Below are 135,341 nucleotides of genomic sequence, written 5' to 3' on the forward strand. Positions count from 1 at the left end.
GGGTTAAGTGACTTGCCCAGGGTCACACAGCTAGTAAGTGTTAAGTGTCTGAGGCCAGATTTGAACTCAGGTACTCCTGACTCCAGGGCCAGTGCTCTATCCACTACGCCACCTAGCTGCCCCCTCCCTTATGTTCAGTGCCCTTAGGTTCTATAATTCTAGAAGTAAAACTTATATAACCACTGGCACATCTGTTTGTTGCTTAGGGGACTGGATGGAGCAGAGTAATGGGCAACAAATTCCATGAACTCTTAGCCTTCCCAGAGCAGCAGTTATAGTGTCACTAATTGGAAAAAAAACACTGCTTGGAAAGGGACTTGGGGATGTCTCAGGAGAAGGAGCAAACTTTTATCCCATGGGCTAATCATTTCCATGAATGATTCCTGGTCGTTAATTAGGCCAAGCCGAGGTGCAGCTGGAGATCATTATCTTTCTCTCAACAAATACTGGCTAAAAGTACAACTTCCTAGTGCTCTCTGGGAGTCAGGGGGAGGGTCGGCTCCAGAGAAGCAGGTTGGGCTGGGGCAGGAGAAGCGGCTCTGGGACCCATTAGGATCCTCCTGGGGCTCCTAGCTCATTCTCACCTGCTGCTATACACACCCCATAACTCCACTGCACAAACAGTTGTGAAAAGCCTGCTTTGGCCCAAGCACAGGGTTTCCAAAGATAAAAATGATACATTCAAAATGACATATGATACTTATACATCATAATCTGTAATAAGCGTAGTACAATTCAGATAAAAGAGCGGAGTTCTGAAATTTGTTGTTGTTGTTCAGTCAATTCCAGTCATGTCTGACTCCTTGTGACCCCATTTGGGGTTTCTTGGCAAAGATAATAGAAGGGTTTGCCATTTCCTTCTCCAGCTCATCTTAGAGACGAGGAAACCAAGGCAAACAGGGTTCAGTGACTTGTCCAGGGTCTCATAGCCAGTAAGTATGTGATGCCAGATTTGAATTCAGGAAGATGAGTCTTCCTGACTCCAGGCCTGGCACTCTATCCACTGAGCCCCCCAGCTGCCAATATTTACTACAAATCTACAATAGACCTACATAGAGCGAGAACACAAGAGTATTTGAAATCCACATGGAAGACTGTTTTTCTCTTTAAAACACATCACCGGGGCGGCTAGGTGGCGCAGTGGATAGAGCACCGGCCCTGGAGTCAGGAGGACCTGAGTTCAAATCTGGTCTCAGACACTTAACACCTACTAGCTGTGTGACCCTGGGCAAGTCACTTAACCCCAATTGCCTCACTAAAAAACAAAACAAACAAAAAACCACATCACCCACACAATTGATACAAAGTGTGACCTTTTCTGTGGAGATAGTTTAAGCCCCTGATGGTTCTGCCTGGCCTTGAATTCATTATCATCTTTCCTAAATAGAATAGATTTGGCTTTCATGTTAAAGAGCCAGCCAGACCAAAACGTCGTAACAGCCACGTGTATGTGGACGGCCTCCAGTTAGGTGGCCCCATTGTGAAACCCACTAAATGGTGTCTGCTTCTCGTGGTAGTTTTCTCCAGTACTTTCGAGATATTAATTCAGACGATTCACCAGAAGGCCAAATTCTGAAGCTGTATCTTAAATGCTTTGGCCACATAATGAGACGACCGGACTTGTTGGAAAAGGCCCTGATGTTGGGAAAGACTGAAGGCCAAAGGAGAAGGGTGTGGCAGAGCATGAGGTGGTGTCATGGAAGCACCAAGCGTCAGCTTGGACAGACTTGGAGAGGCAGTGGGTGACAGAAGGGCTGTGGTCCATGGGGTCACAAAGGTTTGGACATACCTGAAGGACCAAACAACAACAACGGCATGTCATTTGGACTTGGTGGGGCTAACATTCTTTTTGTTTGTTTGTTTGTTTATTTTCAATATTTAGAATTTTATTTTCCTAAATTACATGTAAAATACAAATTTTGACATCAATGTTTAAAAAACTTTGTGTTCTAAATTCTCTTCCTCCCTCCCTCCCCCTCACCGAGAACTCAAGCAATTCAATATAAGCTCTACATGAACAGCCATGCAAAACATTTCCACATTAGCCAGGTTGTAAAAGAAAACAGACAAAAACAAAACTTCAGATAAAGGAACTAACCAAAAAAATGATGCTTCAATCTGTATTCATTCACCATCCGTTCTCTCTCTGTAGATGGATTGCATTTTTCATAAGACCTTCAGAGTTGTCTTGGATCATCGCATTGCTGAAAATAACCAAGTCTTTCACAGCAGATCATCTTACAATATTGCTGTTATTTTGTATACAGCACATTTCACTTTGCATCAACTCATGTAGGTCTTTCCAGGTTTTTCTAATAGTATCCCACCCATCATTTCTAGGGTTAGCATTCCTAATGTATACCAAGGAAAGAAAGAAGCTGAAGGCTTTGAGCTTGAATCTGGAGATCCCTTGGAACCACTGGGCAAGGCAATGCATACAGGCAGGTATTTTGGGTCTCCTCCAGATAGGAGGCTATCCCAGAGAAGGTTGGGATCCATTTGGCTATCCGTGTATGTCCCTTGGAAACAAAGTTCAATGGAAAAAACACATTTAAAGGAATTAATGCCTATGCAATGCCAATCTTTTTTTTTTTTTTCTGGTGAGGCAATTGGGGTTAAGTGACTTGCCCAGGGTCACACAGCTAGTGTGTTAAGGCCGGATTTGAACTCAGGTCCTCCTGACTCCAGGGCCAGTGCTCTATCCACTGTGCCACCTAGTTGCCCCTATGCAATGCCAATCTTAACTGGTTACTCTCTGGTACCTTTGGCAAAGTTTAATAGACAACAAGAGATTTGGAAAATATCTTCATAAAAACCTGTTTGATATTAACAGAAAGCAGGGCCCGTTGCTTTAAGACAACTCTAGGAAGATGGATACTCCCTGGCTAGCTAGGAGGGAGAGGATTGGGGGATGTTCTGAGGGCACATGACTAACCCTACAGGACCCTTTTGGATGGTCGCACAAGTCCTGGCATTGGTCAGATGTCCCCCAAAGTGGGTTACTCATCTACACGGCCACGAAATAGCTGACATCTAAAAGTTCCTCCATGGGCACAGTTCCCATGACTCTGCCCCAGCTGACAACATGGAGATAAAGGGGGGATGAATGCATGTCTATGTCATGTGGATTTGTGAATGGAGACAAGAGTTTGCTGTGGCAATTCAGGACCTGGTTATGCTACCAGAAATCACAGAAGGGTTACCCCGAAGGAGCCAGGACTTAATGCAGGTTATGCAAGGAAATAATAGGCATCGTGCAATAGAGAACTGCAGGCTACAAACAGTGTTCAGTTGTTCTGACTCTCTGTGACCCATTTGGGGTTTTCTTGGCAAAGACCTCGAGTGGTTGCCATCTCCTTCTCCAGCTCATTTTACAGATGAGGAAACTGAGGCAAACAGGGTGAAGTCACTTTCCCAGGATCACACAGCCAGGAAGTATCTGAGGCCAGATTTGAACTCAAATCTTCCTGACTCCAGGCCTGGTGCTTTATCTACCAAGCCACTGTAATGGAAAAGTTCATTAGGTGCTGCACCAGATAGGATCTCCATTTGGATTCAAGAAGCACAATAGGGGGCAGCTAGGTGGCCCAGTGGATAGAGCACTGGCCCTAGAGTCAGGAGTAACTGAGTTCAAATTCAGCCTCAGACACTTAACACTTACTAGCTGTGTGACCCTGGGCAAGTCACTTAACCCCAATTGCCTCACTAAAAAAAAAAAAAGAAAAGAAAAGAAAAAGAAAAAGAAGCACAATAATAACACATTCACTTTAGCAATTTAAGATATAATTTATTATAAAAGAGGAAAGAAGCAATTCTATTTAGAGCATATAAACCATAGACCGATAGCACTAACAAACCAACAATTAAAGAAACAGAAAATAAAGACGGCTTCACCAAACTGGTAGAGCAACAGCCCCTGATTGCAAAGCTACAGCTTATCAGGGGCCGTTTGTGTCCTGCCCATGGGTGAGATTCCCAAGAAACAGAAAATAAAGTCATCACCAAGTCAGGAGAGCACCAACATCTGGATTTCTAGCTGGGGAATCCCAGTTCACAGCTTCCAGAGTTCTAGCTGGGACAGGCCCCGGGCAGAGCATCCTCTCCACGGGTGAGATTCCAAAAAATCTACCTTCTTGAAGGGGAAGTTATAGATCTCAGAACAAAGAAGGTAAATTGCCAAGTTGTACGCAAGGTCAGCAGCCGTGGCAAGGAACCAAAGCATCTGATCAGGGCCTTCTCTCCTTGTCCTTATTTGGATGTAACTTCCAGGGGCTCAGCCGAGAGGCACGAGTTTCTAGTATCTTGTCAACACTTGATGAGATCCCGGTCTGGCCAGCACCCGTATCTCTTTGCGGTTGATTCCCTTCTCCTTCACCTTTCAATTCTCACACACTGAGTAAGCCTGTATAGACTTTTTTTTTTTTTCAGGGCAATGTGTTTTAAGTGACTTGCCCAAGGCCATACAGCTAGTAAGTGTCGAGTGTCTGAGGCCGGATTTGAATTCAGGACCTCCTGAATCCAGGACTAGTGCTTTATCCACTGTGCCACCTAGCTGCCCTTGCATAGACTCTTTTTTTGTTTTGTTTTGTTTTTTAGTGAGGCAATTGGGGTTAAGTGAGTTGCCCAGGGTCACACAGTTAGTAAGTGTTAAGTGTCTGAGGCCGGATTTGAACCCAGGTACTCCTGACTCCAGGGCTGGTGCTCTTTCCACTGCGCCACCTAGCTGCCCTGCACATAGACTCTTAATATTCATGGGCCTTTTAGGAGATTTTAGGTAGAAATTATGGAGGAACTATTCACAAAACTTTATTTATTCAGCCACCTAGCTGCCCTGCAGACATTTAGCACCTACAACATACACTGTAGCTTGAATTAGTTAGTCAGTGTTAATTAAGAACCTACTATGTGGGGGCAGCTAGGTGGCGCAGTGGATAAAGCACTGGCCCTGGATTCAGGAGGACCTGAGTTCAAATCCAGCCTCAGATACTTGACACTTACTAGTTGTGTTACCCTGGGCAAGTCACTTTACCCTCATTGCCCTGCCAAAAAAGCCACAAACCAAAACCAAAACCAAAAAACAAAGAACCTACTATGTGACAGACACTGTGAGGTTTTGAGGATGCAAGTATAAAGAATGAAAAATGCCTCATGAGGAATTTACTTTCTAATGGGGAGACAAGTGTGTGTATGTAAAATATTTATATAAGAAGTAAATTCCACAAATACATCCATACCCATGAACAACATCAATATAAAGTGACAAAATGCAATACCTGCAAAGTTAAATACAAGGGGGTGGGAGAAGCTGACTCACTTTCTTAAGCAGACAAATGACAAGTCCCTTTCTTACAAATACAGGCCTCAAAGTGTCCCAGAGAATATACAAACAGACTGAAGAAAGCAGAACATCCCCTCTATTGCGGGTATGGATCCCTGTCCCTTCATCTCTCCATCCCCTCTTCTTCTTCCTCTTCCCCTTCCCCTCTCCCATTCTTTGTCTCCTTCCCTCCATCCCTTCTGCATAATCGTCTTCCTCTGTCTCTCCTGTTCTCTTGTCATTTCCCTCTGTCCCCTCATCTCCCTCCATCTTCCTCACCAGTGATCCTGGGGGATCCCCTGCTTACAAACCTTCAGGGCATGGCACAAGGCAGGCACTTAATAAATCTTGATTGTGCCTCATGGGCAAAATGCAAACTCCTCTGTTTGCTATTTAAAGCCTTTAACAATCTGGCTCTGCCGATTTAGGCTGAGTTTGGGTTGTTTTCAGTTGTGTCCAACTCTTCACAACCTCTTTTGGGGTTTTCTCAGGGGAGATACTGAAGGGGTTTGCCATTTCCTTTTCCAGCTCACTTTACAGATGAGGAAACTGAGGCAAAGAGGGTGAAATGATTTGCCCAGGGTCACACAGCTCGTATCTGAGACGAGATTTGAACTCAGGTTCCCCTGACTCCTGGGCTGGTGCTCTATCCACTGGGCCACCAGCTGCCCTCCTGATTTCTCACTCCTCAGTATCTTCATCCGCTCTCCATTCAGCTGCAGGCCTTTGCATAAACTGTCCCCCATGCCCGGCATGGATTCCCTTCTCACCATTGCTCTGCTTAAATGCCCCCAGTTGTTAGTGGATAACTAGGTGGTTCAGTGGATAGAACTAGCCTGGAGTCAGGGAAACTCAACTTCCTGAATTCAAATCTGGCCTCAGACACTTACTGGCTGTGTGACCCTGGGCAAGTCACTTGACCTCTGTTTGCCTTAATCCACGGGAGAAGGAAATGGCAAACCCCTCCGGTATCTTTGCCAACAAATGGGGTCAATGAAGCATCAGACACAACTGAACAATAACCAGTTGTTAGTGTTCCCACCTTGCAAAGTTGTTTTGCATATTTAAAAAATATATTTCTGTGTTCATTGTACTTTTCCCCAGCAGAAGGAGGTCAGGGAACATTTTGTTCCTGTCCCTGTACTCCCTGTATCTCCTAGAACAGCCTGTACCATGGTGAACACTTCATCAAAACTTCTTGGATTAAATTGAATTAAAAGTTTCCTTGATCCAAGTTTCTTCTGCCTCTCGCCATCCCTGCAGACCAGGGCCCAGAGCATCCCAGGGCTTCATGTTCATTTCCCCAGCTGAGGTCTGCTTTGCCAGCTGGGCCCTGGGGCCCCGGCACGTGGGGATCAGCCTCCTCTGGTCTGGGAGAGGCTTCCCACAAGACCAATTAAAGGGGCTTTCTCTAATGAGCACAACTGGGGCAAGCTCAGCTGGGGCTCCGTCAGTGAAGAAAGCTTCTTTGAACTCAGCCCATCCTTTCCATTCTTCGGGCTGCTCTCTACCACCCTCCAGCCCCCAGCCCCATGTCCCCATGGCACTCCACAGCACACAACTGAGGAGGATACATGTACAAGGAAGGGGGTGACTTTGAAGGTCCCTTTTAGCTCCAGAGCCAAGACACTAAATAGATCACAGCAATACAAAGTCCCAAACAATACAAGCTTCATCCTTGAGGAGCCAACAATACACATATATTTGTGTACAAAGTATATGTAGAATTTCCCTAAAACTTAGATGTGATTATGTCACTCTCCTTCTCAATAAACTCCTGGGGCTCCCTATTGTCCCAGGATCAAATGTAAACTTCCCTGTTTGGCATCGAAAGCCTTTCACCCTGGTCCCTTCCTATGTGTCTGTACCTTATTACATGTTACTCCCCTTCATGTATCACTTTCAGGGGTGTGTTGGTAAATGATGAACAACCACTTCTCTGGAAAAACGTTATGTACCAGGATACATTTTAGTGTGCATGTGCATACCCTTTGACCCAGTCACACCACTACTAGGTCTGTATCCCAAAGAGAGCATAGAAAAGGGAAAGGAACCACATGTACAAAAACATTTATAGCTGCTCTCTTTGTGGTGGCAAAGAATTGGAAATTGAGGGGATGCCCATCCATCGGGGAATGGCTGAACAAGTTGTGGTATATGAATGGAATACTATTGTGCTGTAAGAAATGATGAGCAGGCAGATTTCAGAAAAACCTGGAAAGACTTAAGTGAACTGATGCTGAGTGAACTGAGCAGAACCAGGAAAACTTTGCACACAGTAAAAGCAACATTGTGTGATGATCAACTGTGATAGACTTGGCTCTTCTTAGCACTGCAACGATCCAAGACAATTCCAAAGAACTCATGATGGAAAATGTGATCCATGTCCAGAAAAAAGAATTGTGGATTCTGAATGCAGATTGAATCATACCATTTCCACTTTTTTTTTCTTGGTTGTGTTCTGATTCTTCTTTCACATTATGACTAATGCAGAAATATGTTTAATGTGATTGTACATATATAACCTATATCAGATTCCACCAGACCCCTCCATCAGGCTTCTCAAAAGCCCGAGAGTTGCTAGTGTGGTTCCCTTCTCAAATGACCTATCTTGTTTGTTTCTCTATTTAATATACACACATATGTACATGTTATTGCCCACATAGACTATAAGCTCCTTGTGGATAGGGATGGTTTCATTTTTGTCTTTGTACCACCAGTCTACACAATGCTTGATCCATATTAGCTGCAGCATCACCACCACCCCCATCACCACCATCATGATCATCATGTTGAACTAAACAAAATGGGGATCCTCTCTCTTGGAGCACCACCTTCACAGGATTACTGAGAGAATTCAGTGTATTTGTTTGGGGACTAGGGAGTTAGCTATCCAGTCTTGTGGGAGTGTAGGTCATGTGGAGGGAAGTTATGTCATCAGACCATGGGTAGAAAGGAAGGGTGGTGCCATATTATGGAAGGACTTGGACTACATCTTTTTATGAAGAAGGTGAGTCTGGCAATAGTGTGGAGAAGGTATGGGGGGAGGGGATGAGAATGGTGTGAAAAGGACCTTTGAATAGGCTAATAGTTTGGAGAAGTGGCCATGAGGACCAAGAAATGGCGGATGCAGTACCCTAAGGCCCCATCCTAAGCAGATTGGGCTAGTTTTTCCTATCATATTTAATTTTTCTAAAATTCTATTCACCTTCTTTCTTATTAATTTTGTGGTTAGATTTATCTTTTTCTGAGAAGGGGAGGTTGAGATCCCCCACTAATTTAGTTTTGCCATCTATTTCTTCCTGTAACTCACTTAACTTCATTAAGAATTTGGATGCTCTACCACTTGGTGCATACATGCATACATGTTTAGTATTGATATTACTTCATTATCTATGGTGCTTTTTAGCAAGATATAGTTTCCTTCCTTATCTCTTTTTTAAAAAAAATTTTTAGTGAGGCAACTGGGGTTAAGTGACTTGCCCAGGGTCATACAGCTGGTAAGTGTTAAGTGTCTGAGGCCGGATTTGAACTCAGGTACTCCTGACTCCAGGGCCGGTGCTCTATACACTGTGTCACCTAGCTGCCCCCCCTTATCTCTTTTACTTAGCTGAATTTCTGATTTTGTTTTGTCTGAGATAAGGATTACTACCCCTGCTTTTTTTTTTTTTTAACTTCAGCTAAAGCATAATATATTCTGCTCTGAGTGTGTATTGTATTACCTCTTTGAGCCAAATCAGATGAGAGTAAGGTCAAAACAATGCTCACCCCTCCCTTCTTTCCCTCTTCATGTGATGTGCCTCTTCATGTGATGTGATTTACCCCATTCTGCCTTCCCTTTCCTTTTCTCCCAGTATAATCCTTTTTGTTGCCCCTTAATGTTTTTTTTTAATATTATCACATCAGAATCCACTTATACCCACACCTTCTGTCTCTTTGTAGTCCTCCTATATGCCTTAATCAAGATAAAATTCTCAAGAGTTACAAGTATCTTCTTCCTGTATAGAGATGTAAACATTTTAACCTTATTGAATAATATGTTTTGGTTCCCCCCCCCTTTTATGGGTCTCTTGAGTCTTGTAGTTGCAGATTGACCTTTTTGTTCAGTTCTGGACTTTTCATTAGGAAAGTTTTAAAGTCTCCTATATCCATCTTTTCCCCTGAAAGATTATGATTAATTCTGAAGGGTAGTACATTCTTGGTTTTAATCTGTTCCCTTGTCCTCTGGAATATCATATTTCCAAGCCCTGTAATGTTGATAATGTTGAAGTTGTCAGGTCCTGTGTAATTCTGATTGTTGTTCCTTGATATTTAAATTGTTTCTTTCTGGATTCTTGCAGCATTTTCTCCTTTACTTGGTAATTTTGGAATTTAGCTACAATATTCCTTGGAGTTTTCCTTTTGGGGTCTCTTTCAGGAGGTGATCAGTGAATTATTTCAATGACTAATTTTTCCTCTGGTTCTGAGAAATTGGGGCAGTTCTCCTTTACAATGTGATGAAATATGCTGTCTAGGCTCTTTTTTTGGTCATGGTCCTCAGGTAGTCCAATTATTCTTAGGTTGTCTCTCCTGGATCTATTTTCCAGGTCTGCTGTTTTTCTGAAGAGGGATTTTATATTTTCTTCTACTTTTATATTCTTTTGGTTCTGCTTTACTTCTCCCTATTGTCTCACTAAGTCATTAGCTTCCATCTACCCAATTCTGATTCTTAAGGAGTTGTTTTCCCCAGTCAGCTTTTGTACCTCCTTTTCCATTTGTCCAATTGTTTTTTTGTTTTGTTTTGTTTTTAGTGAGGCAATTGGGGTTAAGTGACTTGCCCAGGGTCACACAGCTAGTAAGTGTTAAGTGTCTGAGGCCGGATTTGAACTCAGGTACTCCTGACTCCAGGGCCAGTGCTCTATCCACTGCGCCACCTAGCTGCCCCTGTCCAATTGTATTTTTAAGGCATTATTTTTTTCCAAGCTATTGACTTTCTCTTGCATAAGGCTGCCATCCTTCAGTCTCTTCAGATGCTGACTTCCTAAAAGATCTTCCTGATGTCTGTGTGTCTCTCTGGTCCATTCAGCTCAGAGCACTCCACTGATCTCAGCCACAGCCAGTCTGAACCTTCCTCTTCTGATCCTCAGGAGTCTTCAGCCATTCTCCACCACCCACCAAGGAAAGCCCCAATAGTTTCCTCAACCTCCAAAGATTTTGCAGTCTAGCAGATACTCAACCTTCCAGTATTGTTTCTCATTTTTGCTCTACCTATACTTTTTTTCCCTCCCCATGAGAAAGGACCACTCTGTCAAATCAACACGTCCTGTGCCTGCCTCTGTGACCTCAGTCCTTGAATGTCCACTTCTTTTTTTTTTTTTTTAAGAATAAAGTGGTGGTTTATTTAGGAGCAAGGGAAGGGAAGGGTGGGGGGAGGGAAACCATGAAAGAAATCCTTGGACTTTTCATGGGGAGATTTGGCATAAAGCACATGGCTCAGAGGCACCAAATCTCCTGAATGTCCACTTCTTGAAATCCTAGCCTGCTTTCAGGCCACAGCTCAACAGCACCTCCTCCAAGAAGCCTTCCCTGATCACCAGTTACTGCTTCCACACCAGCAGAAATGATTCCTCCTTCCCCAGACTAGACCTAGCACAGATTTGCTCCTGTTTTGTGCACTTCTATAAGATGACTTATGGTAGATATCTATTGCTGTCAGAGCCCCCAGTAGGTATATTAGGACTCACTTAGTTTCTTTGCTAGTCATAGTTACATTAGCGGTCGGCTTCTTTTATTTTCTTTGGAGTAGAAAACTCTAAGTGCCTGCATTCAGGAGCTGCAGGGCTGGCAGAGAGGCTGAGATTCTGAGGGGGGATCCCTAACTGGTGCTGTGAAATGTCCCAGATCAGAACCATGGACAGAGACCCACGGGCCCCCTGGCCTTGATGTATCCTAGGGAGGATTAAGTTCAGTGTGATCTGAGCTGCATCCCCTTCTTAAATCCAGAAATGCTCCATTAACCATGACCTGCCCCATAGGTTGGAAGTCAGGGAAACATTTTATAAACCACCAAGTGACAGATAAATGCGAGTGTCATTGGACCCAGCCAAGTGTAGGGAGGGGAAAGTACTGGCCTTGGGGTCATGGCCTTGGGGTGAGGGTTGGCTCTGCCATTTCCTAGCTGGTGACTCCGGATGAGTCACTTCTTTAGGCCTCCCTTTTCTCACTTACAAAATGTGACTCAGTCTCTAAGATTCTGTGGCAGCTCCAGGAGTTTCCTCTTCTCTTCCTTTGCTCTTGGTTTTGATCTAAAACAGGGGGTTGGGTCCTTCACCTTTCTCATGTCATGGCTCTCTTTGGCAGATGGTCTGGTGAAACCTAGGGACCCTTTCTCTAAATTTGCTTTTAAAGGCACAAAGGAAAACACGTAGGATTGTAAAGGAAAGCAATTATGTTCAAATAAAGATATAATTCCTGCACAAGTTCACAGACCCCCAAGAATCTATCTATAGACCTTATAGGCATTAAGAACCCCTGATCTAAAATCTAAAATCTAAATTTCTTAGAAAAAAATGGATTTTGACTATACATATGTATAACTTATATTGAATTGCTTGAGTTCTTAAGGAGGGTGGGGAGGGAGGAAGTGAATTTGGAACACAAAGTTTTAAAAATTGATGTTTAAAATTGGTTTTTACATGTAATTTGGGAAAATAAAATTCTAAATAAGAATATTAAAAAAAAGAAGAAAAAATAGATTCACCAGTCAGGGGTTGCTTTTTTGGGGGGCGGGGAACAAATGTCTATTTCTCAGTCATATTAAAAAACATCCTCATGGGCTATCATGGCCAAAGTAGGCACCACCAGTGGGCACTCTGTCCTTAGCAAGGCTGGTCCTTAGAGGAGATGACTGGAGGTATTTCTAGCAGGACTGGCCAAAGCCAGTGTCACTCCTAGGCCACTGGAGAAGGTCTATCCCCAAAACAGCCATAAGTACTGACCCCCGTGCCCACTTTTTCTTCTTTATGAGGATGTGAGCACAGGGTATTGTTGAGGGAAATACCAGTGTCTTCCTCCAGAGGGCCATGTCTTCAGTCATCAAATGGAGTAGAAGGCAGACATGAGTCTCCTCTGTGTACTGCTTGTGGATAATGCAATGGTACTGGCTTCCAGAGCACTCATGAGTTTGGGAAGGCCCTCTTCTGCTGCCTATTTCAAGATCACACGAGGCTCTTTTATAAATGCTGCCACCATAGGGGGGCTTCACTCAATGAGGCATCAAACAAGGAGAGGCCCTGGGGTGTGGGGAATTCCAGGGCTTGGGGGGCTGACTGGATTCTGCTGGGGAGTATAATTAACTGGGGAGATGCTTCAGGTGCCATTCTTGGGTGACCCTGGGCTCATTAAATGAAACCCCAGAATATCCTGGGGCCTCCTTGGAGAGATGTGGGCCTAACAGCGGCCATGAAGAACACCAAATGGGTAAAAATGCCTATTGTTCAGACTGTGCTGGGAAGTTCAGTGGGCAGCCCACTGGGCTGGTCCATCAGTACATATAATCACTGTGATATCCAATGAGCTGAATCCAGAACTAAACAGAAGGAAGAGGGTGGGCCGATTGCATCTGGGAAATTGTGGGATGCTATCAATGAGCTTGAGTGTGACCCCGACTTGGAGACCCCTCTCTCAGACACCCTTATTTTTGGAGTGGTGCTTGTCGATGCCTGTGAGTCTTTGAAGAATCCAAGTCTCAGGTGATCTAAAGGATGGAAGGACACGTGGCAGGGGGTGCGGAGTATTTCCCAGGACGACTGATGTCCAAGAAGCGGCAGAGCTCATAGGAAGGTGCCCAGGGCAGTGGGGATGGCTGCCTTGGGAGTCAGAGGCCCTGGGCTGGAATCCAGGATCTGCTACTTCCTGCTGGAGTGACCACAGGCTAGTCTGTGTCGGGGTTGTGCTTAAGACCTCCCCCCATTGGCAGGAAGGAGCTGCTGGTGCAGACTTTGAGGAGTCTCAGAGGCCCTGATCAGGGGCTTCTAGCACAGATAAGCAGGACGGCAGGCTTGGAGGGGATCTCAGGCTCATCTCATCCAAGGAGAGGGTAACATTTCGGGGGGCCACATGCTAGCAGTCAGGGCTGTATGGGCTGCAGAGGCTGGCCCTCTGCCCCCAGGCCTACCTTTGCTGAGCCGGTGAGGCGGGCTCGGGCAGCAAGCCATCCCTCGATGGCAGGATTGGACGGACTGCCCGGCCAGCTTCGAGGTCAGACCACAAGTCCTTGTCTTCCAAAGGGCGGGGCTGGCACTCATTCCTGGAGCCCATCAGAATGTAAGCTCCCAGAGGGTAAGGACAATTTCACTTTGGCACCCAGGGCAGTGCTTGGCATACAGCAGGCACTTAATCCATGCTTAAGCTTCCTTGGATTAAGCTTCACAAAATCCTTCCAGCATAGCTACCTTGTGACAGAGGCAGGTCTTCTGGTCAAGTGTATCACTTGGCAAGATCCCAGTGGACACGATGAGGCGACGGCATGTCCCCAATGCTGACCTGCAGGCAGGAGATGCCCTCATTGGGCATTTGGTGGAGTGGAAGGGGCCTGGATGCATGTGAAGTCAGGGCTCAAAGCTCAGCTCCAATGCTGTGTGACCGACCCTTGGCAAGGTGTCACCCCTGATGAGCCTCAGTTTACTCATCTGTCAAATGGGGAGAATGAGCCAGATTCTGCTGAGCTCATGGGGCTAAATGCATTAATAACAGAATCATCTTCTGGATCCTCAGTACGCATTAGGCTGTGGCTCCACATTCAGAAAGTCCCATCTCCATTGGCAAAAATGTGGATTTCTTTTCTTGAAGAACATGCAAGCCGCACCTCTTTCCTGAAGGGAAAGAAGAGAAGAGAAGGAAGGAAGGAAGGAAGAAGGAAGGAAGAAAGGAAGGAGGGAAGGAAGGGAGGAAGGAAGGAGGGAAGGAAGGAAGGATGGAAGGAAGGAAGGATGGAAGGATGGAAGGAAGGAAGGAAGGAAGGATGGAAGGAAGGAAGGAAGGAAGGAAGGAAGGAAGGAAGGAAGGAAGGAAGGAAGGAAGGAAGGAAGGAAGGAAGGAAGGAAGAGGAAAGGAGAAGGCAAGTCAGTGACTCCTTGGGTGATGCCCACTCCCCTCTGGGGGTCCTCTCCCCTCTGCCTCCTAGGCCTCCTCTTATCTCAGAGGTAAAGTAGTCCAGGAGGGGAGGTCCGGCCTCTCTAAACTTGATCTTGGGCATGGGGCTTCCTTCTCTCCCTGCTTTCTCAGAGCCCAGGGCTCACAAGTGTCGGAGGCAGGCTTTGACCAGAGACTTCCTGAGGCCAGGGCCAGGGTCTGTGCCCACCCCTCCCTTGCCTCTCTCACTTGGGCTCAGAGAGCACAGAGGCTAGGTCACCTGGGCAGGCTCTGAGAGGATGAGGGACTGGTCACAAAGACCTAAGAGCCTGTACCGGGGCCCGGCAATCACTATGATGACACCATCATGGACATAAGCTCACGACTCAAATATCGGACAGAGGTTCGTTCACCTGTCAGGAGAGGGGCTTCTGGTCCTCGGTGGAGCGTGGTCATGCAAGGCCAGGAGAGGCTGAATCCCCACCCCCTTCTAGCATCCAGACCTTCCCATACCCTCAGAGGTCACCCAAAGCAGCAGTCTTCTCTATGATGGCCATGACAAGTGGAGCTCCAGACTTTGCTTGAATATCTCTGGGGACAGAGAGCTCACTACTTAGGCAACTGTTTTTACTGCTAGAGTGTTCTAAGTGTCAGCAAGTTCTTTGTTAAACTGGGTCAAAATTGGCCTCCCTGTCACCTTCCAAAGGTTTTGTCCTTTGGGGATGAAGGGAGCAAATCTAAGCTTAACTTCACATGACTTCTCTGTAGGTACAAGAAGGTAGCAATCAGTCATCCTGCTTCAGGTCTTTTTCAGGCTGAAACTTCCCTGCTCCTTCAGTAGAAGGACCTGGAGGCCCTTAGCCCACCTCCTTATCTAGGAGGGCCCCCAGCAGTGAATGAGACACTGCGGCTGAGGACTTCGGGACTATCACCTCCCTGAATGCATAGTCTGCTTCTCAGATTGCATTGGGGAAGTCCGATCACATACTGTCAATTGATATTGAACTGGTGGTCCACTAACACCTCCAGATCTTTGTCATGACTTGCTTTCCTGTTTCTCCTCCCCATACCCCACTCTGACCCTGTATAGTCAATTAAGATGAGCCCATTTGACACTCTTCCTTACTCGATGTCATCTTTTTTGGATTTGGCTCAGTGTTCTAGCCTGTAGAGAGCTTCTTGGCTCTCTGCTCCTGCATTCAACACACTAGCTATCCCTCCTCACTTCATTGAGAAAATAGGAAGTATCTGAAAAAGAATTTGAGCTAGGTTATTGGTAACTGGGTTACTCCCAACCAAACTTCGGGGATTTTTTTTTCTGGGCTTCCACAATTGGATGCTGGCTGGCAGTGTGAGAGCCATAGGCCTTGCTGAAGGATGCTCTCCCCAGCCCCACCCTGAACCAGAGGGCCATTGCTCCCCAGTGCTGAGACACATTTCCCCTTTTCTACACCTGGGTCAATGACACGAGGCAGCATGGACTGCTAGGGAGTGTGGGGGGATCAGGAGGTCCAGCATCTATGATGTGAGTTCATGAGTAATCTTTCCCTTGCTGGGCCTTAGTTTGCCCACCTGTGAAATGAAGGGTCAGCCTAGGTTTTTCTAAGGGCCTTTCTGGTGCCACAGTCTGCTTCTCCTTATAGAGAGCCCCACGTTGGCTCACAAAGCCTAATTGGCAGCATAACAACAGCACAGACCTTTGGGCCACAAACCAGGAAGCTGGTCCTGCCCACTTACCTCATGCTCCCCTGCCCTCTGACCTTCTAGGGGACAACGCACTGGGTTGGCCAGGACTCTTAGCTCGACTTCTAGATTGGCCAATGCCCGGGTGGCTACAGGCTGGACACAGCTTCTCAAGGGCCTAGATTTCCTTATGGTAAAGTGGGAGAGGGATGTTTAGAGACTTAATGGTCTCTACAGAACCTTTACTCTCTGTTTCCTCTGATGGAAGCTTCCACTTGTCAACTTCACTTGGGAGATTTGGCATTGTGGGAAAAGTGCTGGAATTGTAGAAAGAAAGGAGGAAGGAAGGAGGGGAGGGAGGGAGGAAAGGAAGGGAGGGAGGGAGGGAGGAAAGAAAGAAGAAAGGAATGGAGGAAAGAAAGAAGGAAGAAAGGAAGGGAGGGAGGAAGAGAGGAAAGAAAGAAGAAAGGAAGGGAGGAAGGGAGGGAGGGAGGAAAGAAGGAAGAAAGGAAGTAAGGGAGAAATGGAGGAAAGAAAGAAGGAAGGAAGGAAGGGAGGGAGGGAGGGAGGAAAGAAAAACGAAAGGAAGGGAGGAAGGGAGGGAGGGAGGGAGGAAAGAAAGAAGAAAGGAAGGGAGGGAGAGAAGAAGCATTTATTAAATACCTACTGTTTTCCAGGCACTGTGCTAAGTGCTTTAAAAATATTTTCTCATTTGATCCTTACAGTGGTCGTGGGAGGTAGGTGCTGTTCTTATGCCCATTTTACAATTGAGGAAACTGAGGTGGACAGACAACAGTTAAGTGACTTGCCCACAGTCATACAGCAAGCAAGTGTCTGAGGCTGCATTTGAACTTAGGACTTCATGACTTCAGGTCCAACTCTATGCTCTTCAGCACCCAGCTGCCTTTCTGTGGGGGTTGTGGAGTACGAGCAAATTCAGGCGCTGACACTTTCTTGTTTTGTGACTTGGAGCGAGTCCTGACCTTGGAGCAACAATTTCCTCATCTGGAAAATGGGCATGCTGTAAGTGAGTTATTATTCCTGGTACCAATTCTGTGATATTCGACCAGCACAGGGACAGTAATAACTGCTCTTTGTGTCCAGTTTTAAGGTCTACAATGTGCTTTTTGAGCTTTACAAGCACCCTGTGACTCAGGGGTCAGGGGCATTGTCACCCTCATTTTGTGAACAGGAAAGCTGAGGTGGCAGTTCTGGTCACACAGCTCCTTTGTCTTTCTTTGCATTTCCTGATCCTTGTCTCAGAATGGGAGCTCCTTCAGGGCAGGAATTGTTTCATTTTGGTCCTTGTGTCTACAAAGCCTAGCTCAGTGCCTGGCACATAGTAGGTGTTTAACAAATGTTGGCTGAATTGAGTTGAATAGCAAATGTTGGAGGTGGGATTTGAATCCAGGTCTTGGTTGGAACTCCAGTTCTCTATTCACTAAGTCCTAGGATTTCTCATAGTTGAAGCCCCTAGCCCAGTGCACTACAAACCTCTGACAGATGGGAATGAATAACTGGATGACATCGCTGCACTGCAGAGTTATCACGGGATTAATGAGTGGAAAGGGATCTTGGCCACCATTTTGTCTTAATTTGAAGAAAGGAGGACTAACCTGAGAGCCCAAAGGCTAGCTTAGTGTTCCTGTAGCTGAAGACTCTCATTTTGCAGATGAAGGGATTAAGGCACAAGACAGCTGACTGATTTGACTGAGACCCCCAGCAGGGCAGCAGGTTGTGGGCCGGAAGACTCCTTGGCTAGCTATTCTGGCTCTGTGACACTGCTAGGCTTTCTCTCCAGAATGGGTTCTCTGATGCCGAATAAGGGTAGAGAACTGGCTGAAAGCCTTCCCGCACTCATTGCATTGGTAGGGCTTCTCTCCAGTGTGGATGATCTGATGTTGAGTAAGGGTTGAGCGCAGACGGAAGGCTTTCCCACACTCTCTACATTCATAGGGCTTCTCTCCAGTGTGGATTCTCTGGTGCTGAGTGAGATATGTGCTCCGGCTGAAGGCCTTCCCACATTCATTGCATTTATAGGGCTTTTCTCCAGTGTGGATGAACTGGTGCTCGATGAGGGTTGAACTATGACTGAAAGCCTTCCCACACTCAGTGCATTCGTACGGTTTCTCTCTGGTGTGAGTTCTTTGGTGGCGAGTGAGGTGGGCACTCCGGCTGAAGGCTTCTCCGCACACATTACACTCATAGGGCTTCTCCCCGGTGTGGATTATCTGATGCTGAATGAGGGTTGAGCTGTGACTGAAGGCCTTCCCACACTCACTGCACTCATAGGGTTTCTCCCTGGTGTGAGTCCTTTGGTGGCGAGTAAGGTGGGCGCTCCGGCTGAAGGCTTCCCCACAAATGCCGCACTCATACGGCTTCTCTCCTGTGTGAATGATCTGATGCTGGGCAATGGCCGATCGATGGCTGAAGGTTTTCCCACACTGCCCACATTTGTAGGGCTTCTCCCCGATGTGAATTTTCTGATGTTGACTAAGGTACGCACTCCGGCTAAAGGCTTTCCCACACTCAATACACTCATACGGCTTCTCTCCTGTGTGAATGATCTGATGCTGGGTGATGGCCGATCGGTGGCTGAAGGTTTTCCCACACTGCCCACATTCATAGGGCTTCTCCCTGATGTGAACTCTCTGATGTTGGGCGAGGTATGTACTCCGGCCGAAGGCTTTGCCACAAGCACCACACTCATAGGGCTTCTCTCCGATGTGAATTCGTTGGTGCTCTGTCAGATAGGTGCTCCGGCTAAAGGCTTTGCCACAATCTTGACACTTGTAAGGTTTCTCTCCTGTGTGGGTTATCTGGTGCTGGATAAGGGATGAGCTATGACTGAAGAGTTTCCCACATTCACTACACTCATAGGGTCTGTTTCCTGTATGGATTCTCTGGTGCCGAATAAGGTTGGAACGGTGACTGAAGGCCTTCCCACATTCATTGCATTCATAAGGTTTCTCTCCAGCATGGATGACCTGATGCTTAATCAGGTCTGAAATCTGCCCAAAGCTTTTTGCACATGTTCCACATCGATGGGGGCTCTCTCCTGTAGGGTCAGTGTTGACAGGTGCACCGAGGTCTGAGCTCAGATTTAAGCTTCTTCCAAAGTCGTCATATTGTTGACCTTTCTCCTCCTTAAGGGCTTTTGTTCCATTGCCTGTTAATTGTCTGAAACCTCTTCTCTCCCAGGAAGCAGACTCCTCCTGAGTTTGGCCTGATGGGTCTCCCTTCTGACTCCCTAACGTGGTGCGGGTGTCACCACATGTGGGCTTCCAGAGGACACACTTTGCTGACCTTTCCATGATTACTTCCTGGGATTCATCTTCAGCAAAGCTGGACTTTGGAGAAGCTGCATTTGCCTCCATGTGAGTCTTCAGGGCTGAATGAGAAGGAAAAGAGAAATGTCACCCAAATGTCTCTCAGCCAGGAAACTGAAACTGGGAGAATGAGGAAAGCCTGTTGGGTGGGGGGAGAGGGCCTGGGGTCCATCTGCGGAGGACCTCCTGCTCTCGGGCCTCAGCTTGTGCTTCTGTGAAAGAAGCAGGCTGACGGAATGATCTCTGGTGCTCTGCATAGTGACCAGAAAGGCAGTTCTGGAAGGAAGGGGCGAGCTTAGGGAAGTGCCTTCAAAGGGGGCCTCGGGAAGGTATGGGAGAGAATGAGAGGCCCATGGGAGGGACTCAGCAGAGGCAGTGACTGGGAGGGTCCCCAAGGAGACAGCCCCTTTCCCCTTGTCTTTGGATTCCTGATTCGAGCACAGGGCCTTCCTGGCTGGCCCAGTGAATGCCCGGTAGTGGTGGTGACTTAGACTCAGTGGCCAGCCATTCTCTAGTCTTCACTTTCAAGGTGGCTCCTGGCCCTTGGGGACATGTCTATCCTCATGCTTTTATGGTTTCCTGCACACTTTACCCAGATGCTTTGTCTCATCTCAAGTGACTCCCCTAAATACAATCTGGGCTCCGGTCAAACTGGATGACTTGTAATCACTGTATATGCCCCGTGTCCTCCCACCTCCACACCTTTACTTTACACACTCCCTCTGCCTGGACTCCCTTCCTTTGATAAAAAAGAAACAGTGTCCTGCTCAGTGGCAGGAGGAACCTGGGTTCAAATCCCGCCTTTGACATTTACTGGCTATGGATGTTGGGCAAGTCACTTCTTTCTAGTTCATAGGCAAGGGGCAGCTAGGTGGTGCAGTGGATAAAGCACCGGCCCTGGATTCAGGAGTACCTGAGTTCAAATTCGGCCTCAGACACTTGACACTTACTAGCTGTGTGACCCTGGGCAAGTCACTTAATCCTCATTGCCCTGCCAAAAAAAAGAAAAAAAAGAAAGAAAAAAAAAGATATAGGTCTAGTTCCTAGGCAAGGGATGTGGTTCAAATCCTGGCTGACACCTGTTAGCTGTATGACCCTGAAGAAGTTGCTTCACTTCTCTGGGAATGAAGGAAGAAAGGCTCTGGAAGCAAGTCCAAGGTTACAGAATCACTGAGGACCTGAGAACCCAGACTAAAGCATGTCAGAGTTGGGAGGGACCCTTGCCAATGGAACGTCTCCCCTCAGAGCTTGTTAAGGGGACCTGAGCACATGGGATATGAGAGGTAGAGGGGACTAGAACACAGAGCTTAAAACAACAGGACAGAGCAGCCCTCAGACACAGGACATGGGTGTCAGGTGGGGAAGGACCTCAGAACAAAGGATGTCAGAGGTTCCTAGAATGGTAGACCTGGAGAAGACCTAGCAACAGAAGCCATGTGGCAGAGCTGGGCACATTCTTGGGGACAGAGAGGGAATGAGCATTTATGGAGAGTCTATCACGTGCCAGGCACTTTACAATTGGGACCCCATCTGAGCCTCACAGCCCTGGGAGGTAGGTGCTATTATTACCCTCATTTTACAGATGAGGAAACCAAGGCAGACAGTGGTGATGTGCCCCGCCCGGCTAACCCAGCTGGGGTCTGAGGTCAGATTTGGTTCCAGGTCTTCCTGACTCCAGGCTGGTGTGCTGTGGTGCTCCTGGCGGCCTGGTCAGGTGCCAGCAGGCTGGGTGCTAGAGCTTCAAGGATACTTCTGCATGTGGGCAGAGGGGCTGCATGCCCAGGAGGGAGTAGGCAGGCCTTCCAGGGGAGCTGCCTGCCTGCCCGCTGCTGGGATAGCGCAGACAGCATCCCTGAGTCATCCTGGGTGGGAGGAGTGGGCCTCAGGATCCTGAGCTCTGAACACTGTCCACTGTCCTGCCTTCAAGAGACAGTGCCAGGGGCTCCGCGGCCTAGTTCTGGGCTCGGGGGCCAAGCAGAAGGATCTGGATGCTTCTGTCACAGGCGTGTCCCTTGGATGCTGTGCTGCGGAAGGCTGCTGGCTTCTCCCCTTCCCATCTTGGCTCCTCAATCACATGATCTGGAAGCCCTCCAACATGAGGGTGGCCTCCGTGTGGTCACTGCCCTGCTTCCCGGCATCCCTCGTAGAATGGGGAGCCTAGATCTGAGCCTATCCTCCTCCCGTAGTCTGGGCGGGGCACAGAACAGCAGGATCCGCCAGCCCAGACAACGCTGACCCCCCCCCCCCAGTTCCTGGCCCAAGTCAAGCTTCCTGGTCCTTCATACCCCAGATGTTGTTTACTTTAAGGGCTGCCACTGGCCAGGTTGCTCCTGTCTCATATTCATGAACCCAGCTATAAGATTTCCACGTATGTCTCTGAAATTTTGGGGGGCAGGTCTGGCTCGCTGACCTGCCCTGCTGAGGCCTTGCTGAATGCGAATTCTGTCATCTCTCACCCCACCCAACTTTGTGTCACTGGCAAATCTGTGAAGCCCATCAGCTAGGCCTCATGGATCCTGAGGACCCTCCTAGGGAGAAAGACCCACGTCTGCTCTTTGGGCCTGGGCACCCAGTGGGGCCTCATCTGGGGACTGTGCTGCCGGCTAGGCCACACATCTCCATCAAGGATGGGATGAGAGGCCTTGGCGGCAGCCTTGCCCTGACCTCCAATAGGCCTGAGGCCCTAGGAAGAAAGCAGAGGGGTCACTCTGGGGGGGCAGCACTCTGAGGAAGCCACGCCTGCTCTTCCTGTTCATGGCTCCTCTCTAATAATGAGCCCTCTAATACCACACGGCCAAAGGTCCCCAGGAGTCCAAGTCAAGCCCAGGGATGGCAGATGACATCTCCCCTTCCCTTTTGGGGGGTGACTCTGGTCTTGTGGGACCTCCCCAGGCCAGAACCTCAGCTCCCATCTAAGAGAGCCAGAACCACCAGGGCCTACCGACCCAAATCACTGGGAGTGGCCATGTGCTGCCCTGGGGGCGATTCAGGCCTGGAACCTCTTTTACAATGGGGGGGTGGGGAGTCAGCCTTGGGGGGAAGAGGGGTGAGGTGCTCCCTGGAGTCCTTGACCTTCCTGGCCAATGATTCTGACCCAATTGAGTAGACTGAACAAGGGTTTCCTAAGCCCTGGGTCCGTGCAGGGCTTCAAGGATGAAGTGGGACACGGCCTGATGCACTCAGGATTACAGGAGGCCTGCTGTCTCCAGAACTGGAGGATTCCTGGGCTGGGCTGGGCCTGGGGCCTGGGGGCGCCCTTCGTCCCACGCTTCACCCAGTGCGGCTGCCCCTGGTCAGGGAGGCCGCTACCTTCTGAGGCAGTGTGCTCCACGGCGGGACAGCTCCAGTTTGGAATTCCTCTAGGCCAGCAGAAGGCTGTCCCCTGGGACGTCCAACCCTGGCTCTCAGTGCTGTGGGGCCGAACACAATAAATGTCTCCCCAGGACAGTGAACCTATCACTCCCTGCATCTTCTCTCCTCCGGCACACTGTGCCCAGGTGGGGGCCAGCCTCCGGTGCGTCAGGCTGGGAGGGTCCCTGCTAAAAGGTGGCCCCTGTTTCCCTTTGTGTTCGAGGCTATGGTGGTGAAATGAGGGGCAGGAAAGGACAGGGTGGGGTGGTGGAGGGGCAGCACTTGGTACCTGACCGGCCGATGCTGCCACTGACTCTGCGATGCTGGGGGTGGCCCCGCCCTCCACAGGTGGGCTTATTCCTTATCAAATAAGAGGCGAGAGGGGTGAGGATGGGATGTATAACCACTGCAGAGATCTCCCCCCCAGGGATCTCCAAGCACCTCCCAGCTCTCTCCCCAGGGATCTCCAAGCACCTCCCAGCTCTCTCCCCAGGGATCTCTTAGCACCTCCCAGATCTCTCCCCCCAGGGATCTCCAAGCACCTCCCAAGCTCTCTCCCCCCAGGGATCTCCAAGCACCTCCCAGATCTCCCCCCAGGGATCTCCAAGCACCTCCCAGCTTTCTCCCTAGGGATCTCTTAGCATCTCCCAGCTCTCTCCCCAGGGATCTCTTAGCACCTCCCAGATCTCTCCCCCAGGGATCTCCAAGCACCTCCCAGCTCTCCCCCCCCATCTCTAAGCACCTCCCAGCTCTCTCCCCCCAGGGATCTCTAAGCACCTCCCAGCTCTCTCCCCCCAGGGATCTCTAAGCACCTCCCAGATCTCTCCCCAGGGATCTCTTAGCACCTCCCAGCTCTCTCCCCCCAGGGATCTCTAAGCACCTCCCAGCTCTCTCCCCCCAGGGATCTCTAAGCACCTCCCAGATCTCTCCCCTAGGGATCTCTAAGCACCTCCCAGCTCTCTCTCCCCCCAGCGATCTCTAAGCACCTCCCGGATCTCTCCCCCCAGGGATCTCTTAGCACCTCCCAGATCTCTCCCCCCAGGGATCTCTAAGCACCTCCCAGATCTCTCTCCCCAGGGATCTCTTAGCACCTCCCAGCTCTCTCTCCCTACGGATCTCTAAGCATCTCCTAGATCTCTGTATCCCATGGATCTTATGGATCAAGTAGGTCTCATCTTCCCTTCCCCCCCAATCTCTACTTGGGGCTCAGGGTGCGGCGCTCGGACATCTCTAAGCCCCGCCCCCCCGCCGTACCCTTGGACGGTGGCTTACCAGCTCTAGGCCCGGGTCCGGAGGGGGTCCGTCAGGCCTCTGGTCTCGAGGGGCGCGTCTCTGATACTCTCAGGGACTCAGTTTCCCCTCCTCTTGACAGGCGCCGGGGGTGGGTGTCAGGGATGTCTAAGATTCCTGCGGGGGGTGAAGTTAATAAGGGGGAGGGGGCTGAGAGGGACTTGAGGAGGGAGGTGGATCCCTGGGTGACATCATCCAACCACGCCCTCGCTCTTTACGAGGGTCATCCCATCTCCTGATTGGTCGATTGCGGCGCGGGAGGAGAAGAGGGCAGTGCGAGGGGCGGGCCTAAAGCAGATCCTCACCGGTGATAGGTCCTTCTTCGTCTCCGGCGGGGCCGCCTCCGAGCGCGCGGAGAGGGGAGGCGCTTGCGCTCCGTGAGCTTCAGGACCGAAGCGCTGGGCGTCTCCTCCCGGACAAGGGTGGAAGGGCCGGGAGAAGTCCGTCTCCATGGCGACTGCGGGAGCCCCGGACTTCCCTCAGCCAGCGCGCATGTCCATAGATTGGTCCGACTTTTATCATGGGTCCTTCCCGAGGTGTCTCCATGGCAACCACTGGGGACGCGAGGGCGGCCGCCAATGAGGAGCTAGGGCAGCCGGCCGAGCCCCGCCTCCCCGGTCCCACGTGGAGGCGCCTCTCCAATGCCCACTCCGTGGTCTGGGCCTTAGTTTCCCCGTCTGTCTAACGGGGGCGAGGACTCGGCGATCCCTCTGGGCTGGGCTGGGCTGGGCGACCTGGGAGGGCGGGGAGGGGAAGACCCCGCGTCGGGTAGTGAGTGAGTCTGGGGTCTGCGGTCTGGAACTTAGTGTGCGCTCCAGGGTCTTATCTGAACTAGGACCAGGGAGTGGCCAGGAGGGTCAGCCTTGACCCGCCCTCCCTCACTTGGGCCTCGGAACAGCCCTGGGGACTCACCCTCCTGCCCCTCTTGCCCGTGGGAACACCAGAGCCCCTCATCCCGGGGTATCTGGTGCTGCACACAGTAGGCGCTCAATCAGTGTCTGGGAGAGTTTGCACCGAGGGAGGAGTGAAAGAGCTGGACAGCAGGACAGTGGGCTGGGCCCAGAATTGAGGGGGAGAGCAGAGTGGCTTTGGGGATGGCATAAGGCTCTCCTCCCAGGAAGCAGAGGGCCCTCTCTGCAGCTGGAGCAGTTCCTTGGGGTTGTTGGGTGGCACTGACCCACCCCTGTCCCCGGAGAAGGAGAGAGGAGGATCAGGCAAGGCAGACAAGGAAGGCTTGTCACGGAAGGTGCTGGCACAGACTCGGAGGGCTCACACGGGGCTGGCCAACGGGGGCCACTTGTGCCCTGGGAATTGTGGGAGGAGGCAGAAGGCCTGGGGAACCTGGGGCCACCTCCTGTAGCAACATTTGGGGAGCACATGGGGAGTTGCACGGGATGGGGTGCAATGCATTGTTGGTTGAGCCTCCCGAATCAATGAGATCACAGAAGTATTTATTGTTTGGACAGGGCAGATGTGCATGATATTGTGACCTCACTGGGTCCTCAAAACAAACCTGGGAGGGAGATGCTATGGTCATCCTCATTCCACAGATGAGGAAACAGATTGAGGGGAGTTGTCCAGGGTCACACAGCTAGAAAGTGCCTGCATCTAGATCTGAACTCAAGGCTCTGGGTTCTCTCCAGGCCACTAGCTTGTGTTTAAGCCCATTCTATAAGAATTGGAGGGGGCAGCTAGGTGGTGCAGTGGATAAAGCACTGGCCCTGGATTCAGGAAGACCTGAGTTCAAATCCAGCCTCAGACACTTGACACTTACTAGCTGTGTGACCCTGGGCAAGTTACTTAACCCTCATTGCCCCGCAAAAAAAAAAAAAAATGCTGTGAGAAGAATTGGAGAACAATTTTAGTACAAGATTGTTCCAAAAGTTTTTTCAGCATTAAGATTTCTGGAACACCTGTATTTTACATAATCACTATTGAGATTCATAACAAAGTGTTGTTGTTTAAGCTTAGTTTTCTTCTTTTTTGGGGGGGGCAGGGCAGTGAGGGTTAAGTGACTTGCCCAGGGTCACACAGCTAGTAAGTGTCAAATGTCTGAGGCTGGATTTGAACTCAGGTCCTCCTGAATCCAGAGCCTGTGCTTTATCCACTGCGCCACCTAGCTGCCCCATTTCCTCATCTTTAAATGGAGCCCAGAAGGGCATAGTAGAGGTAGAAGGATGTCAGACTTGGGAGGGGCCTTTGAACACAGGCTTAAGTGAAGCTTGGGTCCAGCGAGTTTGTCAGGACCGCAGACGATCCAAGGCAAGAGAATGACTTGAGGTCCTGCAGCAGGTCGTGTTCATCCCATCGAAAGCTAGGAGTGTCCTCCCCAATACGGGCATCGGGATGCCTCAGCCTAAGTGACTCCATATTGGAGCTCCGCCATCATGCATACAGCGCGTCACAAATGGTATTTAGCAGGTTACCTTTGTGATGTAGACAGAAACCCGAGATAACCCATCGTCCTGCTTTGTTTCTGTTAATGAGCCTAATGTTAGGCCTTTGATGTCACTACATAAAACTTTTCATTGCCCCAGTTCAGTTCTATGAAAAAAGCTTTAGGGACTGCTTGGGGCTGTATCTAAAGCATTTGGGATTCCAAGTATGGGCCATGTCCCTGTCAAACTGACAGTTCCAATGGCCGTGAAGGCAGCTGAAACAGACACCGTGGAGCACTTAGAGCTTGATCAGACATCAGAGATACCGAGGTCATTCACTGCATCCCGGGCCTTCACCAGTTGTCCTGACTCTTGTCTTGCCACTGGACTGAGAGTGAGGCTGATGACTTTGTGCAGCTCTGCCTCACTTAAATCTAATTCATGAACAAGTCAAGACATCACCCATGATGTCCTTAGTCCTCTTTGAAAACTAAAGATGAACAGGGAGGGGGCAGCTAGGTGGCGCAGTGGATAAAGCACCAGTCCTGGATTCAGGAGGACCTGAGTTCAAATCCGACCTCGGACACTTGACACTAGCTGTGTGACCATGGGCAAGTCACTTAACCGCCATTGCCCTGAAAAAAAAAGATGAACAGGGAGCTAGGTGGCACAGTAGATAAAGCACTGGCCTTGGATTCAGGAGGACCTGAGTTCAAATCTGGCCTCAGACACTTGACACTTACTAGCTGTGTGACACTGGGCAAGTCACTTAACCCTCATTGCCCTGCAAAAACCAAAAACCAAAAAACAATAAACAAAAACAAAAAAAGATGAGGAGACTGAGGCAAACGGGGTTAAGTGACTGCCAAGGGTCGAGGAGTTCCTGACTCCAGGCCTGGCATGACATCACCATCTGCCCAAGGTGTTAGTGAGATGCTAAAGATGATCTTAGCTCTAGATCTGGAAGGGACCTCAGAAGCCCTCTAGTTCTACTATCTCATTTTACAGAGGAGGAAACTGAGGCCCATAGAGGGGAAGTGATGGATCCAAGGTCACACACAGTGCCAGAGCAAGGATTCAAATTCAGATCTCCAACTGAATCCAGCACATTGTATCATGGATGCTGTCTTTCCCAGAAGTGTGTGCTGATTACTCACATACAGCATGAGAGATAAGGACTAAGAATTTCACTACCAGTAATCGTGAAGAATGGGAAATTCTCCAGAAAAACAGATCTGAAGAGACTGAGGAGAAAACAGCTATGGCAGAAGGCTAGACAATGGGAGAATGCCAGGGCGGGGGGGGGGCGCAGTGGGGGTGACGATGATTAACCTTGCAAGCTAAAGAACACATTTGACTTCTTGAAGAGAAGGGAGTGGATGCTCTGAGGAGATCTGTTCTCTTCCAGTCTCCCAAGACTTATTAAAATGGATTACCATCCACTTCTGGTTATTCAAGTGGGAAAGAACGAAGCCACCAGAAATAGCTTAGAAAGCATTGACAGATAAAGGGCAAATCTTGGACAAGGAACTGAATGAAGACTCTAGGGCACAGAGAGTATTTTTATCACTTGTGTCCTCCAAAGACAAGACATAGAGAAAAGTACGTTAGGAGAGGGAATAGCTATGGGGACTTGGGATGAGACTCATACCTGGAGCTCTTTATAGGTAAGCCTTATTCAAATGAGACCAAATAGATAACAGGGGTAAGGGGGCTTGTATATTAAAAAGGACCAAGCGAAATAACATATAAAGCATTAAGTGTGGGCTATTATTCATGAAAGGAAATCCAGGAACTAGAGAGAAGAAAGTGTAGGGGAGTGTTTGGGTGAAAATCAAAAAGGGGACAAACAAGTGGTTTAGTCATCAGAATATACTACTGACTATCTCGACAGAAAAAGGAAATCCCTGAGAACTTTGAGAAACATCACAAACCTGGCAGAGAGGAATAATATAGTAGGGAGAGGGGACTACAGTTATCGAGACATTTGCCAGAATTCTTTCTCTGCCAAATTCAGAGTAGCTCATAACTTGCCTTAATAATTTCACTCTTCAGAAGGTGGAGGAACCTACAAGGGGAAATTCTATTGTGCATCTAAATTCTCATAAAAGGGAACAATAATGGATTGCCTTGGGGTGGAAATGATGGGAACCTTCAGCAGAAGTGACTGTGTTGGGCAGCTAGGTGGTGCAGTGGATAGAGCACGGGTCCTGGATTCAGGAGGACCTGAGTTCAAATTCACCCTCAGACACTTGGGACTTACTAGCTGTGTGACCATGGACAAGTCACTTAATGCTCATTGCCCTGCAAAAAAGAAAAAAAAAAAGAAAAAAAAGAAGTGACTGTGTCTTCCACAACTTTGTGATAGAGGAGAAGGTGGGGCATACCATGACACACACTCCCAAGACTTGTAGAGATTAGATTTAAAGGGTTCAAGGGAGAGACAGATTGGATCAGGTGCACTAAAATTCTATCGGAAGTCAGCCCAGGAGGGATCAGAAACTCAAAAACGAAATGGAGATATAGAGAAACAGTTGTGAATATGAATAAAAGCAGTTTTCTGAAAAGACTGATACAGATGCACAGGGGACTCCCTAGGCCATTTGGATTTTAAATATGTTAGTTTGTGTGTATAGAAGAAAGAGCACATACCAAAGAAAGTGTGGCAAAGTCTTCTAAGAATTGTGTCCAAATGTCTGATGCTAAAGCTCAGGATGGGCTGAGGCTGCAAAGGAAGCTGAGGACAACCAAAAAAAAAAAAAAAAAGGATGCTGAAGACATGAAAAACTAGATAGAACTGCTGCTTGGTGAAGATGAGAAGATGATAACTAGTGATAGAGACAGGGCTGATATATTTTTTGTGTGTTTGCTAAGGGCAATAGTCTGGCCTGGAAGGGACAGAACAAAAATGGCTGATAGAGTTGATACCAGGATAAGAAGGAAATAGTAAGAGGGCTCCTGCCTGCTTTTTATTTTTTTTTTAGTGAGGCAATTGGGGTTAAGTGACTTGCCCAGGGTCACACAGCTAGTAAGTGTTAAGTGTCTGAGGCTGGATTTGAACTCAGGTACTCCTGACTCCAGGGCTGGTGCTCTATCCACTGTGCCACCTAGCTGCCCCTCCCGCCTGCTCTTGATAAATTCAAGTCACCTGATCCACTTGCCTGGAGGATTGGAATCAGAGGACCTGGGTTCTAATCCTGGCTCTGCTGATTACTACCTGGGTGACTTTGAGTAATTCAACTTTTCCAGGCTCAGTTCCTAAAGGAATTGGACTTGATGGCTCCTAAAGTACCTTCCAGATCTAAAACTATGATCCCACATGATTGCCATGCCACTGTAACCGACAGCTGAACAATTATGGAGAATGGAAGAAGTGCAAGCTACATGGGGCAGTGAATGGAGCACCAGACCTGGAATCAGGAAGACCTGAATTCAAATCCAACCTCAGCACTACCTGGGTGACTGAGCACGCCATTTAACCTCTCTGTAAAAATGGGGGCAATAATAGCACCTACTTCCTCGGGTTGTGAGGATAAAATGAGATATTTGTAAAGCACTTTGCAAACTTTGAAGTGCTGTATAAATGCTAGCTATTATCGTTGTTACTACAGGTTTAGAAAAGGGCTAAATATTATCCTGGTTTTTCAAAGAAGGTAAGAGAATCGAATCCACAAACTATTAGTAAAATTTTATATCTTTTTCCATTTAGCCAATCCTGTTTTTTAAGGTGTTCTTCTCTTCAGTGGATTTTTGGGCCTCTTTTAGCATTTGGCCTATTCTATTTTTAAGGTATTATTTTTTAAAGTATTTTTGTAACTCCTTTACAAAAGTGTTGATGCTTTTCCCCATGATTTTCTTGCATTATTCTCATTTCTTTTCCCAATTTTTCTTCTACCTCCTTTATTTGATTTTGGGGGGGGGCAATGAGGGTTAAGTGACTCACCCAGGGTCACACAGCTAGTAAGTGTCAAGTGTCTGAGGCCGGATTTTAACTCAGGTCCTCCTGAATCCAAGGCCGGTGCTTTATCCACTGCGCCACCTAGCTGCCCCCTCTTTCATTTGATTTTTTTTTTTTTAAGTGAGGCAATTGGGGTTAAGTGACTTGCCCAGGGTCACACAGCTAGTAAGTGTTAAGTGTCTGAGGCCGGATTTGAACTCAGGTCCTCCTGATTCCAGCGCCGGTGCTCTATCCACTGTGCCACCTAGCTGTCCCCCTTTCATTTGATTTTAAAAAACTTTTTGCACTCTTCCAGGAATTCTTTTGGGGCCTGAGACTGATTCACATTTTTTTTTTTTTTGAGGCTTTAGATGAAATGGTTTTCACTTTGTTGTCTTCTTCTGAGTTTGTATTTTGATCTTCGCTAGGTTCTTTGTTGTTGTTGATTGCTCTTTTTTCCCAGGTCTATTTCTTGACTTTCAACTTTTTATGTTAAAGTTGGGCTCTGCTCCCAGGGTGGAGGGGGCATGGTCCCAAGCTTCAGGTTTATTGTGTAGCTGTTTTCAGAGGTAGTTTGGGGGGGTGTACACATCTGTAAGTTTTCAGTTCTTTCAAGGTGGTAGTATGTAAGGAGAGGTATGTTTACTACTCTCCTGGCATGTGCTCTGGTCAGTGAGCAACCACAAGCACTCTTTTGCACTCTGGATCTGTGACATGGTCCATGCTCCACTGCAGGCGCAAGCTCTGTAATATCAGTGCTCCTTATTGCCCTAGAACTGTGACCCAGGACTGCAGCTGGGATCTGAGTATGGACAATGCAACAGAGTCTTGCACTCAGTGCCAGCAAAGGCACCACTGTAATCTCCTGCTGATCACTTGTCTGATCTCCTTACTGTGTGTGGGCTGAGAGCTCCAGAAGCTGCCTCTGCTGATTTAGTTGCCCCCCAAGGCCTGCTGCCAGTTTGCTGGGGCCCAGTCTGTTCTGGCATGGGCTGCTCCATTCTCACTTCAGTGCAACAGACCTTTCCTGCCAACCTTCTAAGTTGTCTTGGGCTAGAGAACTGTTTCACCTCATCCTTTTGTGGGTTCTGCTGCTCCAGAAGTCATTATGAGGCGTTATTTAAAGTTGTTTGGAGGTGAATTTGGGAGAACTCGGGTGAATCCCTGCCTTTCCCCCACCATCTTGGCTCCCACTCCTAATTAGTAAAATTTTAGAAAACATTGAAAAGATGGTTGGTGACTAGGAAGCAGTGATGACCTAGATTCAGCATGGCTCTCCAAAGCCTGGTAAGGCCAGACTTAACTTAATACCTTTTTGTACAGAGTTTCTAAACTGGTAGACCACAAGAATGCAGGAGATCTAGTTTATCTAGATTTTTGCTAAGCAGATAACACAATATTGCATTCTAGTCTTGTGGAAAAGATGGAGAGATGTGAGCTACACAGTAGTACTATTAGGTGTACCCAGAAATGATTTAATGAATGGAAGGAGTCAAAGAATAGTCTTCAATAGTTTGGTGATGGTTTGAAAAGTCTCCCCAGTGGAGTGCCCAAGGGGTCTGTGGTCATATATGTGTTCAGATCGGTGATATGTTTAACTATATTGATGTGATCCTTATCAAATACGGAGATGAAAGGAAACTGGGGGGGGCAGACAGGTGGTGATGGGGCAGCTAGGTGGTGCAGTGGATAGAGCACCGGCCCTGGATTCAGGAGGACCTGAGTTCAAATGGCCTCAGACACTTGACACTTACTAGCTGTGTGACCCTGGGCAAGTCACTTAACCCCCATTGCCCCGCAAAAAAAGAAAGAAAGAAAGAAAGAAAGAAAGAAAGAAAGAAAGAAAGAAAGAAAGAAAGAAAGAAAGAAAGAAAGAAAGAAAGAAGGAAAGAAAGAAAGAAGGAAAGAAAGAAAGAAAGAAGGAAAGAAAGAAAGAAAGAAAGAAAGAAAGAAAGAAAGAAAGAAAGAAAGAAAGAAAGAAAGAGAAAAGAAAAGAAAAGAAAAGGAACTGGAAGGGTTAGCTAGACACACTGGATGACAAAGTGACAATCCAGAAAGATCTTCACAGGTTGAACACTGGTCTGAGTCTAGCAAGCTGAAATTTAGAGAACATTTGGGATTCAGAGAGACCTATGAGGGTCCCTAAAACTGACTTCACAAGCACAGAGGGGCCCACTACGGTTAGACAGCCTGTCTGAAAAGCAGCCAGGGGCTTTAATGGACTGCAAGCTTGATAAGGAGTCTGCAGTGTGATGAGGAGACGTGACTTCTCCAAGGTCACACACATAGCAAGCACTGGAAGGGAGACTTGAACCTGGGCCCAGTGACTTGAGTCATGTTCTTTATACTGCGCCCAGTATAGCCCTCACATAGCCAGTGTCAGAAAAGTATTCTGGCCATTACACTCTGCTGCCTCCCAACACAGATGATAACAGAACCCAGAATGTTACTCTGGTAGGCCAGAGCTCAAAGGAGCCTGAGAATGTGGAAGGTTGGCGGTCATCTGGCTTTAACACTCTCACTTGATGAGTGAGGAAGCAGAGCCACGAGCCTGCCCAACATTATGTGGCCAGTTGGTGGCAGAGCCCAGAGAACATTATCCTTGGGTCACCTCATCATCCCAACTTTGAACAAGTTATTTAAAGGTGAGAGATGGGAACACCTGAGATCCATTCGTGATGATCTTGAGTTACTGCTGAATACGAAAACCATGGACAGCATTTTCCTGGGGAGGCTGTCGATCTGTGGGTTGTCATGCCCCACAATTTCTGCAGAATCCCCTTTGACATGGATGATCATTCTAAGGAGGTTGCAGAGCCTTCTCCAGGAAGAATTGTTTTCAAGGAGCAGAGTATGGGATGCCATCTGACTTGGAAACAGAGGTAGGCAAGTTATAACTCGAGACCAAGGGCTAATGACAGATAGATCAGCTCCACTGGTACCCAAAAATGTTCATATCCTTCCTGGAAGATTTATTGGAAAGCATGGACAGGAGAAAGTCAGGATGAGAAGAGGTCAGTATGCTGTGACCTGCACCGACAAAGGGAATACCCACATGGATTGATTGAAAGAAGATGCAGACAGTATTACAGAAAGATTGATGCAAGGTTGCATTAATTTCTTAGATTCTGCAAAATTCCAAAATTTCTGGTCCCCAAAAGGATACAAGAATAATTACTTACATTTACATAGTTATTTATGGTTATAAAGCACATCGCACATTATCTTGTCTGAGCTTATAGCAACCTTGTGAGGTAGGTAATCTAAGCATTATTATTATCCTCATTTGACAAATGAAGAAACTGAGGCTCACCATGGGGGTAAGGGAATTGTCCAAAGTTATAAAGATAGTAAAAATAATATTAATAGCTAACATTTATATAGCGCTTATTGCATGCTAGATACTGCTAAGCGCTTTATAAATATCTCATTTTATCCTCATAACTACTGGGAGTTAGGTTCTTATTATTATCCATCTTTTTTTTTTTTTAACAGATGAGGAAACAGAGGTAAACAAAGTTAAATGACTTGCCAAGGGTCCCACAACTAGTAAGTATCAGAGGCCAGACTTGAACCCAGATCTCCCTGATTCCAGATCTGGTGCTCTATTCATTGTGCCATCTGGCTGCCTCTAAGGGAAGGAGCCAGAATTTAAGCTTGCTTTGTCTGAGAAGCAACATGGTGGTACATAAAGAGCACTATGGTGAGAGTCAAGACCTAGGTTCTAGTTCTAGCTTTGCCACCCACTAGCTGTGACCTTAAGCATATTCCTTCTCATCTCTGGGCCTCAGTTTCTCCCTCTGTAAAATGAGAGTATCAGACTGATGATCTCTAAGGTATTTCCCAGCTATGACCTATGTTCCATCTTCATTTTTCTCCATTAGATGCATGATTGGTTGGTGTGGGTGGAACTTCCACTGGTACAGATTGCGGGCCCTCTGTGCCTGAGCTTTTGTAGCTGAAAACCCTCCAGCACTCTGTGGCCAACTTAGTGACAAGCCTCTCTGAATGTACTGTGACTGCACCCCTCTAATGACAGAATCCAGTTCCCTGCTAGATGGCTCATCTTCCAAAGCTTTCCAGCTTGGGAGGACCTGCCAGAACTTCTGGGCCATGGCAGTGTCTTTGAGAACCCAGGGTCACCCCATGTCCCAGTGAGACCTTGAGGCATTTGTGACCCTATGACATAAAATGGGCAAAGATACAAACAAGGCTTTTCCAACAAAAAGAATGATGCATGAAACCGTTTGCAGAAGACGCCACCTTGTGGCTGCCGAGGATACAGATGCCACCAGAAAGGTGACCCTGTCCAGCACCGCACTCTAACCCAGTGTGAGTGCACCCCAAGTGCAGGAGAAGACGTGGCCAAGAAGGAAGCTTGCTTCTTACATGGTGTGGGGCTCTGAAGAAATATGCGGGAGAACATGGCCAGAAGAGCAGGGCTCAGAGACTGAGTGCTGGAGTCTGGAGACCTGGCTTGGAATCCCAGCTCTGCCCCTCACTGCTTGCCAGACCTTGGGCAAATCCCTTTGTTTCTCTCAGCCTTGGTTCCCTCATCTGTAAGAGGAGGGGTGTGACTAGATGACCTCTTGGGGCCCTTCTGGCTCTGAATCTTACAAATCTACAAAAGAAAAGGAGGTGGGAGTCAAGCCAGGACCTTACATGGACAACGTGGACTCCCGAATCCCCCAGGGGGGCCTTCTTGTCTAACCTGTGGCTATCAGGAATCCCCTTAGTAACAAATTAAAGGGTCTTCCCACTTCTTGCTTGAAGACCTTCCGTGGGGATGGGGATCGTGATTTCGAGAGGCAGTCTATTCCATTTGTGCTGGGCTGTAAATGCCCAACAATTGGGTAGGGAGATGTCCAGTGATTTGGACAGGGATAGAAACAACTTGTGTGGGTAGGTGGGTTCTGGCAATCCATAGACTAGACTGAATCACAGTAGGTGCAAATGTGAATGACTTAAGTGTTGTAGTAGAAAACAACTTTGGCAAGAACAAAAACAAAAAAAAATAAAAAAAATAAAGGGGGCAGCTGGGTGGCGCAGTGGATAAAGCACCAGCCATGGATTCAGGAGGACCTGAGTTCAAATCTGACCTCAGACTTTTGACACTTATTAGCTGTGTGACCCTGGGCAAGTCACTTCATCCTCACTACCTGCAAAAAACCCAAACCAAAACAAAAAAAGGAAAGAAAACAACAACTTTGGGGTGGCATTTGAGATGCAGAGGATGCCTGCTGGCTGTCAAGGGCATGACAAATGATGGTTCTTAATTGTCAATGAGGGGCAGCTAGATGGCGCAGTGGATAGAGCACCGGCCCTGGATTCAGGAGTACCTGAGTTCAAATCCAGCCTCAGACAGCTGTGTGACCCTGGGCAAGTCACTTAACCCCAACTGCCTCACCAAAAAAATAAAAAAAAATGTAAAACTTAATTGTCAATGAGCAATCCACCACAGTCAGTAAGATCTAGCAAGATGAGGAACAACAACAGTACCAAAAATGGCAATGAGGACTGTCTAAGCTCAAAAATTCATGAAAACTCCCCTTCCCTGACATGACACAATTTGGGAAAACACTGGAAAAGAATATTTTTTTTTTTTTAAAGAAAGAGAGACACTAGAGAAAGGAACACAAGACAGCAAAGAGAGAGTCAAGTACCAGAAGCACAAATGAAGAAGAGAGGACCACAGGATGACACAGAAGACTCTTCCTGTTGCAGACATTGGGGCAGGTGTGTTGTTCAAAGCCTGATGTGCAGTCTGTTTCACTCAAACTTCACTTTTTGGGGGAGAGAAAATAAAACACTAGACATTGGAGCAACCATTCCTCGCTGGTTCTGATGTACTGCATATTCATTGGTTCTAAAAGGTTTGTTTTTCCCCCACAATGCTCTTACTATAGTGGGCTCAATAAACAATTTTCTGTTTTGGGTTTGAGCAATAGCAAGAGCTATTCAGATCACAGGTCAGCAGCCTTCCCCCTCAATTCAAAGAAATCTAATTTTTGCCCCCATGTGGCAGCAAATGGATTAACATGAAAGGAGGGAACACTGGATGGAGGGTTGTGGCAGAAACCTTTTTCTCTTATATGACAACCACGGTAACAAACTGGTGCAGGGATAGGGGAGATTTGGAGGGGAAGGGGGATTTACCAAAGTAAACTTTCCCCAAATTCGTTCCATGGATTACTCTCCAGGATGGAATCTCTGATGTCTGGTCAAGCCCACTGTGTGACAGAGGTTAATTATATGGAGAAGTTTTAAAAAATATTTTTAAGGTTTTAATCTAATGTTTAGTCTGTGTGCATTCTAGCGGAAGGCCTTCCCACACTCATTACATTCACAGGTCTCCAGCATGAATTTTCTGATGTTGAAGGAGGTGGGAAATCTGGGTATAGGCTTTTCCACATTCATTACATTCATAGGGTTTCTCTCCCGTATGAATTCTCTGATGCTGAATAAGGTGTATACTTTGGCTGAAGGTTTTCCCACAGTCATCACATTCATAGGGTTTCTCTCCAGTATGAATCCTCTGATGTTGATTAAGAGATGAGCTGTGGCTAAAAGATTTCCCACATTCATTACATTTATAGGGTTTTTCTCCAGTATGAATTTTCTGATGTTCATTAAGGTGTGTGCTCCGGCTGAAGGCCTTCCCACACTCACCACATCGGTAAGGTTTCTCTCCAGTGTGAATTCTCTTGTGCTGAATAAGATGTGAAACCTGAGTGTAACACTTCCCACACTCCTTACACACATAGGGTTTCTCTCCAGTATGAATTCTCAAATGCCGTGTAAGGGATGAGTTCTGGCTGAAAGTCTTCCCACATTCATTACATTTATAGGGTTTTTCTCCAGTGTGAACTGTCAGGTGTTGAGTAAATGATGAAGTGTGGCTGAAGGCCTTCCCACACTCATTACATATATAGGGCTTTTCTCCCATATGAACGGTTTGATGTCGCATAAGGTGTGAGATCTGGGTGTAGGCCTTCCCGCATTCATTACACCCATAGGGTTTCTCACCAGTGTGAATCCGCTGATGTTGAGTAAGTGAGGAGCTGTGGCTAAAGGACTTGCCACAGTCACTGCATTCATAGGGCTTCTCTCCAGTGTGAACTCTCTGGTGCTGAGTGAGGGATGAACTATGGCTAAATGTTTTCCCGCATTCGTTACATTTATATGGTTTCTCTCCAGTGTGAATTGCCTGATGTTGAGTAAGGGAGGCAGTATGAAAAAAGGCTTTCCCACATTCATTACATTTATAGGGTCTCTCTCCTGTATGAATTTTTCTATGTCGTGCAACGTGTGAAACCTGGGTATAGGCTTTTCCACATTCTTTACATTTAAAGGGCTTTTCACCAGTGTGACATCGCTGGTGCTTAATAAGGGATGAGCTCTGGGTGAAGGCCTTCCCACACTCTTTACATGAATAGGGTTTCTCTCCGGTGTGAATTCGCTGATGTTCAGTAAGGGATGAGCTCTGGCTGAAAGTTTTCCCACATATATTACATGCATAAGGCTTCTCTCCAGTGTGAATTATATGGTGCTGAATAAAGTAAGAACTATTACTGAAGGCTTTACCACAGTCATTACATTTGTAGGGTTTCTCTCCAGTGTGGATTCTCTGGTGTATAATAAGGTCTGATTGATAAAGGAAGGTCCTTTCACACTCAGTACATTTAAAAGGTCTTTTCTCTCCACTGGTTCTCTGAAGGTTAACTGTGACTGAATTTTGTTGGAAGCTCTCTCTGTTGTCATGATTGAGGGATGTCTCTTCTGATGGGGTCTCTCTCTGTGTTGTGGTAAGGTTTCTCAGGCCCGGATTTCTAATAGATTTGTTACATTCATACCCTTTCTCCCCAGAGGGCATCTCTTTGTGGTTTAGGGGCAGTGGTGTCACAGGTGGGTCCTGGCTATCCTGCCGTGGAGCTCCTTGGCCCTCACGTTCTGATGGTCTGAAGTAGCCCAGGCCATCTCTTCTGAGCCCTTCAAGTCTTTCTTCCTGAGATGACAATTTTTCAGAAACATCCTGGTGTGGCTTTGAATCCAGAGTTTCCGGCTTAGGACACCCATCTGAAAAGACATTGAAAAAATTAATGACTCCTATTCCTTGTGCAGGGGGAAGATTTAATTCAACAAACCGTTATTAGGAGCCAGGCATGTGTGGGGCCTTGTGTTCAGTGTTGGGCATCCATAGACCCTGCTCAGATGGTTCAGAGTTAGAGAGAAGACAAGTACCTCTCAAACAAGAGAGAGTCCAGTAAGGGCATAAGAGGAGTGAGGGAGCCAGGAGCAGGGGTCAGCTGAGGATCCTCACCTGGTAAAGGAGGCATCTGAACTGCATTTCAACAGGAAGCAATGGGGGGCGGCTAGGTGGCGTAGTGGATAAAGCACTGGCCCTGGATTCAGGAGTACCTGAGTTTAAATCTGGCCTCATACACTTGACACTTACCAGCTGTGTGACCCTGGGCAAGTCACTTAACCCCATTGCCCCGCAAAAAAACCCCAAAACACACACACACACACACACACAAACCATCAACAGGAAGCAATGTTGGGGCAAGTGCATCACAGGCACAAAGTGTGACCCACCACCCTGACAGAGCCAATACCCTCTTTCACTTCTTTTCAGTCTCTCCCTGTCTACTGGATCATTCCCTTTGACCTACAAACATGCCCATGTCTCCTCTATCCTGAAGAAACTCTCACGGGTCCTCCCATCCCTGCTAATGATGGTCCTCTTTCTCTTCTGCCCATTTGTAGCGGAACTTCCTCAAAAGGCTGTCTACACTAGGGTGGTCTACATCAGGGGCCTCCAATTCCTCGCCTTTAGCTCTCTTCTTAACTCTTATAATCTGGCTTCCAACCTTATTCCACCCAGAGTGCTCTCTCCGAAGTTACTAATGATCTTTTGGCTGCCAGACCCAGAGGCCTTTTCTCCTTGACCTCTCTGCAGCCTTTGATGCTGCTGGTCCCTCAGTCTTCCCTCTCTCTAGGCTTAGCGACACTTGTCTCTCCTGGTTCTCCTGCTGACCTGTTCACCTCTCCTTTGCTGGGTCCTCCAGATCATGCCCTCTAACCATAGGTGTCCCTTGGGGTTCTTCCTGGGTCCTCTTCTCTTCTCCCTCTACAGGACTTCACTTGGTGACCTCATCAGCTCCCACGGACTGATTTCATCACTGTCTCTGTGCGGTCCATGCTCAGATCTACCCATTTTGCCACAACCTTTCTCCTGACCTTAACTGGGTGTCCAGCAGATATCTTAAACTACTTCCAAAGCAGAACTCATGATCTCTCCCCCTAACCCTTCCCCACCTCCTACCTTCTCTATTACTGTAGAGGGTAACACTATCGTCCTGGTCTCTCAGGCTCCCAGCCTAGGGGGAATCGTCCCAGACTTGTCATTATCTCTCACCCTCCTTATCCAATATGGTGCCACAGTCTCTCTCAAATACACGCCCTTTTCTCCTCGGATGCTGTTATCTCTTGGGTGCAGGCCCTTATCCCCTCAGGCCTGGACTGTTGCAGCATCAGCCTGCCTCAAGTCTCTCTCCACACCAATCCATTCTCCATTCAGTCATTAAAGTGATTTTCCTAAAGCCCAGGTTCAGTCATGTCACCCCTCTACTACATCAACCTCAAGGGCTTCCCACTGCCTTCAGGAACAAATTCCAAATGCCCTGTTTGCCCTTCAAAGCCCTTTCTAACCTGCCTTGTCCACCCCTACTTTTCCGGTCTTTCTTCTTCTTCTTTTTTTTTTTTTGTGGGGCAATGAGGGTTAAGTGACTTGCCCAGGGTCACACAGCTAGTAAGTGTCAAGTGTCTGAGGCTGGATTTGAACTCAGGTCCTCCTGAATCCAGGGCTGGTGCTTTATCCACTGTGCCACCTAGCTTCCCCCCTTTTCCGGTCTTCTTAAACCTTCCTCCCCACCATGCCCTCTTGGGTCCAGTGACACTGACCTCTTGGCTATTCCATGAACAAGATACTTCATCTCTGCACTCCAGGCCTGTTCTCCTGCTGTCCTCCATGCCCAGCATTTTCTCCCTGCACAACTCTGACTACTGCCCTCCCCAGCTTCCTTTACGTCCCAGCTAAACCCCTATCTTCTCCGGGAAGCCCTCCTCCACCCCTCTTTGTTAATTCTTCCCTATTTATCCTGTATATTGCGTGTTTGTACATATTTATTGGCTTGCTGTGGCCACCATTAGACTGAGGGCAAGGACTGTCTTAACAAATGCTTACTGATGGGGAAGCTAGGTGGCGCAGTGGATAGAGCACCGGCCCTGGATTCAGGAGGACCTGAGTTCAAATCCGGCCTCACACACTTAACACTTACTAGCTGTGTGACCCTGGGCAAGTCATTTAACCCCAATTGACTCACTAAAAAAAATGTAAAAATAAAAAATAAATAAAAACAAATGCTTACTGACTCACTGACTGACCAGTTGGGTCATCCTGGTCTCCAATCAATGAATCAATCAATCAGTCAATCGATCAACCAAGCACCTCCTGTATACCAGGCACCATGCTAAGCACTTAGGATACAAGACAGTGCCTGCCCTCCAGGGGGTCTCAGTCTAACCCCTCTCATCTCTCTGCTCACCTGGACAGAGGCCTCCGAAGTCTCCTCCTCCGGACAGCCGGGGCTCTCCACTTTGCTCCAGATGGGAGATTAGCTTTGGTTTGGCGCTTGGGAATTCAGCTCCTGGGGAAAGACAGTGGGTGTGGCTGCCTGGGTACTAACTAATGGAATGCCGGCTCCTTCATCTTCAGGAAAGGGAGAAGGGGATGGCGAGATGCGGACTGTGGTGTGAGAAGCCTTGGAGAGAGGAGGGAGGTCAGGCGGGGCTGGGGGGGCAGGGGGGTTGGGGAAGGGCTGCGGACATTCCTGGTGTCTGGGTCTGGAATGTCGGGTCTGAGGGAGGGGAGGAGGTGGCTCTGATTTGGGACTCCCCCAGCCTCCACTCGAGGCCCCAGGTAAAGGCTTCCTCACCTAGGGAGACCAGGTTCCTGTAATTCTCCAGCATCACCTCCCTGTAGAGGTCCCTTTGGGCAGGGCCTAGGCGTGCCCACTCTTCCAGGGTGAAGTCCACAGACACATCCTTGAATGTCACTGCTTCCTGAAACACCAAGCGGGCAGTAGGCACGTCTTATCACCCCCACCAGCTCTTAGAGGCAGAAATGTGTGAGGACTATGCCCTGTCCCCCACCCCCTGCCCCCACCAACACGGGCAGAGGCTCCATACGTGTTTACCAGGCGGATGAATTCCTCACAAAAAGATGATCCCTCAAGGGGCCCTTGCCAGAGGCTGGACTATGGATGCAGGGCTGCGAGAGACCTCAGAAACCATCAAGTCCAACCCCCTCCTCTCACAGAAGGGCAAACAGAGACTCAGGGACACTAAGTGACTTGCCCAGGGCCACACTATGTCCTCTTGGAGCTGGCATCAGTGCCAACGTGCTGGTAGCTCTGCCCTGTCCTCATGGCCTGACCAGGCCCTGCTCAGATCTCTCGTCCTCCACACTGGCACCCCTGGCCCTCAATCCGGAGACTCTCTGCCTCATTTCTTTTTCTTTTTTTTTTAGTGAGGCAATGGAGGTTAAGTGACATGCCCAGGGTCACACAGCTAGTAAGTGTCAAGTGTTTGAGGTCGGATTTGAACTCAGGTCCTCCTGACTCTAACCACTGTGCCACCTAGCCGCCGCCGCCCCCCCCCCCCGCCCCGCCTCATTTCTTACCCGGCCTTAATCACTGAGGCTGGGCAGACTCCAGCTCAAAGCGCATTCCTGGGGTGATCGCGCTATGCCAGAAGCTATTCTCCTTGGAAGAGCACAAGGGGGTCTTCCTGCTCTAACCCACGCCTACTCCTCAAGGTCACTTTTCACATTCTCAGCATTCATCACTCTCCATCTTCAGCTCGCTCTGGCCTAATGTTAGCACGTCTGCCTCCTCTGGGACCCTGGGGCTTGTCTTGGCACTCTGTGAGCAGGCGTGCTGACCATCTGGCTGGGGTGATGCCTATGGTCACCACGCCTCGATCCCTCCATCCTCAGGCCCTCTCTTCCCTTACTCTGAATGGGCTCTCCTTCCTTCCCAACCTCAAAACTATCCTTGTTACCTGATCCAGAGGGAATGGGGGCTGCAGCCAGTTCCTGAGAGCCACTTGTTAAATTTTCAGGGGCAGCATTTACACCACGACTTATTTTGTGGATTGTCTGTCCCCAGAGAGCCAGTTGTTAAGCACTTACCAGCACAGCCCTAACCTTATCCCATCACTCCCAACCCTGGATTGCTTCTGCTACCTGCTCTTGCCCTTCTACTGAGGTGTTGCTGAATACAGCTAGAAGAGGCCACACAACTGCTGAGGCAGCCATTCTCAATGATCAACCCTAAAGTTCTTTCTTTATTTGGTATTTAAATCTCTTCACTGGGCAGCTAGGTGGTGCTGCAGTGGATAAAGCACCGGCCCCGGATTCAGGAAGACCTGAGTTCAAATTTGACCTCAGACACATGGCACTTACTAGCTGTGTGACCTTGGGCAAGTCACTTAACCCTCGTTGCCCCACAAAAAAAGAAACAAAAAATACTTTAAATCTCTTCACAATCTGGCCTCTTTCAACCTCTTCAGTTTCATTACATTTTGCTTCTCTCCATGCTTTTTACTGACCTACTTTCTATTTTTCATCCATGATGTTTCATCTACCATCTCCAGCCTTTGCACCAGCTGTCTCCCATATGGAGAATTCTTTCCCTCTTCACCACCTCTCAAGAGGGCCTGGTATACTTCAAGATGCAACTCAAGGGCGCCCTTGTTAGAGGTCAGCCTGCCTATCCATCTATCCATCCATCTATCTATCCATCCATCCATCCATCCATCCATCCATCCATCCATCCATCCATCCATCCATCCATCTATCTATCTTTCCATCCATCCATCCATCCATCCATCCATCCATCCATCCATCCATCCATCCATCCATCCATCCATCCATCCATCCATCCATCCATCCATCCATCCATCTATCTATCTATCTAAATTGTCTGCCCAACATACATTGTATATTATATACGTGTGTATGTGTGTGTGTATATGGAGGGGGAGAGGGAGGGAGAGAGCATTTGCGCCCCCAGTTAGAAGCTCCTTGAGGGTAAGCACTGTTTCTTTAATCTTTCTTTATACTGTGCCTGTACACAAGTCTGACAAAGAGCCATCGAGTTCCTGCTCAGCTGCCCCTAGTGACAGCAAGGCCTGACTTCCCGCCAGAGGCTTTCCCGTGGCAGCCTACTGTTAGGGGTCTGGGGGTCGTCCCATCCAGCCCCAGAAATTAAAAGAGCCAGCGAGGGGATCACAGAGACACACAGAGATGGTCACCAGAAGGGGGGGAGCCGGTCACTGACACGAGAGACTACCAAGAAGCAGGGGTCCCAGAGATGGGGGGAGGGAAGGAGAGGCATGGAGACGTCACCTGGCCTCTCCCTCCCGTGGAAGGACCTGCCAGAGGGTGGGCTCAGCTCCCGGGCCGGGGAGGGGAGATGCTGGCAGGAAAAGCCCAAGGACAAAGTGCGTCCGGCAGAGAAGTTGGGGGTGGGCTGGATGGAGGTATGAAAGCCCGCCTTACCTGGGCCCTAGGCGGAAGGAGTCCAGCAGCCACACCACGCTCCTCTAGGTGCCGGGGTCCGCCTGTGGCCGGAGGAGCTGGTGAGAGACAGGCGGGCTGTCAGGAGGCTGGGCTGGCCATGTGGCTGCCAGCTCCCTTCACAGAACTGGACGTGATGGGGACGGTCTGGGCAGGAGAGGCCCCTCCCTGGGATGAAGGGCCACTGAGAGATGGTAGAGATGGCCAAGTGGACGGCTGCCCCGAAGCACTGGGCTGGGTCAGAGGTTCCCAAACCCTCTGAGAATCGGGGCTTTGGATGCAGTGACCGGCCGGCCTCAGGCCTGACCCAGATCGGCTCTGGGACCTCGGGAGGACGTTTGCCCTCTCCACCGGCTGACCTCTATTGTAAAGGAGGTGCTGACTTGCACCGGCGGAAGGAGCTGTGTCACCTGGGAGTCACCAGCCCCACAGAAGTCACAGGCCCCTGTCCTCGGCCCCATCTCCCCCCACCAGCCCAGACTCTTCCTGACTTCTGTCCAGGCACCACCACCTTCCTTTCCTCCTCACTGTCCCTTACTCCTGGGCAGCCGGGAGGCACCAGAGTGCAGAGAGCCCCGGTCGGGCCTGGGGGCAAGCAGCTCATCTCCCTGAGTTCCAATCTGGCCTCAGACACTTCCTAGCTGGGCGACCTCGCTTGCCTCAGTTTTCTCATCAGTAAAATGAGTGGGAGAAGGAAATGGCAAACTGGTGCTGGGTCTCTGCCAAGGAAACCCCAGGAGGTCAGGAGAGCCAGACACAACTGCTCCCTTCCCCCACATCCAGCCATCCCCAGGGTGGGTCTCCCCCTCTGTAGCCCCTCCTCCACACAGCGGCTGCTGCCAAACTGACAGCCAAAAGGACCTGCCCGGTCACTCCTCTGCTCAAGAAGGTTCCGTGGCTCCCTGTGACCTGTGGGGTCTCCAGTCCAGCTGGCCAGCCCTCCTGGGTCCTGGCCTCTGGGACGCCGTGCCCCTCCTCGCTCCTGCCTTTCCAGGAACCTTCCAGGTCCCATTTAGGTGCTGTCCCCTTCCCCAGGCCTCTGCTCATCCCCAGGCTGTGCTCCCCCTAAATCCCTGCACAGGTCCTGTGTCCCCTTCTCAGGGTATCCCTGCTAGAGTATCAGCTCCCCAGGGACAGGCGGTGGCTCCCTCTGGCCTCTCGTCCCCTGCAGTGCCTAGAACGGTGCTTGGTGAAGGCTCGCTCACCTGGACACAGGCGGCGTCAGAGCCAGAGGCGCCGGGCACGGAGCTCACTGACTCACTGACCATGGGCTTAGGGGCTGCAGATGGTGTCTGGTCAACAGGCCTTGGTTTCCAGAAGAGGAAACAATCCCCAGAGAGCTTCGGCAACTCGCTGAGGTCACGTGGGCTGCCGAGAGCTGAGCCAAGGCTTGAGCCTGGCTTGGCTGGGACTTTCCAGCGGCCCTGCCCAGGCTTCTTGTGAACAGACAGAGATGGGGGTTGGGGGGAGAGACTCACACACACAAGCCACTGAGAGACAGAGACATGGAGATGGAGGGAGAGCAATCGGCCCACAGACCACGGGGTCCCAGACGTGGACAGAGAAGGAGGCCCACGCAGGAGGTCTCTGAGACACAGGGGTGTGTGGTCACATTCACAGAGAGGTGGTTACACAGAGACAGAAAAAAGGGGTCAGAGAAAGCTCCTCGGGGTGGGGGGGAGGAGAGAGACAGAAAGAGAAGGAGGGAGAGAGAAGGAGGGAGACAGAGATAGCAGAGGGCCAGACACAGGGAGATGGTCCCTGACATGGGGACTCACAGGCAGAGGAGTGAAGAGAAACACAGAGATGGTCTCAGACAGGGAGATGTCACAGAGATCATCTAGTCTATCCATCTTCCCTCGTCCTTTATACAGAAGAGGAAGCCTGTGACCCAGAGGAGGGAGGGGACCTACCCAAGGTCATACGGTAAAGCCAGGGTAGAGCCCAGGTATTTCTCCCCAGTGTCCTGGGGGACCCTGGTGCTGATGGGATCAATGGAGAACCATCCTCAGATCCTGTAGAGAAAGGAGCTGGAGGGAGATGGTAGATGCAACAGGAGAGTGCGTGTACTTGTGCATGCATGTCTGTGTGTATGTGTGTGTGTATGTGCGTGAGTGCGTGTGTGTGTGTGAGTGTGTGAGTCTGTGTGCATGTGTGCGTGTGTGTGAGTCTGTGTGCATGTGTGCGTGTGAGTGCGTGTGCGTGTGTGAGTCTATGTGTGCGTGTGTGTGAGTCTGTGTGCATGTGTGCGTGTGAGTGCGTGTGCGTGTGTGAGTCTATGTGTGCGTGTGTGTGTGAGTGTGAGTCTATGTGTGCATGTGTGTGTGTGAGTCTATGTGTGTGGGGGGGGTGTCCCTAAGCCCACCACCCCTGGCTCCAGGGAGCTCCTCTCCCCTCCCAGAGATCAGCTTCTCCCCCACACCAGAGACGTGCTCCAACTGCCCACTGTTCACACTTACCTTTGTCCCTTAGACCTCGGACCCCAGACTCCTCTGGGCTCACGCCCTCCTCCTCGACGCTCTCCAGTCCTCCTGCGTCGCGGCCACTTTTAGAGCAGGGACGCTGGAGTCCACAGAGGGGAAGTGACTTCTCCAAGGTCACACAGTGAGTCAGGGGAAGAGCCCAGGGCCCCCACCTTCTGGCCCAGGGCTCGCTCCTCTCCACCCGGGAACCCAGCATCACCGGCAGGGAGGCGAGGCAGAACGGAGCTGGGGAGAGAAGATGGGAGAAGATGGAAGAGGGTGGGCGGCTCCAGCCCTCAGCCTTCCCAGCCAGCTGTGTGTTGGCATCATGGAGGGTATCTGTCTCCCGGAATTGGGCTCAGACAAGAGGCTGCCCAGGCTGGGCTCAGAGAGCCTCTGGTGAGGAGGACCCATGAGGCACCAAGCCCCTACTGTGGGCCCGGCCCTGAGGCTGTCACCCTGTCTTCAGCTCCGGAGCCTGAGAACCTCAGAGCTGCAAAGAGCCCTCAGGGCTCCGCGCCCGGGCAGCCCCTTCCAATGGGAGGTGAAGGAGGACTGTGCTAGCCAGGGCTTAGGGAGTGCCCAGAGGTGGCAAAGTGGCCCCTAGGCGCTGTCATTAGCCTCATTTTATACATGAGAAAACTGAGGCTTGCCCCGGGTCACAGTGTCTGAAGTCGGATCTGAACGCGGGGTTCCTGACTCCTGACGCTGCCCCCCCCCTTTGATGTTTGACTAACTCCACCGGTCTTCACAATGACCCTGTAAGGGAGGGGCATTCATTAGCCTCACCGTCCAGATAAGGAAACTGAGGTTCAGAGAGATGAGGGACTTTCCAGGGGTCACACAGTGCTTGAGGCAGGATTTGCTCTCTGGCTTTCTGACTCCAAGTCCCAAGTCCTTTTCCACAATACCACGCGACTTTGGAAAGTGGTCGTCCCGCTTCTGTGAGAGCGGGGTGGTGTGGGAGACAGATTTTTGGGCTTGGGATCAGGAGCAAGCAAGAGCAGAGTTCAAATCCTGCTTTGGGCCTCACAACCTCTGTGACCCTGGGCAAGTCACTTCACCTGTTTGCCTCAATTTCCTCATCTGTAAAATGGGAAGTCAGGGGGAGAGGGAGGACTTCACAGCTTCTAAGTTTCCTTCCAGGGAACCCCCAGCTCTCCGAATATGCCCGCTTCCTCTGGGGAGTGCCCAAACCCTCAAAGCCCTGAGGACCTGGAGCACAGCCTGGCTTTTACAACCCGCTCCTGGGAGCAGCCCCAGATCCGCCCAGACCTGCTCTCACCTCAGCCCCGCCCTTGTAGCCCTGCACAAGAAGAGCATCTGAAGCCCCTTCCTTGCTGAAGGCCATGCTAGTGTCTACCTGTGGCCCAGCAGGTGACCCTGTGTCAACCAATGACAGGCAGCCATCTGGCCGGGCCTGTTCTGGCGGCTGTGTGTGTTCCCAAGCTCCGAGGCCACAGGATTGTGGCCAAGTTGTGACCCCGATCCACCAGGGCAGGAAGCCGCCCCCCTCAGCCGTGCAGCCAGTCCCTCTCACCTCTCTCCCCCAGCACTTTAGTCCCAGTGTCTTCCATGGTGACGCCTGTCCTGGACACCCTCTCGACGACCCTGTCCTGACCTTGCCGGGTGGGCCTGGCAGCTCTGCTTGGCAGTGGCTGTCTCAGCGTCTCTGGTTGGCTCTGGGCCCTAGGGAGAAGGCAGAGCTTGGGTCATCCAAGCAGCTGGGCTCTGGAGAGTCCAAATTCCACTATCAAAAGTGTGGGCTGGGGGCAGCTAGGTGGCGCAGTGGATAGAGCACCGGCCCTGGAGTCAGGAGGACCTGAGTTCAAATTCGACCTCAGACACTTAACACTTACTAGTTGTGTGACCCTGGGCAAGCCACTTAACCCCAATTGCCTCAGAAAAAAAACCAACCAACCAACCAAACAAACAAACAAAAAGTGTGGGCTGGCCAAAAAAAAAGTGTGGGCTGGCTGGGGTGATGTTCTATGGGTCCTCCCAGGCCTCAGGCCTCTGGCTCTCTCTGGAGGGCTGATCTCCTCACCCTGTCCTCTCTGGATCTCCAGACTCATCTCCTGTGCTCTCTTCAAGGCTGACTGGGGAAGAGGCGGGACAGTGGGAGGCCAACCAAGAGAGAAAATGTCTTCTTGGTAAGGAAGAGCAGGGGGAAAGGAAGAGGCCGGGGTGGACAGGCCCTGAGTCCAGTCCTTCTTTTGACCTGGTCAGCAGGGCTGGAGGCAGGCAGTGGCAAGGCCTCGGTTATCCAGCATGACTTTGGCCAAGTCTGTCCTTATCTTTCAGCCTTTGTGGACAATGGGAGCAGCGACTGGATAAATCCTATTTCTACAGGTGTTTGAGGTTTACAAAGCACTTTCCTTAACACCATCATATGAGGTTAGCAGTTCAGAGATTAGGCCCCCCCCTTCTACAGTTACAGCTGGCAAGGTCCCCCTCAGCTGCTGACTGAACTGCTGTTTGCATTTTCATGTACTTAAGGGATGTGTCTATGGAATCACAGGCCCTGAGCACTGGTTCGAGCCTTAGAGATCAGAGTCCAAACGCCTGATTTGGCAGCTGGGAAAATTGAGCATGGAGCTTAAGTTCCCATCATAAGGCGGGGGCAAGGTTCTCACAGTTCCCAGCCAGCCAGCCAGATGTCCTTACCCCCATACAGAAACACCCCCACAAACAGCTACACACACATCCCTGGACCATGAATTGAGGAGGGGAAAGCACTCGTCCAATCCCTTCATGGCACAGAGAAGCAAACTGGGTCCCAGAGAGCGGATGTGACTCCTCTTCCAAGGTCCCCAGTGGTCTGTCAGTGGCAGAGTCGGAATTTGCACTCAAGATCTCAGGCTCCAGCGCTCTGTGCCCCACCCCCGCTGACAAGGCTCGGTGCCCCAGGGAAAGTTCTTCAAAGAATGAGTGAAACTGACTAGCAAGTAACTGACAAGCTGGTCAGTTTCACAGACAGCACCCAGAGTAGACTTTCCCAGGAGGAGTTGGGGTGGGGGAGCCTCTCTCTCACTTTGCCCCGCCCCCACTGAGGGGGCAGGCCCTGCCCGACTCCTCCCCTCCCTCCCTAGCCAGCGGCTCCTTGGCCCCGCCCCTTCCCACCCCGCCCAGTCCCCGCCCCCTGAGCCCGGCCTCCTTTGCTCCAGTCCCCCGCCCCATCAGGTCCCCCTCCCCCCTGCTCCCTTCGGCTTCTCTCTCCCCGCTGCATCCCCTCCCCCTGAGGTCCCCTAGGGAGGACTCACCCCCCGCCCGCACTCGCAGCGTCCGGCCCGGGACAAAGGCCGCTTCCTTCCTTCGCTCCCTCCCTCTGGGCCCGGGCCGGGTTTCCACTACGCCTGCGCACGCCGAGCACGCGGACTCCGCTACCCAGACGCCTTCGCGGCGCCGCCTAGGTCCTTCGAGCAATTCTGAAGCCGCTGTGGATGTTGGGAAGTGGAGTCCATGGGCCTCCAACTGGGCCAAGGGGCGGGACGGAGGCGAGAAGGAGGGAGGAACATGGAAGCGGGGGAGGAGCTGTAGGTGCGCAGGCGCTTTGACAGTCCGGTCAGGGCGATGGGGAGAAGTGAAGCCCAAAGTGTGTATGACGTCATGGTCCGGATCCTGGACCAGGAGAGGAATGGGGAGGGAACAGCAAAGAAGGGCCAACAAACACTTATTAAGCCCCCGCTGTATACCAGGCGCTGTGCTAAGTGGAGGGGAGGATAAGGAAAAGAAGGGGAACTTTAGTCCTTGACTTGCAGTCCCCGACTGTCTTTTTTGGGGGGTGGGGGTGGGGGTGGGGTGCGGTTATGTGTCTGTATTTGTGTTCTTTCTTGGCATTTGTGTCTGTGCAATTGTGTCTAGTTTTGAGTCTTTCTACGTATTTGTGTGTTGTGTGGGTCTGCCACCGTCTCCGGTTATTTCTTAGGTTCTCTCTTTTTTTTTGTTTTTGTTTTTGTGGGGCAATGGGGGTTAAGTGACTTGCCCAGGGTCACACAACTAGTGTCAAGTGTCCTAGGTAGGATTTGAACTCAGGTCCTCCTGAATCCAGGGCCGGTGCTTTATCCAATGGCCACCTAGCTGCCCCTCCGGTTATTTCTTTATATTCGTGTGTCTCGTTTGTATTTACAATTGTGTGTCTATGTTTGTGTGTCTTAGCATTTGTGCGTCTGTGAAAATTGTCCCGCAGGATGTTCTCTTGGGGAGAGGAGATGACACCTCGTGGGAGGGGGCTGTCACCAGTGGGGGCCGATGACTCATGGGTCAAAGAGAGAAGAGAGGAGGACAAACCAAAGGCGAGGACCTTTATGAGGGTGGTAAGGCAGACGGCTGGCTGGGGACAGCAGCTCCGGCTTCCTAGGGGGAAGCCTTGCTTTTTGTAACTTGTCTTAGCTCATCTGCAGCACTCTGTGGCAAACCAGGCCAGAAGGTGAAACCCTTCACAGGAGAGGCAGGAATCCGCCAAGGGAAGAAGCCGGACTGGGATCTGGGGGACTGATGGCCAATCGGCTAGCTGGCAGGACATCAACCGCAGGGCGGAGGTCATTGCGTAGCCAGGACTTCAGGTGCCTCTTTGTTGTCCAGCGGCTGCTATTCTACCCACTGCCGATCCATCGTGTGAAACTTTGGGGATCTTCCAACCCTGGATGCCTTGGTGACAATGAGCAGTTTTCTAACTGGCTTTGGTGTGGGAAGGATTTATGACAGAGCTGGGACTGTTAGAATATGGAGGATTGATGTCTTATCTTTTTGCATTTCCATCTTCACTGGTAAATTGGAAGGAACCAGGAGCCACTCACCTCTCTACTACACAACACCCAGAAGTGAGCTTGGCGGCAACTCTGAGAGAGGAGACAAGGGGGTCTTAGGGTCAGGAAGTGTGCCCTCCCCGCCATTGGCTTCATGAGAATGTTTTGTACCAACCACTATCTACAGAGGGGAGAGTGTGCTGTTGAACCTTCTCTGTAATTAGTCTTTCTAAAAGTTCATTGATTTCAACCGGCTAGTTGCTATTGGTTGGGATTAATGAGTGGAGAATCTTGGGTCGCTCCTTTGTTGTTAAGTTATTTCAGTTGTGTTTGACTCTTCCTGACCCCATTTGGGGTTTTCTTGGCAAAAATTTAGGAGTGGACTGCCATTTCCTTCTCCAGCAAATTTAACAGATGACTTGCCCAGGGTCACACAGCTAGTAAGCGTTTTAGGCCTGATTTGAATTCAGTGCTCTATCCCCTTCGCCACCTGGCTGTCCCAAGGTCCTTCCACCATCATATTAAACATTGCCTCATGCTCATTAGTCCAATTTTTCTTTGTAAGAATGCCTTTTTCCTCTTTGGATTCAGCCTTCAAAGGAATGTCATGATAGAGGGAAATGTAGTGATCAATAGCATTCTTAAAGTGGAAGTTGAGCCTAGATGATCCCACTCTTCTGTGCTCATGGTATAGTGGTGATAACGACCATGTCTGATAACATGATTTAAATTTCTGCATTCACCTGATGCAGAGTAAACTACCTTCCCCCCCCCCCCGTCCAGTTTCTCATTTTTATTCTGTCTGGTTTTTTAGGTGCCTTTCTTGTATGTAAGCAGCAGATTTGGAAGTTTGGTTTCCCTCACAGCAGGGAATGGAGGGTGGTGGGTATGTGTGGGAACAGGAAAGGCCTCCTGAAGAAGATGGGATTTGAGCTGAGTCTTAAAGGAAACTGGGGAAGGCAGGGGTCAGAGGTGAGGAGGGAGAGCAGTCCAGGCCTGTGGACAGCCAGTACAAGAAGATGGCGGAGGAAAGGCAGTGAGCCACCTGAGCTCTCCCCAAGACCCCTCCAGATACCTTCAAATAATGCCATGGGACAATTCCTGGAGCAGCAGAACCCACCAAAGGACAGGGTGAAATCAATTTTCAGCCAAAGACAACTTAGATGGTCACCAGGAAAAGTCTGTTGTACCAGGGTGAGAGTGGAGCACAGCGCAGATCATGCTGGCACAGACCCACTAGCGCAGACCCAGCCCCAGCAAACCAGGAGCAGGCCTTGGGAGCCTCTGAATCAGTAGCAGCAGCAATTGCTTCTGGAACTCAGCCCACAGACAGTAAGGGGGTTGAAGAATAGGTTTACAGGGATCTCTTTGCCAGCACTGAGGCAGGACTCTGTGGTTTTGCCCATAGTCCCATCCAGGTCCCAATCTTGGGTGTTGGTCCCAGGCCAGGGAGGAGCACAAGCAGCCACAGTGGAGTGGACTCTGTTCATAGTTCCAGGGCAGAAAAGCAGGCCTGTGGTTGCTACCTCTCCTTAACTCATACAACCTTGGAAGAACTAAAAACTTACAAATACCTGGAAGTATCTCTGAAAACAGCTGCACAAACGCCCTGAAGCTTGGGACAGTGCACCCTCTATCCTGGAAACAGTGCCCCACTTTAACAAAGAGTTAGAAGTCAAGAAATAGGCTAGGAAAATGAGCAAACAAAAAAATTCTGACCATAGAAAGTTTCTATGGTTCCCAGGAAGATCAAAATACACCCTCAGAAGAAGATAACAAAGTCAAAGCTCCTACATTCAAAGCTTCTAAGAAAAAAATGATTTGGTCTCAGGCCACAGAAGTGCTCAAAAAGGATTTTGAAAATAAAGAGAGGTAGAGGAAAAAATAGAAAGAGAAATGTGAGTGATGCAAGAAAATCATGAAAAAGATGGAGTGTGGAGATGGAGCATTCTGTTGTGTGAGCATCCTGTGAAAGAAAGCATGAAGGTCAGTATCACTGGAATGGGTGGAGGAAGTATAAGAAGACTAGAAAGGAAGGAAGGAGTCAGATTGTGAAAGACTTTAAAGCCCAAACAGGGGCTTTAAATTTGATTTTGAGAACCACAGGCATTTATTGAGTAGGGGTTGTCTTGGTCAGACCCTATGCTTCAGGCAGAGCTTATAACTTCAGCTGTGAAAAATAATTAAAACAATTACTTCAATAAAATGGATGGATTACAAAAGAAGGCAACAAACATTATCAGTCTTTCTGTACATTATCTATAAAAACAAACAGAAAGACATAGAAAAAGAAATTCCATTCAGAATAATTATGGAACGTATGATATATCTGGGAAGTCACCAATCAACATGCACAAGGGAATTAGATGAATACAAGTATACAGCTTTTACAGAAATAGACAAATATTTGGAGATATATTAATTACACAAGGATTGGCCACGCCAATATAAGCAAAAACATTAAATTATTGTACAGATTTAGTACCATACCAAACTGCCAAAGAGTTACTCTATAGACCTACAAAAAATAATAGCAAAATTCATCTGGAAGAAGACAAGATCAAGAATCTCAAGGGAAGAATGAAAAGAAGGGGGAAGGAAGTGGTACCAAATCTCAAACCACACTATAAAGCAGTAATCAGCAAAATTATCTAGTACTAGAAAAATTTTAAAAAGCTTATCAGTAGGGGCAGCTAGGTGGTACAGTGGATAGAACACTGGCCTTTTAAAGACACTTACCAGCTATGTGACCCTGAGCAAGTCACTTAACCTTGATTGCCCTCCCCTAAAAAAGCTTATCAGTGGAACAGATCAGGTCCTCAACAACCAGAGAAAATCACTGATAGTAGTAGAGTGCTTGGTAAATTTAAAGGTCTCTAATTCCTAGGTTAAAGTGTCACTTTTTCTTTTCTTTTCTTTTTTTTTTTTGTGGGGCAATGGGGGTTAAGTGACTTGCCCAAGGTCACACAGCTAGTAAGTGTCAAGTGTCTGAGGCCAGATTTGAACTCAGGTCCTCCTGAATCCAATGCTGGTGTTTTATCCACTGCGCCACCTAGCTGCCCCCAAACTTTTTGAGAGGACTGCTGGGAAATCTGGAAAGTAGGCTGGCAGAAGGTAGGTTTGGAGTCACATGTTTTAACAAGTGCATACAAGATCTAGTCATAAGATGTCATATTATAAACAAATTAGAGAAGCAAGGAAGGAGATAGCTTTCCCAATTATAGATAGGAGAAGTGTTCTTGTTTGTTTTTTTGTTTTTGTTTTTTGCAGGGCAATAGGGGTTAAGTGACTTGCCCAGGGTCACACAGCCAGTATGTGTCAAGTGTCTGAGGTCAAATTTGAACTCAGGTCCTCCTGAATCCAGGGCCAGTGCTTTATCCACTGTGCCACCTAGCCGCCCCCGAGAAGTGTTCTTAATCAAAGGATAGAATGGATCATAGGGTGGAGATTAACAATTTTAATTACATAAAACAGAAAAGTCTTTACACAAACAAAATGAATGCTGCTAGAATTAAAAAGGAAACAGTTAACTGGGGAAAAACTTCTGCATTAAATTTCTCTCTAAAGGTCTGAGATATCTAGGGGATTGATTCAACTACATAAGAATAAGAGCCATTCTCCAATAGAGAAATGGTCAAAAGATAAGAACAGGAAGTTTTCATAGGATGATATTCACAATATCAACAACCACATGAAGAAAACAATGCTTCAATTCTCTAATAATAACACTGCAGATTAAAACAACTCAGGTTCTACCTTATACCCATCAAGGACTAGTAACAATGACAGAAAAGGAAAATGATAATTATTGGATGGGCTGTGGGAGGACAAGCACACTAATGAACCACCAGTGAAACTGAAAATAGAACCAACTATTCTGTAAAACAATTTGCTAGCATACACTCCAGCATCCCACAATACTCCCTCTCTCCCTCCCTTCTCTCTGTCTTTTCTCCCTTCCCTCCCTCTCTCTCTCTCTCCTCTCTCCCTTCTCTCTCTCCCTCCTCTCCCTCTTCTCTCTTTCTTCTTTCTCTCCCTCCTCTCTTTTTCTCTCTTTCCCTTTCTCTATCTCTGTCTCCCTCTCTCTGTCTCTCTCTCCCTTCTCTCTCCTCTCTCTCTTCTCTTTCCCTTTCTCTCTGCCTGTCTCTCTCTTTTCTCCCTTCTCTCCCTCTCTTTGTCTCTATTCTCTTTTCTCTCCTCTCTCCCTTCTCTCTTCACCAAATTCTTATTCTCTTTAATAAATGCTTTAAAAGTCTATACTCTTGGGGCAGCTAGGTGGCACAGTGGATAGAGCACTGGCCCTGGAGTCAAGAGCACCTGAGTTCAAATCCAGCCTCAGACATTTAACACTTACTAGCTGTGTGACCCTGGGCAAGTCACTTAACCCCAATTAGCTCACTAAAAAACAAAAGTCTATACTCTTGCTAAAGCTTACAATTTATTGGCGACCACTCATTAGACATTTTAGACACACTAGCTAGAATTTTAGCCCCTTATCTTTTCTCTCCTCTCTCCCTTCTCTCTCTTTTTCTTTCCCTTTATCTCCCTTTCTCTGACTCTGTCTCCCTCTCCCTTGTCTCTCTTTCTCTCTCTGTCTCTCACTTCTCTCTTTTCTCTCCTCTCTTTCTTCTCTCTCTCCCCCCTCTCTCACTTCTCTCTTTCTCTTTCCCTTTCTCTCTCTGTCTCTCTCTCTCAGATTGATCTCTCCATCAATGAAGACCATCACTCATCCATGCCTGCCCATCCTGGTGGACTCTCATCCATGTCCTCCCTGAGTCCTTCATGGGAATTCCACCCAACACATTGGAGGCATCCTGTAATTCCTCCCAACATCACAAGGGTGTCAGCACATTGGCCATTGTTCCATCTTCCCTCACTCTCACCTGATGACCAGCTCACCTTCCTCTTTGTTGATTCCTCGATGATATCCTTCACTCCTATTCTTTGTAGTTCTTTGTTGGTTCTATGCTGCAGCCTCCTTACACCTACATGGATCTTTCCCTAGTCAGTCAGCATTTATTAAGTGTCTACTGCATGCCATTGTCTTGTGATCTTCATCTCTGATTCTCTGCGGACGGCGATTCAAGTACAGCTTGAACAGCCATTCTGCAAGATATAAAGTTTGTATGGAAAAGATGGGCCTTTCTTTTATCAGAAGCTTGGGCTCCATAAAAGGGCTTTGCGATTTCCTAAAGGCAATCTAGAACTTTTTTCTTCTTTTTAATTTTGAGCCCTGCTCACTCTCCATCTGTGCTGTCTGTCCCAGACAAGTGCTATTGGGTATTTGTGTTGAAATCTGGATAACAAATGTTTTTCATCCATTTGGTCTTTCCTGTGTGGATGGATGGGCCAAATTCATTTGAGTGATTGCACACAGATTTCTGGAGGCTCTGAAATGTCTTGGCAATTTATCCAACTTGCACATCATAGGGTTGTGGTTGCTTAGGGTTATGGACCTGTTGTGGCCACAGCCCATTCTTTCCCTACCCTTGGGATTAGCTCCATTTTGCCAGAATGATGGTTTGAATGATAAAAAGTTGCCAGGAATATTTTCTTGAGCTTAAACTGCCTGCAGGGAGCTTTCTTCAGGTCCTGATTATGGAAGGGGAGATATGTTTTATATAATTTTAATTCTTCTATTATGTTTTTAAACTCTAATCATCAAAGTAGTTTTAATTGGGTTCACAACTACGTCTTGCTTTTTAAATTTAAATAAATTTATTTCGTCTATTGCTTTTTTTTGTTTTGTTTGCCGGGCAATGGGGGTTATGTGACTTGCCCAGGGTCACACAGTTAGTAAGTGTCAAGTGTCTGAGGCCTGATTTGAACTCAGGTACTCCTGAATCCAGGGCCAGTGCTTTATCCACTGCGCCACCTAGCTGCCCCTGGTCTATTGCTTTTTAAACAAACAACAAAGACCTTGAATTTGCTGGTCTAAGCTAAATTTAGGCTTAGCCCATAATCTTTGGTACAATGAGCAGAGGGTTTTTGGGTTGTTTTCTTGTTGCTTTTTAAAAACGGCTCATGGTAGGGCAGCTAGATGGCGCAGTGGATAGAGCACTGGCCCTGGAGTCAGGAGTACCTGAATTCAAATCCAGCCTCAGACACTTAACACTTACTAGCTGTGTAACCCTGGGCAAGTCACTTAACCCCAATTGCCTCACTAAAAAAAAAAAAAGGCTCAAGGTTAAATTAATTTTAATTTTAATGTTAATTAATTAATTATTTGTGTGTGTGTGTGTGTGTGTGTGTGTGTGTGTGTGTGTGTTTGTTTTTGCGGGGCAATGGGGGTTAAGTGACTTGCCCAGGATCACACAGCTAGTAAGTGTTAAGTGTCTGAGGCTGGATTTGAACTCAGGTACTCCTGACTCCAGGGCCAGTGCTCTATCCACTGCACCACCTAGCTGCCCTTTGTTTTTCTAAATTAATTTTTTTTTTTTTTGGTGAGGCAATTGGGGCTAAGTGACTTGCCCAGGGTCACACAGCTAGTAAGTGTTAAGTGTCTGAGGTCGGATTTGAACTCAGGTCCTCCTGACTCCAGGGCTGGTACTCTACTGCGCCACCTAGCTGCCCTCTAAATTAATTTTTAAATGAGAAAAATTAATGTAGAAGAAAGAGAGCCCTTCTTAGAAAGCTTCTTTTTCTCAATGGCAAAAGCCTTGTTTAGGATCCATGGAGAGCCTCCACTTTGTGATGGCGATGGGTGACAGCAGTGAATATACTCGGTCCCTCTGATGTTCCTGATGCTACTCCTGAGCATCACAAGAAGCAAATACCAGAAGATTTATATGGATGATCTCTGATATCATTATTTCACTGTTTTAAACTGAGGGTATGGGGGCAGCTAGGTGGCGCAATGGATAAAGCACTGGCCTTGGATTCAGGAGTACCTGAGTTCAGGTCAGGCCTCAGACACTTGACACTTACTAGCTGTGTGACCCTGGGCAAGTCACTAAACCCCCATTGCTCCCGCAAAAAATGAACAAACAAAAAAACCCCAAAAAACAAAACAAAACAAACAAGTTACTTAAACTGAGGGTTTGGTTTTATATTTTTATTGGTTTTAATACATTCTTTTGGGGGGGGGCAGGGCTATGGGGGATTAAGTGACTTGACCAGGGTCACACAACTAGTGTCAAGTGTCTGAGGCTGGATTTGAACTCAGGTACTCCTGAATCCAGGGCTGGTGCTTTATCCACTCTGCCACTTAGCTGCCCCTTTTTATTGGTTTTAAATGTATCCCTCAGTTTTTAGGGTCATTCCGAAATTGTTTTAATGGTGAAAGTCGCCCCAGGAAAACTTTGGGGACCTTGTCACCAAAGGGTGGGATGTAGCTTGGGAACTACTGTAGCTGTTATGCCCACAGCCTGTCCTGTGTTCTACCCATTGGCTCAGCCCCACCTAGTGCTTTGCAAGCATTGTGGTGTGGACTTTAAAGGGATTGGCCTGTGAGGTGGGGAAGGTTGTCAGAAATGTTGCTATTGAATCATATCTGATTCTTTATGACCCCTTTCAGAGTTTTCTTGGTGTAATAAAATAATGGAATTTGGCAGATGCCAGGGGTCTCACCTGATTGATTTAGTGTTGTTTGAGAAACCAACTAATTACCTACTTGGGATGATTAGATATAGGCCACACCTGGCCTGCCCTGAGTGACATGTATACTGACATTAGCAGGGGGACCACTCTCAGCCCTGCAAGGGAGGGAGAGAAAAGGTAGAAAAGAGAACACTGAGGCTGGGAGCTCTCTCTTTCCTGTCAGTGAGCTTGAGAGAGCGGACCGGAGAGGAGCTGCACAGCTTAGTCCCATAGAAACTATGGACCCCAGGTGGTGAGTCCATAGAAATGAGGCCAGCTCTTTGAATTAGTTGAACTGGAAGCAAGTTTGGGGATTGAGTCAGTCTTTGCTAGAGCCAGGGAGGTAATTCATTTTTCTTTTCCCCTATTCCCTTGTCCCTGGCTTTATTAATTTCACCTTTGTTATATATTTTATTCCCATTAATAAAACCCGATTTGTTTGTGGAAAAGAGGCTGTTAATCTCCTTTCTTATTGGCCTGGGAGAAATAACTAGAAAAGGCAGTTTGGAAGGGAGGACACTTTGGACCTAGAGGTCCCTCATTATTTTCTGAACCCCAATATTATGGTTTCCCCAACATTAACTTTTAAAAATAAGTAGAGGGGGCAGCTAGGTGGTGCAGTGGCCCTGGATTCAGAAGTACCTGAGTTCAAGTCCAGCCTCGGACACTTGACACTTATTAGCTGTGTGACCCTGGGCAAGTCACTTAACCCCCATAGCCCTGCAACAAACAAACAAAAATAATAATTAAAAAAAAATTAAAAAAAATAAGTAGAAAGGGGGGCAGCTAGGTGGCGCAGTGGATAAAGCACCAGCCCTGGATTCAGGAAGACCTGAGTTCAAATCCAGCCTCAGACACCTGACACTTACTAGCTGTGTGAGCCTGGGCAGGTCACTTAACTCTCATTGCCCCCAAAAAAAAAAAAAAAGAAAAAGTGAATGTCAAAACTGATAGGATTCAGTCTCCCCCCTTACACATTTGCTCACTGTTTATGGGACAAGGAGCTCATATTTGATGTACAAAAAGTCAAACTGGAATCTGTTAAGCCTAAAACCCATGACTATGGGCACTCTTCCTCCTTTCTTCTTTGCCGATGGGGAAAGACGGGAAAAATTACAGCAAGATCAGGTGTTGTAAAAAAAAAAAAGTATAAGATCAGATGTTGTGTCACATTTGACAAAAGGTAATGGCCCTCAGGCCATTAAGGAATGTTTTCCTTTCCTTTGCATTTAAATACTTTTGGGTTTTTCTTTTTAGACTGCACTGAACATGGGGAGTGGTACACTGTGGGTCACGTCAAGCAGCACTTAGCAGGCAGGGCCATGGGCACAGCACTGGATTTTGAGTCAGAAAGACCTGAAATTCAAATGGAGGCTCAGATGCTCAATAGCTGTACAACCCTGGGAAAATCACTTATTCTCTGCCTGCCTCAGTTTCCCAGTTGTAGAACAGGGACGAGGGCAGATAGGTGGTGCAAGGAATAAAGTGCTGGGCCTGGAGCCAAGAGGATATGAGGTCAAGTCCAGGGCAAGTCACTCAACCACTTTCTGCCTCAGTTCCTCATCTGTAAAATGGGGACACACTGGAGGAGAGAATGGCAAACCACTCCAATATCTTTGCCAAGAAAACCCCACGGACAAAGTCCATGAGGTCACATAGAGTTGGACACAACTGAACAACAGCAAAACGTGGGCATGATGAGGTTGTGATGATTAAATCGGATAACACTTGTAAAGTACTGGGTCAATCTTAATGCCCTCTGTAAATGTTAACTATGATTATACTTTTATTATTTGTCAGGCACTGTGCTAAGCTCAGGGATACAAAAAAAAAAAAGCAAAAGAGAGTCCCTGCCCTCACAGAGCTTACACTCTACTGGGGAAGACAACATGCAACTAGAGATAAACAAGATACAGACAGGATACATTGGATTTATCTGCAGAGGGAAGGAACTAGCCTCAAGGTGGACCAGGACCTCACAGAAAGTAGAATTTGAGATTTGAAGGAAGCTAGGGAAGCCTGGGGGTGATTGTAGGGGGGAGCATTCCTGGCATGGGAGCAGCCAGAGAAAATGGATAGTGGATGGCACCAAGTGTCTTGTTGGAGGAGGCTGGTGGATCACAGAGTATGTAGGAGGGGAAAAGGCATTTGGAAGACCAGAAAGGTAGGAGGGAGTCAGGTTATGAATGGCTTGGAAAGCCAAACAGGGTTTTACATTGGATCCTGTAGGGGATAGAGAGCCATCCAGTGGTGTGCTGGTAAATGTTTAACAGCTGGCTTTGGGTGGGTGGGGGTCACACACATACATGCACGTACTCAGATATATATGTGTATATGTACACAGAACATATATGTTTGTGTGTATATACATCTATCTTACATATGCATATATTTATATTGTTATTTAGTCATTTTCAGTCATGTCCAACTCTTTGTGACTCCTTTTGGGATTGTCTTGGCAGAGATACTAGAATGATTTGCTATTTCCTTTTCCAGCTCATTTTACAGATGAGGATACAGAGATAAACAGGGTGAAGTGTATATAAACATGTACGTAAGTTTATTTTAAATGTTATCCAGTATAAAGGAAGCAGAGGACACAATTTACAAATCATAACAAAATATACAGTATTCTTTATTGTAAATTCCATGGAGCCAATGGATTCTTAGAGAATGCTTTTGTTGACTTTTGCCGAACTCTTGTATCTGTAGCCAGCCTATGGTTGCAATTTAACCATGATTTGACAAAAGGAGTTGCATCCCAATCTGCTAATTCTTTTCCCAATAAATTTATTGTCAATAAATCGGATACATGATTTACCGTTAAACTATTTCTCACCCTTGTACAAATTATATTCATTAATCGGAAACCTTTCTCAGCTTCAGTTGTACTGATGGCAATAGTGCTAATAATCTTTTTAGCTTTCTGTATAGTTTCAGGTATCGGAACGTTGTTTGCTTCTACATTATTATCTACAAAATCATGAAAATCACTCAAATTGATTTCATGTTTTAAAATTTCACTTAAGTGATGTAATTTCTTTTCACCATCTCTCCATGGTGAAGTAAATTCATCAAACGACCAAGCAGATGGCTCTAATAAATCAAAATAATGAAAAATGTTTTCATCATTTTCATCTGATACAAGACGCAAGTTCATGTGCTGAATTATATTTTCTAGTAATTCATTCCGAGGAAGAGCATTAAAGGTATTATGTTTACCAAATGGAATGCCTTTAAACTTGTCTGACTTCGTTAGATCTTCAACTTGAGATTCATGTTTTCCACTACCAATTTTTAATCTTTCCAAAGCTCTTATGGTACATTTGATTAGTTTTTGTGCTTCCTGAATGTTGGTTGATCTTGACTGCAGATGCAGTGCAGATGAAAGTAATGAAAGTTCTTCAAGAATGTCAATCATTAAAGCGAGGTCTTGCAAGAAATTAATGTTAGCTAATCTCTTTGCCAAACCAGAATAAGAAGAAGAACGAGAAAAATGCATATATAATGTAGGATATGCACGCCATATAGCAGTAGCAGCACGTAAACTGCATGCTGCCCATTTTGGGCCCAGGACTTGACCAATTTCAGTAATTTCAGTTTCAAGTTCTTTAGCCACAGTTGCCAGCTCAGTTTGATTTTTATTAGACTGGTGATAAATAGAATACATTTTATCCAGAAATATTTTTAAATGATTAACTTGTTTTATTTCAGATATTGAATCATCAAGTGATAATTGCAACCGATGATTTAAGCAGGGCCAAAAGATGATTTTAGGAAAATTTTCTAGTAGCTTTGTAGCTACTCCAGACTTTCTTCCCAGGATTTTATTAGCACCATCAGAACAAAACGCAATTAAATTTGCTTTCAAATATTCATCATTAAAGCCACAATCATCCAAAGTAGACAACAATGTATCAAAGATACACTCTGCTGTGGTGGACACCAATTCTTTTAAAGCAACAAATAACATTGTGGGTTCAGGGGCTGACTGTACTGCACACTGGAGATAAATCACCAGGGTGCTCTTCTTCGAAATTGTTGATACCTCATCAATGATGATGCAGATTTTGGCATTCTCTTCTATGATGTTCTTAAACATCTTCATCTTAATTTCTTTTGCAATGTGTTCCGCTATTCTTGTTGCACTGTATCGTGTCCGTAAACAACTGCCTATATCTATTCCATTTTTTTCTTGTAATTCTATTGCCCCTTCAATATCAGATAAAGGCCTGTTACGTTTGACTAAACTGTAAACGGTTTTGAAAACTCTTACAGTAGCATCGATATTTTTATTATTTAGTTTATGCACTATATTTGAAATCGAGTCATCAGCTGATTCTTTTAACAAATTCTGAATCTTAGTATGGGCTTTAGAAACATCATGTTCCCTGATTTTTTTCCTCAGAGAAGCTTGCCTCGTAATTTTGTTACTGCCATTCGGGGTTATTAAATATGCGCTCCATTCCTTGGACACATGGACATGCTTTTCGGCCGTCACTCCCAATTGCTGAACTGTTGCACAGTCCTTGCAACCTAATTTACCTCCTCTTATTTTAAGCCATTTGTACTGTTCTGTAAAGAGAAATGCTTGTTTTTTGTTCCAACAATCTGGAAGCGTGAGATTGTCTATTTCTTCCTTTCGGGAACATGACGGTTCCTCTTCAATGACTAGTGGTTCAAGAGATTCAAAACTGGGCTCCGTTAGCTTCAGGGCTTCCCAATGACTTTCATTCTTATCATTCTTTTCTGTGTTTTTCTTCACCTTCTTCACATTTGAAGAACTCAACGGATCACTCTGCCGTTTTGGTATTTTTGGGACCATAGCCTGAAAAATAATTGCATGTTGTTAGTAAAATTCATGATACCATTTTTGAGCGTTATCATAAAAATTTCTGTTAATGATGTCTCTATGTGATTTTTGAAACAGCCTAAGTTTTAAGCTAAAATACTTATATTAACTGGCATTTCAGTTTTCACTTATAACTTGAGTAGAACTTGTAATTTCTTGCAAAATTCATTGTCAGTTTTTATAATTCGATCACCGACAACAGTGGCACACTCAGACTATGAAGAAATGCTTGATTGCCATCTGATCCGCCAAAGAAGTCACTCACGTCATTGACAAACAAATGGAGGAATGTAGTTCCATCACAAATGTTGACCGACATTTTCTTCTAGGGTAACGAGTAAGACAAAAGTGAAACAACTCGCCCCTCCCTTGTCTGTGATACAAGGAACTTCCTCACTGAATTGGGTAATGGTTTTCGAGGACTGGAGGGATACTTTCGCAACTTCTCGTGTTACTCCCACGGAACAGCTACAGACACGACACACTTTTTTTTTTTTTTTGGTGAGGCAATTGGGGTTAAGTGACTTGCCTAGGGTCACGCAGCTAGTAAGTATTAAGTGTCTGAGACCGGATTTGAACTCAGGGCCTCCTGACTTCAGGGCCAGTGCTCTATCCACTGCGCCACCTAGCTGCCCGTGACACACTTTTAAATGTGGCGGGTCCCCTCCCTTTTTCTCCATCACCTTCTCAAGCCCAGACTGGAGTGCGGATGGAGAAGTCCCAGACGCTTTACCTTCAGGCATCTCACCTCACTAGGAGTGCCCTGGACAGGGCCGGCCGCCTCCTGGGCCTGCGTCTCCTGGCTGCCCTCCCGCTCCCCACGTCGTCCTATCGCGGGACCCCGGAGACTGCGCTTTGGCGCTCTTTTCTTGGCTGAGGGGCCCGGGCAGACGCTCTGGGGCCCAGCGGAGTCTTCGGCCTCGGCCCAAGGCTCCGGACCGAGGGAGTCTGAAGGAACGGGTAAGAGCGTGTGGTCAGCGGCTCCCTCCCTCCCTCCCTCCCTTCTCAGTTTTAAGTTCCGTAGCTTCTGTCAAAGAGGCAAGGGGGATCTAGAACACGTGACCTGTCCACAACCAAATCACTTCCGGCCCGGGGTCCTCCGAGGACTCGCGGATTTCACCGAAAACCATTCGCTCAACAGCCAATACACAACCCCTGGCGGACACGTGAGGGAGACAGAAAGCGGCTCAAACATTATTCAAGTGGAAAACAGTTTGAAATCTCGACCCCCCCCCCCACACACACACAGAAACATGCGCAGCAGAATGGTGCTTAAGACAAAACAAGGACACCACTGAGCCACAGCCACCAAAAGGAGGCGGCTTTGTACGGGAGAGGCAGGGGCTCGGGAGCCAGACCTCCCCGGGACTGCAGCGAGGTGGGGCGAGCCAGAGATGGGCAGCCACCGGCCGGACGAAGGTAAAGCACCTTGACTGGACAGGGTGACAAGGTTTCTGGGAAGGCTCACAGTGAGCAGACACGGAAGGTTACGGATACATGTGCAATCATTGCCAACCTGGGGGGGGGGGTTTCATCTTACATGTTTGTTTTTCTCTTTCTCTTTCTTTTCCATATTTTATTGCACACACTTGAATACCTGTAGCTGTTCAAATAAAACTGGTTATTCAGAACAATTGACATTCGAAGGCAGAGTTAGAGCTTGCAGGAACCACAGTGGTCAGTATGTCCTGGGTCCTCAATTTGCAGAAGAGAAACCCGATGCCCGGAAAAGCCCAGGCCACAAAATGGCGGAGGTAGGACTAGAGTCTCAAATATCTGACTCCAAGCCCGCGGTGTTATTGGGAGACATTTCAGTATGGGGCCAATCTCTTCTTCCTTTTTCTGGGTACGCTGCTTATCTGTTCTTCACTCCCCTCCCCCTCCACTCTTTTTTTTTTTTAGTGAGGCAATTGGGGTTAAGTGACTTGCCCAGGGTTACACAGCTAGTAAGTGTTAAGTGTCTGAGGCTGGATTTGAACTCAGGTCCTCCTGACTCCAGGGCCGGGGCTCTATCCACTGCGCCACCTAGCTGCCCCCCCCCCCAACCAACCCCATCTTCACGATAAAGAAATGAGTTAAACCAAACAATCCTACAGGCCCTATCAGAAAGCGCACGCCATATTTGTTGCTGAGTCACTGTTTAGTTGTATCCAACTTTTCATGACTCAGTTTCAATTTTCTTGGCAAAGCTACTGTGGTTTGCCGTCTTCTCCTGCTCATTTTAGAAATGAGGAAACTGAGGAAAACAGGGTCAAGTGACTCGGCCAGTGTCTGAGGCTGGATTTGAAAGAGAAAGAAGAGTCTTTTGGACCATGGTGCCGTGTAGCCGCCAGATTCCATGCCCTTAATCCTCCACCTCTCCACATGACCTGTCATTTACTACAGAGACTGTTCAATACAGCTCACCAGAGTCCGGCAGTGTTTATTGTTTATGAGAATGGGGTGGACAAGCCAACTTGGCCCACCACCTTGTCTTGTGCGGCCTTTTACATTTGATAAGACTTTATTTAAAGTAAATAGTTCATGGGATAGTGTAAAACCATTCCCAGCTCTGGAGCAGACAAAATGAAGCCGTACCGGCCGCAGGCTGAAGTCGGCCAAACCCTCCTGGCATGGCCTGCTCTCTGGGCTCTGCTTCGCTTGAAGCAAGCTGTTCTGCTTTTCTGAAATGTTCATCTTTGCTATTCCTTATGACAAAAGAATATTGCACTGCATTCAGAGGCCACGATTTGTTCAGATGTTCCCTAATTAATGGACGCCCCGTTATTTTCAGTATTTTGTCAGAAGCCTGAAGGAAGAGTCAAGGTTCTTCACATTGGCTTTTGAGTACTCAGAGGAACCTGAGGGAAAGCACCTCCAGGGTCCAAGCCCTTATTTCTCTCGTCCAATTAAGTCTCAAGGCCAGTTTCAATACCCCTGAAGCAAACACCAGTGTGGCCTCTATGTGTGGTAGGGCCTCAAGGAAAACTTGCCCAGACTACATATCAGGCCCTGTGAAGCACTGTTGGACCTGACTCCTAGGCTGGTTTGTTTTGTTAAACTGCCCCTTTCATTTTTATTCTTTCTTTTAAGTGATGGCTCTCTGGTTGTGGAAGGGAGGAGGGACATGCTGGGAAATGAAAGGAAAAGTGATGTATAGATAAAATATAGCAAATGTCCTTATAAAAGGACATCTCCCCTAATCACAGAGTTGGAATGTTTTGGCAGAATGTCAGAAACAATTGATCACCGTCATCCAGGGTTCAATAAACCAAAGGATGCATTGTTGAGGGAAGAATCCTTTCTTCAGTGAGAGCTGCTGAGAAACAGTTGTCAGGAATTAGATTGGAGCATCATTTCATATCATAGACTTTAATGCCTTTCAAGTAAATGTGACAAATATAAAAATATATATTATATAAATAAGATATAAAATAAGTAAGCTATAAAAATGTATGTTATATGAAAAATAAAATGGAGTAGCCTCTGCGGAGAAAAGCAATTTTAGGAGGCTACTTTAAAAGGATATTCAAGGGCAGCTAGGTGGCGCAGTGGACAGAGCACTGGCCCTGGAGTCAGGAGGCCCTGAGTTCAAATCTGGCCTCAGACACTTAACACTTACTAGCTGTGAGACCCTGGGCAAGTCACTTAACCCCAATTGCCTCACTAAAAAAAAAAAAAGATATTCAAAAGCTATAATGAACTGACACAAATTCATCAGAGAAAGATGTTTCTAAACATGGTTAAGTGAGGACAGCTGGGTAGTGCAGTGGATAAAAGAACTGGCCCTGGATTCAGAAGGACCTGAGCTCAAATCCGGCCTCAGACACTTGACACTTACTAGCTGTGTGACCCTGGGCAAGTCACTTAACCCTCATTGCCCCGAAAAAAAATAAATAAGAATTAAAAAAATTAAACATGGTTAAGTAAGAAGGGTAGGTAGATGATGCAGTGGACAGAGTATCTGGCCTAGAATCAGAAACAGTTCAAATCCAGCCTCAGACACCTACTAGCTGTGTGACCCTAGGCAAGTCACTTAACCCTGTTGGTCTCAGTTTCCCCTTCAGTAGCTCTGCTAAGAAAACTTCCAAAGGGGTCAGGGAAAGTTAACATGACTGAATCAACTGAATAGTAACAAGTAAGAAGATGGCATTCTCAATGGAAAATCGGAAATGATCAATGCCCTCCTGGAAAACTGTTCAAACTCTTCAATAATCATAAAATTTCAATTAAAACAACTCTAAGACACTACTACCTTACACCATTAAACTGGCAAAAAAAATCTTTAAAATGTTGATGAAGAAATAGACACATAATCATACCTTTGGGACTGTCAGGAATTGCTATGAACTTGCTGGAAAAGATAATTGTGAAATATAATGAGGACTAGCAAGTGTCAGTGCTGCTGGATCTGGGGAGCCCACTAGCAAAAGCATATCCTTAGAACACTCCTTAAAGGAAGGGGAAAAGAGACCTTCATACAAAAGTAATCACAGGAGCAGCTAGGTGGCGTAGTGGATAAAGAACCGGCCTTGGAGTCAGGAAGACCTGAGTTCAAATCCAGCTTCAGACACTTGATACTTACTAGCTGTGTGACCCGGGGCAAATCACTTAACCCTGATTGTCCTGCCTCCCTCCCCCCACCCCCCAAAACTATTCACAGCAGCAAAACTGTGGGGAAAGCCAATGCTCAGCAATCAGTCATGGCCAAAGCTGTGAACCTCGGGGAATGTAATCATGCCCCACAGAATCCACCAACAAGGATCCTTCCTTTGCTTCCACAAAACTGCCGATGCTGAATCTGCTTTTAACTGCCTTTGCAGACTGGACCAAGGGGCTTTAACTGGCACTTCTTTGAATATAAGCGAGGTAGAACATGATTTCCTTCTCTGAACATTTTCCATTAATTTCCTTTGACCATTTATCTACTGGGGACTAGAAGCAGCTGATGAAAAAAGGGAATCAATTATAAATCAACATAATTTAAGAAATCAATGTCAACCCCCCCCCCCCAGTAAAAAGAGAACGATGCCTTATTTCCATGATGATGGAAACATGTGGTGCCGGTCGCATGTTTTTGCTCCTGTAAATGACAGACTTGGAGAAAGAAGTTCAGCATCCCGAGATCTTCCCTAAGTGCCTCTGGGTGATCAGAAAACCACCTGCATGGGCCTGTCTCACACTCTCACCTGGACAGATGACTCTGGGGCCGCCTGCCTTGGGCATCCTTGGTGTTTCTCCTCTCTCCAACTGGGAGATGACCTCAGGTTTGGCTGCCGGCAGCCCTGCTCCTGGGGACACAAGTCAGAAAAGCGTGGGCACAGAGGGCCGAGGCAGAGGTCAGCCCTAGCCGCTTCCTGCTCAGAAGGCAGGAGGCCAGTACAAAGGGCTTCTGAATGGCAGGCTGGGATGGAGTCTGTCCAGATCCCATGTCTGGTTTGGGCTCAGGAAGAAAATTGGTTCCCCAGATGCCTGGCCTGCTAAGAGGGGAGGGCCTTTCTTCATTTGCCCTGTAACTCTGCTAAGAATTGTGGCCTGAGTGGCATCTGTGGGAGGGGATCAGCGCCCCAAGGGGCACACATTCTGGACAGGTCTGCACACTAAGCAAAGCCTCAGGGGGCCCTCAGATGCCCAGGGAGGGCCGCAGGGAGAATGTGGAAATGCATGGGACAGATGGTGAATCCCGGGGCAGCGTCCTCACCCACAGAGACCAGGTTCTCGTAGTTCTCCAGCATCACCTCTCGGTACAGGTCCCTCTGGGCCGGGCTCAGGCGTCTCCACTCCTCCACTGAGAAGTGCACGGCCACATCCCTGAACGTCACTGCACGCTGAAACACCGAGCACATTCCCGATTGACCAGGGACCCTCCCTCCCGTTGTCCGCAGAAGCCAGGCATAGAGACTGGGCAGAGGACCTGTGCCAGCCGGCTCTGTCCAGACTACAGTCAGTGTGTGAGCAAAGGAGGCCTGTGGGGGCAGGCCAGAGCCCCAGTCCCTGGCCCAGACCCTGGCAGTGAGGCAGGCCACCCTTTCCTGCCTCTTTTTGTGGTCCGTCTCCCCATTAGACTGTAAATGCCCTGAGGGCAGGGGCTGCTTTCTTTGATGAAGTGTGTGCACAGTGTCTGGCACATAGTAGGTGTTTAATAAATGCTGACTGGATTAGAGCAGGCAGACAGGTCACCCAGCTCTACCTTAGGGTGATCTTGGGGTCCTCCTTATGCTGGGCCTCATCTGGTGTGCGGTTTTGATCCTGCACATGCATTCCCAAAGGGAGCCAGCGTGACACCCTGGATGTCAGCTCTGGACTCCACAAGAGCTTCTACTTTAAAAGGCACACAGCATTTGAGGTTGAGGGCAGCATGAACACAGGAGGGGGCTGGAGCTGACCAGGTCCTGGCCAGTAAACTGCGCTGACTCTAACACAGTGAGATTTACTGGGCGCAACTGCGAAGGCTGACACGTGGGCTCACGGCTCCGGTTGTGTGACTGTGCCACCCGTTGGTGTGGCCAGAATCTTCCGGGGGAGAGTCTGCAGGCGCCAGGTCTGTGGGTCAGACTGAGGTGAGCCAAGACCATCTAAGAGCAGGGGAGAGGGGACGCTGACTCACCTGGAGTCTGGCTGTCAGCAGCCCAGAAGTCATTCCTTCCTCAGGAAGGGCAGGGTCTTGAGAAGTGCCAGCTGTGGGAAGAGACCACCAGTCATGCCCCGTGACCCCCAAGCACAGTCCTGCCAGCACCGCAGCCCCTTTTGTGTCCTGGGGGGCCAGAGCAGGGTCCTCATCACTCCACGCAGCCTGGGGGTAATAATAGCGCCTCCCTTCCTCCAGATAAGAATTGTAAAGTCCATAGCACAGTGCCCAGCTCTGAGGAGGCACTAAACTGTTACCCCTCCACATGGTCACTTCCCCTATTGTGGTTTCATATATCGAAATTAAATGGGAATTTTGGGGCGTTCTGCAGCAAATGACAGAGCTGATGACCAAACAACCTAAATTTTATAATAAAGTACTGTAAACACCCTATAAAAGAAAAAGAAAAAATTCAGACTTCTCTGATATGAAAGGAAGGCCAAAAACATTTACCAGATTGCGGGGGTGCTGCATCTCTAACTCCCAAAGGGATGTTAGCTATTATTATTATATCTGTCCACAAATTAACAGCATCTCTCTGAAGTGATCCCCCAAATCAGAGATCCTCCCTCTTATGCCACGTTTCCCTGAACCATCCTTCCATCAGCTCTGAGGCTACCTCACCTCTCCGCAAGGGGAACAGCACATGAGGACTGACCCCCAAAGATCTAACCCCTGGGTCCAGAATCTCCCACCCTGAGGTGGCGCTGTCTCAATTAGGGAGTGAGTGTCAATTCCCCTTGCCTACTAAGTTGAGCCCCCCCAGACCAGACCTGAATTCATGGCACATTCCCCCATCCACTTGGGCCATCTTGTTGTTTAGTAGATTAGTTGTGTCTGACTCTTTATGACCCCATCTGGGGTTTTCCTGGCAAAGATACTAGTTTGACATTTCCCCCTCTAGCTCATTACAGAGATGAGGAAATCGGGGCATCTTGCCCAGGGTCACACAGCTAGGAAGTGTCTGAAGCCAGATCTGAACTCAGGTCCTCTTGACTCCAGAGCTGGCACCTTGTTCACGGTGCTCCCTAGTGGTCCATCTCGCCATCTGCCAAGGTCACCACCCACCATCCCCCAACATTCATTTATTCTGTATCTTGCTCAGGGGCCAATGATTCGATCATTGAGACCGTGGCATGTGAAAAAGACAAGGCTGCTCTATGAATCAACTCAACAGCCTTTGCTTCCAGAGACTAAACTCCCTGGCCAGGCCGTGGCTTTCCCATATTAGAAAGTAAGCTCCCAGGGGACAGCTAGGTGGCGCAGTGCATAAAACACCAGCCCTGGATTCAGGAGGACCTGAGTTCAAATCTGGCCTCAGACACTTGAAACTTATTAGCTGTGTGACCCTGGGCAAGTCACTTAACCGTCATTGACACCCCCCCCCCCCCCCCCCCCCCGCCAAAAAAAGCAAGCTTTCTGAAAGCAGGGATTATCTCCTATGTGTAGTTATATTCCTAGCACTCAGGGAAAGCTTAATAGAGGTGGCCTCATTCATGCACCAACCTTGAGGGTGGTTTGGGTTTACCTTTCTCTTAAGACCACTTATCTGAGGGCAGCTAGGGGGCGCAGTGGATAAAGCACTGGCCCTGGATTCAGGAGGACCTGAGTTCAAATTTGACTTCAGACACTTGACACTTACTAGCTGTGTGACCCTGGGTAAGTCACTAGTCATTTGAACCATTCTTTCCTTCATTTGCCTTTTGCTTTGAAGAACTGTTTTGGGGTTACATATTTATTTTGTTCCCTATGTATCCTGGATACCATGGCTTTAATCAGGGATATTGGATGTGAAGACTTTCCCCCTCCCAATCACCCACTTCCCTTCTCACCCTACTTGAGTTGGTGTTGTTCTTGTCATCAGAATCATCTACTTTAGCTTCGGTGATTACCCTCGTTTGGTAGCTCTGAACCTATTAGGGTGTGACTTTCACTACTAAGGTCATGCATCCATTTTGACCTTAATGTGGCATGTGGCAGTGGTCAGAACCTAACTTCTGCCAAGCTTCTTTGGCCAAATAGGGAATTCTTCTTTTAAGTGGAGAGTTGGACTCAACAACAACATACTTCTTTTAAAGCAATACCAAAAGATGTGGGTGATTGTAGCTTTATGGTAAAAGGAGAAGCCTAATCATCTCTTTGGTATTTGTATCTTCTCCAGGACCTAGCCCAAGCCTGGCATATAGTAGGCACTTTGATAAGTATGTGCTTCTCATTCTCACTTATTGAACTCGTTGCACTGAGATGACTCCAAGTGAGACAAATGCAAATGAACACCATTCAGAAGTTTTACTGCACAACTAGCAAAGTGGCAAAGATGGCAAAAGACCGAACTGGCCTATGCCAGTGGGAGGCTGTGGGAAATCAGGGGAGTGAGTACTGCCAGGGGAGGTGTGAATTCTCCCAGCCTTCTGGAAAGAAGTTTAGAATTACACAAAGTGACATAACCAAACTGCTTACCGTTTGACCCAGAGATTCCAAAGAGGCCAAAAGGGAGGGGGGAGGGGAGGGAGAAAAAAAGGCATAAAAATTGGAACCCAAAACTATACATAAAAATGTTTATTACAAAAGCAGCACCTTTTGTGGAAAAAAAGAGCCAGAAACCAAACTTGTCCATCAACTGGGGAAGAGCTGGATCCCAGCATGTGACTCGGAGAGAGGAAAGACTGACCATGAGGGATGTAGAGAAGGGCAGGAAAGTGAAGGGGGCAGAACGAGGAGCACAATGTAAAATGGGGGTCAGAACAGCACACAGTAGGCACTCTGTGAAGGCGAGCTGTTATTTAAAAGTGGACCAAACTTTATTAGAACGTAAATTTAAGTGGCAAAACGAAATGGAAAGACTTGTGGTTATAAAGACCAATCTTGGCCCCCAAGAGATGGAAAAAACAACCACCCCCTCCCTTCTTCCCTTAGCACACCAGAGGAGGGGAACTAGGGGTGGGGAACATTGCATTTATTACTGTGGACTGGGGCCGAATTCCTTGTTTTCTCTCCTCTCATTCTTTTTTATCTCCTCTGTTATAGCATACGCCTTTCTGGGAAAGGAGAGGATTTAAATACAGATATGAAAGCAAGAGCCAGTAATGCTAAATGAATATAAAAGTGTGACCCAGTGCTATCAGTAGGGGAACAGAGGCCTCTAACCACACTGGCATCCTCACTGTCTAAAAGCTCCTCACTGGCACACAGTAGGTGCTTAAGAAATGTCAATTGATTGATTTGCTTCTGTTTTCTCTGCCACCAAGGAGGACTTTTGGAAGGAGGAGGGGAAGGGGACGGAATAAACGTGGATACAGCACCTGCTTCGTACCAAGCACCATGCTGAGCCCTTTACAAACACTTTCCCATTTGACCCTCACAACAACCCTGCAAGGCAGGTGCTGTTATATTATTCCCAACTGAGGAAACAGAGGCAAAAAGAGGTTAGTGCAAGGTGGGTGCTTAAGAAAATTTTGTTGCATTTATTCACTGAAGCTTGTAAAATACTAGCAAGCCTTTGAAATCTACTTTTTACTCTTTTTATTCAGAGGCAGCTGATGGTTGGTGGATAGAGCACCTGGCCTGGGAGCAAATCTAACTTCACTCATTAGCCCTATGACTCCAGGTAAACTTGCCTCAGTTTCCTCAATTGTAAAATGGGGCTCTTAATAGCATCTACCTCCTGGGGTTGTTGTGAGGGTCAAGTCAGGTAATTATAAAGTGCTTGGCACACAGTAGGTGCTTAATGAATGCCTGCATGGAGATAGGAAAAATATGAGCAGCATCCTAAGGATACCAGACCATTTTAACGGGCCTTCCCTATCCAGGAGCTCCCAGTCTTCACTGGCTGCTGAGATGCTTTGTGAGAGGGGCTTCTCTGTATGTGGCTTCCCTGCTAGCACCCTCAGTAACCCAGAGAGGGGTGGGGGCCACACACTGCTGAGAATCGAGGCAGGTCAACAAGCATGTGTGAAGCACCTACTGTGTGTGTGCAGGCACTAGGCTAAGTGCCGGAGGGGTCTAGGATGATACCTTGCCCCCCGAGGAGACCCTCCCTCTGAGTAGGAAGGGCCTAGGCCCGAGCTCAGGGGCCTCATTCCCGGTGGGCCCAGGCTGCTGCCGAGAATGAGCTTCCTGCACTGACAGCCACACTACCCTGCCCAGATGGTTTAAGCTTAGGCCCAGCAGGAGCTCAGGATCCTCTAGGGATCCTGCATGGCAAGGGCCGTGGCATCTCGGTGAGTGAGAACAAAGGTCCACTCCTGGGCCATGGGGCTCTCATCTGCAAGAGCGCAGGCTTTGGACCGCCCAGTCTTTCAAGCCTCCCTCACTTCTGAACCCCCACTGACCTCATCTTTCTGAAGAGCTGAAGCTTGGGGCTGGTTGGCCAACATGCCCGGCTCAAACCTGTTAAGGATATTTTAGTCATTCTTACTGTGGCTTGGACTGGGCCTGGTTCCTGGTTCTGGTCCCAGGCAGTATCCACAGTACTGTTTTAGCCAGTGCACTCTCTGTGGTCATCCACATTCCCAGGGGTCACTCTGACCAATGGGGGATATGTTAAGGGATTTCTCTGTGCCCCGGGGGCGGCTAGGCAGTACAGTGGATAAAGCACTGGCCCTGAAGTTGGGAGGACCTGAGTTCAAACCTCACCTCAGACACTTAAGAGCTGTGTGACCCTGGGCAAGTTACTCAACCCCAACTGCCTTAAACATCTGGGACCATCTCCAGTCGTCCTGATAATAATGTATCTTGCCACTGGACCCTAACAGCTCTGGAGGAGTGAGGCTGGTGACTTTGCACACCTCTCCCTCACTTAAATCCAATTCCCAGCAAGTCATGACATCACCCGAGGTCATGGTCCTCTTTGGGAATGAAGGACAAACAACAAGGGGTCCCCTGAACTCGTCTTTTTGAGTTGTCATATTTTCCAGAAACACCAGACTCAGAGCATGCCCAAGAATCCAGGATGAATTCATCCAGGATGAAGCTCCCCCTGAGCTGACCTAATGTGTTGTTGCACCCTGAGCTGGACTCCCTTGGCATCCTTGGGAGGCAAGGTGGGTGCCAGGCGTCAGTGCCAGGCTGGGTCTTCTGCAGGTAAGCTGACCCTCCTATCTTCAGAGTCTAGCACTTCCCAAGGACAAAGACTTCGGCTTTTGCTATCACCCTGCTCCTCCCTGTGGGGCGTGGTCTTGTCTTTTTCCCCACCTTTGCCATTCCCCTCCCGTGTCATGCCCCTTCCTGGCATCCCCTCTTCCTTTGCCGTTATTATAAAAACGTAAACTTCTGTAGGTTCTGCATGTTCATTTCTCTTGTTATCACAAGATTTTCACATACATCTCTCGACGTTGTGATTGCCTGTTGATGCGCCCCTCCCCACCCCACCCCCCCTTTGAGGACCGACCCTGAGCGATCCCTTCCTGTCTCCTGGTCTATGTCATGTACAGAGTGCTGTGCCCCCCTGCCCCATTAGACTGCGGGCAGAACATTCCGGCTCTCTTCCCTGGGCTGGCTTGGCTCAGCCCACTGCCCAGCCTGCTCCTTCCTGACCCCTCTGCAACCTCCCACGCTGTCCAGCATCTTCTTCTCCCTCCAGCTCTTGGGACCACCCTCTGTCCTGCTTCCTCCCAGCTGCCTTCATCAGGGGCCTCCCCTGTCCTGCGCCCCCTTCTCTTCCCCCCAAACGATCTCATTTGGTGATCTCCCTCCCCCACGCCCCCCTCCCCCCATCCCTTAGCCTGCAACACCACCCCCAGGCTCAGGTGCCCTCTTCCACTCCTATTGGATCTGGGACCCGGGGACCCGTGTAGTGAGTGGCAGATCTGCTCTGCCAGGCCCGGGGTCTGTCCTTGTCCTGCTCCACGGCCACCGACAGGCCCCGATTCAGTCCCCATGCCGGCCAGACCCCACGCCCTGGGTGCAGAGACCTCCACCCACCCACCCATCCATCCATCCATCCATCCATCCGCAAGCACCTATTTCTATAGCTCCGTGCGCGGTAGTCAGGGCTACCGACACATACTCCTGTGTGCCCACACACCCACCCACCCCACACCTGAGCCCACGGTCTCGCGCGCGCGCGCGTGCGCACACCCACACACACACTAGGAGTGACTCTCTCGGAGGGGGGGCTCCGGCAGGAGCCCCCTCCCCCCGGGATCCCAGGCAGACGCCACAGTTCCTGCCTAGCATCGGACCCGAAAGCCTAACGGTCAGCGCCTCGCTATTTACCATGTCCTGCTCCGCTTGCCCGGACGGCCCGTGGCAGGAAAGGCCCTGGAGGGGGCAGAGAAGGGCACGGGGCCAGGCGGTGGCGCGGTTCGGTATTCGATCCGGGGGGGTAATAGGGAGCCACTGGCGTTTCCTGAGCAGGGGACAGACAGGCTCCTATCCTATATAATAAGCAGGGCCGTTCTCAAAGTACCATTACAATGTCCAGCAGCACAGGGCCGTTTAGTGGGCGTCTTTGTCCAGCACCTCCCACGTGCCGGATGCTGGGGGTACAAAGAAAAAAAGAGACGCCCCCCCTACTCCGTACGGACTCCTGGGACTGCCTAGAGCGGGCAGTGGTCGGCATCGGTGGGAGGCAGAGCCTCTGCGCACGCGCAGTCTCAACCCCTCCCTCGTGGTTGCCGGGCATCCTCTCCCTTATGGTCAGTCAGGCGGGGGAGTCTCTACGCATGCTCGCTTTCACCCTCTCATAACCGCCCCACGTCCCCTCCCTAAGTCAAGTGGCTGTCCTCCCCCCTCAATCCCCCCCCCCCCCACGCCACCCCAGGCTCCTTCTTTCAGAGGGTGGTGCACATGCTCAGTGCCCCCACCTTCAGTAATTGACCCAAGTCCCTCGCGGTCAGTCAGGCTGCTGAGCCTCTGCGCATGCTCAGTCTCACCCCCTCCTGTGGCCGCCCACATTCCCGATGGTCTAGCAGCAGAGCTTCTGCGCATGCTTAGTCTCTTCGGTAAATGCCCCGTGGCTCTCATGGTCAGCCTGGCTGATGCGTCTCTGCGCATGCTCAGATCCACCGCCTCCGGAGGCCGCCCACGTTTCTGACGGTTAGGTTGGCTGCGGGGCGGGGAGGGGGGGGGGTGTCTCCGCGCACGCTCAGTCTGCACCCGTGGCTTCTCCAGCACCGTCTCTGTTTGGCGTCCCCCTCCCACTCAGCCCTCCACCTCCAGCTCGGTCCCTCTCTTTCCCCGCCCCAGCCTCCGTGCGTGACTCCTACGCTTCCCATCTTCCCTCTCATCCCGCTCCAACCCCCACGTCTGGCTCACCAGCTGCGGTCCGGAATGGCGGCCACATACAGCACACAGACGCACACGAGGATGCCTTGCCCAATCAGAGTCCTCGGTGTCTCTCCTGGCCCACCAATCACAGACCGAGCTGGTCGGGGTGTGCTGGAGCCAGCTCGAGAGGCTTCACTTCAGGCTGAGCGTTCACGGGCAGCAGTCTTGGACGCTGGGAGTCAGAGCCAGGCTGGTTGTTTAGTTGGCTGTCTGAGCTTTCAGTGTCGGGGATGCAGCTCGAACTTGAAGGTGTATGGGTACAATTATTTTTTTGGGGGGGTGGGGGAGTGCTGGTGGTTAAACATTTACCCATCTCGGTGCCCTTGTTGGGTGAGTCCCCAGTGCCCAGAGCCTCATCTGGTGTGTCCGTCTCCCCCCCCCCCCCCCCCCCAGCTACATTTCCCTCCAGTAGAGTAAAAACAGGTACAGGGTTAGTCCTGTTCCTGCCATTCTTGACATTGCACTTCTTTAGGACTGGGACATAAACCGATCTTTTCCAATCTAGTGGCCACTGTTGAATTTTCTAAATTTGTTGGCATATTGAGTGCAGCATTTTCTTTTTTAGTTTTCAACATTTGTTTTTATAAGATTTCTAGTTTCAAAATTTTCTCCCTCCCCTCCCTCTCCCCTCCCCAAGACAGCAAATGATCTGATATAGGTTATATATGTACAATCACATTAAACATATTTCTGCATTAGTCTTGCTGTGAAAGAAGAATCAGAGCAAAAAAGAAAAACAGCACTAAAAACAAAAGAAATAGTATGTTTCAATCTGTACCCATATTCCACAGTTCTTTTTTTTTTTTTTCTGGATTTGGAGAGCATTTTCCATGATGAGTCCTTTGGAACTGTGAGATTTAGAGCGCTACTAATCTGTTGAGTGTAAGGAATTAATTGTGATTTGTGGTTTCCATGACCCCATCTTTGCTTCATTATGATCAGACTGAAAAGATGTAATCTTGAAAAACCCTAAGAGAAGATGGGTGTGTACTTGAAGAGATTATAGAACCAACAAAAGGAACTCTGATCAGATCTGTCACATATATTAGGTGGGACTGAATAAGGCAAAGAACATTTATTGAATCAAAGTATCCAATAAAATACCTAAGCCCCACCTAGGAGTTCCCCCTCACCCACATGGGCCTGGCCAAATTATAAGGGGGACAGCCCAGGGGCTGTGTTGAACCAATTGGAGACTCAGCATGGCTAAGAACCTCCCTTCCTGTGGGAGAGGCAGGAAGGGGAAGAAAGGTAGGGAGAGAGAAGAGCTGGGGGTGGTTGACCTTCGGACCAAAACCAGGAGACACTGCACAGCTGACTCTCCTTAGAACTACAGATTGGGGGGCGGGGGTGAGCTGGAAGCAAGTTTAGAGAGAGCAGAGCTTATTCAAGGTATCTGGGGGCCTTTTTACCCTAGAGATTTAGATTCTAACCATCTGGGAAGTGGGTCATATTTTTCCCTTTCTCTATCCCCTTTCTCATTGTCCCTGGCTCTATTAACTTCACTTGTGTTATAAATTTTGTTCCCATTAATAAAACCTGATTTGTTTTTGGAAAAGAGGCTGTTAATCTCCGTTTTTATCAGTCTGAGAGAAATAACTAAACAAAAGGCAGTTCGGAAGAGAGGAAACTCAGGATCTAGAGGTCTCCCATTATCTTCTGAATCCCAATATTACAGCAAACTGCCCAATTAACTCTCCCCATACTAAATTTGGCCCTTACATGAGGAAGATATTGCAGGGAAGCTCCCCCATGAGGAGAAAGTATGTGATTCAGAAACCATGTGACTTGAGCGTCCAGAAGTTGCTGGCGTTTGGAACTTACATCTAGTTGTGTCAATCAAAGTTACCAGCCAATTAGCTTGGAGCTGTGTGTGTATGTGTGTATGGCCCTGGTTCCTGTTAGACAGGAGGCTTCTGGGAGGAGGAAGGAGGAGCGAGGTCTTTTTGGGCCCCAGACTAAGGCTTGGCTGGAGGAGAGATGCTGACTCTCTTAGATAGGTAGATAAAGATGTCTTGGTCTCTTTCTCTCTGATCACTAGCTTCTTATGCTCTTTAATAAATACTTAAAAGACTAAACTCCTGCTAAAGCTTCTAATTTGGGGCAACCACTCATTAGATTTTAGACATCATAGCTAGAATTTTAGGCCCTTACAGAACTATCTTGTATCTTGTATTGCTGAGAAGAATCAAGTCTATTACAGTTGATCAACACATAATGTTGGTGATACTGTGTACAATGTTCTCCTGGTTCTGCTCATCTCACCCAGCATCAATTCATGCAAGTCCTTCCAGGTTTCTCTGAAATCTGCCTGCTTATCGTTTCTTACAGCACAATAGAATTCCATTACATTCATATATCACAACTTGTTCAGCCATTCCCCAATGGATGGGCAACCCCATAATTTCCAATTCTTTGCCACCACAAAAAGAACAGCTATAAATATTTTTGTACATGTGGGTCCTTTTTCCTTTTTTATGATCTCTTTGGGAAAAAGACCCAAAAGTGGTATTGCTGGGTCAAAGGGTATGCACAGCTTTATAGCCCTTTGGGTATAGTTCCAAACAGAGTGCAACATCTTTTAGGGTTTTAAATAGTGCAGCTGGAATCCTATCACCTCCTCTTATTGTTAGCAATGCTTCCTAAGGCCCACTTGACTTCATTCTCCAGAATGTCTGACTCTAAATCAGTAACTGCACCATTGTGGTTATCCCAAAGAAGGCCAATGTCAAGAAATGTTCGGATTACTGAACTGAGCAAGGTTATGCTTCAGCTTCTGCAGTATGTGGACCAAGAATTACCAGAAGAGCAGGCTGGTCTTCAAAGAGGCAGAGGAACTAGAGACCACATTGCAAATATTAGTTGGATTTTGGAGAAAGCAAGGGAGTTCCAGAAAAAATATGTACTTCTGCTTCATTGACTACCCTTCAGCCACTGATGGTGTGGATTACAACAAAATGTGGCAAGTCCTCAGATTGATGGGAGGACCAGATCATCTGACTTGTTTCCTGAGATACCTGTCTGTGGGCCAAGAAGCAACAGTTAGAATCAAACGTGGAACAATTAATTGGTTTAAGAAAAAAAGTATGGCAAGGCTGTATATTGTCACTATTTAACTTATGTGCAGAGCACATGATATATGAAATGCCAGGCTGGATGAATCACAAAATAGAATTAAAGTTGCCAGGAGAAATATCAACAGCGTCACATATACAGATGATACCACAACGATGGCACCCAAGTGAAGATGAATTAAAGAGCCTCTGTATGAGGATGAAAGAGGAGACTGAAAGTTTAACATCAAAAAAAAAATGAAGATTTTGGCAACTGGTCCCATCACTTGGTGGCAAATAGAGGGAGAAGAAATGGGAGAAGTGTCAGATTTTATAGTCTTGGGCACAAAAATCACTGCAGATGGTAACCTTAGCCATGAAATTAAGAGACACTTGCTCCTTGGAAGGAAATCTAGAGAGCATACTAAAAAGCAGAGATATCACCTTGCTGACAAAAGTCTGTATGGTCAAAGCTTTGGTGTTTCCAGTAGCAACGTATGGCTTTAAGAGAAATTTGAGGGCTAAAGAATTGATGCTTTTGAATTGGGGTGCTGGAGAAGACTATTGAGAATCCCTTGGACAGCAAGGAGAGCAAATAAGTCAGTATTTAAAGAAATTAATCCAGGCTATTCACTGTAAGGTCATATAACGAAGCTTTTACTGCAAACATTGCTGGGTCCAATTGTTTAAAAATTTGAGTTAAGTTGCATAATGTTAAAATTATCAGGGAGGCAGTCAGTGCTGATGAGGACACAGCAGCTAAATATCCTGATGTTTTGAAGAAAATAATCAAAGAAGGTGGATATCTTGATCAATATATTTTAATGTGGATGAAAATGATTTATTCTTTTTTTTTTTTTAGTGAAGCAATTGGGGTTAAGTGACTTGCCCAGGGTCTCACAGCTAGTAAGTGTTAAGTGTCTGAGGCCGGATTTGAACCCAGGTACTCCTGACTCCAGGACTGGTGCTCTATCCACTGCGCCACCTAGCTGCCCCTGAAAATGATTTATTCTGCAAAAGAATGCCTTGCAGAATTTATATTTATAATAAAGAAAAAACTTAATCTGGACGTAAAGTGGTTGAGGATCACCTAACACTTCTTTGTTGGCAGCTAGGTGGCCCAGTGGATAGAGTGCTGGGCCTGGAGTCAGGAAGACTCCTCTTTCTTCCTGAGTTCAAATCTGGCCTTAGACACTCAGACCTGGCCTGTCTCAGTTTTCTCATCTGTCAAAAGGGCTGGAGAAGGAAATGGCAAACTATCCCAATATCTTTGCCAAGAAAATCTCAAATAGTTCATTAAGCATTGGACATGACTGAAAAATGACTAAACAACAGATACTTTTTTTCCTGCTGTTGTTTTTGGAAGCAGTCATGATTAAGTGACTTGCCAAGGGTCACACAGGTAGTGTCTGAGGCTAGGTTTGAACTCAAATTGTCCTGTCTTCAGGACCAGCGCTCTAGCCATAGCACCATCTAGCCGTACATCAAACACGTTTACTGGGAAGCAGTAAAAGCAAACTAATGCTTGCTTTTCAGTCTCAAAATCTTTGTGCTTTGTGAGGCTACAACCATCAGTTGCTTCCAATTCTTTAGCAGTCATGTAAGAAAGCAGTGGTGACTAAATCTGTTGAAAAAATATTGCAATGACAACAAGATTTCATTTAAAGCATTATTGATTTTAGATAATTCTTCAGGTTATGCAACTACTCTTGGCTCATTGTAAGAATGTAAACATCTGGGGGGCAGCTAGATGGCACAGTGGATAAGGCATTGGCCCTGGATTCAGGAGGACCTGAGTTCAAATCCAGCCTCAGACACTTGACACTTACTAGCTGTGTGACCTTGGGCAAGTCACTTAACCCTCATTGCCCCACAAAAAAAAGAATGTAAATATCTTTTCACTACCAAACACAAAATTATTATCATAGCCCATGGATCAAGGTACTTTTGCAACATTTAAGTCCCATTACTTAAAAAAACCACCTTTTAAACAGAAATTTGCTAAAATTATAGGTGACGATGCAATTTCCTTAACTGATTTCTGGAAGAATTATAACATTAAAGACATAATAAAAAATATTCACCGTGCTTGGCAACAAATAACTATAGGCAAAATGCAGGGGTGTGGATACTCATTTTGCCATACTGTGCAAATAGCAATTTTTAAAGTTTCCTCTCTACTATGGAAGAAATAACATTGGAAGAAAATTTAGTTTTGATGAACCAAGGAACTATGATGATGTTTGGAAACTGTTCAATTCACACTTGGAAGAATTGACTAGTGATGCCCTTTACTTAGATAAACAAGTGTTTGACCATAATGTAGATGGAGAAGCAAATAATGTGCAAGTGAAGTTCACTCTCAGAGAAACTGAAGATAGCTTCTGAGCTGCAGAAGTTGTTAAGAAATTATGGATGCTGATCCTAACATTGATAGAAGCATGCATATTCATCAAAATGTTGACAAATTATGCTCTTTGCACCTACCAATACATATATTCAAGAAATCCTTGTACGTAGAGAAAATAGTTTAGTCCACCCTGCTAAAATATGTTAAATGACATTAATGATGTTTTTAATCATAGCCTCAGTAATTTGGGGGGGGGCAGGGCTATGGGGGTTAAGTGACTTGCCCAGGGTCACACAACTAGTAAGTGTCAAGTGTCTGAGGCTGGATTTGAACTCAGGTACTCCTGAATCCAGGGCTGGTGCTTTATCTACTGCGCCACCTAGCTGCCCCCATAGTAATTATTTTTAGGTGTGATATTCAATTTTTGCTTACTATAAGTAGTCTTTCCTTTTTTCAATCTTAATAGCATTTTAATTTTTTACAGTAATATGTAAAGATAGTTTTTAACATTTGTTTTTATGAGATTTTGAATTCCAAATTTTTCCTCCCTCCCTCCCTTCCTTCCCCCTCCCCAAGACAGAAAGCAATCTGATATAGATTTTACATGTGCAGTCACATTAAACATAGTTCTCTATTAGTCATGTTGTGAAAAAAGAATCAAAACAAAAGGGAAAAACCTAAAAAAAGAAAAAAATTAAAAAGTAGAAAGAGTATGGTTTAATCTGCATTCAGATTCCACAGTTCTTTTTCTGGGATATGTAGAGCATTTTCCATCATTCATCCTTTGGAATTGTGTTGGATCATTGTATTGCTGAGAAGAGCTAAGTCTATAACAGTTGCTCACACAGTGTTGCTGTTACTATATATAATGTTCTGGTTCTGCTTACTTCACTTAGCATCAGTCCATTAAAGTCTTTCCAGGTTTTTCTGAAATCTGCCTGCTCATCATTTCTTATAGCACAATAGTATTCCATTATATTCATATACCACAACTTGTTCAGCCATTTCCCAATTGATGGGCATCCCCTTGTGAGAATCAGGGTGTCACCCCCTGCTGAGAAAGACATTGTGAGAACCAGGGAGATACTCCCCTGATGAGAAAGCATGTGGCTAGCAACCAGAAGCTGCCTGGCATCCAGAAGTTACCTCTATTCATAAACTGCCTGTAAGTCATGTCAATCAATGGACCAGCCAGTTAGCTTGGAGCTGTGTGTGGGGACTCCCGTACTTCCTGTTCCACAGGGGACTTCCAGGAGAATCAGCAAGGACTCACTCTCTTTGGAAGCGTGGGCTGCTAGGTGAAGGTGGGTTTTCTCTCTGTCTATCCCGCACAGATATGAGCTAGATTTTCCCATTCTTTCAGAGTCCTGTGTTCACTCTCTCTCTTCACTAACTTTTAATATACTTTAATAAATACTTAAAAGCCAAATTTATCAGTAAACTTAGCTAGTTCTCTCCCCTCACACTGGGGGGCAGGTAAGGCGATCACACATTAGATTTTAAACATCAAGCCCTTGATTTCCAATTCTTTGCCATAGTCTATTACTTTGTAATAAATCCAAATCAGAAAATTTTTTTTGTCCTTTACAATTATATAATGCTTTTTATTATTTTTTTTTTTGGTGAGGCAATTGGGGTTAAGTGACTTGCCCAGGGTCACACAGCTAGTAAGTGCCAAGTGTCTGAGGCCGGATTTGAACTCAGGTACTCCTGAATCCAGGGCCAGTACTCTATCCACTGCACCACCTAGCTGCCCCTCCTTTTATACTTTTAACATAGCTTATATTAGAGTTACTTTCTTTGGATGTTTTATAGGATTTTCTTTTAAAATGTTTGCAAGAACAAACCCCAAGATTTGAAATAGCTTTAGAAAGAAATGTATTACTTCATTTGGTAGAGGAGAGCAAGCCAGAAAGGAAGTTCCCTACCTCTTATCCAGGCTCTGGAAGGTCTACACTATATAGTATTTACACAAGGGTACACACACACAAGCCACATATATGTAGTTAAATGATTTTGCCAAGAGGACAACTTGAAAGCAAGGTAGATTGAGATAGATATTGGTAAATGAAAAGCTTGAATAAAATTTGGGCAAAGCCAAAACACTAAAGGAACCCAAAATACAAGCATGGGTGGACCCAAAACAAGACTTGGGATTGAGGACCCCAAACAAGGATGTTTTGGGTGGATCCAGGACCTGTTGGAACCCCAAATTCCTTGAAGCTATCTCAGCATTTCTGGAAGTCAGAATGATATTCTGGGTTCAAATAATCTCTAGTCATATAAAGGTAGATTTAAATTGTATAATAAATTTTAACTAATAATCCCCCAAAGTCCATCTGGTCCCAGATTCCCTGCCTTCCCTTTGGGAGTTCATATATAGTTTAATTTCTTTCTTTTTCCCCCTGTAGTTGGGTTAGGTCCTCTACTTCTCATTATGCTAATTTGAGCAATTTTCTGGGGGAGTTTTGAAAATATCCATTTAACTTAGGTCATCAGGTTTGTTTTCATGTAATTGTTCAAAGTTTCTAATTCCTTTATTTCTTAATTTTTTTTGGGTGAATTCACTTTTTTCATTTTTAATACTAATAGTTTGGTTTCCTTCTGGCCTTAAAAAAATCAAATTAGCTAATATCTTATCTATGTCATTGTTTCCCAAATTAAAACATCTCCTAGTTTTGTTTATTTATATATAATTTTTTTTTTTTGGAGAGGCAATTAGGGTTAAGTGACTTGCCCAGCATCACACAGCTAGTAAGTGTTAAGTGTCTGAGGTCAAATTTGAACTCAGGTACTCCTGACTCCAGGGCTGGCGCTTTATCTACTGGGCCACCTAGCCGCCTCTCCTAGTTTTATTTATTAATTCAATGTGTGGATTTTTTCCTTTGCTTTTCTTTTTGTTAATCTCTTTAATTTTAAAGATTTCTATTTTGGTGTTTAATTTTTTAGTTTTCCAAGTTATTTATTTCTCTTTTTGCAAACCAATTATTTATCTTCTCAATCCTCCCTCCCTCCCCCTTTTGTTGACAAAAGTGTTGATGTTCATTTCCCCTTCAGGACTATTTTGGCTGTATCCCAAACATTTTGGTATGTTGTCTCCTTGTTAATAACTTTAATGAGATTATTTATTGCTTTTATGATTTGTTCTTTGATCCACCCATTCTTTAGGATTACATTAATCTCCATTAAACTCTAATTGCTCCTTCAGTAGCCCTTTATTGAATGTAATCATTATTGAATTGTGGTCAGGAAAAGATATTTAATATTACTGCCTTTTTACATCTGTTTATGTGGTTTTATGTCCTAAAAGATGGCCAATTTTTGTAAAAATGCCATGCACGGCTGAGAAATATATCTATAGCTATACTATATTTATATCTTTATATCTCTCTTCCTCTCAAGATATTTAGATATATTCCTCTCTATTCCCATTAAAAGCCAGTGGTCGGGGGCAGCTAGATAGCACAGTGGTAAAGCACCAGCCCTGGATTCAGGAGTACCTGAGTTCAAATCTGGCCTCAGACACTTGACACTTACTAGCTGTGTGACCCTGGGTAAGTCACTTAACCCCCATTGCCCTGCCAAAAAACCAAAAAAAAAAATGTTGAAAACTATCTCTACATGTAACTGGAAAATAATAAAATACTTAAAAAAAAAAAAGCCAGTGGTCTCTTTTATCTAACTCTTCTAAAATTCCATTCAGGTCCTTAGCTTCTTTCTTGTTTGCTTATTCATTCATTCATTCATTTGTGGCTAGATGTGGATAGGTCTGAATGGATCAGTCTGTAAACAAACATTTTAAAGCATCTACTATGTGCCATGCACTATGTTAAGTGCTGGAGATTTTTTAAAAAGGCAAAGGACAATTTCTGCTCTCAAAGAACTCACAATCTGAGGGAGACAACAACATGCAAACAGCTATGTACAAATAAGTGATGTACAGGATCAGTTGAAAATTGTCACCAAAGGAAAGATACTAAAAATAAGGGGGATTGACAAAGACTTCCTTTAGAAGGTGGGATTTTAGTTGGGCCTTAAATGAAGCCAGGAAATGGAGGTTATGGAGAATAGTCTCTCTCATGGGAAACATGGGGAACAGCCAGTGAAAAGGCCAGTCAGGAGATGGAGTGTTTTGTTCAAGAAATGGCAGAGAGGCCAGGGTCACTTGGTATGTGTGTAAGTTAAAGTGTCAGAAGACTAGAAAGGTGAGGCAGGTTATGAAGGGCTTTGAACATTAAACAGAATAATTTGTATTGGATCCTGGAGGTGATGGGGAGCCACCAGACCTGGTAAGGAGTGACACAATCATAACTACACTTTAGGAAGATCACTTTGACATTTGAGTAGAGGATAGAGTCAAGGGGTGAGAGGCTTGTCCCTGGCAGGCTATTGCTGTGGTCCAGGTGTGAGGCGAGGAGAGTCAGCACCAGAGTGATGCCAATGTTAGAGGAGAGAAGGAGTGTATGCAACAAAGGTAAAATTGACAGGTCTTGGCAACAGCTTGGGTGTGAGGTGTGAGAGATAGTGAGGAGACAAGGACAACTCCTGTGTTATGATCCTTGGGGACTCAGAAAAGCCATCCCTCTTCCATTTGTTGCCTTGTTTTAGAGTTTCCTTAGTTGGGTTAGAGTTAGAGTTGGATCCCTTTTCTTGCTTGCTTCTCTCTAGTTGACTTCTTCCCTTCTCCCCTTTCCTTCTCCAGTTAAGAAATCAAGTAAGATACTTTCTACTTTCCTCTCCTTTGACTTTTAATTTTTAAATGTCGCTTCCTGCACCTTTTTCTAAGAAGGATTTGTTTCCCTTGTTCTCTTCATTATTTATCTTCCCTTTCTATTCCAGACTTTAATGCTTTATTCATAGCCCTTATACTTTTGTGAGAATTGGAGTTATGCCCCCTGCTGGAGAGATACTGTAGGAAAGCTCTGCCATGAGGAAGAGTCTGAGGACAAACCACGTGGCTTGGAAGGTCAGTTCCTTGGCATCAGGAAGTGATGTTTCCTCATGGGTATTGTCGATCAAAGCTACCAGCCAATTAGCTTGGAGTTGTGTGTGTGGAAATGGGCTGTTTCCATTTTTGAGAGAGGCTTCTGGGAGGGAGAAGCGGTGAGGCTCAGGCTCTTTTGACGGGACCTCATGTGGAATGGAGCAGAAATGCTGGCTCCCTTAGATAGATAGATGAAGGCACCTTGGCCTCTTTATCTCTCCTCACCAAATTCTTATGCTCCTTAATAAATTCTTAAAAGTCTAAATTCTTGCTAAAGCTTCTAATTTATTGGCGACCACTCATTATATTTTTAGACAGTCTAGCTAGAATTACAGACAGCAACTATTCACTTTTGTCCTTTAGTCTCTACATTCCTCTTGGAATTAAAGCTTCTAAGGTACCTAGTTTAGGTTTCTTCTTCTAAAGAGTTTCCAAGTTAGCCATGTAGACTGTGCTCCTGCAACCCTCTCCAAGGGAAGGGGCCCTTTTTCATGTTATGCCTCACTCTTAGAAATACCAATTCCTGAAGGTGATAAAAGGGTCTGTTACCCTATCTAGTGAGTGTCTGAGGCTGAATTTGAATTCAGGTCTTCCTGATCCCAGATCCAACACTCTATCCCCTGCACCACTTAGTTGCCTCTGTCTGATTTTTCCTTCATTTACTTCCATGTTATTTCATCATGTGGATATATATTAATTTTATTTAATTATCTTTGGTACCTTTAAGCTACACCCCAATTATCTTTTTAAACCAAGTCCATCATTATCTTTTTTGAGATCTTGATGGCTCCTGGGTTTTTTTGACTAGACAAGTGTTTTATTCAGAGACAGATCATTGTATATACATGGTTCACAGAATCATAGACAGCTGAAGGGAACTTTGGAGGTTTAGTCTGAAAAAACTGGGCTCCAGAAAGGATGTGACATGTTTTTCTAAAGTGGTTGATTATTTTTATTCCTAAGCATATTAACAAGTTTGTAAAGGTGCTATAGAAAGCTGGGGAAATAGATGGATTTATGTATATATGTATGTGTGTGCATATATAATAACATGATATATAATATGATAATATAATAATATATTATATATATATATCACTTTTCCTTTAAGTACTAAGATTATATGCCAGATGGCATACAACTATTTTGTATTGATAATGTTTATTATCTATAATGCCTTTACATACAGATGTAATATTCCCTATTTGTCTCTTTTAACCACAATCACTTTTATTCTTTTCTTGTCTGAGCTCATGAGTGTCATCTCTGCTTTTCTGGTTTTTTCTTCACATTTTGACTTCCAAATTCTATCCCTCTTTTCCTCCCTCCCCTCATCCGTCCCTGATTCTACTCCTCTTCATCATTTTAAACCCCACAAATCTGTTTCAAGTTTCTTGAAAAGTGTTGCATTCTGCTTTAGAATGGATTCTGCTATTCTCTTCTGAGTTCTTCCCATTCATTATTGCTAATTCTTAATTTTCCTCTATCATATCTCTCCTCCTTCCTGTCTCTTCACAGAAATGATAGAAAAGGAATGTGATCAATATTAGTGATATGTAATTGAAGCAAACTGTCTCCCCTCCACCAATGCCCAGTCACTCATATTTACATTTTCACTTTAATCCTCCCTTTAGGCTGCATATTCAAAAATTGAAGTTTGTTTTCATTGGACTGTTATTGGGTCAAAGCTAGGCTCCTTAAATCCCAACTCATATTATCCATGCCTGTTTCCCTCTTGGGTTTAATATTTTTTCACACCATCCTCTCACTCTCCTTGTTCAAACATCCTTATGGTTTAAAGGAGAGTGGGATTCATGCTATATCTGCTTCTTCTGTGACCCCTGAAGACATTAGGGTTCTGATGGGAAACATTTCCCCCCTGTGAGTGTAAGCAAGTATAATAGCCCCTTTCAATTACTCAAATGAATTTGCCTATCTAGGTTTTTCCTGTATCTTGTATTCCCATTTCAAATTTTCTTCTTGATTGTGTTCTTTTTTATGGGAATGCCTATCAATTCCTCTTTCATTAAAATTTGATTGATGAAAAGGCTAGTAAACATGCATATTTTGTCTCTAGGAATACTGACATGCACCATTTCCTTTCCTTTATGGTAATAATGGCTGCTAAGTCTTGTGTGATCCTGAATGGTTCCTTGGTATTTGAACTCTTTCTGGATCTTTGTAGGTTTTATTTTTTGACCCTGAAGCTCTGGATTTTGGCTATGACATTCCTGGGAGCTTTTATTTTGAGGCGCCTTTAAGGAAGTGACTGGTACATTCTTCCTATTTTCACTTTGTCCTTTGGTTCTAATAGAGCTGTGCTGTTGTCTCTGATTTCTTAAAATGTTATTAGGCTTTATTGTTGTTGTTTTTCTTTTCTTTTCTTTCTTTTTTTTTTTTGATGGTGGTGGTAGGAGCTCTGGATGGGTCAGGGGCTTTAGGAAGAGTAAATCTTAGCTTATCTTTCCTTGAGCTATTTTCTAGGTTGTTTTTGCTCTCTTTACACAGTGCTGGGTTTGATGAAGTTGCTTACTGAAGTTTCTCTTTGAATTTCTGGATCATTATTCATTCTAGTGTTTTTAAAATATTTGTAAGGATATGTGTGCGAATGGTCGGTTCCTCTGTGACCATGTAGCAATGCCAATAAGAACTCTTTCTCATTCCCATGTTTAAAGGAATGCACCCAAATCTACTTTTCCTCAGCTCCCAATTACCTGACCTGAGCAGGCATGTACATTCTCCCATCATTCCAAGTGTTTATTTGTATAAGCAGTTGTATTTGATCCAATATGCTGATCTGCTCAGGCCTATATGACAGTATGGCTGGGGGAACCTCACCATTCAGTCTAATGTGTAGATGGGGCTCCACTTAGAAGTTGAGACCTCATTGTTCCTGACACAGAAGTCATTAGTGTCTTAAATCAAATATAGTTGCTCCGTATACCACTTTAGTTTCGTAAATTGCTTTGCAAATATTATCTCATTTTATCCTCACAACCCTTTGGAGTAAGTGCTCTTATTAGCCTCATTTTACAGTTAAGGAAATGGAGCCAGAGTGATTTCTCTGGGGTCATGCAGCTGGTAAATATCTGAGGTCAGATATGAACTCAGGCCTTCTTCTTGGCTCCAAGTTCAACACACTGTATCTGCTGTACTACCTGCTTTGAGTGAAACTGCAAGATCATTTTGATTTGCATTTGTTATTCTTAGCTGTTGGGTTACAATTCTTCATTTGATAACCAGTTGCTCATGCACTCTGACCACTTCTTTTTGAGTTTTTTTTTTGGTTTTATGCATTTCTATTGTCTGTATATCTTGGATACCAAGCCCTTATCCAGGAAATCTGATGCAAAGATATTTCCCCCCATTTGACCAATTACCTTCTTTGGGCATGTGGTAAAACCTAATTCTGTCAGCTGCAGTTACATGTGATAGAATCTAAGTCCCATGAAGCCAGGAACTGTTTCTTCTTTATCTTTGTACTTCATCTTTATTGGCCTGTCAGTCATGATAGATGCAACCTTAAGCAATGCAAAATTTGATTTAGTACAAATTGCAAAATACCAGTTGCATTTAATGAATCAAAATTGAATTAATGTGACATACATGAGCCAGACAAGGGATTTTAGTATGCAGTTATGCTGTCAGACTGCACTTCCCTAAAGTTGTGTGTGGAGATGTGCTGTTGCAAACTATCTTACCAACAGTTGTATTGATTTTATATTGTAGAAAGCCTTTGACAAAATGGGCAAGAGGAAGAATAATTCAGATGGAAACACTGCTAGCACACAAAAAAGAAGAGGCTTGTTCTTACAGCAGAACAAAAATTTGATGTAGCTGATGTAGCATGAACACAGTCATAGTAAGTCTAGACAAGATACAGACTATTGTAGAGCACAAATATAATGAAATAAGAGAAAAATAAATGAAATGGAAAAAAAGGCCAAGTTGCATCAGCTTTCTGTAGTTTGCAAACTACCATGAACAAAAGTGTTATGACAGAAATGGATCTCATTCAAGTTGTGTGAAGCACATTCTCAACAGAGCAGCCTTTCAGACTGAAGTTTTTTAAGGTAGTGACAGAAAATGGAATTGAAGAGGAGGGTGAAGAAACGTTTGCTGTAAGTGTTGATTGAAGTGCTTTAAATATTCAGTTCAATTGAATGTTAAATGATCAGAAAGGTAGCAGTGCAAGGATGCAGAAGCTAAAAATTCTGATGTTCTGAAGAAAACAATGGAAGAAAGTGGAGACACTGATCCACAAAATATTAATGTAGATGAAACAGGCTCATTCTGGTGTATTTTCTTTTTTGGTGGGGCAATGAGGGTTAAGTGACTTGCCCAGGGTCACACAGCTAGTAAGTGTCAAGTATCTGAGGCTGGATTTGAACTCAGGTCCTCCTGAATCCAGGGCCAGTGCTTTATCCACTGCACCACCTAGCTGCCCCCAAAACAGGCTCATTCTGGAAAAGGATGCCTCCCAGGGCTTACATCTCTAAGTCAGAAAAGAAACAACACCCTGGATTTAAAGTATCTAAGGATCACCTAACACTTTTGTTGAGAGATAATGCTGAAAGGGATTTTAAATCAAAATGAATGCTTGTTTATCAGTCTTGAAATCCTTTTGCTGTGAGAGGCTTCCAGTTCTTTGGCAGTGAAATAAGAAACCTTGGGTGACTAGAGACATTTCCAAAGACTGTTTTTGAAGTTATGAAGTTACCTGTTGAAAAGTACTGCAAAGACCACAACATTTCATTTAAAGCATTAGTGATTTTAGATAATACCCCAAGTCATCTAACTACACTTGGTGTTCATTACATAAGAATGTAAGCATGCAAATTATCCAAATGAGATATAGAAAAAACTGTTTGCACTTATCAGCATATGTATGAAGAGTTAAAGAAAGAGAAGACAGTTCAGTCTATGCTGCTAAAATATTTTTTAAATGACAATAATTTTTGTCATATCCTGAGCATAGGCTCATCTTTAGGCATATTTAGTAATTTAAAAAATTTTGCTTTCTAGAACTTCTCTATTATTTCATAATAAACATGAATCCAAAATACATTTTCTTCATTATACTACATTAATAAAAAGATAAAAAACTTGTTTAAAAATTTTCATTGCATATTTCCATTGGGCTAGAACCAATGAACATCTTTTACACATAACTTTGAATGGTGTGAATTTGAACAATGTGATGACTGCATGGGACTCATTATTTGCACTAATCGGGACCTAGCTGTATTGCTAGCATGGCGAGGAGGTGAGCAGCACATAGTGGGTGCTTAGGAAATGCTTGTTGATAAATACAAAGCAACCATTACATTCACTCCAACAATGGGGGTCGTCTGGTTCAATGTGTAAGCACTTCTCCCATTGCTAGAAAATGATACTGTTAGCTTTGTCACTGGCTGAATATTTGGAGGAATGTAGCTGGAAGGCTGGAAGTGGGACACAACCCACTCCTTTTTTACAGATGAAGAAAGGGAGCCCAGGCAAGTCAAGGAACTTATCCCAGGTCACTAAGGTAGTGACTGAGCCATGATTGGAGCCCATGTCCTCACACTCCAAATCTAGCACCTTTTCCACACTACCACATTCCCTTCCTTTCTTATTAAGTAACAGAATCCCTGCAGTTCAAGTATTAGGTAAAAAAGAGTTAACTCTTTGTCCAGTACCTCTATCTCCCTTTGGAAAGAGGTGACCCTCACGTAGTTACACACACACATTGTCATTCCTAGCAGAGTCTAAACACCTGCATCATCACCGCATTCATTTAATTCCAATGGATTATCATCGCATGGCAGATGGGTTCTTCTTAGAGCCCATTTGGTTGAATTTCCATCACTATTTTAATCTTTCTCATCAGGAAATCTGCTTCTTTTGCCTACAGGCAATAGTGTTTGCTATTTAGAGAAATATTTATCTCATATGTCTTATGCTTTCTTAACTGTTGAATTATTTGAGTCCCTAGATGAGTAACTATAGTTAAAATCGCCTGGCACTATTGGGATGCTTTAAAAAAAAGTCTATACACAGAAATTCCAAAGGCTTGATGGTGCTTTGAAAGTTAGTTGAATAAGCTGGTTGCACACTCCTTTAAAGACGAACAAGAACCAGCCTTTCATCATAAATCATTTAGCTGTCCTTTTGGGTTAGTAGGATGCTTTCACTAGTTTAGTGTTTTCTCTCTTGACCTAAATATTAAACCCCCTCCAATATCATTTGTGCGTTCATAGTGATAGAGAAAAATGCCTGCAGTAGCACCAACTGTCACTTAGCGCTTAGGTCCCAGTACCTTATTGCATTGCATAGTTCCAATTTCTGCCATTTGCACAAAAGGTGTCCTATTGGGACCACATGATTCAATTCCTAGCTTTTGAACATGTAACACTTTTCATGTTGCCCAATCATGTAGTTGCTTCCACCAACATGTCATCCAAGGAAAATCCAAGTCCAGGAGAATTCGTTGTTATTCACTTGTTTTAGTCATGTCCAACTCTTCATGATCCCATTTGGCATTTTCTTGGCAAAGATACTAAGGCAAACAGGGTTAAGTCACTTGCTCAGGGTCACACAGCTAGTAATAAGTGTCTGAGGCTGGATTTGCATTCAAGTCTTCTTGACCCCAGTCTATCCACTGCACTACCTAGCTACTAGAATTAGTACACTGCAACAAAACATGCAACTAAAGCATGTTATCTGGAGGAAAACTCAGACTCTTAGCCCTGAGTGGGTGCTTAGTGAATTCCTTATTGATTCAATGGGCTTTAGGCAACATGAGTCTGAGGGTGGCTAATAAGGGCTCTCCACCAGAAGGCTTTCCCACCTTTATTACATTAAAAGGGCTTCATTCCAGAATGAATTCTCTGATAGTCATCCTTCCTATTGAAGGCTTTCCCACATTCATTGGATTAAAAGGGGTTCTCTCCAGTTTGAGTTCTTGGATGGCTAATAAGGCATTTCCAGGATCTGAGGGTTTTCCCATTCCCTGAATTCAAAGTTTCACTCCAACATGAGTTCTCCTATGCCTACCAAGGGTCCACCTCTCACTGATGGCTTCTCCATTCTTATTACATTCACTCCAATATGACTTGCATGATATCTAATAATGATCTGTCTCATGGAAAGCTTTCCCACATTCATTGCATTCATGTGGTTTCACTGTAGTATGAGGTTCTCTGATGATAAATAAGGCCTCTTGTGTGGCTGAAGACATCCCCACATTGAGCAGATTTCACTCCAATATGAGCTCTAATGGCTTTTAATGTATTCCTTATGCCTGAAGGATTTTCCATATCCCTTATATTCAAAGAACTACATTCCAGTATGAGTTCTCTGATGTCTATTGAGGCTTCCTCTCTGGCTGAAGGCTTTCCCACATTCGTTACATTCAAAGGCTCTTGCTCCAGTATGAATTGTCTGATGACTAATAAGGTGTCCTTTTTGACTGAAGGATTTCCCACATTCATTGCATTCAAAGGGTTTCCCTACAGTATGAATTCTCTGATGTCTTATAAGGTTCTGACTGGCACTAAAGGCTTTCCCACATTCATTACATTCAAAGGGCTTCCCCCCAGTATGAATTCTCTGATGTCTAATAAGGTTTTGCCTGTCATTGAAAGCTCTTCCACACTCATTACATTCAAAGGGTTTAACTCCAGTATGAGTCCTCAGATGTCTAATAAGATTCTGCCTGTCATTGAAGGCCTTCCCACACTCATTGCACTTAAATGGTTTCACTCCAGTGTGGGTTCTCTGATGTCTAGTAAGGGACTGCCTATCATTGAAAGCTTTCCCACATTCATTGCATTTAAAAGGTTTCACTCCTGTATGGGTTCTCTGATGGATAATAAAGTGTCCCTTCTGACTAAAGGCTTTCCCACATTCATTACATTCAAAGGGCTTCACTCCAGTATGAGTTCTCTGATGGCTTTTAAGACAATCCTTCCGCATAAAAGCTTTCTCACATTCATTACATTCAAAGGGTTTCACACCAGTGTGAGTTCTCTCATGTCGGATAAGGGTCTGCCTTTCATTGAAGGCTTTCCCACAAACATTACATTCAAAAGGCTTCACTCCAGTATGAATTTTCTGGTGTCTAATTAGGTTCCGACTGTCATTGAAGGCTTTCCCACATTCATTACATTCAAAAGGTTTCACTCCAATATGAGTTCTCTGATGACTTTTAAGGTAATGCTTTCGTCTGAAGCCTTTCCCACATTCATTACATTCAAAGGGTTTGATCCCAGTATGAGTTCCCTGATGGCTAATGAGGTTTTCCCTCCAGCCAAAGGCTTTTTCACATTCATTACATTTGAAGGGTTTGACTCCAGAATGAGTTCTCTCATGTCTAATAAGGGACTGCCTTTCATTGAAAGCTTTTCCACATTCATTACATTCAAATGGTTTTACTCCAGTATGAATTTTCTGGTGTCTAATTAGGTTCCGACTGTCATTGAATGCTTTCCCACATTCATTACATTCGAAGGGTTTCACACCAGTGTGAGTTCTCTGATGGCTTTTAAGGTAATGCTTTCGTCTGAATCCTTTTCCACATTCATTACATTCAAAGAGTTTCTCTCTAGTATGAATATTCTGATGTTCAGTAAGATTTGTTTTTTTGTCAAAGGCTTTTCCACAGTCATTATATTCATACAGCTTTTCACTAGCATATGTTCTATGACATTTGATGAGGTCTGAGTGGTAACTGAAAGTTTTCCTGTCTGTGTTATGCATATTAAGTTTCTTCCCTGAAAACTGTCTTAAGTTCTTTCCAAGTGTATTATATTTATGGAAACTTCTTCCTATGGCAGTTCTCCATTGTGGAAAAAAGACGGGCCCCAGACTAAAATGTCTCACAAAGGAATTACAATCAAGGACATTTGCCTTATAAAATGTTCCTTTGTGAGTGACTGTTAACTCCTGGGACTCTCCCTCCTCTGGACCCTTCTGGCTCTGGAATTCGACCTCACATTCCCCAGATTCTCCTATGTTGAGATACCAGGGATTGTCTTGTGGTCCATTTTCCTTGGCCAAGGCATGCAGGCAAGTGTCTTCAGTCAGAATCAAGTCCTTATTTTCATACCTAGTCTTCTTATTAAAAGAATCTGAAAGAAGTAAAAATGTGTCAGTGGCCATTCTCTTCTCTCCTTCCTAAGTTCTAAACTCTGCCTCTTTCATCAAGGAGAAAAATATTCCATATAAACTAGGTAGAATGAAAACTTTAAGAGGGAAACTAAAGTGAAAAACAGGTGAGGAGAATAATAACAAGGGACCTAGCTGGGAACAAAAAAAAAAATCACATTCCAAAATACTGAAAACATTCATCGCTAGCACTGAAAACAATGAGCTTAATGAAAAAGAGACTATCTTTTGTGGACATAATAATGGAAGAAAAATCATGGCTCAGAAAATCAATGAAGTGTAAACCAATTTGGAATCTATGACCACCTATACCAAAACATTTCTGGCAGAAATGTTTGAAAACAACAAAAAAACCTGTGTTGACTGGTTGGAGAATGTCTGAACAACATTTAGTGTATGAAGTTAATTGTCAGGAATTTTGTGCCATTAAAAACAAAAATGAAACATTTAAAAAATATGAAAGGACTTAAAATAATCCAGAGGGAGAAAGCAGAACAACACATAGTATGACTGCAACTCTGTATTTAAAGGCAATTCCAACAGTTACAGACAGAAAGAAAAACAACAAAGGTTAGTGGATAGAGCATTGGCCCTGGATTCAGAAGGACCTGAGTTCAAATCCAGCCTCAGACACTTGACACTTACTAGCTGTGTGACCCTGGGCAAGTCACTTAACCCCCACTGCCTCACAAAGGTTGTTGAAAACGAAGTTCAAGTTGTGGGTATTACCATATTTAGGGTGGGATTAACAGTAATTAAATAATGGAAGTTGACAGATACATGTTCATTTACAACCTCCTGGGCTTTTTATTTTTCTGGTTTTCTTTTCCATAGTCTATTTCATATTTTAGGTCATCACTGTGCATTATTAGTTCTATTATTCTTTCTTGTACACCAGCAATTTGCTCCCTTATCCCCACCCCCACATTAATACTCCCTTGTGATAGTGAACAGTGACTATGGCAGATAAGAAAGAAGAAAAAGGAGGGAAGAAACATTTATTAAGTGCCTACTGAGTGCTAAGCACTTTACAAATACTATCTCATTTGATACAACAACCCTGGGAGGTAGGTGCTATTGTTATCCTCATTTTATAGTTGAGGAAACTAAGGCAGATAGTGACAGTTCAGTGACTTGCCCAGAGTCACACAACTAGTGTCTGAGAGCAGATTTGAATTCAGGTCTTCCTGAATCCAGGCCAGTGCTTTATCCACTGTACCACCTAGCTGCACACTATATTCCATATACTGAATCCCTCACCTATCTTCCAAGAGGAAGGACATATGTTCAATCATCAGTTATCTAATACTAAGATCATTCACTATAATTCATCAGTTTGCCAGCCTTGAAATGTCTTTATTATTTACAATAATGCAGTTACTGTGCATATTTTTTTCTTGGTCCTTTCTTCCCTCTGTGACAATTCTGAAGTCTTTCCCTGTTTGTCTGATTTTTGCATACTTGCTTTTCCTTGTAGCAAAATAATATTGAATGACATTTATATAACACAGTTTGTTCAGACTTTCTGTCACCAATGGGCACCCTCATTCCTTCCCAGCACTTTGTTACCAGAAAGTTTGCTGGCACTATTCTCTTACATAGAAGACCTTTCTTTTGGTCTAGGTTGAGAGTATCAGTGGCTTAGTGAATTTCCTCAAATGACTCCAATCTCTTTTCCAGATTAAATTGCTCATTTTATACCTATTAGTATTCCTCTTGGTCCACAGTTGCTTTAACTGCCTGTTTCCAACATTTTTAGCATCTTTGCTAATTGTTGGTTGTGAGATAAAACTTTATGGTCCTTTACAGATTTCTCTTGTTAGGGACCAGGAATTTTTTTGGTTAGGTTGTTGATAAACTAGAAATTGCTTGACTGCTATTGGGAAATGATTTTTTGTCTTCTATATTCAAGTCAACTCTCTATATATCCATTATATGAGATTTTTATCAGAGTATCTTATTCATTTCCCCCAATGAGAATCTCTTCTTTCCCAGTTGTGTTAATTTTTTTTTTCAAAAGCCTTTTAATTTTCTGTAATCCAAACTGGCTCTCATATTTTATGATCTCCTCTCCTGCTTAAAAATTCTCCCCCTAGGGGGCAGCTAGGTGGCACAGTGGATAAAGCACTGGCCCTGGATTCAGGAGGACTTGAGTTCAAATCTAACCTCAGATACTTGACACTAGCTGTGTGACCCTGGGCAAGTCACTTAACCCTCACTGCCCTACCAAAAAAAATTTTTCCCCTAAAATAGCTGAACAAGTTGTGGTATATGAATGTAATGAATGCTATTGTGTTATAAGAAATGATAAACAGGCAGATTTCAGAAGAACCTGGAAAGACTTATACGAACTGATGCTGAATGAAGTGAGCAGAACCTGGATAATATTATACACAGTAACTGCAATACTGAGCAATGATCAACTATGATAGACTTAGCTCTTCTCAGCAATATAATGATCCAAAACAATTCCAAAAGACTCATGATAGAAGATGCTCTCCACATTTAGAAAAAGAACTATGGAGTCTGAATGCAGAACAAAGTATATTATTTTCCCTTTTTTTTCTTTCTTGTTTTCCTTTTTTGTTTTGATTCTTTCACAACATGACTAATGCAGAAATATGTTTAACATGATTGTACATATATAACCTAGATCAAATTGCTTCCTGTCTCAGGGAAGGTAGAGGGAAGGAAGAGAGGGAGAAAAATTTTGAATTTTGAATCTTAGAAAAACGAATGCTGAAAACTGTCTTTACATGTAATTGGAAAAAAAGAAAATACTTTTAAGTGAAAAAATTCTTCCCCTAAAAACTTATTGGTACTAGTTAAAAAATCAGGAAAGTTTGTACATGGGACAGACTAGATAGCATGGATGAGAAATAAGTAAATTCAACAAACATAGTGTCCCATAAACTCAATAGCACAAATTCCTTAAGAACTTATTTGATTAAAAACTTCTAGGAAATCTGGAAAGACATTTGGCAGAAATGAGGTTTAGACAAATATCTTATGCTACATATCATAATGAAGTAAACATGGATACAGGAGGATAATAAAAAGATAGGTGACTTGTTAAGGGCTAAAATTCTAGCTAGTCTATCTAAAATATCTAATGAGTGGTCGCCAATAAATTATAAGCTTTAGCAAGAGTTAGGCTTTTAAGCATTTATTAAGGAGAATAAGAACTTGGTAAAGAGAGAGAGAAAGGCCTACATTCATCTATCTATTAAAGGGAGAGCACATTTCTAGCTCCCTTCTCCTCCAGAGTCCAAAGGAAAGAGCCCCAGTCAGAGTGCCAGACTCCCACAAGCAGACGTCACTTCCTGATGCCAAAGAAAAGACTCCCGGTCTTGCCCTCAAAGACCTTCACTTCTTGGGGAGCTTTTCTACAGTAAGTCTCCAGCAGGTAGCATCATTCCAATCGTTACAGACTTCAATATTAAAGATTATGTCATAAAATATTTAGAAGAGGACTAGAACAGGTAAGTTTATTACTATGCCTGTGAAAAGGATTCTCAACCAAAGACAATCTGAAAAGTTAAACTAGATAATTTTGATTTCAAGAAATTAAAAAGCTTTTGCACTGACAAAAATCATTGTTGTTGTTTGTCCTTTATTCTTGAAGAGAACCATGACATTGGTGTGATGTCATGACTTGCATTGAATTGGATTTAAGTGAGGGAGTGTTGTGCAAGGTTACTAACCTCACTCTCTCCTTCAGAGCCATATGGGTCCAGTGACAAGATATATATCTCTGTGACTGGAGATGGCACCAGATGTTTAAGGCAATTGGGGTTAAGTGAGTTGCCTAGGGTCACACAGCTAGTATGTATCTAAAATTGACAAAAGGTAAGAAGTAAAACAGTCTATTGGGGGGAAAAACCCTTTGTATTAAATATTTCTGATAAGAGTTTGGTATCTAATATATGGAAAACTAACAAATAAATATTTAATGCCAAGAATCATTCCACAATGGATAAGTAGTCACAAAATATGAAGATTGTAAACTATTAACAATCATGAAAGACTTCTTCAAATCGCTAATGTCAATTCTAAACAATTCTGAGTTTTCATCTCACATTCAGTAAACTGACAAAGATAACAAAAGGTGAGAATAATCATTTCTGGAAAAGTTGTGAAATCTCAAGTACACTAACGCATATGGTAGAACTGAAAATTAATTACTCTGAGAAACAATTCTCAATTATGCTAAGACAACAACTAAAATGTCCATCTTAGAGATCTCATTGCTGAGTGTACGTGCCAAGAAGGTCAAAGATAGAGAAAAAGGCATAATACAAACTATTTGTAGAAGCAATTTGTGTAGGGCAAAAAGGGTAAAATACCCAAACAAATAGCAGTACACAAATTTAATGCAATATTACTTTGCCTTATAAAATGGATATGAAGAAGACATGGCAGTGTAGGAAGACTTCTATGAACAGAAGCAAAGTGAAGAAAGCAGACCCTGGAAAACATGATATACAGTGACTACAAGGTAAAAGGAAAGAACAACAAAGATAAAAATTGCATTGGTTGTGTTGTTATAACAAGCAAGTGGGCCCTGGAAAAAGAGCTCTATCTTTGCACAGTTTGGGAACTATAGAAGTGGAGCATGCCAGACACTATTTGCATGGGCTGTTTTAGTGGCTCAGGTCTGAGACTAGAAGGAGATGAGACACAGGACACCAAGTAGGGGAAAAAAGGCTACAGAAAGTAGAAGAAGGTTATTCAGCAGCAAGGAGAAAAAATGGTGGTGGAGGGCAGCTTCCCCTCCTTGGAATGCTCATGGTGGTTTGCCAGGTAGAGCCTGAGTGAGGAGCCTACACTTCTCTCAGCCTCATTTGTTTTGTACTCAGGCAACCAGGAACTTATGCCTATGGCCAAAGCCCTTATTTCCCCTATCCAATTAGGTCTCAAGACTGGTTTCAACAACTTCTAAGGAAGATCTAGCCCAGTTTAACTAGGGTAGGTCCTCAGGAAAGGCTCTCCCAGGGCTGCTGTGAGGATCAGATCAGACAATCTTTATAAAATGCTTTGCAAACCTTCAAGTGCTATAGAAATGCTAGCCATTATTGCATTGTTGTTGTTATTCCATCAGCCTTTTTGTCACTCACTTACCTGGGTAAGGGCCACTTGGGAATTCTCCCTCAGGTATCCACGGTACTTCATTCTCCAACTGGGAGATGACATCTGGTTTAGAAACTAAAAGCCCTGATCATGGAGACAGAAATGGGAAAGGATTGGGGACCGAATGCCATCTCAGAGCTCAGCCTTAGCCTTTTCTTCTTCAGGGAAAAAGGGATGCTAAGAAGGATGGGAGAAAAGACCTCTGAAGGCTATTCTTTCATCCATGAGCAGATCACTAATCTGACTGGACTCAGATTTGAGCCAAGGCCTACTAAGAGAGCAGGATCTTTTCATGTCTCTGGGCATCTTTTCATGTGGCTTTACCAAGAACCTTTCACTCAAAGAAGAGTTTTTCCTCTCACTTGACAAAAGCTAGGGCCTCAGGGCCAGTGCGGAAATGCTATGGGATTTCCACTATATAAAGGGGAACAGAAACATTTCATCTAAAGGCTTGGATGGGTTTTAGACCGCCTGTCCCTCCTGCCCCAGTTATAGTGCTGGTGAAGATTGCCGGACTCTAAGCAAAAACTCAGGGCAGTCCTTTAGACCCCCCCAGGGGTGCATAGAAGGGAGAATGTAAACACACCACAGTAGACAGATGGCGAGTCACAGGGGACAGCTGTATTTACCCACAGAGACCAGGTTCTCATAGTTCTCCAGCATCACGTCCCTGTACAGGTCCCTCTGGGCAGGGCTCAGGTGTCTCCACTCCTCCAATGAGAAGTGCACAGCCACATCGCTGAATGTCACCGGATGCTGAAACATCAAACATTCCTGCTCAGCTGGGGACAGTTTTTTGCAGTCCAAGGGAGACACGTGGAGTTGGCAGGTCATATAAAGAGGGGGTTAAAACATTGCTAGCTTTGAGTATTACATGCTGACTGTTTGACTATTGACTTTTACAGTAGAGGGTTATGGGAGAAGAAGCAGGAGAAGAGAAGAAGACTTGGATAGGCTATGAAGGCAATTGTGAAACTGATTTGGAGATAAGGACCTGAAGAGAGGAACAGCAAAAGAAGGAAAAGAAGAATATAATTAATAGGGGGCGGGGTATAGAAGAAAAGGAAAATAAATAAAGGGCAAGTGAAACAAATTGGTGAAACCAAATGGTAGTCTATAATGGGAGAGGGAAGCTGGCCTTCAAGTTAAGAAGAGGCACAGACAGTAAAGCTGGAGCCACGGTCAGGATAACACAAAATCTAGCAGCTTCTACATTAAAGGATCAGAGGGTTTGGAATATGATATTCCATAGGGCAAAGGAACTGGGATTACAACCAAGAATCACCTACCCAGGGACAGCTAGGTGGTGCAGTGGATAAAGCACTGGCCCTGGAGTCAGGAGAACCTGAGTTCAAATCCGGCCTCAGACACTTGACACTTACTAGCTGTGTGACCCTGGGCAAGTCACTTAACCCTCATTGCCCCGCAACCCCCCTGTCCCCCCCCCAAAACCAAACCAAACCAAAACAAAAAATCACCTACCCAGCAAAAATGAGAATAATCTTTCAGGGGAAAAAATGAGAATTCAATGAAAGAGAGGATGTTCAGGTATTCGTGATGAAAAGACCTGGGCTGAATAGAAAATTTGACTTTCAAATACAAGACTCTACAGAAGCATAAAAAAGTAAACAGGAAAAAGAAATCATAAGGGATATTAAAAGGTTAAACTGTTTACATTTCTACATAAGATGATGATATTTATAATTAATAAGAACTTTCTCATTATTAGGGCAGCTGGATGGAGTATATTTAAAAAGAGGGCACAAGTGTGAGTTGAATATGAAGGGATGATATCATTGACAAAAATTAAGGGGTGAGAGGAATGCACTGGGAAAAAGGGAAATGGGGTAAAATATCTCACATAAAAGAAGCAAGAAAAAGCTTATGGAGTAGAGGGGAAGATGGGGGAGGTATGGGCGAGTGAGTGAGCCTTACTCTCATCAGAATTAGCTCAAAGAGGGAATAACATACACACTCAATTGGGTATAGTAATCCATCTTACCCTGCAGGAAAGTAGGAGGGGAAGGGGATAGGGGGAAGGCAGGGCAGATTGGGGGAGGAGGCAGTCAGAAGCAAAACACTATTGAGGAGGGATGGGGAGAAAGAAGATAGAAAATAGAGTAAATGTCATGGGGAGGGAATAGGATGGAAGGAAATACAGTTAGCAATAGCAACTGTGAAAAAAATTTGAAGCAAGTTTGTCTGATAGGCCTCAGTTCTCAAACACATAGAGAACTGAGTCAAATTTGTTAAAATAAGAGCCATTCACCAATTGATAAATGATCAAAAGACATGAAGTTTTTAGATGAAATAATCAAAACCACCTATACAAATATGAAAAAAATGCTCTAACTCACTATTGATTGGAGAGATTCAGGTCAAAACAATTCTGGGTACTACCCCATACCTATTGGATTGGATAATAGGACAGCAGAGGAAAATGACAAATGTTGTAAGGATATGGGGAAAATGAGACATTAATACACTCTTGGTAAAGTTGTAAACTGATTCAAACATTGTGTAGAGCAATCTGGAACTATGGCCAAAGGGCTATAAAACCATGCACATTCTTTGACCTAGTAATACCACGACTAGGTTGGCATCCTAAAAGAGATTTTAAAAAAGTTGAATTTGAAATTGGGGTGATGTCCATCAATTAGGGAATAGCTGAACAAATTGTGGGATGAGATTAGGATGGAACACTATTGTGCTATAAGAAATGATGAGCAAGATGCTATCAGAAAAACCTGGAGGGGCAGCTAGGTAGTGCAGTAGATAAAGCCCTGGTTCTGGATTCAGGAGGACCAGAGTTCAAATTCAGCCTCAGATATTTGATACTTACTTGCTGTGTGACCCTGGGCAAGTCACTTAACCCTCATTGCCCCCCCCAAGAAAAAAAACCTGAAAAGACATAAATGAGCTGATTCAAAGTGAAATGTACTGTATATAAAATAACAGCAATATTGTAAGATGATCTGCTGTGACTGACCTGGTTATTTTCAGCAATGCAATGATCCAAGACAACTCTGAAGGACTTATGAAAAATGCAGTCCATCTACAGAGAAAGAACTGATGGTATCTGAATACAAATTGAAGTATAATTTTTTTGTTAGTTTCTTTTTCTAAAGTTTTTTTGTCTGTTTTCTTTCACAACCTGACTAATGTGGAAATGTTTTGTATGACTACACATGTATAACATATTAAATTGCTTGAGTTCTTAAGAGGGGGTGAGGAGGAAGGGAGGAAGAGAATTTGGAACAGAAAGTTTTAAAAATTGATGTTAAAATTTGTTTTTACATGTAACTCAGAGGGAAAAATAAAATTCAATAGAAATGGTCATCAGTTAATTTTTTATAAAAGACAGTAAGCTCTTTTTATAAAAGACTACCAAGCTCCTGAGCAGGAGATGCTTCAGAGGTGATATGCAAACCTTCACAGGAACATCCAAATCTAGGATGACATGTATTTCCAACAGGAAGGGGAGCAGGGGGGAAATATTGTACTGACTTGAATTGAATTGATCATGTTGGTATTTCTGACACAGCCAAATGCATACCATCTATGTTCCAAGAGTGGGGCTGGTATCTCTCTCCTACAGGAGAAGATGAAAGATCTTGAGAAATCTCTCTCCAGATACTATGCCACAGGGACAGAGAAATGTCCCTGAAAGGAATGGCATCAAAGGGGAAAAGAGGACCTGAAGTGGTCATGGGGACACCTAACCCTGGTCAGGAAAGTGGAGAATAGGGGATGTCCCACAGAAGAGGAGGGGAAGGAGAAAGATGAAGTGAGAAACACCTGGAAATGAGAAAATGAGCTCCTCCTGATATGGCTCTTGAGGGAAAGATCATCTACAGAGTGTTGAAGACGAGAAGCAATGTAGGGTGTGGGTGTGAACTCACTGCTTAGAGGCAGCCGGATCACTGAAAAATGAAGTCTTCTTGGGGCAAGCATCAAACGCACAACAGAGAACTCTAGGGATGACCACCCTCCATCCCTAGTGACTCACATGGGCACAAGGGATACCCCAGAAGGAGACTCAAAAATGGGGCAGGAGACAGCTAAGTCTAGAGCAGGGACCTGAAGACAGTATGGACACAGGTGTAGTTCTCCTCACTCCTGCCCACTAAAAGCCAGGGATGGAGACGATGGAAACAGATTTGGACAATTATCAGCTCTCTAGGAGAATGGGACCCTGGCTAAAAGGGAAGACAGACCTCTGGCTAGAGAAGAGGTTGGTATACCTCACAATGACTGGTAAGGGTGTAGTTGTTGAGCTTATGGTAAAGATAAAGATGTCAGAGGTGACAGAGAAGCCAAACTCTTCCATAAAAAGCCTCCAAAAGTATCAGAAAGTCGCTCAAGAAAAAGGGATAAAGAAATCTGGAAAGAATCTACAGAAAATCCTGCATCTAGAAGAGCAGTGCATCAAAAGAAGGCCAGAAGAGGATGGGGCTGGGGAGGGAGGGTATGGTATTGAACCAGAGAGCTAACCTGGCCAGGAACCAGGGCAAACTGGCCAAGGCCAGTCAGGACTGTGCACAGCAGCTGCAATAATTCAGAACCTGAAGCTGGATTCTGGCCCCTCTATGTAAATATTGATGGAGACCAGACCTGGCTGTACACTCCTCTGAGCCACAACAGGAGATACAGCAGGCTCACCATGGGGGCACTCTACAAAGTGACTGGGGGCCATTAGGAGCTCATAGAGGGTCTTGTAAAGAGAATGGGGTCATCTGAGGTCTGAGCGCACAGGGGACCATTAGGAGATCAAGATGGAAACAAGGGATTTGAGATGGAGGGTAGGGCCTAATACCAGTCATCCCCTCAAGATTGGCAGCAGCAGTGGCATCCAGACTACTGGGGAGACAGGATTAAACAGAGCCTTCCCAACACAAGTTCCAACCCCAGAATGGAGGCTGCTTAGTAATCAAGAGAACATACCTGACACAATGAAATATTAGAGGCTGAGATGGATGAGAAGTAATCACAGAAGGGAAGGGCCCACTACAACTACAAGAAGAGAAAAAAAATGATGTGGCCGTAGGGACTCCTGGAGTAGATGGAAGAAATTAAGCCAAGGATAAAAAATGTAATCATAAATGAAATGAGAGTTTGGGAGAAAAAAATGGAAAGGAGAATAAAAGGCATGGAAAAGAAGGTGGACAGCCCTCCCCCCAGGGAACTGAACTGAAGGACTTCATGAGGCAATGAGAAGTATGAGGACTGAGTCAAAAGACTGGAAAATAAAATAGAAGAAAAGGTAAGGTACCTACCATCAAAAACAAGGACCTGAAAAATAGGTAGGGAGAGATCATTTAAGACTCACCAAAGTTGTGGGACAGCTAGGTGGTGCAGTGGATAAAGCATTGACCCTGGATTCAGGAGGACCTGAGTTCAAATACGGCCTCAGACACTTGACACTAGCTGTGTGACCCTGGGCAAGTCACTGAACCCCAATTGCCTCACCAAAAGAGAGAGAGAGAGAGAGAGAGAGAGAGAATCACCAAAGTCAATGATTGTAGAGTGTGAACAAGCAGTTTTCTTTTTAAAATTCAATATATTTTTCCCCATCATCTAGCATTTTTTTGGAGGGAGAGGCATACTAGATGCACAGAAATACTTGTAGCAGCCATTTCTTTAGTAGCCCAAAACTGGAAAGAAAGAGGTGCTTTCTTGTTGGCGAATGGCAAAACAAATGACAGAACATGAATATAATGGATCTGGGGGTCATATGAAAATGACAAAATGGGCATTTTAGGGGAGACAGGGCAGCCTTCTACAAAGTGCTGCAGAGTGAAGTGAACTAAGAGAATGATTTCTGAAATGACAACAACATTATGAGGGGAAACAACTTGGAAGGACTTCAGATCTCTGATCAGGCAGGACCATGGGAAGCCATGGTTCCAGACTGAGGAGGAAGCACACTATCTGCCCGCTACTGCAGAGGTCCTGAGACATTTACTCTTGGTCCAGGCCCGTAGTAGGGTTTGTTTTGTTGGATTATGCGCATTTATTACAAGGGTTTTCTTTTTAATTCTTCAATTGGGGTAAGAAGTTGGAGGGAGTGATAATAAATGCTTGTTTGAAAAAAAGAAAAACCATACAACTCCCTGAATGCTACGGCCAAACGAACAACCTGGAACCCTCTCACGGGAGCAGTCAGTGAGCATTAAAGAAGCACCTGCCACTTTAGGGGATAAAGTCTTGGGGACTTTGGAGGCCTCCAGCTCAGGGGTCAGCAGCAGGGTGATCTGGCAGCCTCCAAAGCCAGTGCCCCCTTGGAATGCATGGAGAGGCCCCCTGTCCAGGAATAAGGGGGTGATGGTCCCTTTGTATCCTCCCTGAGTAGACCACAGATCATGGAGTGTAGTGTTCAGTCATGAGATAATGACAAACTGTAGTTTGTCCAGAGGAAGGGAACCAGGATGCAGAAGGACCTCGAATCTATGGTGCATAATGATCCTTTGAAAGGAATGAGGATATGTATCTGGTGAAGAGAAGACTCTGGGAGGGCATGGCAGCCATGTTCAAGTACTTGAAGGGTTGTCACATGGAAGTGGGATTAAACGTGTCCAAGTCACTAAGAGGAAAACTGATTTCTGATGTCAGGAAAAGCTCCCTTAACAACCAGAGGCCTCCAGAAGTCTCAGGAGGCAGAGGGTTCCCCTTCACTGAAGGTCCTCAAGTGGAGGCTGGTTCAATATGTAAGGCAAGACCTTTCCTGGTCTGAGCTGGGTGAGGTGCACCCCGGAGGTTCCTTTCAAGGCTATACATTAGGAGCCTGTAAATCCTGCTTACTCTAGGCTTTGCCTTGTGCTAGACTTTACCACGGTGATACCACGGTCACTACTGATTAAATTCATATCTGAAAATCACCCCTGAAAATGAGCCCCAAGAAAACAATCCAAGGATGATCAATCAGTCACCAGACTGGATGTCAGTCAGGATTCAAAGAGATCCTGATTATACTAGGATGAAATTTTATTAGGCTAAATGTAAAGTCTGACATGGGAATTCAAACAATGAGCTGCAGAGGCCTGAGGAGAAGGAATCATGACTCCAAAGTCCTGTGGGCTTCGTATACCCACCAGAATGACAGAGGGAATGCCCCAATGTGTCGACAGAAGCTGGCTGAGATAAGGCTGCTTAAGAGAAGGCAAATGAGATATTTGGGAAAGGAAACAAGAACTCACCTGGAGCCTGGCAGTCAGCAGGCCAGAAGTCATTCCTTCCGTTCTGCTCCTGCCCTGGGAAGGGCACGGTCTTGAGAAGTCCAGGCTGTGAAACAAGAACAGTTGTGAGGGACAGCAGGTGGACACTGAAGCTCCCCAATCAGGTCCTCAGCAATACCCTAGATTGCACAGCTGCTGAACCCTCCTGCCACATCGACCATATGATCCCTGTCGCTCCTCTATCAGCTCTGCCCATCTCTCCCTGGGCTGCCAAGTGTTTCTGAAGAATATCATAAAACTGTGACTTGACTGGGGCTGTTACAAATCCACGTGCCCCTTTTTCTGCCTCACCTGTTGGTTTTTTGTCATATCCTTCAAAAGATTTAAGCCAAAATGCCTACTGCTAACCTATTTTACAAGATGACTCTGAGATCAAGGCTTACACCAGCCAGTGTGAACTGCCTCAGCTTCCTTCTGTGTCTTTTCTTGCATTCCCTTCTTGTCTTCCTGCCCTACCCTAAAAGGAGTGGCATCCCTTCCTCCTACTTAGGTTATCACTTCCTGGACTTGGATTCACGCCTCTTCCTGCACCTGAAATCTTCCAGTTACATCCTCACAGCATGGGCTAGGGAGGAGCTAGCTGGAATCTAGAATACTTGCACTCTCAAAGGGGTCACTGGGGGCAGCTAGGTGGTGCAGTGGATAAAGCACTGGCCCTGGATTCAGGAGTACCTGGGTTTAAATCCAGCCTCAGACACTTGACACTTACTAGCTGTGTGACCCTGGGCAAGTCACTTAACCCTCATTGCCCTGCAAAAAAAAAAAAGGGGTCACTGCCAGTTTACAAGGCAAATTTTCCTTTGAAGGAGTGTGAGCTCCTTTTGTCTTTGGATTCTGATCATTTAACATGGCATAGAATAAGTGCTTAATTATTGTTAGTTGAGTGACTGGTTGAATGTTCTAGGCATGTGTCCAAAGGATCTGTCCTTGGGCCCATGCCGTTCATTTCCATCATTATTTCTGAACAAAGAACATCTGCCAGTTTATTGCAAGAATGTAGCTGGGACAATGCAGCTGGAAGACAGAATCTCAGTCCTAGAAGATCTCAACAGACCAGAAGAATGACATGGAAAGTAGTGAGGCTAAAGAGAAAAGCCCATGTTCTGTTTAAGCTCCAACTGCGCCATTCCGGACAGTAATGCACGATGAGACAATGGTGGCAAGTAGCACGGCATTCTTGTGGGTGAGAGTGACACAGCAGCTGGAGCAGTTGGAGCCACCACGGGTTCAACGCAGGTGCTGAGATCCGTATCTGAGGGCCTCCTGTTTAATGGTGGCTGGGGGGCCATGAGAGCTCAGCGTCCCCGCATGAGCCTGTCATGTGCCAGGAATTGTGCTTAACCCTGGGGAGGCAAAGAAAGGAAGAAGCCAGTCCCTGCCCTCAGTGGGCTCACGTCCTAATGAGGGAGGCCACAATCAAAGAACCAGCTCCGTACTTGAGATGGGCCCGATCAATGGAAGGGAATCTTGGGGAGGGGTGTGCTAGCAGAGGAGGAGGAAAGGGAGTTGGACTGAGTTTGGAAGGAGGGAAGTGGGGGTGGGTGGGTAGGGAAGCAGTGGCAGGGAGGAGGAATGGCTAGAAAAGGGACAAGGGAAGAGAGGGAGAAGAGTGAGCAGACTGGAGGAGGAACAATGGAAAGTCAGAAGGGGCCAGGCTGGGAAGGCTTTTGGTGCCAAGCAGAGGGCTTTCTATTGACTTGTCCTGGAGCTCTAGTGACAGCTCAGCCTGTCTACTCTGGGAGTGGGTTCTGCAGAAGTGCTGCCCTCTCACACCTTTCACCTTTGTCTTTTAGGGCTTGGCCCTGGGGGCAGGGGAGAGGAAGGGAATAGGCATTTTCACAGCACTGACTGAGCCAGGCACTGTGTTAAGCACTTTATAAATAGGGTCTGATTTGATCCCTGGGAGGGAGAGGCTGTCACGATTCCCATTTTACAGCTGAAGCAAGGTGCCCTTGGTGGGAACCTTCAATCTGGGGCCAGGCTCCCCTTGCCCCCAACAGAAAGTACCTCCAGTGCCAGCCTGGGTCACTGTAGGCAAGTCAAAGGCTGCTGGTGCCAAAAAAGAGGCAGACAAGGAGATGTCCCCGAAGCTTCGATTGTCTATTCTAATCCAGGAGCACAGAAATAGCCAGAGTACAGGCCGGCAGGAGGGTGCTGCAGAGCAGTAACATTGATGTCAATGATCCAAGCACTGTGCAAAGTACTGAGCATACAGAAAGGGGCAAAAGACAGTCCCTGGCCTCTAATGGGGGAGGCAACAAACACTTAAGTAAAAACTACCTAGAGGATAAATTGGAGACAATTCCTAGAAGGAAGGCATATAGCATTAATATTATTTCTTTGGCAGCTCTTAATGAATTCAAACGATTTGGCCCAGATTAACTATATTCTGGGGTGCTGAAAAACCAACACATCTGGCTGCAAAGAGCTACCATCAGGGATGTCTGAGAGACCATGGATAATGGGAGAGGGTCCTCAAGACCAGAGATGGCCAAGTGTTGTCCCCATTTTCAAAATAAGAAACAAGAACAAAATCTTCAAACTAAAGGCAGTGAGCTTGACTTCAATCCCTGGGCCATTACTGAAAAAGGATCATTTAGGGAAATGGTTGGTGAAAATCTAGCAAGGAAAACAATGATTTCAAAGAATCAGCCTGGCCCTTGGGAACAAGGGCAGGTCACGCTTTTTTGACACTTACAAAATTAGTAGACTCAGGGAATGCTGTGGGCATAGTTTAATTAGGTTTGAATCAGGGATTTGATAAAACAGCTGGTATTGCTCCTGTACAGAAGATGGCATGATGTGGAAGAGACAAAAGGCCAGACTCAAAGAGTGGCTGTTCATGGCTCAATGTTGACATGGCAGGAGGTCTCCAGTGGAGGGTTTTAGGGATCTGTGCTAGCCCCGGGGCTGTTTTAGAAGTTATTTGTATGGTGATGATGGCCTGCCCATCAAAAATGGGCACGATGAAAAGCTGGGAAGAAGACCTCATACAGGAACAAGATGAAATTTGACAAGTACAGATGTCAAGTCTTGCCTTTGGGTATGGAAACAACCCAGCTTCCCGAGGAGAAGACAGACAGCAGGACTCAGCACTGTGCTAGGGCCATCAAAGTCCCCTGGGGCTTCTTGGGCAGTATGCAGAGGGAAGAGAGGGTCTAGCAATAGGGAAGTGATATCCCTGCTGTCTCTCAGATCTCATCAGGAATACTGGGTCCAATCTGAACTGGACAGTGTCCAGAGGGAAACCAGGGTCCTGAACACACGTCACAGTAAGAGAGGGTGAAAGAGCTGGACATGTTTAGCCTGGAACTGATAGGACTCAAGGGGGACCTAAGAGCCATGTGCTGTCTGAAGGGCTATCTTTCTTATCCTCAAAAAATCCTCAAACCATCCCTGCCAGCTGCCAGCTATCGTCCCCAAACTCTTAGGGGCCTCCACTCCTCCTCTCACACTTCTTCACTCTCTACTCAATCATTCCACCCAAACTGCTCTCTCCAAAGTTACCAATGATTTCTAAGCTACCAAATCCAATGGCCTTTGTTTAACCCTCATTCTCCTCAGTGCTCTGCACCCTTTGACACTGATGGGCATCCTTGTCTCTCTAGGTTTTCATGATGCCTCTCACTACTGGTTTCCCTCCTGCCCATCTGACTGTTCTCCCTATCTCCTTAGCTGAGTATTCATCCAGGTTCTCACCTGCCAACCACTGGTGTCCCCCAAGGGTCTGTCCTGGATTTCTTCTCTATCCTATTTTACTTAGGGATCTCATTGGTTCCCATGGATTCAACTGTCACCTCTAGACAGATACTTCTCAGACCTATTTGGCCAGCCTGAAATTCTCTCCTGACCTCTGGTCTCATATCTCCAACTCCCTTTTAAACACTTCAGATTGGCTATCTCTTGTACATTATCAACTCAACATGCCTAAAACTGAACTTGTTATCTCCCCCCCCCCACCCCAACCACTCCTCCTAACTTCTTCTTCTTTTTTTTTTTTTTTTGGTGAGGCAATTGGGGTTAAGTGACTTGCCCAGGGTCACACAACTAGTAAGTGTCAAGTGTCTGAGGCCAGATTTGAACTCAGGTTCTCCTGACTCCAGGGCCGGTGCTCTACCCACTGTGCCCCCTAGCTGCCCCTCTCCTCCTAACTTCTTGAGAGTACTGTGATTCTCCTGGTCACCAGGCACCCAACCTAGCTGTCATCCTTGACTCCTTGCTCCCTCTCAGCTCCCCAGTCAATATGGTGCAAGGCCTGTCTTTTGGTCTCCCAGCCTCCAGTCTCTCCCACTTCAGGACATCCTCTGCTCCGCTTACACATTGTTCTTCCTGAAGTACGGATCTGACTGAGTCATTCCCACCTCACACCTATTCAATAAAATCTAGTGTCTCCTTATGAGTTCCAGGATCAAATGGGAAATCCTCTTTCTGACATTAAAAGCCCTTCACAGCCTGGCTCCTTGTCACTTTTACAGTCTACTTTCATCTTTGTCATCCCCGTTTGATTTTACAGAGCAGGAAACTGAGGCCCAAGGAGGTTGTGATGCCCCAGATCAAGGAGAAGTATTAGTGGTGGGATTTGAACCCAGGTCCTCTGACTCCACGCTGTCAATGTAGCAGGCTTGCTAAGACCACAGAGTCAGTTGGGAGAGTTTCTCAGTACCTTCCAAGAGGAAGAAGACAAGTTCCCCAGACCTTGGCCATGAGGCCGGTGGTCAAAGAGGCTGCGAAGGGCAAAGAGTGGATACCATCAGACTGTCAAAATGAGCAGTAGGGGCCTCAACCAGTCCTTCCAGGGGCCCCCAGCCAGCCCTGGAAGGGACAGAAGGCAAACTGCCGATACATGAGTGAAATGCTGCAGAGTGAGGCCATTTCAGGAAACGTTAGTGACAAAGACAATGATGCTGAATGGCTTGGGAACATCCTTTGAAGGATGAGTCACGGAGACGAAGCAAGAGATCACCCCTGAGCACCCACGGTGGACAAGAGGAGCTCCTGGGAAAGGGGGCAGAGGTGGAACCATCCTAGCTGCTACAGCCACAAGGACCAAGGCGGTGGGCCAGGGTGGGGCAGGGCCCCAGGAGCCGGGCATCAGAAGAGCACCAGGAGAGCTGACAGAGGTGAGACAGACACCAAATAGCTTTTCTTTATTGGGGTAAAAGTAGAAGAATACTGATGGTAACACTGAAAATGAAGGAAAAGAGAGAAAAGTGTTAGTGAATCTCTGTAAGAAGGCAGAAAGATGATCGAGGCTGCATATCTGCATAACACGGATGGAGCTGACATACTCAATGTGAATTATATAAAAAGAGAAACAAAACGATCCAATTGTATGTAAATGAGTTTCATGCTTTCACATGCCATCTCTTTTTTCATTATTCTTTGCATCTTGAACTATTCAGGTCTGTTGACATTTAAATCGATATTTAAAAAAAGGAAAATTTGTGTAAGAAATTTTAAAAAGGGAACTCTGGGTCAGCACTCTCACCATGGAGTCACCCAATCTGGAGGCTTCACTCACAGGAGTTGGACAGAAGGTAGGGAAGGTGTAGATGTGTCGACTGCCAGACAAGGAACGAGAGAACCAAAGGGCACCAATCCAATATGCTACAAGTAGGAGATCCCCAGGGCTGTTTGTCAGGAAGCCAATCCTTTTCAGAATTGCCCCTGTGTGGCAGAGGATGCTAGCAGATCCAAGGACAGACAGCCTGCATCTGCTCACCAAGATCTTTCCAGCTGGAGTCTGTGCCCCCCTTATCTCAGGGGAACCTGCCACTTCTCAGCGGCATCTGGAGAAGATGGAGATGCCAGGAAGCGTTGCTCGATCTGGAGGATCTCAATAACTGTGGAAATATGTTGGCAGAGCTTGAGAAAAGATGAAGCAGAGGGCCCAGTGGCTGCAAGATGTTGGCCTTCATCCCCCAGTTAATAAATGTTAGTTCTCAGAGTGTCTGTCAAGTATGGGCCTCACCTAGGGTCTCCACAGGAGAAATGACCTAAGAAGGATGGGGGCCTGTCAGCTGGCCCAGCCAAAGACTTCTGGGCGAAGACTTAGCTAAGACAAGTGGGGAAGAATCATCTTTATGGTGATCATCCCTAAGACATCCAGTGACCTCCCTCAGGGGAACATAGTTCAGAGGAATCAAAAGCAACAACTCATTTAGAGCTGAGGAAAGCAAGGCTCAGATCGGACAAGGGACTAGCTCAGGGTCACACAGGGGCTGAAGCAGCTCTGCTGAGTTCATGCCAGCTCATTGCACTGCGTCAGGGAGGGAGGACAGTGTTGGGGGAATAGTGGGGTGAGACAGAGCAGAGCTTTCTGATTGGGAGAGGGTCAGTGTGGTCATTCTCGGGGTGGTTTGAAATGCCCAATAATGGAGGTACGTTCAGAAGATGAATTTGGCAAGTGTGGGCATGCAGGGTCAGGAAGTAGAGTCAGGAAGATATGGGAGGACACAGCTTCAATACCACAGATAGAAGTCAGGGAGAAGGGGTGGGGATTGCTGGATTGATCTAGGTGGGCAGAGAAAGGCCCATCCCAATCATGAGAAAGAGCCTAACAGGAGAGATTTCAGGGAGCAAGAGGGGATTCCAGCCTCACAGTTCACCTGGGATGTAGGGAATATTCAGGGGGACAGAATGGGATGGGCTTCTGTTTCTTAGGACAAAAGGAGCTTGGGGCTTCTCTATGGAAGAGGCATTGCTAAAGGAAAGGAGAATTTCTATCAACTCTAGGGCTGGCAGGACGGGAAAGAAAGGAAACTGCTTCACCTTGTCACACCAGGAGCTAGTCCCTCCTTCTCTCTGTTCCCCTGTGAGGATCACTCAGTATCCCAGAAAACAAAGCTTGGGAGGGAAGAGGAGCCAAGAGGAGGATCCCAGAACTCCAGGGCTTAAGAGGTTGGAAACCGGGGCAGCTGGTTGCGCAGTGGATAGAGCACCGGCCCTGGAGTCAGGAGGACCTGAGTTCAAATCTGGTCTCAGACACTTAACACTTACTAGCTGTGTGACCCTGGGCAAGTCACTTAACCCCAATTGCCTCACCAAAAAAAAACCCAAAAAACCCAAACAAACAAAGAGGTTGGAAACCCTTCATGCCATCCCCTCCTGCCCACAAACCCACATAAAGTGGGTGTGGCTCCCATCCTTTTTACAGGGGGAGGAGCAGGGGACCCCACTCCTCCTGGGCATTAGTTGCCTGAGATTCTACTGAAGCCTCGTTGGCAGAGCAGATTTCAAGGGAAAGGGGGAGAGCTGAGTCTGCTTTTTGTCACCTGAATGTTTGACAAGCATGTCACATATGCCTTCCTCATATTAGGGCATAGAGACTGTACTTGAATTTCATTGGCATAGGAATATCCCAGGTGTGGAAATGCCCTCCACCAATGCAGGTCTGCACCTCCCCTCTGACTCCTCTTTTTAGAAAACAGCGCCAAACACGAAAGCTAGTACGAAGCAGGAATATTGGGGAGCATGTCAGTAAGCCCTGCCTTCAAATCCAGCAAATCCAGCCTCAGCACTCAGTCACTTCATCATTTGCCTCAATTTACTCTTCTTTTAGATGGAGATAATAATAGCACTTACATCAAAGGGTTGTTGTGAAGTTCAAATGATGTATTTGTAACCCTTAAATAGAAATGCTGCCTCTTTGTAATAGTAATGATACAAATAACTAGGGCTAGGAAAAGAAGGTTATCAATTTAATATTAAGACATGTCACATAATATAACACAATTTATTATTATTACTGTTAGTATTTAGTATTTTGTTGTTCAGGCATTTCAGTTGTGTCTGACTATTCTTGACCCCTTTTGGGGTCTCCTTGGCAAAGACACTGGAGTGGTTTGCTATTTCCTTCTCCAGCTCATTTTACACATGAGGAAACTGAGGCAAACAGGGTGAAGTGATATGCCTCAGGTCAAACAGCTACTATGTGTCTAAGGCTAGATTTGAACCCAGGAAGATGAATCTTCCTGACTCTAAGCTGCCCTATTTACTATTTAGTTAGAGGCAAAACTTGAACCCAGGTCTTCCCGATTCCAGGACTTCTTAAACTTTGTCCACTTGTGGCCCCTTTTTGCCCATGAAATTTTTACCCAACCTTGGGTATATAGGGTGTTTTTTTTTTTGGGGGGGGGGCAGGGCAATGGGGGTTAAATGACTTGCCCAGAGTCACACAGCTAGTAAGTATCAAGTGTCTGAGGCCGGATTTGAACTCAGGTACTCCTGAATCCAGGGCCAGTGCTTTATCCACTGTACCACCTAGCCACCCCCTTATATAGGTATTTAAATAGGTATACATAATCTTTTAATGCTGCCAAATGTTTCGAAACCTCCACATTCAGTTATTTGACCCCCTATGGGGTTGTGACCCAAAGTGTAAGAAGCTTTGGTCTATTACACAACACGGCTTTCTTTTCTCAAATTCTGGATTCAAGTACTTATGGCACAGGATGAATCAAAGCACAAGTCTTTACTTAGTGCTTCCCACCTGTCAGGTATTGTGCTAGGTGCTAGGGTTACAAAGAGAAAGAGAACTAGGGGCAGCTAGGTGGCGCAGTGGATAGAGCACCGGCCCTGGAGTCAGGAGTACCTGAGTTCAAATCCGGCCTCAGACATTTAACACTTACTAGCTGTGTGACCCTGGGCAAGTCAATTAACCCCAATTGCCTCACTTAAAAAAAAAAAAAGAGAGAGAGAGAAATAGCCATGTGGATTCCTGGGGTTCTCCAAAAGTCTTCACTTTATGCTGACAACAGGGTATAGATAGCTATTCTTTATGTTCAGTCAGTCAACCAGTTTCAATGTCACAAAATTATACGTGTCTATCATACACCTCTATCTATTTTTTGTTTTCTGGAAGAAGAGCATGAGATACTGTCAAATGCTAAGATCTAGGAAAACTACTAGCTGACTAAGCAGGCAAAAACAAAAAAACAAACAAACAAAACCAAACAAGTGAACTCAGCCTGACAGTTAACCTCTTCTTGAGAAGCAATGCCAGGTGTTTCAGTTCGTCAATCAACAGGCATTTTTAGGTCCTTAACTTTCTGCCAGGAATTGTCCTAAGTGCTGGAGCTACATGGAAAGGTAAAAATACCAAACAGCTCACATTCGTGTGTGTGTGTGTGCGTGCGTGTGCGTGTGCGTGTGTGTGTGTGTGTGTGTGTGTGTGTGTGTGTGTGTGTGTGTGTGTAACATTCAAGGTGAAGCAGTGAAGCAGCTCGGTGGCCCAGTGGCTGGAGTGCCAAGCAAGGAGCCAGGAAGACATCTTTCTTTCTGAGTTCAAATCCGGCCTCAGACTAGCGAAGGAAAGGTAAACCACTCCAAGTATCTTTGCCCCGAAAACAAGGCATATACAGTAATTGCCACTTTTTTTTGAGACGTTCACTCATCACTCCTTTAATCTTACTGTTCGAGGATTCTGCCTAGAATGCAAGTCAAGTTCACTGTTCTACAGTTTGAGGACTCTGCCCTTCCTTGGAAATCAAGGTAACTTCTGCCCTTTCCAGCCGTGCCTCCCTGTCTGCCTGCTCTCGTAAGTACTCTGGACAGAGACAGAGATCACGTTCCTAACGGTGGTCAAGACTCGGGCTCGGCGAGCTGAACTCATCCAGGGCAGCTCGGGGCGGGGGTCTCTTCCTATCTCTCGACTATTGTGAGGACCGGCCGTGCCCATGAGGGGGCCGGGACTCTGGAGACACAGCCCACAGAGCCGGGGCCTGACGGAGGAGTGGGTGCAGGGCCACGCGCGGGGCTTCTCGCGGTGGTTATTCCCAAACGTACCCCACCCCCCCAGACTCCGCCTCGGTGCCCGCCCGTCCTCCCCGGAGCAGAGGCCGACCGTGCCGCAGCAATCACCCAACGTCAAGGGGCGCACGGAGACACCCCGGTGGGCTCCTCCTGCCTCCCCGCACCCCCCAGTCCCCCATGCCCCCCGCTCTGGCCTCGCTTTCCTCTCTCTGCCCAGCCTCGAACCCGGGACAGCCCCGTGGTTATCGGGGTGCAGATGCACTGCCCTCGCCCCCGGAGTCCCGAGTCGGCCCTCCCGGGGCGGCCGCTCTATTCGGGGAGACGGCAGGAGCACGGGCGGGTCCGCACAAACCGAACCCAAGGTCACGGGGGTGGGGAGGGGGCACCGGCTCGAGCTCGCCTTCCTCCCCCCAGCACGGGTTTAGTTCCGACCGCCCTGGCTCCGCTCACCTCCCGCCTCCGCACTGCAGCCTCGGTGCCCCCTCTGGGTGCTCCATCCCGGGCCTCCCTCTCGGATGCCCCCCGTACTTCTAGCTTCCTTTCCCCCCGGTCCGCCCACAAGGTCAAGGTCCAGCGTCGCGCATGCTCAGGTTCGCCACCAGTCCACCCCCCCCCCCGCCCCGTCCCCCACCCTCGTCCCCTCCCTGTCCTATGGCTGCCTAGAGTCCCTCATTAGGATCGCTGTTGAATTGTTCCAGCCAGCGCGCATGCTCAGCCTCGTTCCCCCAAAAATGTTCCCGCCCACGCCGCACCCAGGCCGGGCTGTCCTGCCAGTGCGCATGCTCAGGCTTACTTCTCCCCTCCCCAGGAGACCCGGGTGATCACTGTTGGCTTATTCAGCTACTGGGCATGCTCAGCCTCGTTCCCGCAAGAGTCCCCTGGTGGGACTGTGCAGCCTGTGCTCGTGCTCGGTCTGTCCGCCGGAGTTCTTACCCCGTCTCGCTGCGCTCCTGGCTCCCGCCTGCGCATCCTTGCCCACCCGCCCCCACCTCCCAGAGCCCCCGGTCCCGACTCTCCGTTTGGCTCCCCGCTCCTAACTCGACGCCGACCCGCACCCCCCCCCCCCAACAGCGAATGGTACATAGACTACACGTGCACCTGCACCCAAGAGTCGGGAGGGGGCGTGATCATACGGCCAATCAGCGTCCACCAGCCGCCACCCCCCCCCCAACCCACCAATCAGAAACCCAGATCGCCTCGCTGCCCCGCCCCTCGCAGGTCTCCTGCCCAGAGGCTGCACTTTACCCGGAAACTCTCACACCCTTTCTCGGGAACCTGTTCTCTTTTGAGGTTCGCTTCACTCGGTGTGTCAACCTATCCAGGCCCTACATACAGTAGGTGCTTACTAAATGCTCGGTGACTTGATTGACGGCTGTTCTCTCCATTCTCGAGGTGCTCATTGTACCGACCAGCCTTTGTACTTGGAGGTTTCAGTGGGCACATGACTGATCAAGTTGGCAGATACCACCGGGCCAAGGAAAGGTCCCCGAGCTTCCTCCAGGAAGCAAGGGACAGAAGTGGTGGAGAGAGGGTCAGAGGTCATGTGGTTTATGAAATCTGCTATGCCTTACCCCCTGAGGCTGGGGTCCACTTGTGGTGGACCAACATAGATGAAGCAGTGGTGAGGACTCTGTGACTTTTCAGACTTGGTAAAGACCACAGTTCCAAGGAGAATTCAGAGGAAACACTGGAGTGGCCACTTAGGGCAGATATTCCTCCTAGACTTAAAGTAACAACTGGAGCACCGAAGGCCACAGACACACAGAACCCAGCCCAAGGGATCTCATCATAAAGATGGCAAGGAGTTTGAAACAGATCCTACAATTCAGCATGTGCATATACCCAAGATTCATAACTCAAGTTCTCGAAGTCTCCTTTGGAGAGTGTTGTCTATTATTACTTTTTTTTTTGCTTTGAATAGAATTTTATTTCCCAAAATATATGTAAAAACAAATTTTAACATCAATTTTTTTAAGCTTTGTGTTCCAACTGCTCTTCCTCCCTCCATTCCCACCCCCCACCCACAAGAACTCAAGCAATTCAAAACAAGTTATACATGAGTAGTCATGGAAAAATTCCCATATTAGCTAGTTGTGAGAGAAAACAGTCAAAACCCCCCAAAACTTCAGATTAAGGAATTGTCAAAGAGGAAAAGAAAAAAATATTTTAAAAAATGTGTTTCCGTCTGTTTTCAGATACTATCAGTTCTTTCTCTGCCAATGGGCTGCAATCTTCATAAGTCCTTCAGGGTTATATTGGATCATTGCCTTGCTGAAATAACCACATGCTTCCCAGCAGATCATCCCCCACTATTGCTGTTATTTTGTATATAGTACATTTCACTCTGCTTCAGTTCATGTAGGTCTTTCCAGGTTTTTCTCATAGTACCCTGTTCATTATAACCTGTATTTAGTACGTTAAGCTTGACAGAGAATTTTCTTCATAAAAGCCCAGAAAAGTAGGTACCATGCCTTTTGCCATCATAATCAATCATCATAACTATTTCCTTCCATCCCACTCCCTTCCCATGACATTTACTCTATCTTCTTTTTACCTATTCCTCCTCAAAAGTGTTTTACTTCTGACTATCCTCTCCCCTGCTCTGCACTCCTTTTTTCACCCTTCCTTCTCCTCTTCCCCTCCTACTTTCCTACAGGGTTACATAGATTACTCCTCCCAACTGAGTGTGAATGTTATTCTCTCCATGAGCCCACTCTGGTGAGCTTAAGGTCTTTGACCTAATTCTTTGTTCTAAATTTTTCTTCCTCCCTCCCTCCTCAACCCTCCCTATGAGATCAAGCAATTCAATATGTCATACTAGTACAGTAATGCAGAACATCTTCATCTTCCTTGAAAGTGTTTTGCTTTTTACTGCTCTCTCCCCCAATCTGCCCTTTCCTCCTTTCCTTCTCCCCCTCCCATTTCCCTCCCCTCCCTCAGGGCAAAAATATATTACTATACCTACTTGAGTATGTATGTTAGTCCTTCTTTGAGCCAATTCTGATGATATTAAGGTTCACTCCCTCCCCAACTCCTTCCCCCTCTTCTCCTCCCCTCCATAAGTTTTTTTCTTGTTTCCTTCATGCAAACTACCTCTCCCCAGACCATCTCTCCCTTTCCCCCTTCCCCAGTCTATTCCTCCTACACCTCAACCCTATTTTAAAGATGTCATCATGGGTTAGTTAGGTGGCACAATGGACAAAGCACCAGCCCTGGACCCAGGAGGCCCCAGGCCCAAATCTGGCCCCAGACATAAGATACCCCATCCTGTCTGCCTCACAAAGAACAAAACATAAATGCTTTACAGATATCATCCCTTCATATTCAGTTCAGACCTGTGTCCTCTGTGAATTCCTTACTGAGATAGTTCTTATGAGTTCAAAATATTATCTTCCCATGTAGGAATGTAAACAGTTTGATCTTTTAATATCCCTCATGAAGTCTTTTTCCTGTTTACCTTTTTAGGCTTCTCCAGGGTTTTGTATTTCAAAGTCAAATTTTCTATTCAGTTCAGGTCTTTTCATCACAAATGCCTGAAAGACCTCGGTGGGGTTAGGCTTTATTCATGGCCCAGCATGGCCCCCAGAAATCTATCTATAGCTGGAGAAAACTCTCAGCCCATATTTTTGTGTTTTTCTGTTCCAAGGGTTCTTTCATTGCTATTTTTGGGGTTCTTGTATCAGGGGCCCTACACGTTTAATGTCTTTCCTCTGCCATTTTAGCTCCACCTCCTGAGTGTTGTCTGTTTGACTAAGAAGTATATTGATGGGCTTGAGCTGAACATGGATATTGCCAGGCCTGATGACCAGAAAGTTATCAAGTGGAAGATCAAGGGGGGATAGATCTGAGGAGATGATGCAGGTGCTGACATATTCTTTTCCAGCATCCTTCTAGATGTTCCTGCTCCAAGTATCAGTCCTGGGGTCTCTTGACTCCCCAGAAAACTTTCCCACCTTGCCCCAACTCTGGTACCTTCCCCCATTTTCAGCTCCTTTTTATGTGTTGCCATACCTTATTAGAAACTTTTTGCATTGTAGAAAAAAATGTTTAATCTTTATTAAAAAATACTCATTATAGGGGCATCTAAGTGGTACAGTGGATAAGCACTAGCCCTGGATTCAGGAGGACCTGAGTTCAAATCCAGCCTTAGACATTTGATACTTACTAGCTGTGTGACCCTGGGCAAGTCACTTAACCCTCATTGCCCTGCAAAAAAAATACTTATTATAAAACAATGATATTAATAAAACTACAGTTTTACTGAATTGTCCCAAACGTTAATATAGTACATTATTAAGAAATTAAGGTTTTTACTATCTTAATTCACTTTTACTACTATATTATTTAGGGTTATTATCTAGTTTGGCTATTGACAATATATCTATATTTTGTGGTCATTTACAGATATCCAGACTATGATAATCTCATTTCTTGCTCCCCTTAACCCCCAAGCTGATGTGGTATTTTTTTTCACTGTAAAACTTTTTAAAAACAATAATAAATGTTTTAATTTAAAGTTTTGAGTTCCAGATTCTATTCCTCCTTTCCTCCCTCTCCTTTCTCTTCCCTGAGGTAGTAAACAATCAGATATAGGTTATACATGTGCAATTATGTAAAACATTACTATGTCAGTCATTTTGTATAAGAAATTGAATAAAAAAATGAAAGAAAATGAAAAACAGCATGCTTCAATCTGTGTTCAGTCAATATCAGTACTTTCTTTGGAGGTGGAAAGTATACTTCATCATTAGTTCTTTAGGATTGTCTTGGATCTTTGTATTACTGAGAATAGTTAAGTCATTCACAGTTCTTCATCAAGTAATATTGCTGTTACTGTGCACAATGTTCTCCTGGTTATGCTTACTTCACTAAACATCAGTTCATACAAGTCTTTCCAGGCCTTTCTGAAATCATCCTGTTTGTCATTTCTTTTTTTTTTTTAAGTTATACATCTGTAATCATGCAAAACATTTCCACATTAATCAGATTGTGAAAGAAAACATATGAATAAACCATACAAAAAAAAAAACTTCAGAAAAAGGAACTTAAAAAATTATGCTTCAATCTGTATTCAGACACCATCAGTTCTTTCTCTGTAGATGGACTGCATTTTTCTTAAGTCCTTCAGAGTTATCTTGGATCATTGTATTGCTGAAAATAACTAAGTCATTTACAGCATGTAATCTTACAATTTTGCTGTTATTTTGTATATAGTACATTTCACTTTGCATCAGCTCATGTAAGTCTTTCCAGGTTTTTCTGATAGCATCCTGCTCATCATTTCTTATAGCACAATAGTGTTCCATCATAATCTCATCCCACAATTTGTTCAGCTATTCCCCAATTGATAGGCATCTCCTCAATTTTGAATTCAACTTTTTGGGGTTTTTTAATCTCTTTTTTGGATCCCAACCTATTAGTGGTATTACTAAGTCAGAGAGGATGCAAGGTTTTATAGCCCTTTGGCCATAGTTCCAAATTGCTCTACATAACGTTTGAATCAATTTACAACTTTACCAAGAGTGTATTAATATCTCATTTTTCCCATATCCCCCACAACATTTGTCATTTTCCTCTGCTATCCTATTATCCAATCCAATAGGAACAAGGTAGTACCCAGAATTGTTTTGACCTGCATCTCTCCAATCAATAGTGATATGCCGGGGGGAAAAAAATGTGTGCAGTCACCTGTCCCCAGTGTGGGGAAAGCTAACTAGGACAACAGTTTAACAGTTTAGGTATTAAACATTTATTAAAATATATTAGAGGTTAACAAAGAGAGAACAAGTGTCTCTGAAAGAATAGGAAAACCTTACAACCCTCCAGGAGCGATCAGAGCTCTCAAGAGGTTCCAACCACCAACTGACAAAACCAACAGCCTTCCACATTCCTTCAAGCTGATTGGTTGAGTGTAGTCTCATGTTGATGTGGGACACTGAAGCTTAGAAAAATCAACCCATGCTCTCACAGCGGGGGACCCCTGGTAATAATATTCTCATAATCCCCCTATGTGCTTCATTAACAGTAGGAAACAGTAGTTTCTTTAAATGAAGCAATCACTTTACAGATAATTATAACTAACAATGTAAAGGGAATGAGAAAAGAGAAAAGAAATTGATTGATGCATTGACAAAAACTAAAGGGGGCACTCCCCTTTAGTAGGTGGACATTACAAATACTGTCTGCAATGGGAAAAGGAAAACAGGAAAATGTCCATTTCAGTGTTTGGAAGTCTTTTCTCAGATGATTCTTGGGATGTCCTCTGGGTATAGCTCTGGATTCTGGTTCTGGATCCTGGGCATGATCTCAGGTGTGGTTGTAAAAAAGTCTCTCAAGTATTTCAGAGACTGATGATCATCTAGAAAGTCTCCTCAGCTGGAAAATTTCCTACAAAATTGATCTTAATACAAGTTTAAATAACTTTGCCAATAACCAAATCAAACAATGAGAGTTCTCAAAAACATGTCTAAGGAAATTGTGGCATACCTGTATATGTAGTACATTCTCAGATAATACAGCATTTTAGTGTCCACTACAGATATCACACAGGTGACTCAAAGTTTTGTGCTTAGGCGCACATTTAAAAAAAATTTAATCAATGCATAAAAATTGTATACCTCTCAGAATGTAAATTTCACATTTCTACATACAATATACAATAAAATCATGATATAGCTCTCATGAACAGGAATTTCTAGTGATGTCCTGTTATATGCCAAAATTCTGTACTGGTGAATTGCAATGCTGAAGGAACATTTTTTCTTCTTTAAATGGAGACAGATAAGTTGAGACCATTTAATGCAATTGCTTTTCTTTTCCTTATCAGTTGAAGAAGGAAGTTAGGGGTAGGGCAGCTAATGGACACCAGGGACTTTCCTATATATTTTTTCCAAGTCTGCTATTTTAAAAAATGTTTGTTGTCCTGATGTGTCATAAACGAGTGTTTTCCTCTTTTAAGAAAATAATACAATTTTGTATGTATATATACTTAATTGTTTCTAGTGTAAAATATTTTTAGTAAGGCCCTTCTATAGTTACAGAAAAGGAATTGATGATTTTGTATTAGAGAGAAGTTTTAGTACTTTGGTTCAGACCATTGAATTTGCAAAGATGTTGAGTATAACAGATTATGTATAAAAAAATATACAGATTTTAGGTATAAGAATTGTAATAGACTTCAGTTAAGTAAAATTTCCATATATTTTTAATTGTATACTTTATTCTCCATTTTGCACCCTTTAACTATACTACTATTTGACCACCTGATACAGATTTTTGTTGGATACACAAGAGCTACATGGGAAGAGCACCTTCTGGAAAATGGAGTTGCAGTCATGAATACAACCATTACTAAAGCCAGAAAGTGTCATTTCCCAGTAGTTAGAATACTAATGTACCATAGTGGTTATCCTTAAGTCTTTTTCCTCTCAAAATTACCATGTCAGTCCCCCAAAAGAGAAAAAGACCTATTTGTACAAAAATATTTCTAGCAGCTCTTTTTGTGATGGCTAAGAATTGGAAATCAAAGGAATGCCCATCAGTTGGGGAATGGCTAAAGAAACTGGGGTATATGATGGTGATGGAATATAATTGTGCTATAAGAAATGACAAGCAGGATGATTTCAGAAAAGCATGAAAGCCAGAAAGAAACAATACAAGTATTGTATAGCCACAGTCAAGATAAGACAAGCTTCTACATTAAAGGTTCAGAGGGCTTGGAATATGCTATTCTGGAGGGTAAAGGAACTGGGATTACAACCGAAAGTGGCCTACCCAGCAAAACTGAGTATACTTCTTCAGGGGAAAACATGGGAATTCAATGAAAGAGAGGACTTTCAGGCATTCTTGATGAAAAGACCTGAGTTGAATAGAAAATTTGAGTTTTAAATACAAGACTCTACAAAAGCATAAAAAAGTAAACAGGAAAAAGAAATAAGGGATATTAAATGGTTAAACTGTTTACATTACTACAGGGGAAGATGATACTTGTAACTCATAAGAACTTTCCCATTATTAGGCTATGTGGAATATATTTAGACAGAGGGTACAGGTGTGAGTTGAATATAAAGGGATGATATCTTTAAAAAAATAAAATTAAGGGGTGAGAGAGGAATGCACTGGGAGAAAGGGAAAGGGAGAGGTGGAATGGGATAAAGTATCTCAAATAAAAGAAGGAAGAAAAAGCTTATACAATAGAGGGGAAGAAGGGGGAGGTGCTTTGGAGTGAGGGAACATTACTCTCATCAGATTTGGCTCAAAGAAGGAATAACATACACACTCAATTGGGTATAGTAATCTATCTTACACTGCAGGAAAGTAGGAGGGGAAGGGGATAAGCGGGATGGGGGGCAGTGAAAGAAGGGAGGGCAGATTGGGGCAGGAGGCAGTCAGAAGCAAAATACTATTGAGGAACAATAGGGGGAAAGAAGATAGAAAATAGAGTAAATGTCATGGGGAAGGGGGGCAGCTAGGTGGTGCAGTGGCTAGAGCATTGGCCCTGGATTCAGGAGTACCTGAGTTCAAATCCAGCCTCAGACACTTGACACTTACTAGCTGTGTGACCCTGGGCAAGTCGCTTAACCCCCATTGCCCTGCAAAAACAATAAAAAACTTTAAAAAAATATCATGGGGAGGGAATAGGATGGAGGGAAATACAGTTAGCAATACTAACTGTGAAAAAAATTTGAAGCAAGTTTGTCTGACAGGTTTCAGTTCTCAAACACATAGAGAACTGAGTCAAATTTGTTAAAGTAAGAGCCATTCCCTAATTGATAGATGATCAAAAGACATGAAGTTTTCAGATGAAATAATCAAAACTACCTATAGTCATATGAAAAAAAAATTCTACCTCACTGTGAGATTATTATTAACAGAGGCCCCCTACTGTGAGAGCATGGGTTGACCTTTCTAAGGTTCAGTGTCCTATAGTTACTTCACATCAACATGAGACCACTCTCAATCAATCAGCTTGAAGCAGTGTAGAAGGCTGTTGGCTTTGTTAGTTGATGGTTGGAACCTTGTGAGAGGTGGAGCTCTGATTGCTCCTGGAGGGTAGTGAGATTTTCCTGTTCTTTCAGAGACACTTGTTCTCTCTTTGTTAACCTCTAATATATTTTAATAAATGTTTAATACCTAAACTGTTAAACTGTTGTCCTAGTTAGCTTTACCCACACTGGGGACAGGTGACCACACACATTTAGTTTTACCAGTCACAGTTTTGGCGAGCCAGCCAGGAGTAGCTGAACCCCTCAATCTTCTGATCTTCACACTGAGTAAGAAATTTTCTCCTACTGCCATATTTCTGTTGCTTTCAGTTTTCAAATGGGTTTCTTCAACCTCCTAAGTACTTTGGTCTGGTTAATCAGATAAGTTGAGGTTAAGATCATGTTTACACTTGGTCTGTTTGAATTTGAATCTTCTATTCCTATTTTTATTTTTACCTTTTTTTATGTGGTAAGGAAAGTTTTGAATATCAAGGAGAGGATTAGAAATAGCATACCCCAGGACTCCTCATTAGGAAAGCTATTCATCGATTGGAATGAGGAAAAACTTACAGTGAAATCAGATATGACCAGGGGAAATCTTATCAGGTTGTGTTTTATATGGCATAGTGTATTAGAGGAAGAATGGCCTGAACATGGGTCATTTAATCCTCAAACATTGAGTCATTTACAAGGAATCCTATACCACTGGCCACCTAAGCATTTGCTTTATTGGAAAGTCTGGAGTAAAGCGAGCAGAAAACTGATACAAGGGGATGTAAGAGAAGGGGCATCCATGTCCGAGTTTGAAACTGAGCCTGTTTCTCAGGAGGGAATGTCAAATAGTCCAACTTCTATTTCCTCTACAGAAAATTCACCTTTGGAGGAGACAAAAAAAGCCCCAAATTCTTCCCCTTCAAGAGATCTTCACCCATGACTGGAAAGGGTACTCTAGTAAAGCTCAGACAATACACACCTTTTGGGCCCAAAGATTTGAATTCATGGAAATGAGATATTCCTAAAACTGATGAGAATCCCACAACAGTTATCAGCCAATTTAGAACAATTTTCAGAGGATATCAGCCCACTTGGATTGATATTACTGATCTTATGGAAATGATATTATCCCCAGGGGAAAAAGATAATATATTAGCTGCAGCAACCTCCTTAGAAACATCAGAAAAAGTTACTCTTCAATGGTCTTTAGAAGACCCTAACTGGGACCCCAATATCCCTGAGCATTTTGATGAGTTTCAGGAAGCAAGGGAAACATTGCTGAAGGGAATGGAATCCTGTGCTAGCAAGACTGATAACTGGCAAAAATTTATATATACAGTTCAGGAACCTAAGGAAAGACCTAATAGGTTCTATGATAGATAGTGTAAGAGTGCCAGACAATATACTAGATTGTACCCATTATGTTCTAGAGATGCCCACTTTATCTCTAAACATTTTGTGCATCAATCCTTGCCAAAAAATACAGAAATATTTTGAAAGGCAGTGTCCAGGATGGAATGCCCTGAGTAGACAGAATTAAAGAAATAGCAACATATATTTACGAAGGAAATGAAAGGGAAGAAAGTAACAGGCATAGCATTTTAGCTCCATTATAGGAAACCATGAGGCAATGAAGTCAGGCAGTTAAGAATTGCTATCAACCCCTGAATCACTATCAACCCCCTAGATTTTGCTATTATTGCAGTAGACTGGGACACATGATGCCGTACTGTATGTAGGGAATAAAGACCTATGATGACTGGTTAACTTAGAAACCCATTCAGGGGCAGAATCAAAACAGTTATGGATCCTCTCAGAGAGGTACAGAGAGGCAGAACCAAAACACTTATAGATCCTTTCAGAGAGAAACGGAGGACTGATGGTATAGAGGAGGGTAAAGGATGGTGGAATCTGAAGATTTTACCTTTTCAGACCCTGAGATCTTTAGCCCTTTTGTGCCAGTCCATTCACCTCCCCAGAATAATGAACCCAATGTAACCCTTAAGGTTGGAGACACTTACTATGATTGTTTATTAGATACAGGAGTCTCAAGATCAGTCCTAGTGAGCAAACCTGACCCTAAATGTACATATATTGGATCTCTGGGTGTGGTTGGGGTCTCAGGGAAAACTCAGAGAGTTGCAAAATTAACCCCTCTCATGGTATCTATGGGCCCATTAACAGTAGAATATTCCTTTCTACTTATGTCTGTCTCTTCTACAAATCTAGTAGGTTGTGACCTCCTTTGTAAACTTAGAGCAGCCATATCTTGTTCTGACAGTGGCATCTCCCTGGAATTGCCAGAGGACACAGTTCACTTGCTACCAATTTTGATCTCAGACACTCAGGAAACAGTAAGGGACACATTTGAAATCCCTTCTGATATTCCTGAGTCCCTGTGGGCTTCTTCCTCTTCTGATGTAGGTCTCCTTAAATCTTCTGTACCTGTTACCATTAAGACCAAAGGTGGCCCACCACCATCCATTCCACAATATCCCTTAACTAAGGAAGGCTTTGAAGGAATTGCAATTATAATTGAGGCTTTGACAAACCAAGGCATCACTGTCCCATGCCATCATTCCCTGTGTAATACTCCCATTTTGCCAGGTAAGAAGCCAAGCCTGGGCATGATGGCAAACCTGTTAATCATTTTGTACAAGATCTGAGAGCAATTAATTCCTATGTTATACATAGACTTCCAATAGTGTCCAACCCTGCTACTATCATTTCCTCAATCCTATGTGAGGCAACTTGTTTCACAGTGGTAGATCTCTATTCTGCTTTCTTTTGGATACCAGTACATCAAGATTACCAATACTGGTTTGCCTTCACCCGGAAAAATACACAGTGGACTTGGACCAGACTCCCACAGGGGTTTGTTGACAGTCCCACACTATACTTTTGAATTTTGCAACAGGATTCAGCCTCCATTACCTTTAAAGGTTCTACTTTAGTCCAATATATAGATGACTAACTGCTGGCTGCAACTAATGCTGGGATTTTCCAGGAAGACAGCTGCCACTTGTTACTAGAACTGTACCAAAGAGGCCATGAGGTCTCTAAGTGAAAGGTACAATGGTGCTTACCGCAGGTGAAATGTTTGGGTTTTATTTTGGCTGCTGGCACATGATCCATCTCCCCTAAGAATATTCAGACTATTCAACAACTTTCTGTTCCCTCTATTAAGCAGCAGCTACGGGCTATTCTGGGAGCAGCTGGGTATTGCAGACAAAGGATACTCTCTTTTAGTGAAATTACTAAGCCTCTTACATCTCTAACCAAAAATTCTGTCCCAGAACCTTTACTGCTGGATTCCCAGCATCTTTCAACTATATCAGAATTAAAACTGCCTTGTTATCAGCACCTGCACTAGGACTCCCAGACTAGAGTAAGTCTTTTACTCTTTTTGTATATGAACCCCATTCTGGGGTCCTGACTCAAAAATTAGGGCCTTTCCAGTGCCCAATAGCTTATTATTCTACTCAACTTGACTTTGCAGCTGCTGGAGCAGCATCCTGTCCTTGGTCTGTGACTGTTACTACTCTTTTGGTAGAAAAAGCCTCTGATCTGGGCTTAGGTAACCCTCTAATAGTGCAGTGCCCTCATGAAGTTGAGGATCTCTTACTGCATCATAGGACACAGGCTTTTTCAGATCAAAGGCTCATTAGATATGATGTAACCCTGCTAGGAAATGAGAGAATCACTTTAAATTGTACAATCCTTAACCCAGCAACACTGCTCCCTCACCTGCCACTCTCAGGCGAGCCTTTGCATGACTGCACCTCCCTAATTGACATAGCTGAGAAACCTCATGATGATCTTTTTGACACACCCTAAGAGAACCCTGATTTAATTTAATTTAATTTTAATTATTTTTAGTGAGGCAATTGGGGTTCAGTGACTTCCCCGGAGTCACACAGCTAGTAAGTGTTAATTGTCTGAGGCCGGATTTGAACTCAGGTCCTCCTGACTCCAGGGCCAGTGCTCTATCCACTGTGCCACCTAGCTGCCCCCACCTTTTATTTTCTATACTGATGATTCATTTTTTATGTGCGAGGGAACTGGCTATACTGGTGCTGCTGTAGTTTATGATAATATCTGGGTAGCTTCTCTGCCTTCACATTTTAGAGCACAGGCTGCTGAACTTGTGGCTCTCACACAAGTCTGTTCTCTAACCAGAGGAAAAAGTGCTACTGTTTACACTGATTCCAGATATGTATTCAGTATCTACCATGCTGTAGGAATAATATGGCTACAGAGAGGATTTTTAACCTCTGCTGGCAAAGTCATTGCTAATGGAGAATTTATTAAAGATCTTTTATCTGCTTTGAAGGTTCCATCTGCTCTAGCTATTGATCATTGTCCTGCTCACACAGGAAAAATCTACCCAGTTTCAAAAGGTAATGCATGAGCTGCTGCTACTGTTAAGCTTGCTGCTTTGGAAGCCCCTGAACATATATTTAACCACTCATTGTCTGATGATGTTTCAATTTCTCTAACTTATGATAAGTCTGAAGTAGAGAAGTAGAAAAAAATTCAGGCTAAAGAGATCAGTGGGGTCTGGGTGACTTCGGGGGGAAAGCTGCTTCTCCCCAGGAGTTTCTACCACCAGGTATGCCTATCTAGTCACAGGAAAGGCCATTTTGGCACACAAGGAATAGTGGACTCAGTAAAAAGAGCTTGGATTGCCCCTGGAGTTACTAATGTGGCCTCTAGGGTTTGTGCTTCTTGTCCTGTCTGTCAGACTTATAATCAGCATGCCTTCCAGGCTAAAAGCTTATGGAGGGCCTCCTTTAGCATATACACCTTTTGAACATTTACAAATTGATTATATCACAATGCCTAAGGCTGGACATTATAAGTTTTATCTTGTTATAGTTGATCAAGTCACTTGGTGGGTGGAGGCAATTCCCAGACCTCCCCACCCCCAGCCACAGCTGCCTTTGTTGCCAAAACCCTTCTTAAAGAGATTGTTCCTAGCTTTGGTACACCAGCCCTTATTGATTCTGACAAAGGCACACATTTTACTGATTCTGTTCTATCCCACATTTATTATTTCCTGGGAGTAACTCCAAAGTTTCATATACCCTACCACCCACAAAGCTCAGGCCAGGTTGATCATATGAATAAGGAGCTTAAGAGCATGATTGGCAAATTTTGCACTGAAACTCATTTGAAGTGGCCTGAGGTTCCACCCTGTTCTATCTGAGGAGCAGGCCAAGAGGAGAACTACATACATCACCTTATGAGATGCTTTTTGGCCATTCTCCTATATAAGCAAAATCTTTTTTTTCCTCTGTTGCTTCCTATATACAGGAATTACAAGCCAGGCTACGTGATCTCCATGAGGCAGGAACAGCAATACAGGCTGGCCCCTTGGACTTCTCCTTACATGATTTGAGACCAGGAGACAGTGTATATATCAAACATTTTCAGAGGACTAGTGGGACCCAGACAGCTTGGGAAGGTCCTATCTAGGCATTGCTAACAAAACCGACAGCCAACAAAATAAGAGAGAAGGACTCTTGGATCCCTTGCTGAAGGCTCGCCTAGATTCATGACATTCAAAGGGTTTGATTCCAGTAGGAGTTTCCTGATAGCTCACAACTCTTTTTGCCCCTCCCCCACCCCAATGCCCTCAAGTCATTCCCAAACTCATAACATTCAAACCAAAGGGAGGGGGGCAGCTAGATGGCGCGGTGGTTAAAGTACCGGCCCTGAATTCAGGAGTACCCAAGTTCAAATCCGGCCTCAGACACTTGACACTTACTAGCTGTGTGACTCTGGGCAAGTCACTTAAACCCCATTGCCTGCAAAAAACCAAAAAAAAAAAAAAAAAACCAAAGGGAGAAGAGAAGGAAGTCTTTCACTGGTCACTTAAACCTCATTCAGTGACATAGATGACATTTGGAGGAAAGCTTTATGAGGATAAGAACTATGAAAAACCCATTGGGAAAAAAAATCAAATTTTAAAACACATTAGAAGGTTTGTCTTACACAACATCATAGTGGAGTGTAGCCCTCTGAGACTCTTCCTTTAGGTTACAATGGAAGTGTTGTTAGGCAGGTAAGAATTCATATGAAGGGAAAGCCTTTGAAAGCCAAACTTGTCTCCCTTGGAACTAAAGAGTTGGAACCATGCATTTCTGTTGTCCTGAAGGCAGGCAATCATCCCAGATCAGAGATGTTCCTGGAAAATCTGACTGATGTTGGCAAGCTCTCATCATTTGCATGTTTGGGGGGACTTGTGACCTGCATCAGGGGGCTGGCTCCCCCAAAGAATTGGAGGCTCATCACCAATCCTGTCAAATCAAGAGATATTTCTGAGGAGAGGAATCACCTTGGTGACTGTCCTGCTGGCTGCTCTTTTGACTTTTGAGCAGACCAAAGGGAGGGAAGGACAGTGCACAGAACTGTGAGGACAATGGAACAACAGGGAGGGCATTTTGGAATAATGGGGCATCAGTGTGATATGCAGTACCCTTCCAGGTCTTGCACATCAGTGTACCAGGGTCCTGCTGGGCAAGACCCATTCCTGAGGTGGGAGGCAGAGCTGCCCCTCCCCTGGGAGAGTTCAAGGATTCCTTGAGGGTTTGGGATCTTTAGGTTTCTTGGGGTCCCCCTGCATTCCCATAACAAAGACAGGGACAGTGCCCAGTAGGTCATAAAGAAACTTTAATAAATGTGCACAGGAGAAAAGATTTTCAAGGTAGTAAATAAGAAGGCCAGCAGGTGGCAGGCATGTGCCAGCATTTCAGAGTGTAGTCTGCTAAGAAGCTCCAACTGGGGGATGTCTTCCAATGGGAATTCCATCTTCCTTATGACATTGTCCAGGATGAGGTGAATTTTGTTTGTCAGGGAGGATGCCAAATGGGGTTGAAGACAGTGATATTGGTTCCTGTGTCTTAGGCCCAGCGGCAGAGCATTCCGGGGTGGCCCAGAGGTAGCAAGATCACATTCTCTTCTTCAGAGGAACCTTGGGGGATCAACAGAAGGAAGGTAATTCAAAGAGCAGTGATGAGGACTAGTCTCTGAAGAGAACAACTCTGTGCAGGGGTGCTGAGGATGCCAGGTTCCTTGGGAGCTGCTGCCCTCAAAGTGCTTGGTTTCTCTGGGTATGATCCAATATGGACTTGGATAGCTGAAGGGGATGG

At 45.7% G+C, this 135,341-nt stretch overlaps 2 protein-coding genes across 7 annotated transcripts; both read right to left on the minus strand.

Annotated features, from left to right (window-relative positions):
- Window positions 1–16,886: 16,886 nt before the first annotated feature.
- On the minus strand, window positions 16,887–49,850 carry LOC122747028 (zinc finger protein 665-like). The gene is made up of 8 exons (XM_043993236.1): window positions 49,764–49,850; window positions 48,041–48,189; window positions 46,498–46,746; window positions 44,021–44,097; window positions 41,394–41,520; window positions 41,004–41,105; window positions 36,744–38,472; window positions 16,887–19,162 (listed from the first exon to the last, which is right to left on the minus strand). Exons 2-8 carry the CDS (start codon window positions 48,075–48,077, stop codon window positions 17,896–17,898), a joined length of 3,588 nt encoding a protein of 1,195 aa, XP_043849171.1. The 5' UTR covers window positions 48,078–48,189; window positions 49,764–49,850; the 3' UTR covers window positions 16,887–17,895.
- Window positions 49,851–61,427: 11,577 nt separating this feature from the next.
- Window positions 61,428–119,788, minus strand: LOC122747017 (E3 SUMO-protein ligase KIAA1586-like). Of its 6 annotated transcripts, none has more exons than XM_043993212.1 (7): window positions 119,660–119,788; window positions 109,418–109,502; window positions 102,851–102,977; window positions 68,847–68,948; window positions 65,219–65,281; window positions 64,427–64,626; window positions 61,428–63,654 (listed from the first exon to the last, which is right to left on the minus strand). In XM_043993212.1, the coding sequence occupies exons 1-7, from the start codon at window positions 119,704–119,706 to the stop codon at window positions 61,462–61,464; spliced, it is 2,817 nt and encodes a 938-aa protein (XP_043849147.1). In that variant the 5' UTR covers window positions 119,707–119,788; the 3' UTR covers window positions 61,428–61,461. The 6 variants fall into 6 exon arrangements, with proteins under 6 accessions (XP_043849147.1, XP_043849146.1, XP_043849144.1 ...); XM_043993211.1 differs by lacking the exons at window positions 102,851–102,977; window positions 109,418–109,502; window positions 119,660–119,788 and adding exons at window positions 69,359–69,485; window positions 70,265–70,335; window positions 77,161–77,329; XM_043993209.1 differs by lacking the exons at window positions 102,851–102,977; window positions 109,418–109,502; window positions 119,660–119,788 and adding exons at window positions 69,359–69,485; window positions 70,265–70,335; window positions 77,092–77,329.
- Between the last annotated feature and the right edge of the window lie 15,553 nt (window positions 119,789–135,341).

This window comes from Dromiciops gliroides, chromosome 3 (genome assembly GCF_019393635.1).
Source record: "Dromiciops gliroides isolate mDroGli1 chromosome 3, mDroGli1.pri, whole genome shotgun sequence".
In the NCBI taxonomy this organism is placed as follows: Eukaryota; Metazoa; Chordata; class Mammalia; order Microbiotheria; family Microbiotheriidae; genus Dromiciops; species Dromiciops gliroides.

Excerpts from the sequence above, each read along its gene's own strand:
- LOC122747028 (XM_043993236.1), bottom strand. The coding sequence starts at position 48,077 with ATGGAAGACACTGGGACTAAAGTGCTGGGGGAGAGAG. Across the intron at positions 38,473-41,003 it reads CTTCGGAGGCCTCTGTCCAG|ATGGGTGTCCTAAGCCGGAA; the intron begins GTGAGCAGAGAG and ends ATGTCTTTTCAG. Across the intron at positions 19,163-36,743 it reads AAAATTCATGCTGGAGACCT|CCCCCATCGATGTGGAACAT; the intron begins GTGAATGTAATG and ends TACAGGAGAGAG.
- LOC122747017 (XM_043993209.1), bottom strand. The coding sequence starts at position 77,281 with ATGCGCAGAGACGCATCAGCCAGGCTGACCATGAGAGCCACGGGGCAT. Across the intron at positions 68,949-69,358 it reads CGAGAACCTGGTCTCTGTGG|GAGCAGGGCTGCCGGCAGCC; the intron begins GTGAGGACGCTG and ends TTGTGTCCCCAG. Across the intron at positions 63,655-64,426 it reads TCCAGGGCACTCCTAGTGAG|GCTATGGTCCCAAAAATACC; the intron begins GTGAGATGCCTG and ends ATTATTTTTCAG.